The sequence below is a fragment of the Gymnogyps californianus genome, chromosome 25 (genome assembly GCF_018139145.2).
Source record: "Gymnogyps californianus isolate 813 chromosome 25, ASM1813914v2, whole genome shotgun sequence".
NCBI classification, from domain to species: domain Eukaryota; kingdom Metazoa; phylum Chordata; class Aves; order Accipitriformes; family Cathartidae; genus Gymnogyps; species Gymnogyps californianus.
This window is the reverse complement of record NC_059495.1, coordinates 6928968-7067953: the sequence shown is the minus strand read 5'-3', so window position 1 is coordinate 7067953 and position 138986 is coordinate 6928968. Positions and strand designations below refer to the sequence as shown.

Genomic DNA, 138986 nt, shown 5'->3' with positions numbered 1-138986 from the left:
GCTGTAGAATCGGTGGGAAATTGTTGCCAATTTTTTTCTTTTGAGAGAAAAAAAAAAAGCCAGTTTGTTGAGATCAACACCTTTCCTGTAAAAGTTTTGTCAAAAACAGTCTGTTTCACAAAGAACTTTGCTGTTTTCAAGAGACATCTTCTGTTTTCCCGCATTAACTTACGTTCCCCTTGCTAAAGCTCTCCCTTGCATTGCCGAGACTTATATTCCTGAGTAATTTGCAGGGCACTAAATAACCATCTCAGCCCACAGGAGCACGTCACAGTTTCACGTGTCATTCCTAGCATGGGATGTACTCCTCTGAGCAAGTCCTTCTACCAGTGCTGTTCATTAGATGTGATTTTTAATCATCGATGAGCCCATTTTGTGTAGCTGAGGTGAAGGAGCTGCAGTCTGGCTCCGTTTTCAAATATGTCGATGTTTCTCCCCCTCTCCTTTAAATGCACGGTGGAAAATGCAGGGCCAATGCACTTTCTGTGTTTTGCGGAATATGACTTAAAGGTGCTGGGAGGAAAGAGTAAAGGGGGAGTAGCCTGGGCTCAGAAGGGCTCACTCAGGCAGGATATGACTTGGAGCCAAGGGGAATGGCTATTTTCATCCTGCTGATACATGGCATAGCCTGCGAGATGGAAGAGCTGCCACTGCTTTAACCTCTCTGAGGACACAGCAGCTCCGGCTCCTCTGAAATACCTCCCTTTTGATTTCTGCAGCCCTCCTGTGCTCCTGACTGTAACCGCTGCAGATGCAAACGCTTCTCTGAGTCGTCTTCTAGACAGAGCCAGCCCAACCATGTTACCTTCAGCCTCTGCTTCTGCACTGCACCCACGAACAGCTCCGGGAGGCTGCTGGGACCCGCTCCCAGCCTCCCCTCCGCTCTTTCCCCGCTCACGGGGCCGGGGGCTTCGCTGCTGCCGGGGGCCAGCCAGCGGTTAGCAAACATCCAGGCAAAGGGCAGAGCCTGCTTCAGCTGTGCCTCACTCACCACTTCAGCAAACAGGGGCTCCCACCGCGCTCTGTGACTAATGGCCAAATGTGAAACACCGGCATGTGTATGCGTATTAAATTATTATCATCATTTCCTGCTTGTTATTACTAACTTTTGCTCTAACACCAGTATTTGATTTTTTTTTTTTAAACTTCTCTTTTTAATTCACAAAACTGAGAACTACCTACGTGGTGAAAGAACAACGAGCCTATTTTTCTTCGCGCTTAGAGCAACCCAAAAACACACAGATTGCAAGTTACTGTGGCTGAGAAGCCTTAACTAATCTCAGCATCTGTGCACACCCTACCAGCCTGCTCTAACTAGGCGTTAGAACATGTTTGCTTAAATCTCTTTGCAGCTGGGTCAGCCTGCAGCTGGGTAAAACAAAGAAGGTGCATGGAGCCCATTTCTGCAACTCAGCTAATGAAGGGTAAGGCGCTCAGGTCCAATCCATCGCACCCTTCTCCCCTGATCCTAACCTTAAATGAGTGTAAACCATCTCACGTAGACATGAATTGATCTCCTCCTTGCTCTAGAGTAAAAACTAATGCTGCCAAACTGTACCAAAGCAAGACAGACCCTGCAAAATGGAGGCAGAGAAATCTCCAGGCTGATTCACCTATTGCAGTGGCACACACGTGTCCGAGAATAAGGAGTTACAGCGTTAAAATAGCAGTTAAAACAGCAGTCCCCCTGAGCAGCTCTTTTTCCTGCTTTGCAGCTTGTGCAATAGGCAGTTGGGGTTTGGGGTTTTTTTTTTTCCCTTTGATCAAGACACCCAAGTCACACCGGTTTTCGAGAACTGCTTTCATGCCTCGCTGAATGTCGTTTGCATCTTTCTCAGGATGCCGTTGCCAGCTGAACCTTCCAGCAACGTACCACACGTTGACGCTCGAAGCGGCATGTGCTTCGGTCGCAGGAGAAACACTAAACCCATCCTGACACCCAGGACAAGGCTTCATGCAATAAAGAATATCAATAAGATTGCCAGAGCTGTAAAGCACCGCCAGCAACCCCCTCCCAAGCCCTGAACTGGAAAAGGGGAATTATCATCTCTAGACAGCAGCTCCAATAGATTTATAGCAAGGACAGTTTGGTTTTTGGTTTCTCTTCCCCTGCAAGATGTACTGGTAAAGTGCACAAGAGCGGGTCAGAAATACAGTGCAACCTCAGCAACCCTTTGCACCGCCATCCCTGGCTGTTCAAGGCAATTCCAGCTAAAATGCAAACTAAATTCAGTCCCCCAACCTGATGCAGATTTTGTGGGGGGTTTTGTGGGTTAAACGACAGAGACACGCAGGCTTTAGGCTGTGAAAGGGACCTGGAAGGCAAGCTTTGCTTGAAAAAGGCGGGTGAGCGGATTCTGTGCACAAAATAATTGTGCTCTGGAAAAACAGGTATGCAAGGCCAGCAACGGGAGGCAAGATGACAGCAGAAGGGGAGCTCTGGTGTGCTTTGTCCAGGCTAATTTTAACAGAACTTCCACCACTTCCCATAGGAAACTACTTCACAGCCCAATACATCTCTCACTGTCAGCAAGTTTCCCTGATGTTTGAGCGATATTTTTCTTCTCTTTAGCTTCCTCTAATAAGAGCCTAAATAGTTCCTCTCCTCCCCTTGGACGCCATTAGATAGCTTTAATGACCGCTCAGGAGCTTGCAGCTGAACTAAATTCAATGATAGTGCTCTTCGTGGCAGGTAACTTGGCCAATATTAAGGAAATCACTGCAGATTTACACCAAGATAATCAAGATCCACAGCTTGCTGAGAGCTGTTAATAAATAGAGGGGAATCAGAGCCATTTGGTAAAATCCTTAATGACTTAACAGCTTGACTTCAGTCTTATTGTTTGCTCTTATTATTCCTGTCTTATTGTGAAAACATGTGTGGGCGAAACAGCATTTATTTTGGGACTTGATCAAGTACCAGCCAAAGCTATTAGACTCTTGGGTCATTTCTAAACTAAATTAAAATTTTAATTTCATTTCAACATCCATCCCTCCTCTTTCACAAGAGATGTTTTTTTTTTTAAACGAATTACCAAGCTTAGTTTAAAAAGGGAAAAGCTGTTTGTCCTCATGATTAACACACACACCCATACAGAAGTTAGGAAGGAGTTAAAAATGTATGTTAAAACAAAGCAAACTTTGTCTGTTGGATATATGAAGACCCTGTACAATATTCTCATATAGTGTTTTAGTATTACATTGTTTTAAGGATGGGGAAAGGGAAGTGGAGTGAGACCACAGTGACTTTCCCGTGGCAGAGTCAAGACCAGCAGCTCCCATCTCTGTCTCCCAGTTTAGTGCTCTGTGCACGGGTCTCCCCTGTCTCTTGTAGAACCCTGCGGCCCAGATTGCTCCCCAATTTCTGAGTTGTGGGACCACACTCAGCTTCTGCCCATCCCATATCCCTCAGCCCCAGGCTGGCAACCCAGTAAAGGTGTCGCTGAAGGGTGGCACAACTGGGACAGCTGCAAAACAGTATTCGGGCGCTATTCTCCATCCCAATAAACCAACAAAATTCCCTCTCCGTGGGGTTAGATGAGGAGCCAGGAGGATGGGGCAGCATCAGCAACCCCATCAAAATATTTCTGACTTCGAGAACGTGAATGAAGACTTTAAAAATGAGAAGCAGCACCTTCAACACGACCATCCTCCATGGGCTGCTGCGCTGGCAGCTCGCTGACCCAAAGCTGCTTAGTGATAGCCATTTTATTTTTGCATCAAGTAATAATTTATCATCTTTGAGGGGGTGGGGAAAATAGCTCGTGGAAATGACATTCTTCCGCAAGGCTTTAACCCTTGAAATCCTGGCACTTTCCAGGCCGCCTGCCAATTCAATTCTCAGGGGAAAGAGTGTTTGTTGATCTGTTGGCATGTTAAAAACCTCATTCAATCCATCAAACCCTGGCACCAGCTTAAAATAAAAGAAGCATCCCTAATGCAGGGATATGAGCAGTAGAAATGAGCATGCTTCTCTTGCTCCTTATTTACAAACCATGCTTTTTAACAGATCAGCCACCTCCTGTCTCCTTTTCATATCAGGGGATCCCACATTTGTTATGATTTTAAAACTTTGCAGGGTTCTCAAAGACAATACCTGATTTACTGCAGGGAAACTGGGCAGGGCGGTAAATAATGATGCTACGGTAAATAGAGCAATATAGCAATTGCCCTTCTGCACCCTCCGTAAATACTCCAAGAGATTAAATGACTTGGCTAAGGTCATACGGAGAAAGTGAGGGTGAGAGGCCGAGTATCTGAGCCCCTGAGCCACTATCTTAACTACACGGCGGTGATTGCAGTCGGATTAGCGTTGCCGTAAGAAGGTTGTCCGCGCTGTTACTGGGAACGATGCAGCTCGCAGGGGCAGGGGCAGCTGCCTGTCAGCACATCACTTTCTGCTTTAACGCTGTGCTCTTTCTTTTCTCAGTAGCTGTCAGATCTGAAGGAGATATGATGGTACCTTAAGAGCCTTCCCATTTGGCTGGACAAACTCTAGCTGGGATGGATGACAGCAGTTGTGAGATAGTGCCGGGGCAGTTAAAGTTTGGACCAGCCTCATATACACATGCACCCACGAGCCCTTGATCTCTGTGCTTGGTAGTAAACTGCCTTCTGCTTTAGACTGCTCCTTTACCCTGCTCACTCGTCTGTTACTCAGCTGCTATTTTATAATTAAGCTAAAATAATGCCACCGTCAACAGCACCACCAGATCTATAGCGAGCTGACAGCGCAGGTCATGGGAAGGAGAGGGGTTTAGGTGGGATACTAAACCAGAGAGGCCGTTGCCATTAAATCATGCTGCTCTCTCTTGGATCATAGCAGCTACTTGCAATTGCAGGAAGATGTGAATGGGTGGAGGGGGTTAATTAGGTCATCTGTTATTTCACTCACGAATTTCCCTCCGTGAAATAATAGACTTAGAGCGCAACATCACGGGCCAGATCCTCAGCTGGGGCAAAGCAAAGGGGGAAAGAACCAGAGAAGTTTCCCGCCGTTCAGCGAGGGATCCCCGGCACCGGGGAAGGATCCGGCCCCGCAAGGAGCTCACGTTCTCCGTCTCAGAGAGCCCAATCCGCCCCGTGGCAAAGGGGTCTTGGTCAGGGATTGACGGCCGAGCTGTAAGTCTGTATTTTGCTCCAGATTCGCTGTATGACCCACAGCAGGACGCTCAGGACCAGCCTGCCCAGATCTGATGGTGCTTTGAAAATCCCGCTAAGCACCTCTCTGCATTAGGTATCGAAACCGCTTTAGAAAGTTAGGTTACCTTTCGTTTCTCTGTGCCTCAACTTGCCAGATGTATAAAGAGGAAAATAGCACTGGGGTGTTTTCTGATTTGGAGGGGCATGTGGTACCCCAAAACTCAGCGGTGAAGCTGAGGACAAGGGACACACGCGCACCTCCCAGTGCTGGGCGCACAAAATGCCCGGCGGGCTTCCACACAAATCCCAGCCACTGGGTGAGCGGTGCCATTCCTTGCTGCCCAAGGTGAAAACGTCTGGGTAGCCCAAAAAAATCTGGCTTGCCAGAAAACTGTTTACACACGACAGGCAGGCGAAAGCTTAAAAAACCAGCCGAATTAGAGGCAGCACGAATAGCCTGTAAGCAGGAAACCGCTCTGGACCCAGCCCACAGCCCCCAAAGGTGTCAGTTGACAGCACAGGATGGGAAGTTGATGGTAACTGTAATACCAAATGAGTGGCCACATGCAAAGCAATGATTTAGAGACTAACGGGAAGGGGGAAGGCCTTGGCTGTGCTCCTCAGGGACTCACAATTCCCACTGGCTCTTTTTGGCTGGGTGAGGGGTGCAGGATTGTGCCCTTCCCAAGGACTGGCAGCGGCACGGCAGCACATCCCTGCGGCCGTCACGCTCGGGGCTCCAATTCCTCCCAAAAGCAAACCCTGGCACCTGTGGCTCTTTCTGCCCTTTGGGGGATGGCATTGCTATTGAAAACATGCGGACGTGCGGCAGCAAACCCCTTACAAGCATCCCTCCAAAGACAGGAATCAGCCCCGGTCTGAGGGGGTCCGCTCCTTGTCTGTCTGTCTGTCTGTGCACAGGGCTGGAGGGAGCTGAGTGAACATCCGACCCCGGGCACTTCGCTTCTCCCCCTGCCTCGCAACGAAAACAAACCAACCCCCATCCAAACCCAAATATAACTCAAAACATAAAAGGAACTGCAAATTTAATCCACTGTAATGATGCCAAGGCGCAGCCTTCTACCTAGACGAGGAAAATAATAATGTTCTGCTAAACATACCTATTAAATTTATATACTCTGTATAAAAAAAACACAGGGATTTTTAAAGGGAAGCATCAGCTCGGACATTTATATAAGATCCTGCAGTACTCTTAGCAAACACATGAATCAGTTACTGGGTAAAACTGGAAATGGAGAGAGTAAAAGTAAACCACCGGCAAAACAAATCTTAGATGTCCTGAAAATGAACACAGGTACCTACAACCCACAAAAGAGTTTAAAGAGCCTCTCTCCCCGCCGCCACTTACTACTTAGCTGAAAGACCAGGGGAAAAGCTTATCTCCTCCACGGCTTCCCACACTTGTCTCCGATCTCTTTCCAACTACCTGGTGCTATCCTCTGCGCTGGAGCCGGAGAGGATGGAAATACCATAGTGTTTGCAGCAGGGCCGCCTATTCAAAGGGAGGGGGAGTGGTCAGCCCCGCATCCAGGGCGGTGGGAAAGGCGAGCTTCACGCCGCTCACGCTCCGGCGGCCACCGCCAGCCAGGAAAAAAAAAAAAAAACCAACCCAAAAACCCCCAATCTCTGGCAGATGTGAGGGGAAAAAAAAAAAAAAACCCAACCCCGATGTTGGTTGGAGGTGGTCATGGGTGGGCAGCCTCCTGCCAGCCCCCGTCCCCGGTACGGGGTGCTGGGCTGGGGTGGTGGCCTTTGGGTCCGCGCTGCTTCTGCGTCCTGTAAAGTGATCCGAGGGCTTCAGCGTGCTTTGCAAGTGTTACTCGGGCCCCCCCCAAAATCCCTGCGAAGCGGAGCTTATTCTTGCACGGCGACTGAAAAAAAAGGCACGCGGAGCATGACCAGGGTGAGGTTTATCCAGCCCTGATCCCCGAACCTCAGCTCAGCTGCTGCCTCTGCCTGGAGGTGCCTCATGGCAGAAACTGCTGTTTCCTCCTAAAAGGTCCCCTGGGCACCTCTGCCTTTCCTGCTCCCGTGCATATCCCAGGGCATTGCTGGCTCCAGAGCGCTGCGCTTTCTGGTGCCTGCCTTTTACCCGCAACCCTGGGAAGGATCCAGCCTCGTAACATTACCTAAAACCCCTTATCACGTGCCTCTGGTACCAGGCGTGCCAAAAAAAAGCCATGGTAGATGCTGCTTGCTTTTAAAAGCATAAAAGCTGACGCAGTCTCCCCTCATATAAGGCACCAGAGCGGGGAGATGCTCGGGCAGCACTGGGAGCCACTGGTTCAGCTCCCTCCTCTGACAGAGGTGGATGGTCCCAACCTGCATCACCCCAAAGACTGCTTTTAATGCAGATGCTAAAGGAGGCCAGGGGCTCTCCAGAGAGGAGAAGGCTGCTGGGACCAGAAGGGCAGGCGAGCGCTTTCCCGGCTGGGCAGGAAAAGGGAGGGGGGCAGAAACACAGGTTGCAGCGGGCTCACTCCAAAAACCTCGGTGTAAATCACCCGCTCCGCCCTGGGAGAGCAGGACCTGGGGCTGCCCTCTCCTAACGCCTCTGCCTCCCCCTGCCCAGCCTGCCCGACCCTCGCAGCCTGGCCAGGGACCTCCGAAACCCCAGCGCTACCCCCAGATCCTGGATGCAGGAGGACGTGCCCATCCTGCCTCTCCTGCTCTCACTCTCCAGGCAGCAAAGCTGCCTTTTCCTCCAGGAGAGGGCTCCAGGCTGAAAATCCTCTCCGGCTCCAGCACAGATCCCCATCACGCCGTCTTCGTGAGCAATCGCTTCAGCTGAGCCCCCCAGGAGCGGGGCAAAGCCCAAACACCAAGGCTTACATACGTGCTGTTCTGGGACATGTTGTTTATGGGCAAAATGGGAGGCTGGGAACAGCCGCTGTGATTTTCCCTAGGAATCCTGATAGCGAACTGTAATATAACAGGAAAAAAGAGGACACAGCCGTGGGACTCGGCCCTTATTGCCTCAAGGCACTGCTGCCGTAATATTCTGCTTGCCAGAATATTTGCAGAAGTGGCTGGTTTTCAGGGAAGTTTGCAGCATCCTCACAATGAAAAAATGCGGCATGTACGTCTAAGTACTGTCACTGGAAATCCAGGCTGAAGCACTGATCAGTCTGGGGAGAGAAATAACTCCTTGGGACGCCTTTTCCCAGTCCAAAAATGGGTATTTTGGATACTCTCAGCTAAGTGGATGTTTGCAAAGTGGTGGCCAAAACTGCATTTGCTATCACGTGGATAATTTCTGCCTGCACAGGGCTTCTGTGGCATCTGCTGCTGCCAAATGTTTCCCAGAGAAATCAAATGTGCAAAACTAGTGTTCACAGGCATAAAGGTCTCTCCTATTCTTCACCCCCCTCAGTCCAGGAGATTGCCCAAATGCACATAGTAACAAAGAGCAAGAAAACCCCAATATTTATGCACATAATACTATTAACAGGTCCCCCGAGGATTTTCTCGAGCTCCTAAATGAGGAACGAATCTCTCCTTTAGCCCTTGCCTTAACTTAGAAACACAGAGCTACAGGTGGCACGAACATACGTTACCTGTTGAACTTGCAGCCGTAAGGCACGGATCGCTCTTGTAGCTATTTTAACGCAGGAAATTATTTACAGGGTTCCCATCTTCTCGGGAAGGTTTCCAGCCTCCTGGGCTTTGGTACAAAGGCTCAGTCACGTCTGAGCGCCAAAGGAGTGGAATGCATCCAGCAATCAATTTTTATCCGGGCAACTCTTCCCGAGGCTGCAGGATAACCCCGCTGGCAGCTGCAAACAAGATGTCTTTCCCTGGGCTGGATGCTTTGCTCTGCAGCGGACGGTTCTTCCGATACAGTAATATATATATTAATAGCCTCTGTATTATGGCTGTCCAATCGACTGTGTGTCTGCAAAATGGAGAGGCTTCTGGTTTCGGCTGTTTCTTACAAGGCAGCACGATGTCTGCTGCGTGCAGATCACCTCGCTCGGCTTGCACGCGGTCGCCTGGTTTCGGGGTCACTGCTGGCACATCACTCACCTAAGCCAGTTGCTTCGGCTCGCGACAAAAAGTTGGGTTAAATTTCGGGTAGCTCATGGAATTTATCATAAAGCCATTGTGCATCGAGAAGTACTTTCCATTCCAGATGGTTTGGATTTTCTTTGTAATCGTAAAAAAAATAAAATGATGCCTTAATGTTTAACTTAAGTAGTTATTAATGTTTTTACCGAATCTGAGATGTCTCGTGGATGTTTCACGGGTCGTGCACTGGCAGGCTGCTTAAATTTAGGGGCACAGGGGCACACAGGCTCCTTCTGGAAGATGCTGGACATAGGTGTCAGCGGAAACAGCCCCTTTCCCAATAACCTAAGAAATCCTTATCACCATTTTGCAGCTAGAGGAATGGATGGAAGAGGAGAGCAGCACCATACTGAAGGCGGCTAGGACTGCAGAGGGTCACGGTTGGCATCCCGGAGCTGGGGAGCGAACACGGGATCACCTGGGCAAAATTCATCACAGCCAGAGTGCTCGGAGTTTCACTCTGTGGTGTCACCTACCACAATTCACCCCCTTGCAGCCCCCAGGTTGCTTTCCAGGGAGAGATCCTGCAGACTTGTGGTCCTGCTTGAGGATCATAAGCCACTAAGGGTGAGAAGCTGCATGTAATAAGCTTCCACATCCCTTTATGGATCTATAAGTATCATCATTTCCATATTACAGTGGAAAAACAGAGCAGGAACTGATAAAATGATCCTGAGCGCCTGAATCTGGCTGCTTTTAGTTGGTGTTACATGCTGACCCCAGTACAAGGGAGCAAAGAAAGGGGATCTTGATTTGGAGGGTTACCTGCCCAGCCTCTGTTTGCCCTGGGAGAAGGTGATACAGCCAGATCAAGGAGCTTGCCTGCGCTTGTAAATATTGTGGCAGGTTTGCCCAGGCTGCGGCAGCGTTCCCTCCTGCCCCTCCTCAAAATCAAGGCAATGACACACAGCCTGCGCCCCAGATGCTTCAGCAGTGGTCCACCAAGAGCTGTGCACATCTGGGCTCCAGGTGCTGAGGCTTTCCGTCGCTGCCTGGCCTTGAAAACGAACTAGAGGCACCACCAAAGCTCATCCTTTCTGGCCAGCGGGCCAGGGACGAACACCCGATGAATTGCCTCCTTGTATGGAGGCCAAGGATGCTGCATGCCCTGTCCAAGTTGAGGGGAAATACCTGTCTTCAAAAGCAGGAGAATGAGGGTTTTCCATCCTTGGGTCAGGCAGGAGCTCAGATCCATCCTCTTGGATACGATGTGATGGATACAGGATATACACTAAAAGAGAAGCAGTTCAGGGTGTATGGGAGCATCCTGAACACTTAAAACTGGTCCACACGTGACTTTCCTGAGGCTATATTAGGTTAGAAGCTGCCACAGTTAAATCTCCTTCATATGGATTGAGTTAATTGCTATAAACTTGCTCATACGTGGTTTATCTCACTTCCTAAAGGGGTACGAGAACCGTGCAGAAACGGGCTTTAAATAACGGGCGTCTGAAGATGTTAGACTGGCTTGGGTGTGATACAAGGTGCAGAAAAATTCCTTCCTTCAGCTCTGAGTTTTCATTTTCAGTCTATACACATGACTATAAATACACAGACGTATTTATATATGATAAAACCCAAAATAACACCAAGTCCCATCCATATTTTCATTCTGGAAGAGGAAGTGAGAAATTTCCACTCAGCTCTAACTCCGATGTTAAGCAATATCTCTAGGGAAGTTCTAGCCATCACATTGCCAGCCTGAGCCCTTAAGATGCAAATTTGTGAATTTTGCCTTGTAAGCACAAAAAATAATCTCTTTTCTAGAAGCCAGCGTAAATATTTATCATTGTAATCTCCTTTGTGCAGGTGCCTGCCCCACTCACGCCGTTAACAACGCAGGGGAAGGATGCACAGGAACTCCTGAAAGCTGTAAGAAAAAGGTAAATCAATTATCGTTTATGAAAATGTTAACTGGAAAGTCAGTCATCATTTACCAGTTCTCTCATTTCAAGAAAAGTTAGGCCTGTTGGTTGGGAGGGGGATCATTTATTAGACTATCTGATACACTCAGAAAAAACCCAGATAGGATTTCATCACATATACCCTCTTCAAATCTGTAAATTAAAATTCTCATCCAAAATCATTTAATCTAAGACTATAAAGTCAGATGTCAGAAGTGCTCTTTTCCCAGGCAAGCGTATAAATAAAGATCAGATTTACAAAAATGCTGTCAACTAACAATTCCTGCTCGAACACATCTGGCCAGATTTCAAAACAGATTCAGCAGCCAGTTAATCACTTGCTCTTTATTACTTAACTTACTATTAGCATGGGGGTAAAAAAAGAGAGATATTTTTATTTTCTTTTATCTGTTAAAATATTCCCTGCATCTTGCTGTAGTGAAATTCAAAACGCTGATAAAAATCTTGACATTTTAAAAAAGTCAACTGCTTCTCAAGCCAGTATAAAAATACAGAAAATGAATTGAGATCATTTAGCTGCTTCCCTTTGCAGCTTCTTTTAAAAAAAAATAAGATTAGCACCACAGTGAAAATGTCATATAAAACCCATTCTGAAAATAATAAGCAGCTTATTATGGTTAAACTATGATGATAACGAATGGGAAGCTGTAATTATCGTTTCTGCTGTTGCTGTTGTCTGAGGACACCAGCCGAAAGCTGAAAGCTGGGTCCCCTCGTGCCGCCCGCTCCCTTTAGATACTGGTTTCTATAGCATAGGTGGCCTTGCTTGGAGAGCAGGGTGCGGTGGCTTTGGTCTCCTGGGCTTGGAAGACCTCCCTCCTGGCAAGCAGTGCCTCCAAAAATGTCAGGGAAGGGTTGAGTAAGCTCCTGCTCGGCCCCTAAGGACTGTCAGCGGGGCTGAAGCAGCATCTGGAGAACGGGCTGCAAAGGGAGAGCCCCAGTTTTCCGTTTGGCTCCACTCACGGTGGTCCTGCAGACCTCGGGAGGTCTGTTTTCCCCCCGAGAGAGGGACACCTCGGCGGCAGTGCCGAGCACAGCATCTCAGCTCCATCCATAAATCAGCTCGTGGTCCCCGTGCGTGATCCCAGGCCTGGAGAAAGGAGCGGTTAGCTTTCCGTCACCATCGTTTCATGACTCATCACTTGACTCAGACCCAACACAGCACATCCTTTGAAGTCGCTGGGCTTCTCCTTTCATGGCTCACATCTTTTCAATGTCAGAAATGCCACTGTGCTGGGGGTGAGGAGGAGAAAGAACTCGAATGACGTAAGAATTAAGAGATTTTGCTGCATTTGGGTTATATGGCTGGCTGATAAACCTGGGAAACTCACTTTTTCTGGAGGCCTTTTTCCAATATCAAACGGACCTTTTTGTCCTCCATCAGCTGACAGACACGCAACAGAGGACAACAAGGGTTCAGTGGTTTTTACAATAACCTCAGGAGGTCCGAGCTGAAATCTATGCCCTCCTGGGCACCACTGTCCAGCCAGAAATGTGAGTTACACGCTCAGCAAAGAAAATATTACTACCCTGTGTTTCTGTACGAGGAACCATAGGGCAGGGTAGTTGTGTGATGTGCCCGGCGGCCGAACATAGACTGGAGATATTTCAGCACGGTGCTCTAATTGCACGTCTAAAGCAATGCAAAAATGTATGTATCTTACAAAATACTTCTTGTTATGAGAGCGAGCAGGAGGGGAAAAGAAATACGGTAGCAGAAATGTGAGGCTTGGCTTTGTGGAAATGAGTTATTAACATGTCCTTTACCTCTCTGTTTATTTTCCACATGGTTCCAGGTCAAGGAAAGTTTGTCTGTGACAAAGACTAGGCTTTCAGAACAGCTGTGTCTTTTCATATTTAATTCCTGAGCTCCGCCGAGCGCATTTGGACGGATTCTGGTTTGTATCCTCCGTCGATTATCGGGGGAGCTCAGGCGGGATAACAGGACACAGGTGACATCCCCCAAGAGGTGTGACGTTCCCCTCCGTGAAGGACACCAAGAGCTCCGGGAGGAAGAAAGAGGAAAAATAACGCTTGTACCGGCAGGCTTCATACACACTGTCACCGTGACTGCCTGGTGATGGAGGGGTTATTTATGGCCAGGCTGGGGATCGCAGCGCTGGGTCCCACATGCGAAGTGAAAGTGGAAGTGTGTGGGTGGGAGGGGAAGCAGCAGCATCTCATTTATCAGCGCTGCCGGGGCCGAGCAGGTTTCCACCCGGATCCAGGCTGCGTTAAGGAGCTCTTCGCATCTCCCAAGGCGTTTCCGCAGCGCATACAGCACTACGTGACCCCAAGAGCATGCCCACGTCCCACCATCCATCCTCCGAGGATGGCTGAGGCAGGCACACCTACCCAGGAGAGGGGGGAACCCTCACCGGTGTCCTACGAGCTGCTCTAGGTGCTTCGTTAACCCGCCCGTCCTTACTGCAGCTCCACAGCTCTCCAAAAAAGCCACCCCAGGTGGCTCGGGATGCCCCAGCCTGCCTTCGCCCTTCCCAGGACTCGCAGAAGTCTGCGGGAGCCAGCAAGGGCCCGCGGGTTTTAAGCAGAGCAAGGGGGGACGGAGGGGAGGGGAGGGGGGGGTCATGGCGAGGTTAGCTGGTGAACAGCAAACAATCCTAATTTATGCAAAAAGCAGTCTGGAAAAAATGACATTCCTGGTTGTCTGCATATATAATATACAGAAAGCCTAAATAAAGGAGCCAAAGATGTTTCTATGAATTAGACCTTTATCCTTCCAGCATCCCAGAGCTCAGCCCATGAATTTGGGTGAGTTTGCCTTTTTAATTGCTCTGTCTTTCTAATGCAGGCTATTTAGAAACTGCACGAACAATGCCCTATTGGAAATCAAACAGGTCATTTGGGCTACGGCTTTTATCTGGTTTTCCACCATCTTAGACAACAAACAAGCCATTAATGTCTGGAAACACAGCTTTGATTTCAACTTCGAAACCACAGCCCAGATCACTGCCAGTCATGCCCAGTGTCACATTTACGGCCAGTCCACGTCCTGGCGCTGATTAATTCTTCCCTGCCCTTATACCTGGGTGCCCACGTGTACCTCCCGTCTCAGTGGAGATGTTCTGGGTTTACAGCCCTGGAAATAAGACCACAGCGCGGCTTTTGCTGATTGAAATCTTCCAATAGTAAGCAAGTACAGGCTTTACTTTTGGTCCTAGACTTGGCTCTCCGTTAGGATAAGGAGATTTGCAAAGGATCTCTGGGCTAGTTGCTGGACCGGCTGTAGCAAACAAGCTGTATCTTCATTAACACACATCTTCTGTGTACTTGAATAACACTTGGTTTCTTCTGCTGGTGATTCTCCATCTTTTACTATCTACAGGGTCTCTGCCCAGTCGTGTCCCGCTGCAGACGCTCCTTAGGAGACCCAGCACGAAGTCCTGGTATCCCCACCCTTCATAAGCTGTGAACACGTGGGTTTTCAGCACAAAGTCCAGGAGAAACTGCATCCCAAAGGTACCTCTGAGCCTCTTGCTCCTGCTCCCGCGGCTGGGCACCCAAATGCAGCCGCCTCCGCACGTATCCGGAGTGCCAGCCTGTGGGAACCAGCATCCTGGCAGCTTTTCCCTAAGGTTTTCCCTCGACGTCCCCGGGGCACAGCTGGCAGCTCCAGCCGGCTGCCCTGCAGCAGGATACGGAAATTTTGGCTCAGGCTGAGAGCGGGCGAGAAGGGGAGCCCGGCTCTGAGGAAGGACCGATGGAGAGCTCCGTGGCGGAGCGTCACCGGGCTGTCACTCCCACACCAGACACTTTTCCCAGATGGGGAACGCCTCAAGCTTCACCAGGCAGTGATAACATGGCGTTGGCTTCCTCTCAGTCCCTTGGGCAAGCTGCAAGCCTCGATTTTCCACCGGCAAACCCCTCCTGGGTCTGCCTTGTCGAGTGGCACTGGAAGCGTTTGGGACCAGGGTACACGTGGTGACAGGGGATGGATTTCACAGGGGGGTGAGATGCCATCGTTGCCCAGCCTTTCCCAGACCTGCAGGTAGCAGATGGCCTTTTTATTTCCCACCTGCAGTATAATCTCACAGTGCAAAGATGAGGTTTCTCCTGTTGCTTCTGCTTGAGGGAAGAACACACACGGCTGGCGACATTAACCCTCGTCCTTATCCGGACGGTCTCGCTCAGCTGGTACTGAGTCCTTGGGTTTTTGAAGTCGGCAGGAGTCTGGCCTGGGGAAGGTTTACGGGATGAGTTTTGGCTGTCCTGATTGAAGCTGTTTCCAAAAATCAGCGAATGCCATTTCCAGCGCATCGCAAGGAAGCGAGGCTCACAGCGTCGGTTCATTCAGTGCCTATAAATCTCCCTCTGAGACTTTATAAATCTCAGCCGGGAGTTTCATTTTATTTTGGCCACCCTGGGCAGAAGTACAGGGCACTGCCGTGAGCACGGACGCAGCCTTGCTTATCCTAATGCAAATAGGATGAGAAATTATTTTTTTCAATCCCGCCCTGAGCATCTGTGGGCTGAAAGGGAACCTTGCTGAAACACAGAGCAAGCTGAATTTACCTCCTCCCTGAATGAGCTTCATTAGCTCGTGTAGTCAGCTCCAGATTTTAATGGATGCAGCAAATGGGGGAAATAAAATAAATACTACAATCAAAGTGCTTAAACCTACGCCTCGTCTATGCCAACACAAACCCTGAATCGGAGGAAGCATTAGGCTAAATATAGATCCTCAAGCAAAATCGGAGAGCTTTTATTTTTTATTTTTTATTTTTTTTCTAGGTTCATACTGTAAAACATCTGCTGAACAGTTTCCTATAACTGTTTTTGGCTTTTAAATCAAAGAAAGAAGAAACAATGTCCCATTTTTGTAGAGAGAAAAGGAGGGGGGGAATAATAGACCTTCCTCTCAAAGCAGGATGACAATAAGGATAGAAATAGAAAGGGGAGAGCTTTGAAACATCTTGAGCCCAGACAAGAAGTGGGTGGATGGCAGGTTCAGGTATCTCAGCTTGCTTTGGCCGCTTCCCATTTTGAGAGAGAGCTGGCGAAACTGCTGACAGCCGAAAGGGAAAACCCACGGGCAGAGCTGGATCGTACCCGGCGGCTGACGGGCTGCGGGTGAAGAGGGAGCTGAAAAGGGGGTGCAACGGTGCCGGGGGTGCAGAGGAAGGCACGTGGGGCTGGTAGTTTGCCGGGAGGGAAAAGATGTTATTTAGCAGGAGAAAGAAGAGTTGTGCTGCAGTTGTAATGGCTTTTCCCCCAGCCCAGGAGAAAATCCCCTGCTCCTTTCAGCATCTCATGGCCCCGTCCAAGCTCCTCGGGGCACCCCGCAGCTGCAGCCGCCTCCACCCACCTGCAGCGGCCGGAGGGGGTCCCCTGCACCCAGGGTGGGTGGCCCTGAGCTGCCACGTCTGTGTTCAGTCCCCTTGGCACGGCCGTCACGCGGCAGGCGATCTGCTGCCCGCAGCCACCCGCTTTTCCCCGCCACCTCCGCCGAGATCACCGAGCCCCCTTCCCCAACGCCCAAGGCGGGGGGACACGGAGCCGGGGGGGGGGGGGATGCGCAGGCCACGCTGTCACACCTCTTGGGCTCCTTGGCAGCGGTGCCTGCGCAAAAGCCTTTCCTGCCAAGTCACAGGATGCGATGACGGTGCGGCTGGGAAAAACTTCAAAACAGCCCAAAACAATCAGAGATTGTCTGCGGAGAGCGGGCTCTAAAATTGGCTCCTTGGATTAGCACCGGGCTCACCCCTGGGGCCTTTGTCAGGAGCGCTGGGCTCAGCAGTGATGACGGAGAAGGACCTAATCTCGCTTCCTATCTGTGATACGGGTCAAATTTAGCCCGGCTTTGCTGGCTGTTCTCGTCCCTCCGTGACCCACTGGCATCCAGGCACCCAGACAGCAGCGGCGGCGGGGCCAGGAGCGACTTCCCGCTGTCAGAAACCCTGCAGTGCCTATAGGACCCATATGACTCAGGAGTCAGCAATCCTTTTTTATTTATTTCCCCCCAAAAAGTTGCTTAGGAACCCACATCCCCTCCGTAGCCCGATTCCCGGGCAGCTTTGGAGGGTGGGGGTACAAGAATTGCTCTTTTTTACGGCTTTAGCACATGTTGGGCTGGATTTGCTCTTTTTAGGTAAATCCCAGTTAGGCAGCGGTAGGGACCCTCCTGTTCGTAGGGGTTTCTTAGCACCTTTGGTCCTTGGCATGAGGGTCTTCTGCCACAAAGCCCCTGCCATCAGCGCCAGGGACTGGGGCCAGGATGGTGACATGTCCCCATCCAGCCGTGAACCTTTTTCTCCATCTTTTATCCCATGGCTTGGCCCCGGCATCCTCCTGATCCCAGCACCCTTGCAACACCTGCATGCTCCAGAGCTGCTCCCGAGGATGTATTAAACACGGTCGGTGCATGTCTAATGGCTCTTACAGACCCACAGGCTCCCCACCGGGCTGTACAGACTCGCTTCTCCTTGCCCCACGGGGCAGCATCCCTCCGGCATCCCTCTCCCAGCCCAACCCCTCGGAGGAAACCTCAGACAAAAGAAATTCGGAACAAAATCCAGGAGCGGGGAAGTGGCAGGCGAGGGCCTGTGTCAGATCAGCCGGATCCCCAGGAGGAAATAATTGAAACAAGGCTCCGGCACGTGCCGGGAGATGGGATGTGTCGGGGAGACCGCTCCCTGCCAGCCCTCTCTGGGCGCTGCGGGCAGGGACCAGCCGCTCGCCTGCCCGAGCGCACGTGTTCGGCGCTGCCGGCCGAGATGGCGAGGGAGGGGAGACATCAGAAAATGGCATTTTGGTAGAAAAAAACCTCTCTGGAATTGAACTCCTGCAAGTCTGCAGGAAAGGGACTTTGCTTCCCGCAGGAGGTTCCCCTCAGTCCTGCCAAAGCCCGAGAGAAAACCATGTTGCAGGCGCTTCCCAAGCACCCAGACCCACTTCTTATAATCCTCCTCTGGAATATACCTTCTACGCAAGGCAAAGAGGGTCTCCTAACCTTAAAGACCTGCTCTAAGGTCCGTTTATCCACCCTGGCTTTGCGAGAGGGGAGCCGTAGAGGATGGGGGACAGGGAGCATCCTTTCCTCTGTGCTAGTACAGTGCCCGGTGCCAAGGGGGCTGCGGGGGAAACCTCAGCGCTGCGATAAATGTGTAAAACACATTTCAGCTCCAAGGGGCCGATTGCGATACAAGGGGGCTATGGCGGGGGGCAAAATCATTTGTCTTTTCAGGAGAATGAGCTCTTGTGTGCTTGCAGGTGCCTGGGGCTCGGAGAGGGGGAAGGCAGTAACTCACAGCAACGGCGCTCATTAAAAAAAATAACCCGGGAAATGCTGGAGAAACAGGGTCCGGGGGAGCGCTGGGGCTCCCCAAGCCCTCTCCACCCTGGTGAGGACCCACGCCGAGGGCAGAGGCACATCTCTCCTTCCACGGGAGCCTGCACACGACGTGGGCAACCACGGCACAACTTGCTCGTGCATTTGTGTCTGCACGCAGGCAGGCGTAGGCATGTCTTCGTATTTGCAAGTACACCCGAGTAGGCAGGACGCCCTCCTTTGAGGACGATGCTGCGGGATGGGTGGCATGGGGGGAAGCCCCCACGGTGTCCCCTGGGGGATGCAGCCCATCTGGAGCGGGGTCCCCTGCCCTCCTGCTCTCAGGGGGTGATGCCAGGAGGGTTGCTTGCAAAGACAAATTCACGGGACGGGTTTATATTCTCACAAGCGTGCCTTTGCCAGAACGTTGATTGCAAGCAAAGGTTTGCAGCTTGGAAACTTGGAAGGGTCCAGCTATTTTCACTCTCTCTCTCCCAGGCTCTTTCATTCATGCTTCCTCTCTCTTTTCCCCAGTGCATTTCTCACTCACGCTCTCATTCATGCTCGCTCGCTCATTCTCATTTTCCTGGCTGTATTTTTAGCTCCCTCGCCGTTCGGAGGATGTGAACATTATCCCTGAGTCATGACTTTGTGAGGAAACAGGCAGCCAGGGCTCCCATTACAACCCGTGAGGGCTCTTATCAGCTGCAGCACAGGCTTGCTGGGGAGGGGGCTTTATCTCCCCCGTCCTCTCCTCTTCCTTTTTCTCCAGCTGCTGCAGCCCCGGCTCCTCCACCGAGGCCACGAGGCTCATCCCCTTGGCTGTGTCGTGATGCAAGAGCTCAATGAGTTAAATGAAGATTGGCAGTCAGGAAATGGGAGTAAACCGTAAGGGCCAAAGAGCATCCTCGGTGCTGGGGTGGCTGCCGCAAGGATTACATCAAGCGAAAAGGTGTCTGGCAGGGCTTTGACACCAAATGCTGCTGGTGTTATTCCCAGCCCGTGCAAACAAACATGAGGTAATGGCACCTGGGGGCTTAGTCGTAAGCTTGTTCTGCATTTGGAAAACACAAAGCCCCCGAGTATTTCGATCTGGCTCACGATAAAGTTGAAGCAGCAGCAAAGTGTTACACCGGCTCTGTTCCCACACGTGGATGAGCCATTGAAATAAAAACCATCCCACGTTAGAAATGATCGGAGCCAATCATTCATTTGGGCTTCGTTCCCAAATGCCAGTGACATATTGCATGCTACAAAACAGCGCACCGTCTTCTGGAGAGAATAAAATAATAATCCCACGAGGGAGGAGGCAGCCCACCCGGCTGCTGCCAGCACAGGCAGTGCCGCTGCCTGCACCCTGCCCTCAGGAGCCCACACGTGACATTACGGATGATTTCCAAGTGACCCCCTGGGTCGATGCCGGCGGGAGGAGGATGCCGGCGGGGCAGCTTTCGGTGTGTCTCGACGCAGCCTTGTGCCTCACGACAAGGCTTTGCTAATCTCGGCGCTCTGTGCTGGGCCGTGAGGCTCAGCTTCACCTTTTCGTGACATTCAGGCTGTTTTCGGCTCACTTCCTCTGACTTTCCTCTCTAACCTTTACGTTATCTCCTTAATACTCTCTCCTCCCTTTTCCACCCATCTGCTTATTTTAGCTGCCTCTTCCTGCCTGCACGTGTGGCTGCTGCCCTGCCCTGGGCCGATCCCCTCCCGTGGCAGAAAAGGGGTCGCTCCCCTGCCCTCAGCTCAAGGGGAGAGTTTTGCCCCATTTTCGTGCTTTCCAAACGATCGAGGCAAATCCCCATCCTGCCGCCCTGCTGCACACCCATCGTACCCAAACGTGGCTTCACCTCCCCATCCCAGCTCGGGAGCGGGACCTCCTGCCCCCTTTCCATGCACGCCGCAGGGTGCGGGGAGTCCCTGCAGCCTTTTACTCCGGCAGAGACTGGCTTGAGGTTATCCCCCATCACTTCCCAAAAAAACCCTGTCTGCAATGAGCTGCTTCTGCATCCCGGACACCTATGCCCGCTCGTGCCAGCTACGCTGGCACTCGGCATCGGGGCAGTTAAAATTGATCCTTGTGGTCCTCTGTCCTCACAAGTCCCCCTGCAGAGATGGTCCCACTCCTTCATCTCCTGCCTCTGCGGAGATGCCGCGCCAGGAGCCAGGAGACGAATCCTGCTGCATCCCACCTTCGAGCCCGTTTGTCCACCGCAGGAGGACAACGAAACGGACGCTATCAGAAACTGCCAGAAGAGATGAAAGGCTGACACGGGGGTCAAGAACCAGCTCCAGAAATCCAAGGAAGAAAAATCCACTGAGGGCTACTAAAGAAACCACTTTTGGGTCAGGAAATCCCAGCGCTGCGGCTATCGGCGCTCAGACAGGATACTGGGGAAGGATCAGGCCCTTTTCTTCTACTTCCCCCTTTGGCTCCCAGTATGAGCCGATAGTGGGGCCACTGGTTTGGCTTAATGCGACCATTTCGTCACACACCTCTGAGCTGGTGGCTTTCTTCCTTGGGACAGACACAGCCCCCGAGGGGACACTGGGGAAAGAGGGACCTGGGGAGGGAAGGAGGGAAATTTTTCCATCTCGGGCCATGCTGAGACATGACGCAGCGGAGGGGATGCTGATGGTGCAGGGTATCTTTCCCTGTGACACCCGGTGCCCTTGGGCGTACGTGGTGGGTAGGAGAGGACCAGCAGGAGCTTGGGGACCTTCACGGTCGTGTTTGTCCAAGAAATGAGGCCATTTGCAGTCCCAGAGTCAAAACACTCCAGCAGTGGAAGCCAGGACTTCCTGGGCTGAGCCTCGTTGCTAAATAAAAGACAAAAGAAAGAGTAATTAGATGCCATTAATTGTTGTTAAGAGGATTTTTGCTGGCGGCCAGCACTCCTCTTGGGAGGACACAGCCCTGGCCTTACCCAGCACGGCTGCAATAACACTCATGTGCCGATCGGGTTTATTTTAAGCACCCCTGCTCCCCCCTTTTCTCCCAGCACCAACGGCTGCCAACCCTCCCATCCTCTCCTTCTCCTCCGGCCGTGCTCGCACAGAGGCCAGAAGTGCTTGGGGATGGGGCTGGCAGGAAAGGAGAGGACAACCGGGGACCACAGCGGGATCTAGCCCGCTCCGGGCTAACCGGGGACAGCAAATCCACGGGTGCTCCGAGCATCGCAGCCCTGGAAATCTCAGCTACCGTGTTTGCGAAGGGATGCAATGCACGTTATAAGCCAGGAATGTGTAAACGATTGGAAAATACTTGAAGTGCATTCAGCTTTGAGGGAAGCATGAAGGGTTAGTCCTGTAGACGTTAAAAGGATCCTCTGCCCCTGTCATTTACCTGCGCTCTGGCTTCTGTGTTTTCCCATTAGAGTTTATTAATTATGATGGCTATTATTTTGTTGTATGATGAACACAAGCCCTTTCGGCAGGCCTTGGGACATTGCCTAGAATTACAAGCAATTTAATAACAAGGAGCTGAACGCTGAGGCCCTGCTTTCACTCCTGCCTTATTGGTGAAAAACCCCACTGGCTTTCATCAAGAGGAGAGTCTCAACAAGCAGCCGTGTCCCCCCCCGGCTTCGTCTGGGTGCTTTTATGGTGATCCTGCTCAGAAACATCACAGGTTTGCAAGGCTCGAGCAGGGAGCAAGCGCTGCCGGAGCCGGTTCCCAAGCCAGAGAAGGGGATGCAAAGAGGGGATGCAGCCCCGGGGGAAGAAATAAGGGGATCTGGGGCTGAGACTTCATCTTTCTCCAAATTATTTTTATTTTTCCTCCAGTTCTGCTCAGGAACTCCCGATTCCCCCTCCTTCTGCTCAGACCACTGTATTTCTTCCCCTCCGCAGATCACGGTGCAGGTTAGGAGAGGGCAGCCGCTTCTGGGGCACACACAGCATGACTAAGAGCTTTGGCAAACCACCCCACATGGGAAGTGGAGATGACCGCAGCCTCCACCCGAACGAGAAAGGAGCACCCATTCAGGGACACCTTGCCACGTAAGACCCGCACTGGGGTTTGGAGTATCTCTACATCTTACAGGCAACAAGCTTTTCTCTTCCTCGATGCAATTATTTGTAACGCTGAAGCCCAATGTTTGCTCCCACCCCAGCATCCTAGAAGTTGTTTTTGCTTCTTCAAAACCCCAAACCTTTGTAGTTCACCATTAAAGGCTTTTTTTATTTTTTTCTTTTAATTCACGGCGGTGGCGGGCAGCACCTTCCCAGAAAGCCGCATCTCCTGCAGCGAAGGCGCTGTTTTCGAGAGACCGTCGTTTGCTATAAACAGGAGGGATTGCATCTCTGCTTCGCCTCTCCCTTCTAGGGCGGCGAGTGCCTAAGAAAGCACAAGCACGCCTCCTGAAGGCAATCCTCACCCGGGGGTGCCCCCCCCGGGCCCCATAAGCTCCCTGGGGGGGCAAAGCAAGGGGGTCCACGGTTCTCTGATAAAAGAGGGTTACTGTGAGCAAACAAATCCTTGCTTTGGCAAAAATCACTGTGCTGTCGTGAGGTTTGTGCTCATGGGGATCAGGTCCGGAGCACCCAGATGGGGTGTTATCCTGCTTTTCTGGGTTATTTCTGCCTCCGGTTGCCCCCATCGCAGCATCTGGAGAAGCTCACAGTCTTCAGGCTCTTTATCTTTGCTGCACATCTGTAGGGCAGGGAAGTGCTGTCACCCCCATCGTAGGAAAGGAGTGTATTTACTTTCGAAACAGCCGGGAGCTGAGCTATAGCGAGAGGTCAAGTGACTTGGCTCCGAAAACGGCAGTGCCAGCGCAGGCACCTCCGTGGAGCAATGTCGGAGCAGCACAGTACGTCAAGGGATCCTACCCCAAAGCGGGACTAACTAACTTGGTAAGGTCCACGCAGGGCATCCCCAGAGAGCAGAACGTACGTCCATGGGGGCAACACGGTACCTACAGGACAAAGCCCCATTTCTGCTGTGGCGCTCGTCCTCGGCACATTTCAGTGCTCCTTACACAGGAGGAAGATTTTGTTATCCTCATTATACAGCTGGAAACTGAAGCACAAGGAAAGGGAGGATTTGCCCACCATCACTGAGCAGAAACCCATTCCTTGGCACAGCCGCTGCCGAGTCTCCCAGGCTCAACGAACCTACCCGGGCTCAGTGCAATAGGCTTCCAGTGCTCCCACTTCAGCAAACACACGCGCACATTTCTGGTATTTATTTTAGTTGCATTAGAAGCACATTTTGCAACTAAAAGCAAGAGCAAATAAAATCCTCACTGGTGTTACAGTGAAGCCCTTCCATTCTTGCAACTGAAAAACCATAATGCATTAGTCTTCATTCTTGCTTGCTTGCTTGCTTGCTTTCTGCTTTCTGCTTTCTGCTTGGGTAATGAAAGAAAACATTTTAACCAGTTTCACTTCCTTTTACTATCAGCAGCAAGTCAATGCCACTTATAAATTCTTATCTATTAGCACAAGTGTTTGGGCTGCAACATTACAATATTTTCATTTAAATTAAGAGGAGGACATGTAGAGGCATTTCACCAGTAATGAAGAAGCTTGTTTTTAAGGTTAAGGTGAATCTGAACTCTTTAAGACAGTTTCTAAACTGTTGACTTCACTTAAAAGACTTAACGCTACATGAAAAAGCATCCGAGCTGCAGCAAAAGCTGGGTGTGCTGCAGGCGCATCTCACCGCTGAAGACTTGCACACATTTCCTGGTACCTCTCATTATTTTGGGTTGTTGGTTTTTTTTTTTTTTTTTCTCTGCAGGACTAAACGTACGCGCATACTTTACATTTTGCTTTTCTCTGAAGTGACACTCTCCGCTTCCCTGTGTTTCTGGAATTGTTTTAACCCTGCAACAAGCTGTGGCCTGAAAAGCATCATTGGGAGCCGCCTGGCGCCGTCCGTCCGGCACTGCAAGCCCTGGGCCGGAGCCAGCAAACACACTGAGAAGGGTTAGAGATGAGTGAGCCCCAGCGAAGTGTAGCGCAAACCCGCCTTCCTCTAGACCAAGGTCACAAGATCTGGCAGGTGCAGACAGGCTCGTAGCTGAAGAAAGACTCCTTTTCTGTCCCCTTTCCTCCTTCAGGGAGGCAAAAGTCGTAGGCAACACGCTCTTTTCTTATTAGATCAGCTGGAAAATGCGTGCGAGGGTTATAAACTCATAAACTCATCTTTGGTCTCTGTTCTTTTCGGTTCACCTTTGTAAGATCTGGAGCGCAACGTCGCTGTTAACAGATCTGGGTTGTGCTTTTCATCTTAATTTTGCACCCAGTGGATTCATTCACTACTGGCTTTTCTGGCTTGCTTTCCACATTCATCTCCCGAGCGCTGAAAAGAGGAGATGGAGCCAAAAATATATTCTCCGAGCTCTGCTCGTTTTGGCCAAACTCTGCTTACAGGGCCAGGGAGTTTGCACCAGCTTTCCCTGCTGCTGTAATTACTGTGAGATGAGTTTACTTGGGATGAGAGGGTGAAAGAGAGTCACCCCCAAATGCTGAAGAGTTGGGAAGGGGATGGATGGTGGAGAAGATGCATTTCCCATCGTGGCTTGAGTGCCCAACCATCCCTGGGAGCCAAAAGCCGCGATCGTTTGGAGGTTTTTCGGCGGGTAGCATGAAACGAGCTTGGCGGAGGCTCAGTCTGCTTCCAGCTCAAACCACCACAACCACCACCTGGGCTAAAGAAGCAGGTGTGGGGCAACGAAAGCCGCAGGGAGGGGGGTCCCAGCGGGTGAGATGAGGCCTCCCCGCGCGGTGACATACCCGACTGCACGCCGCAGGCGCCGGCCAGCGTGCACAGGGAAACCTAGCTCGCACTGACTCATTCCTGAACTCCGAACCTGCCTGTCTACCCTCCTTTTTCTGATCGACGAACTCTTGGTTTACTTATTATTTTACTGCGCTAGACTGAGCAGCCATGTCTTTCATTTTCCTCCCAGGGAAGAGATCCCCTCGAGGCGGGTGGTTGCTTCATGGCAAGCCAGTAAGGGCGAAGGACCTGAGCCCGACACAAATCGACGCTTGGGGTGATGCCCAAAATCTTCCCCAGCCCCTCTTTCACTCTTCACGGGGTTACCCCGTAGCAGCAGAGCTGAGTAGCCAAACTCAGCAGCCTGGACCGGCCATGCCAGAGCATCTCTTCATGCTGGCACCTCTGCGTGGTACATGGTCCCTCCAGCAGCAGTTATCTCCCCAAGTAGGGGTGCAACCCAAATCCTACAGCGTCCTACCTGCCTCCCAGGTCCCCATCCGGCCCTCTGAGCTTTTCTCCCCATCTAACGTCTGGAGAAGAGATAATTTACTGGGAAATGGCATTGCTTCAGGTACCAGTGAAAATAAATCTGTAGGTACTGGTAGCTTTCCAAGCAGTTCAGAGGTTTTCCCATACCCCAGGGCGCTTTTGTTTTAAAGACATGTGAAAAGTCCCATACTTTGGCTGCAGATCTGAACTTTCATAGATCTTAAAGCCAGAAAGGACCATAGATTATCCAAGCTGACTTCCTGTCTAACGCAGGCCATATGAGTCCATCCCCTTATTCCTACAGTGAGCCCAATAATTTCTGTTTGGCTATACATCTCTTCCAAAAAGGCATCCGGTCTTGATTTAAAGACTTCAAGAGATGGAGAATCCATCACTTCCCGTGGCAGCTTGTGCCAATGGTTATTTCTAATAAAGGAGGAAGCTATTTAGAGCTGGGCTTACATGTCAGAAGCCTCTCCGGGTAAAGAAACGCTCACAGGCTGTCTCACCGGTAAAATAAAAGCACAAAGCAGTCACTGAAGAAGGATCTTGCCCCCAAGAGTGTGTCTGTTCTTTCCCACTGTTGCAGTTGATCTATCTTAAGTTGGTCTTTTCTCTACAAGCATCATCTCCCGTAGCCCATCATGGCTGTAAAAACACCGCTTCAGCAAGTCTGCGCATTTGTTGTAAGCCGGTTATCTTTCTCAGAAGCAACCCGGCACGTTTTGCAAATGCACACATTTCACAAGAAGTCCTTCCTGGGAGCGTGTAGCCACCCTGGTCCTGCCAGCCTCTACGGGCTGTGAGACAAGCAGATGCTCTGCAGAAAACACCTCCATGGCTCCCCCAATCTCCATGACACCTTCCCATCCTCCCGCCTCTAAGCTAAGGCACGAAGGCGTGGGGAGCAGGGAAGAGACGGCTGCTCGCAGCACCGCCAGGTTTATCAGGACAGTTATACGGACACCTGGGTCTACGTCATCTTTGTCCGGGGTTTTTTGAGTTCACGTCTCCCAGCGCCTGAGCGAGGCAGCCCTTGGCCGCGGGCCAGCTGGCTGAGCCTTAACCCGGACAGGACGGTCAACACGGGTAAGCAGGAGGAAGTATTTGGGAAGGCTGATGACAAGTAGGACTGTGCCTTGGAGGTGGGACATATGCTATGCTACTGACTTGGACTCATCCTTAATCCTGGATTCCCATCACAGCTGACAGGGGACTTGTTCTTGCGCAGATTCGGATGACCAAGGCATGGCCCTGCTGACACCCAAAAGTCTCTTGCTATGGACAAAAATTGAGAGTTCTCTCTCTGTTTCTCTCCCAGTGCCATCAGACTGTATGGGAGTGTGCAAAACCAGATGTTCCTGTAACCCGCTTTTACTGAGTTATTTATATCCATGTAATATTTGACGTTTCCTGTTCTATTAAAGGGCTCCAGGTCCCCAAAACATTTTCAAAGCAGTAAAGCAGCGATGGTCGTAGGAGCTCCTGGAGCATCTCAGACAGTGTCTCCACGCCAGGAGCGGCGTGCGTGGAGAAGCAGCGCTGGGAGAGCCACGCGGGAGCGGGAGGGAGGGAGGGATGGGAGTTGCTCTGCAGTATCTTGACAATTTAACGCACTGAGATAAAAATTTGTGCTTCTATAGGAGGGCTGTCCAGACTCTTAGTGAAGAGATTTGGCACCCACTGAGCACCTATATGAATCAACCTTAACCTGCGTCTGTGGGAACTCACTTGTTCATATGGTTTAAATAACCCTTCCTTTGCCAGATAAGGATTCCCAGCATCGCAACGGAGCTCAGCTGATAGTCCATCTGGCAAAAAGAGCTGGACCAGATCTGAGCCAGACCCACAGATATTTTTCACCCCTACAATATATCTAGCACTGCTGGCCGGTGGGGACAGAGCTGCCATCAAACCTCAGGTCTCTTAGATCTTCCAAAATCAGATGAGAGAGGTCTCCAGGATGAGGGAAAATGTCTCATGTGGTCTCAGTTCCTCAGCTGATTGACACAGACTCCCAGCCCAGATACCACAGGGAGGGCAAAATATGGCATGAAGGAAGAATCAGGATCAAAATCCATCTGGGAAGTTTGTTGTTTGAAAGACCACATCCTATGAAAGGCTCGTGCAGCTGGGACAGGGCTGCCGCAGAAATAGCGCGGTGGGAGGAGCGGGACTTCCACATCCCTTCTTGGCAGCCTCCTACCTTCTCCCCAAACAAATGTGCCCAGTGTCTCTCTCTGCTTGTCAGAATTTCCTCCCCGTCCAACCGGATCTGAAACAGCAAAGGATTTCAAAGAGCAGGTCTGACCTCGGTATTAAATGCTATTTTTCCAAGCTGCCACAAGGTGCCAGCATTTCAGAGCGTTCCCGTGCTGGGAGCCAGGCGGTGGGGGAGCTCAGCTGGGAGAGGACCCGCAGCGTGGGTTGAACCCCACTCTGCTCCGCCAGCTCCCCTCCAGCCCTGCTCAGGCTGTCATGGAGCCCCTCTCCCTCCCCATGGGTTGTTTTTGTTAGAGGGCAAAGATGGGGAAGGTGGAAGAAAGCATCTTCACGGGGAGGTGGAAATCGTTGCTGTCTAGGCTGCAGGCAACGGTGGGTTCACCAGCTTTGGGGCTGCATCGTGGTGACCGACCCATCACTACCCTGTTATGAGGCACGTCCTGGTGTTCACTGATGCAAGAAAGGGCACCCTATGCCCGTGAGGACCACGGTTTCTCCGGCTGGGCTGAGGGCTGCCTCTTTCCACGCTCGAAGGAAACATCATCCTTCTCCGGGACTGTGCAAACGCTGCTGCCTGATCATCAGCATCTGCAAGCACTTTGCAGTAGGAGATTTCCCTCTCACTTCCCCAAACTGAGAGAGAGAAAGATGAGGCAGTTCTCCATTTTCTCGTATCAGTTATTGCTGCTGCCAGGGGACGTTCCCCAGGCCAGCCCTGGGGAGCTCGCAGCTCTCTTTCAGTTCTGTTCGTGCCCCATCTGACCGACCGCCCTCCACCCTGTGCCCTCCATCAGGTCCCAGCACGAGAAGAACGACTTTGTGGACCCAGACCTCCTTCAGGAGTTCCTGCCCTGGGGCACACGGAGCCTCCTTGGTGTCCCCTAAATCTTAGATGATAGTGCCACGGAGAAGGAGCAGTTGATGGAGCTTTTCCAACTCAGTTGAGGTTTTTTCCTCTCGTGGAAAGACATACAAGAAATACAACTTCTCCATCACACTGATAACCTTCTGACCCCCTGCTAGCTTGCTGGCAGTCCCCTGCAAGCCTTTGGTAATTCCTCTAATCCTTGATACATCCCGATCCCCAGATAGGCACTAACATAGTCCATCCCTTCCGCCCAGTAGCTGAGACACCTGGGAGACGGGACGCAGCAACCTGCCGCAGCAGCTGAGACCCTCGGTGCCTCTGTGTTTCTTCTGCAACTCCTTAAAAGCATCATCCACAGTGGCCAACGAGCCGCAAGGCATCCCTTCGGCATCCCTCAAAAGCTCTCTCTAAAATAAGATCCAGCAGTCCTCATTCACAGCCCCCCCTTCTCTAACCACTCCCCTGGAGATGGGGAGATGGGAGAATTAACACCTTTGTTTCTATAGAAATGTATTTCTTTCTCTTCTGGCTCATTTCGTGGATCTTCTTTCCCACACAGAGGGAAAAAGAAGATAATTGAAGTTGATGGGTAATATGGTAAAAACACAAATCCCCTTTTGGTTTGAGGTAAGACAGATCAGCCAGCTGGTTCGGAGCTTTATTATTAAGACCACAACACGGGAGGACAGTTTTGCTTGGGAATATGCCTTTGCAATCATGAAATTTCTCACCTTGCTGCAGCAAATCTGTATTGATGTCAGCAGAGCAACCTCAATTTTCACAACCCAAAGCCCAGGCCAAGGACTTCTGTACCTTGAAATAATTTTTACGCTTTCCAGCCTTCCAGCGTTCTGCTTTCTGTGGCTCCGCAGAGGTGTTGGATAAATTTCCTGTTTCACTTCTGGAGCAGCGAGCCACAGCTTTATCAGTGAATATTTAGCGAGACAGACCCTGCTTCCAGACAATACTGTCTCCATAAAAGAGAGCTGTGAAAACGGCGCTATAGAGTAATTACTTTCCTGCTCACCGCAGGCCGGCAGTTCAAAACCACAGCTGGAGAGCTGACAGTGTGTGCTCTCTTGCGACAGAAGGGGGATGCTTGCCCAGAATGTGTGCCCAGCTTTTTTTTCCCCACACACATATAAAATGGACTTCTCAGCTCAGAAGTGGAAAAACAAATGTTTTACCTTATGCCCCCAATTTATTTTTGTTAAGGAACGGATTATCTCTTTTCTTTAAATAGCTAAAAAATATTGATTTGTAGCTTCCTAATAATATTTCCGTTCTACAGTTGAGGCAAGTCTGTGAAATCTTTTCACTTGGAAAATAAAATAGTATTTTATCATTACCTTTCTTCAGGGAAAAATTCCAGCCAGAACTTTACGTGTGACTTATTACGTGGCACTTAAAGCGTGTTAGAGAGGCACTTTCCCTAGGTCACAAAGCAGAGCCCTCCCAAAGCCAAACCTCAGACCTAGCCCTGTTGATTATTCATCTCCTTCTGTACCACGCCTGAAAACTAAGCTTCCTGGCACTGGGAAATACTGGAGGTCACCCAGTTTAACTGGGGCCACGGCAGGAGAGCCAGGGGACGGCGTGCTGCCAGCCACCCTCCAGCCACAGGGTGCCACTGGGCACCAGCGGACCGGCAGCGAAGATGCCGAAAAATCTGCGTTGCGCGGCATAAGATGCGACAGAGACATTCCTGCTCCTTTCTCTGCTGCTGTGTCACTAACATAATGCAGGAGAGCCTAAAAAATAAACATGCCATCACCAGATGTTTAGAACATCTGGTCAGACCAATAAAGCAAAAACAACAACAAAAAATAACTGTGGAAAAAAAAAGGGAAAGAAGGCGTATTCATGAGGCCTGCAGCTTTCTTTTTGACGTGACGTGATGGGACTTTCCACGAAAGCTTCACAGCGCGTCGACAACACAGGTGTGAGCAAAATCCCTGCTCCCAGGGAAAAGCACTCACATCCCCGGTCACCAAGCCATGAAAGCCGGAGGGATTTGGACACCCGCCTCCCAAAGGCAAACCCATGCAGATCTGTAGCCCTCCTGCTGTATGGGTGTCTCTGACGGACATTTATGGCCTGTTTCATCTGCACATGACATAATCTTTACTGTATTTATAGCATCCCTGGGTGGTAAGGAAGTGTTCTCATTCCCCTTCTGCAAACTCATCCCAAAGTGCAAACAGGCACCACGACGGCCTGTGGTCAGGACTCCACAGCTCCACGGAGATGAAATTTGGGAAGTCAACAGGAGCAAGGCGCCGCAGCGCGTTCGTGGCTCCCGGCACAGCACCTTGCCCAAAATCACCCCCAAAGAGCACGCGGGAACGGAAACCCAAGTCTCTCAAGCCAAGACTTGAGTCCTTGCTCGGATGATCTTTGCTTGAGTCCTTGCTCGGATGATCTTCGCTTGGTGGTCTGAGCATAAGCTGATGTCATGGGGTGTCCTTGCATCTGCAGACAGCCGGGCCCGGAAATGCTGCTGCATTAACATACCTAAAAAGGACAAATGCCCATTTCAGAGGGCAGGAGGACACGTCCCCGCAGAAAGGGAAGCTCGTTGGGTTACACCAGTGCCCCTAGGCTGGTGCAATCCCGCGTGGGGACATCCTCATCTGGTTTTCTGCTCTGGTTAACCTCAGCCGTTCCGAAGCGGGGCCAGTTCTCAGCTTACACCCGGTGCCCCAGCCCACCTTCTGCATTGCTTGAATGTCATTGATTTAAGCTCAGACACTGAGCCCCCCAGGTGTAAAGCCATGCAAAAATACCCGTCTTTCCCCTAGCCTGACTTTGCAAGTCAATGACAGGTCCAAGGACATTAGACCCCAACCTGGCCCATGCCTCTAAGTGCTCACAGCAGCCCTGGCCACCTGATGGGCCTGATTCTGCTTACAATTTTCATGTCAGGGCATGTGGCTGCTTAAAGAAAGCCCAGTAATCACAGCTGAAAGGTTGTGACTGGGCCTGGATCATCTTGCATGACGTTCGTACCTTCGAGCTTTCAGATCTGCTCATCTGTGCACCGTGCCGTGATGCTGGAGGCAGACAGCGGGATATTTTATCTTGCTTGGTCTGAGCCTTGCTGCAGCTGGGACTTGAACCCAATCCTGCAACCCTGCTCAAAGCGGCTGCCGCTGCTGCGTCCCACCAAGAGCGTGACCCCCATCCCACTCCTCCCGGCTGGGGACAGGGATCCCTGGGAGCAAAGCCAGGGGACAGCATGCCACAAGAGGGCACTTTCACCTCCCAGACACCGCTGCGGTAGGTTTTACATATGTAAATATATACGTGTACATAGAGAGAGAGAGATATATAAAGTCTGAAGTCGGGAGAAATGAATCATTTGGCAGAGGTGGAGCTCTGGTTTGGTGACAGGCACTGGCTTGCAAGCAGGTCTCCCGGCGAGACCGGGAACCAGCGGTGCAAAGAAAAACACCTCTGATGGTGGCCGGCTGTTGGATAGAGAAGCCGGCGGGTCTTGGACGGCGCGTCCCAGCAGCCGGGAGCCAGCAAGCGCGACAGGCTGCAGCGGTGACCTCAGTAGGCAATAGAAAGGCAATAGCAGTGTTGCTTCCAAGTTAAATAAAGACAGATATTCCACTCAGTGCCTTTCAACCACCCTTTCTGGAGCCTGCCTACGCTCCAGATTCCTCCGCAGTCATTTAAAAAAGGCCCAGGCAGAAATGCAGAGAGAATTTCTCTACACCAGCAAACCTGATTTACTTGCCACTCTGCCCAGGTTTGAGCTCTACCCTCTGCATCATTTAATTCCCCTGGAGCAAGAGGTTAAGTAAAATAAATAAGGAAAATAAGAGCTCTAAAGCTCAGGGAGCAGAAACTGGCTTCTTTGCACAAATAGCATTTCTTTCTCTGGGTGGTGCTGTCCTGTCTCTGGCCAGCATGGGAAGCTTCAGCATCCTTCTCCTTGCCTGCCAAGGTTGCTTGCCTCCAACCAGGTCCATCTCATGTTGCCCAGCCAAGTGGAAAATACCATGATGTATATCTTCCCTTGGCAATTTTGAGATGCATCAGGGCAGTGAATAATCTCAAGCCTTGGAAACTGGAAATCTTTCTGTGCTTTGTGAAACTACCATGAGTGAAAGAAGGAGTCTGACTAAAGCAGAGAACAGTGAGGTCCTGGCCTCGGTGAAAATACTTGCCAGTATTTCCACATGCCACCAAGTGCAGCATCTTTCTCTGGGTGGCATTGTATTTTCTTCAATACGAAGAAAAATCTGACTAATTATAGGGGAACTGGCTGTGCCCTTGTGCAGGGACAGGGCTGTCTCTGGAGCTGGGGTGATCGTCGTGACCTTGGCAGGTGATCTGAATTTCGCGGATAGAAAGTGCACACATGGGGTGGGGAAACTTAAAAGAGCTGTGATCCCAGTTGCACTTGTACAGTGGGAAATCTGGGATTTTGAAATATTTCAGGTAGCTCCAGATTTGGGGGAGAGGGGGGGATACTTTTTTTCCTAAGTGTTGCTGTTTCAACTGTTGCAATCATTCGAGCCAGCTCAGCTGGAAGCTCTGGCCATTTTTCTGATGCAGACAGGGAACGGGGACGTCCAGGCTCCGCAAGTTTGTGGGGTAGCTGAAATTATCACTTTCCGAATCGACCAGCAATCACAACACCCAGCACAAGGGACTTTTCAGTGTCAGGAGCCACTTCACGGGCACACATACCACTCGTGGTATGCAAGTCACTTCACAGTGGTCTACCCATGGCGGGTGGTGGCACCCGCTCCTGACTCAACTTGTGCCCAGACTCTCATGGGAGCTCCGGAGTAAGTGGTCTGGCTGTTACTTTCATAGTATATTAAGTAATAGGAATAATTCACCTTCCTCCAGCTACTCAGCTTGTGACGTGGCTGCCTGCCCAGAGACAACGTTTCTGCTGGGTGAGGAGGTGTTTTGGATTGGCGAGCTTTCTAGGGTAAGGCTTGTCTTTCTCAGGTGTTTAGGGAGACACACAGCACGCTGGAAACTTTAATAAGCACCGCAGTAAATCCTCAGAGGATTTTATTTTATTCCAGGACAAAATCTGGGGCACGGCTTTGGAGAGGAATGGAAAGAATTCCCCCCCTCGGAGGCAAAGCTGCGGTGTTTCACGGTGTCACCCTCTCCTGAGGCGACACAGCAGCTTTCCACTTGCCAGAGAGGTACGGGGCAGAAGGCAGGAGGGTGATGGTTTCCTTCTCAGACCCATTAATCTGCATGCATGCCGCAGAGGGACTATCTCCGCGTTGCTTTACAGGCTGCTCATGTGAAATTTCGTGCTGGTGAATGTAAATCTCCACCCTGGGTGACATCACGGCTGTCTCTATAATTACCAGGCAGATATAGCCTGGGCAGGAAGCCTATACACTCCGCTCTGCCCTGCCTGCAGCTCAGCCGCAGCCTGCGCGGCTCAGCCTCAGGGTTGCGGCGATCCTCATCCTTCATCCCAACACTTGCCAAGCGCACTGATGCTAAAGATGCATAAGGAACGAGCCTACCTTTGGCGAATCATTTTATTTATGGTAGCAGTGTAAGCACCTTTTAGCTTTCAGACATAAAACCAGGCTCAGTTGCCCATTGCCTGACAGCTGGTTGTATCTTGGTCCCGTTAAAGTCAACAGCAACATCACAGCGAGAGCAGGACGAGGAACAGCCAGCGATGAGCCAGGTCCCCCAGGACAGGCAACTCCACCAAGCAGTGCAAAAAATGCACTTTCTGATTCATCAGTGATTCTGAAGCTTTGACTATTCCAGCTAAAATATGTTAAAAAAGAAGAAAGGGGGGAAGGAATCATGAAAATAGGAATATTTATGTTTGAAAGAATCGAAACACCTAAATATTGAGCTTTCGTGCTGTTTGAAATAGACTCAAAGGGCTCTTTCTAAGCAAATGTTTCTCAGGATGGAAAAAAAATGCAAGCATTTGACAACTACCAAAACAGGGCACTGCAAATTTGAAAACACTCGGAAGAAAGTCGCAATTCAAGAGACATTCGCGAAGCATTTCAGCGCTGCTGAACCCGTGCAGCAGGGAAGGTTAGCTGGGCTCCTAACGAAAGGAAGCTTGAGCAATCTCCCCACTCGCCCATCTGCTTTAACTCCCCTCTCCTCTCTACCTCCTTGACCAACTCCAACCTCTAAAAGGCTAGATGTCCCAATCATAATTAAATTTCTACAGATTTTGCAAAAATCAGCAGCTGGGTGGAGGGGAGAGACCCAGATTAGCCCCCCACTAAGGAAGAGGCGGGCAGGGCTCTGATGTTATGCCTTCTGCTCGGTGGCCAGCACTAATCAGCACCAGCCCAGTCCTGGCCTAATCGTCGCCTGTCGGAGAGGACACGGTGCGAGGAATGTGATGAGTTAGGGGACAAGGAACACGAGCCCACAGGAAACCAGGCTTTATTAATTTTGCTGTCCGCAGAACATCTTGTAACGGAGAAAGAAAAAAAAAAAAATAGCAATCGCCATGCAATGCTGTTGCATCCTTCGCCGGGACGCTCCTTGCACCCTCTACTGAAGCATTTGCCGCAGAGTGACGGGGCAGACGAGGACCAGGGCAAGGCTGCAGCCACGAGCCGGACTCCCTCGCTGGGGCAAGTGCCTCTTTGATCCTCTCTCTGGGGCTGGCCCCCTCCTGCTCCCACGTCCTGGTGCTCTGCGCTCGCTTACGTTCTGCTCTTCTGTTTCTGTTTATTTGTCCTCGATTGTGTCATTGTCTTAACCAGAAACTTGGAAAGCTTGCTGGCTTGTGTTGCCTTGCCATCTGGCAGCTAGCTAATGATTACAGTAGCAAACAAAACCCAAACATTTTAAAATAGGCCTGATGAAAGTTCATTTTTATGAAGAGGATAATGGGATGGGAAATGGGAGAGAGCCTGTCTCCTCCCAAACTGATGAGGAACTGTCACCAGGGCTCTTCAGACAGGGAGCTGTCACCAGGGTTCTTCAGACAAGTCAAAATGCCCGACGGTTTTGTATGTCAAAAGTCCTGATGAACAGGGATGGGGAAACTGAGGCACGGGGTCATTTGGTGTGCCTGTGGCAGAGCTAAATGTCCTGATTCCCAGGAAATGTCTGCATTGTGCAGGGGGGAACCAGCCAAGGAAAGGTGGCTCTGAGGACAAAGAATCTTCTTCCAGAGAGTTTAGGTCTTGACTCTACTGAAGACAGTGGCAGCCATGCTGTTCCTCCTGGAGGGATCACACTTGGCGAGAATTGGCCAGTGAAAAATGGATTCTGGCTTAAATGAAGCGATCTTATCTTTGGCCTCTTTTCCTCCCCCTGAGGGGAAAATGAATGACCGTAGCTGCCTGGCTTAGCGCCTATTTCCCTGGGTGGTTACGGGTGGTCGGGCCCTATGAATCAAAGTGTCGCAGCAGGAGCCAGGAAATGGGCAAGGATGGAGAACAGGACCTGAAACCACTCTACCACAAAGGGTCCAGGCGAGGGAAAGCCCAAAAAAGACCTTACCTGACTTCAACTAGGGACTGGGGGGTGGTATTTTAGCAGCTCCCCAGGCCCTCAGATTTCCACCCCGTGTTTTTTGAGGCTGTTTTTTGACGGCTCGGCCATAAAAGCTGGGGGTTTGCAGCTGCCATCTGCTTTCATTGCCCTTCTACTTCAGTGGCAATGCGTGAACACGAGCAAGATGAAGGACTTTGCTGAGGGAGGTCAGAGACAGTGGCGTGGGGAGGTGAGAAGATGTGATGGAGCAGAGAATCCGCACGGGTTGAGACTGCTCTTCCTTCCTAAAATAAACTCATCTTATACTTCAGCCGCTCCCCGCGTGTGAGACCTGCACACAGTTTCTCTGGGAAAGGACCGATGAAGGGAGGCTCTGCTGGTTTGCTCCATCCTTTCCCAGCAAAAGGCCATGCTTGACACAAGCCAGCTCTCTGCCCTTAGCATCCCTTGCTATCTTCAATATTACGCAGCCCTTGTTGCCATAGCATCTGAGCATAGTTATCTCCGCAGCGCCTTTGTGTAATGGAGCCATGCTATTATCTCTATTTTGCAGATGGGGAACCAAAACACAGAAAAAATGAAGGACAGGTCTGCAAAGTAGACTCTTAAAACTGCATGTGACAAAGCACATTAGTACTTAATTCCCACTGCCATTTCCTGGGGCCAGAGAGTTTTGTAAGTCCCAGTAGGACCCATTTACATCTATAGGTACAGCCTTTATTTTTGCAGTTGACTTGCTGCAAGTCGAGGAGCTGCCTCCATGGAGCACTTGGTCACCAGCTGAATCAGTGGCTCATATTCCTCTTTCAGCTCCTGGAGCTTCATCAGAGCCTCTCTGATCCCAGGGAATGAGTCGAGTTTTCCAGATGAGGTATGCCTGGTCCATTGATAATGAAGGCACCAATGGCCCATCCAATTTCTTCTTCACTTTCTTATGCTTCATAATTCCTCCCTGTTTCTGGTTGTTTCCAATACGTTTGTTCCCAAAGACAATTCCTGAGAGCCAGCTGGTCTGAAAGCTGTTGTAAGAACGTGGGTGCTTCCTGCACATGCACCCTAAAGCCGCCTGGACCTTGAGTGTGCACAGAGAGGAGGATTAGCCCCTCAAATTTCCCTGCGTTAGTTGTATACCTGCTGCATCCCAGCTTCTCAAGGAACATGTACCAAGGACTCCAAATTTATCACAAAAGAAGGTCTGAATCTTGCTGGGGTTTTATTGACTTCAGCACCATCAGGAGGTCAATTCATAAATTTACATAGCACTTTCCATGCAGGGATCACAAACTCTCTTTATCATTCCCTTCAGACCTGGGCTGCCTCGGGCCCTGAGTCATTATCTGATCCGTGGAAGTTGGGATATCTTGGTACCTCAAAGATCAAAAGGAAATTTTGCACGGTTCAGAGAGAAGCGTTTTGGGGCTGCTGGATGTGCTTACTTTGAGCAGATTTCTCTTCCTGTAGGAGTCAGCGGGAGCTTTGTTACTGTGATCAAAATCTGTGCTAGAAAGCTTTGCTGCGTTAACTGTAGTGATACAGCTAAAGGGACCATCCCTGCCTTGTACAGAAACAGTTGTATAAAAGTGTTTATAGCCATGTAGCTCCAGAGTTTTCCTTCACCCTGAGCCTTTTACCAGCACAGGAGTATTCACGTACCCCACAACACCCCTAGCACAGACGGAGCTGCTCCGGCTATGCATTGTAGCTGTGCAATAAAACCACCACATGAGCAAAGTCAGCTGCACCTGTAAAAGTACATTTTTTTGTCACTATAACCACACCAGCACCATCATGCTGCCAGCAGAGCGCTGTCAGGCAGGAATCACGCTGCTTCACAGGCATCAACAGAGCTGTGCTTACCAAAGCCTGCAGTTAGACCTGACCTCCTCTTGATCTGGGAAGTGAAATAAGTTAGTTCTGCTGATGTGAGCAGTAGCTGACATGGACAAGTGACAATATGTCATCCGGCACTGCTGGGACATGAAATATATAGCACTTTTCATGCATGCAGGAGAGGGGAGATAGAGATTTCCTACTGTTCTGCCGTTCCAGTTTGAGCACTGGGTATAAGCGTGTTCACACTGGGATTTTTTTACCAGTTTAGTGATTAAGTCACACCAGTAGCACGGTAGCTCGGCAGAACTTCTCTCATGTGGACGCAGCCTGGAGCCCTTCCCCATGGCTTGAGCAACTTCCCGCTGGGTGTCACTCCAGCAAAACTTGGCCTTGGAGTGCCTGGAGGGAGATGGTCATCCAAGGGCTCCACTGCGGAAACGCCACCTCCCCTTTGGGAATGGTCTGATGTTTAGGAACAGGGCAGGATAACAGGAGCACGGAGTTTACAAGGGCCTGTTGCACCGGGACCTTCACTGAACTTCCTTCATCAATCTCCATCAATCCTCCCTTTCGTACGACCCAATTTGGTCTCTAAAACAGCTCCCTTCCTCTTTTTCCTCCCCTCTCTCGCTGCCCCCCAATGCACACATGCACATTTCCTTTTCCTTAAGCAAACAATTTTCAGATTTAAAAGTGAATTCTCAGTGCAGGCTGGAAAAAGACAATGTGGCCTCGCTCCTTATCTCCTGCTATCTGCTGCTGCTTGTACTCACAACAAGCTGTGAGCCTAGATTGGGTTTACAGTAGATTTCAAGTGTTTATGAGCCACAGGAGGGAGAGAGAGGAGGGGAAATCTGGTCGGTGAGATAAGTCCAGGAAATAGGGCTAGTGACTGGAGCAGAGTCAACAAGTTGAGCGAGCAACCGGACACCTCTAAAGACCCAAGGATGTGTGACTCAGTGTCACGACTTCAGTTCCCGCAGCAAACAGGAGTGCTTAGAGGGGATTCGCTTGTAATTGTTCAGGGGGGGTTTGTGCCTGGGATAGAAAAGGGAAACATCTTGATCTCTTTATAGACTTGGAATATTTTCCAATTAGGAGCCCAAATTTAAGCTCCTCAATCCATAGGCAGGCTCCTAAAATAAACTGCTTGATTTTCAAGGATTGCAGAGCACATGCTGGCTTCAACAGCAGCTCACAGGTCAGTCTATCACACTACAGGGTTTTATAATGTGTTGTGTAAATCTAGAAGCTCTCTGGGGCCTGGAGCATCATCTGGTCTTTGTTCATATGCCACCTAGAGCAATGTGGCTTAGTACCAACAGGACGAGGTAGTAGCTGTTCACATGGTCACTAGGATATTTTTATAATCACCTTTCATCCCCATGTGGACAAGGTTTTTGACAGTAACTGGAAAAGTGTGTAGGCTTCCTCTGTAATGTATTTCAAAGACAAAAATATCTGGGCTAGTTATATCAGAGAACAGTAATTCACATTGTTCTAGACAGCTCAAAAAACTGTCTCTAAGCATGGCTGTGGAATGAAAAATTGAGGTTGTATACTCTTCCTCTGAAAGCCCAATTGGATGAAGTCTTCACACTCTAAGGGTTTTTTTTAAACAGGAAAAATTTTGCAAACCATGTCCTTCAGGAGAGATGGTCTGGTTTTACCTTAAAATCTGTGATTTATAACATACTTTCATATCTTAGCTACTGAGCGGAAAGAGAGCCTTATGGAGACCATAGTGACATTGATTTCCAACAGCCATCAGCTGCAGAAGCCTAGACCACCACAGATTTTGCACTGATTTAGCTAACTGAGTTAACAGTATTCTCATTTATTTGTTTGTTTGGGTTCTCCCCCACATACTGGCACAGCCTTTCATTTGGATGCAGCTATTCTGTTGTTAACTTGCTCCAGCATCTTCAGTTTTCCTCCCCTTCTTGTCGCAGTCCTAGCACACATCCAACTTCAGTAGTGAGCTCCAATGTCCCAGGGTTTGTGTGCTCAGGCCGCCAGAGGCTAACCAATGCTCCAGGCAGTGCCCCTGGTCCAGGCACCTCTGAGCATATTCCTCAAGTGCTCTCCATCATTGGCACAAAAGGAAACCAAGCCTTCCCTTCTCCTTCACACAGATTCCTCTTTCACCCACACACCTTTCCCTGTGAACCTCTTTCAAATCCCTGTTTCATCCCCTCCGCACTTTTGTTGTCTGAGGCATTCTCAATCTGCCTTCCTCCCATCCCTTTTCCTTGCATAGGGAACATTACTTTCTTCTTGTCCCAGACAATTTCTTTGGCCCATAAACCATTGGTCAAAATAAAGTCTATTAAACTCAGTACTTTTGGTTGTCTATTCTGGTAGGGATGTCCCGGAGGCCCTGTCAGCGAACAGGGGTATGCCCTGACATCGAGCCATTTCATGATACAGCAAACACTCACAGCAAGCACTTCATAATGTTAACCAGAGAGATTTCCCAAATCATCGCTCCTTTCCATATGGGAATAGTTATTCTCACATAAAGCACCTTTATACCGAAAAGGCTGCGGCCTCGCTCAGGAGAAGTGGGCACTGAAATGCTTTAATTTGACTGGTATACTCCAAGCTGTCTGATGATAGTGCGTAGACAAGGCCCAAGGTATAAGAGCTCTTCAAGGAAAAGCCTTTTGTGGAAAGGGCTGTAAAACACCATTTTACAGTGTTGTTCTAAATTTCCTTTTTATTTTATGGTTCATCTAATTCGAAGAGAAACCTTCTCTGCAGAGAAGTGGAATGGGAAACATGCTTCCATGTCAAAATACTTGGAATCGCATCAAGCTCCTGTTTTAGCCATTTATTTTTCTTTAATTCACCTCGGGGTTTTTTGTTTTTTTTTTTTTCCTTTTCATGCATTCAGCTGTTTATGTTGCCTTTTGGTGGAGCCGACTTCCTTCTCGCTCTCTTCCCTCCTGCTCACCTCCTTTACCATCCACACTGGCTCAAATACAAGGTGAGACACTTTCAAGAAATTAACCTCTGGAAAGAAATAATTGATGTGTTTTCTTGATTGTTTTTCTGTGGACACCAGAGCAGATGGAGCCCCTTTAGAGCTCCAGATGTGTCTTCACAGGCTGCCCAGTCTCTCCCGAGCAGCAGCTACTCCAGGAGCTCAAGCCAAAAATGGCCGGGAAAGCTCTAAGGGAGCTGCAGATTCCCATCAGCACAGTGCAAGACTTCAGGGTTTTGCTTAAAGAAAGCAAAGAAGAAATCCCAGAGCGAGCAGACGCAAAGGGATCAGGCTGTGGAGCTGGACTACACAAGGAGGGGGAGCTGCGCAGGAGGCAAGGGCACCCCCAAGTTTTATATTTCAAAAAAAGATTTTGATCTTTTCTTCTCCTAGAAGAGGTGCCTTATGTAAAATCGATGACGAAAAAGCAAAGTAACAGCGAATCTTGCAGTGAACTTGGGGTCACCGCTACTTCTCTTTTCTTAAGAGGCAAAACTCTGCCGGAGGAAGAGGCTTGCTTTTAATTTCTTTTACTTTTTTCTTCTATTTTTCTAGTTAACGTCACCTAGGCAGGTGTTTATGCTGGTGAAAGCGAAAGAGAGTGGTAGGGGCTCATTTGGGGTGACAAATGTTGGTACTATTTACTTAAAGGGGCACAGTAGACATATAGAGCAAAAAAGGGTGCAGAAGAGGTACCCTCTTCCGAAAAAAGGGAGGCAAAAGAGGGAGCAAGACAGAGGTGGGAGCACAGGGATTTTGGGGAGGAACATGCCGAGTGCCACGGCCGCCATGGCAGCTGAGGGGAGCGGCATGACGGCCATTTCACTGCCCCTGTGGAGAGGTGTGAGGTGCCCCACGCTTCCCGTCGGCTGCCCGTGGCCCTTGACCCGCCCTCTGGGGGAGAACAGCCAATCGCAGCGGGCTGCTCTCCCCTGACAGGCTGAGACTGACAGGGCGGGGTGCTCCTCACGACACATCCCGCCATTTTGTCTGGCATGGAGAGGGCCGCAGGGCCGCCCCTCACGGCCCCGTTCCCTCTCCCCTCGCCTCCCCATGGGCTGCAGGGTCCCCCACAGCGCAGACCCCTCTCCCCTCAAGGCTCAGGTAAGCCTCTGCAGGTGCAGCTGCAAGGTGTGGCACGGCCGACAGGCGTTTTGTCGCCAAACGAACATTGAAAGGGCTGAACACAAAAATCCCGGTAAAAAAGGCGTCACCAGGGACACATCTACAGTCGTGAGGTCCCAGGAGAGTGGAGGGTCCGTGCAAAGGCTGCTGGGGAGCACTCGGGAGGATCAGAGGTTGCATGGTGTAAAGGGTTTGCAATGATTTCTGTCCTGCTTCTGCCACCAAGATGCTCTCGTGGGGCCTAAGGTCTTACCACCCTGTCCTTAAACTTTCCTTCCTGCCCTGTTGTCTGTTAAACTGTATTTGGGTCAGGAAATGTCTTTCATTATAACATTTATATTCTGTCTCACCTAACCTGCAGGAGGATATCTCTAAGGTCTAGTAAGAAAACTAAAGAAAAACAGAACACATGAGCTGAGAAACACATAAGTCTAGTCACAAACCAAAACTGGTTTAACAGGAGAGTTACATGACATCCTGTGGACAGTAAATAATTTCCTCAAATGTTTATAAACAACCGGGAGTGGAAACTACAATGTTTTGTAAATGGTCATGTCTCTAAAAACAAAAACAAAATCCACACTTTTTCTAACTTCACAATAAACACTAGTCAAAATAAATAGTCCAAACAGTAACATGTCCTCAAACCAAGACAGTTCAGCAAAAGTGAAAGATTCTTGTTGCCATTGAGCAGAATTTATAATTCCTGGGACATACATGAACCACCACCTAACATTCCTTTTTCAAAAATAATACAGAATCTAACAATTATGGCAATTCCTTTTTTCCTATCCCCTCATTTTATCTCTGTAACTAAAGCTTTTCTTTTGTTGTGATAATGATTTTATCAATAATTTATGATTATGTATTTTAATATACTAATCACATTCATCATTCATATTAGACCAGGGTGAAACATATTCTATTTCAAAGGTGTTTTTCATGGTAGAGAATGATTTAGCAAAGCTGAAATGTTTTTCCCAAAAACATTTATAGCGGTTTTGCTGATTTTCGGTGGAATTTATCAAAGTGCTTTTGGTGACATTGACTAGTGAAAATGAAACAGCCTGTCTTCACTGACATGGGTCTTTCTGATTTCTCTGAATGAAACCTTTTTGAGATGATCACTTCAGTTTTCCTTGAAGTAAACATTGCAGAAATTTCTTTTCATGCTAAAATTCTAAATTTGCCCTTCTTGTTGATTCTAAATGAAAATAAATTTTAACAGGTAGGAATTTCCTATAGAATTAATGTTTTAATTTCAGCAATATGGTACTATTATGACTAATGATAATTAAATTCAACTGCTCCTTAGAGTTCCAGCCGTGCACAAGTACCTATTGTATTAGACGTTGCTTAAAGATAGCACAGGGAAAAAAAAATTTGCGGCCACAGAGGGGTTCTTATCTCATGCAAAAACTCCCCAGCAGTACACCAGATGAAAAATCAGATGAACATCTCTCCATCGTGGTTCTCTGTTTCACCCTCTCTTTCTTGAAGGGGAAATTTATGAGGCTATTTTTATTCAATCTCTTGGACCTATCTGCAAGATATGTTTGTACCAACTAAAGCAAGTTCGAAGACACAGTCCCTGCTTTGGGAACAGAAAGTGGGAAAGTGTGTTGAAGTCCTTCATGCCTGTGAGATTTTGCCCCTCGGTCACAGATGGGTCTTCAAGCTTTCTCCCTCACAAACACACAGATTTGGCTGTTGTGGTGGCTGATTTCAGTGGGCTGCTCGAACAGAGTCATCACCCCAGGCTTTGGCTGGTCTTCTTGACCATGGGCCCAGGCTACAAAATGCCTTCAAATTTTGGACCCAGACCGTGAGAGGAGCAGGGGGGGAAAAAGTTGTTGTCATTATTTTCCCATAGCATGTGGAAATGATGATGGCCAGTTAAAAATTACCACATTTTCCTCCTAGGAAAGAGAAACTGAAGCACAGAAGTGTGTGTGTGGTTACATGTCAAGCACTGGAACTCCTTTTGACTTCACATACTTTCCCCTTATTTCTAATTAACATGTTGAGGAATTTTAAAATGTAATAAACATTATTTCTAAACAACCAGAAAGTAAAGCTTGCTTATTTCTGGTTTGATGTAAACATTTATAGCACAGCTCCATCCTTAAACAGTTAATCTTATAGTGACCTATTAAAATAAAATGAATTGTGTTATAATTCATCCTAAAGCAACCTCAGGGTTAGTGTATCAGGTAACTCCTGCTTTTGCAGTCCTCATGACGTTTTTAATCAAATTCAGCTGTAATTGCTGGAGCATACACATGCCTTTTTTAATACTCTGCCTACATTTGGGACTCATATGAGTCTGTTTTCTCTTAACGTATCTAATAAATAGAAAACATGAAAAGAGCACATTTTGCAGGACTCCGAGCTTTTCCACCGTTTCATTTGTTCTAGCAATTGTCTGACAGGCTTATGAGAATCAAGCACTTGTCAGGTTCCCCCCCCCCCCAGGATAAAATTCTTTGTGGGTTTTAAGTCACTGTTTGTGTTGCTAGCACCCTGTTAAAGGGGGCATAGGCACAGGCACAGGCAAGAGCAGCTGCCACAGGAGCGAACTGGAAGCGCCTATGTGCGAGAGGGAGAGATTTCATAGGCATCTTTAAAAAATCACTGCCAGTGATGAATGTTGAAATGTTGCTTACATACAAGTCACCTACGGTTTGTTGATGAAAACTTGAAATGTCATGTCTGCGTTGGAGCTATTTGTGTAAACAAAATTTCTGTAACTTTCTCTGCTCAGGAGTGTGGGGGGGGTGGTTGATTTTTTTTTTTTCTCCAGTGCTACAGCTGTTTCCAATTTGCCAGCAATTTTCTTTTGGGCTAGTAAAGCTCCCAAGATGACTGCAACTAGCCACATGGGTTTCTCGACTCGACTGTGGGGTTTGATTACAAGGGGTAGCAAACCCAGCTCAGGATTCAGGGCAAGCGTTTCCCCTGAACTTGTAAGTGCTTTACGTCCTAAGTTTTTGTTAACGCCAACCTTTAAAGTTTATTTCATTGCAGCTTATTAGGTGCGTGTGCTCAGTGGTCCCTGTCAGAGCTAGGCGGAGATTTTGGGCACGTTTGCTTCAAAACTAAAGGAAACTCGCGGGGAAAACGCACGGGGGAGAGATGCAAACCCGTGTTAGCTGCCCCTCAACGAAAACAAGAGGAAGAGGGTTTTGTTAACACAATAGTAAGCCCTCGGGGTTCCTCTTCAGCTACGTGTTTTGTGTAATTCACACGTGGAAACGTGAGAAAAGAATGAAAAATGACTTTGAAATGTGATCTGATTCGGTCACTAGCTAGCTCGGTTGTGAGTGTGCAGAAAGAGTTGTTCACGTCCCCACAGAATAATGAGATTAAGGCTTGCAAACGGCATTTTTAACCCCGATGCACGCGATTTTTTTAAAAGCCATTTAAAAATACGCTGATTATTTTTTTTTTCCGATTCCCTCTCTCTTCTACACACCTCGCAAGTCTCCCCTGCCGCTTTGATTTTTCCTTCCATCGGAAGTTATCTTCTCCCTAAAATCCCTGTCCCTTTACCTTGCCTAGGAAACTGTTTCTCTTAGCGCAAACAACAACAACAATTATAATAATAACAAAGAATCCGAAGAATTTCTATATTAAAAAGTGGCTCTGGCGAGGTCCCTGGTCACTGGGTACAGGTCTGAGTCTGTTTTCCTTGGAAATTGGGAGGAATGCTAAACGCCTCGTCTACCAGAGAGTAAATTGTGTGCGGAGCTCTAGGCACGGCTCCCAAGTTGCCCTTTCACCCCTTCACTTTATATGTTCCTCTTATTAAGGAGAAAAATGTTTCAATATGTTGGAATTTGGGGCAAAGCCGGGAAGGAGAGAAAGAGAATAGAGAGTGGAAGGACATTTTCCAAATAGTTTTGGTAACCCTTCTGAGGGTTACATTTAAAATTGATGTCGTACTAAAATCCCTGAAAGTTTCTTCCCCAGGTTAGCGCAAAATATTATCTGCGAACCCTTCTGAGATGACAACATGCACCAGAAACGTGATCCTGTGGGGGGGAAAAAATATCCCTGAATTGAAGATGTGTTTCCCTTCCCTCCCTAAATGCGTTACTATTTGATAGGGTATTATTAACTAGCTAAAAGGATCTGGAGGTTTCGGCTTGCAGAGAGAGAGGCTGAATTCTTGATCCAATAGAGAGAATAATTTCGAGACGATTTCATCTCCCCTTTCCAGCCGTGTGCATCTGCAGCGTCGTCTGTCATATTTTCAGTTCTGCTTCAGGGGGAAATGGGTTGACTATTTTCAAGGTAAGAGTCAGGGAAAAAAGCTCAAAGTAAGGAACGATGATTTAAAAACGGATATTTGAAACTTCCTTATTTAAAAAGGGGATTTAAAGTAGCACTTGAGCTCCACTCAGCGTCTCTTTTCGGCTTGACTCCTCAGCAATATTTTTTAAAGAAAGAAAGTTGTGAAATTTTTTTTCTTTTTTTTTTTCTTTTTTTTTTTTTTTGTTCTTTAAAGTTGTGAGTAGCAGCCAGGCGGGCTCATTGGGCGAAGATGCCACATAGCCATGATTAATCTGAGGGAGCAGCTGAAATATTGATAAGGGGGAAAACGGAAATCAAATGAAAAGTAGAGGGCATAGAAGAGAGGGAAAGGAAAGCACGTCCTGGAGCTGCGAGCATTACAGAAGCCCCCTGAGGAAATGCCTGGTTGATGCAGCCTGTCTGGATGGGCTGGGAATTTTAACTTCAGCGCTGCTTTGGATCTAACAAGTTTAATCTCTCCTCTTTGCAAAACTGCAGCGGCAGGGTAGTAATCCAGAACTGGTGGGGAGTTTTGTTTTTGGTCTCAACCTGGATCTTTACAAACTGGTCTGCCACTGGTTGAGGGGAAAGGGTATAAAAGGTGAGTCATTTAAATAATAGTAATAAGAATAAGCAAGAGGCGAATCTAAAAGTAGTTTAAGAGGCCCTTTTATATTGCGGCTGATGCTGGCAGGGCAATACGATTGATAAATAATCCACAGCAGACTTCTTAAGACTGGCTCCAAATATGCAGATGTATTTACTTATATGAACATGCGTAATTATAAGAGGGAAGTAATCGGGGGTGGGGGGAGCGCTAATCAGGGGTAAAGAGGGGAGCAGGGGAAACTGATATGTGAATCCTTGACCCTAGAAAATTTACTGGCTAAGCAAAATTACCTTGTCCCTCAACTCTGTCTACCCCCACCCCCCGTTGCAAGTTCAGAAGCAAAAGAAACTGGAATGTGTTAGGAGGGAGGACGACAGAAAAAAGAATTGTACTTATCAGAAACACATTGTCGATTTTATAATCAGTTGCCCTTCTGTGCCAGCTGGCTGGGTAATAAATGCTTTAAAAATCAATAAGGGGGGGGGGGGGGGGGTGTGTCCGTGCAGATAGCGAACTTTTATTTTGCAGAGTTGTGGGCTGTGGGGTTTTTGCTTTCTCCCCCCCCCCCCCTTTTATTTTTTTTTTAATATATCAGCAGATGTTTCAAAGCAAGCCAGTGGCGCTGGCTTTGGGGGCACGGAGGTGTTTCCCTGGCTGTTTGGCATTGCTGGGGGCGAGGAAGGGCGCTCACCGGGGCTTTCACCGGCGGGGTGGCAGCCCCCGAGATTAGGGAGCAGACAGCTCCAGCGCGGCGCGGGCTTCTTCATTAATCAAACGAAGGATATTTCGTGATTAACCAGCGGTGTCTGGGTTGCATTAGATCTGGACAAACTGAACTAGCTGCAGAGTTAGGACCCCACAGCTTTTCCTGAAGAGCTTGCAAAAAACCAAAACAACAACAAAAAAACTAAACCAAAACAAACAACCCAGGTGTATTGACCACTTGTGCGCAACTCTTTATGCGTATTTCTAATTCCGTAGTATGATTTTTCTACAGCAAATTCTGGGTAAATATCTAACTTTTCCCTTCCCACCCCGGGGAAATGGGACCGTCAGAACAGCAGCACTCGCAAGCTGCGTGGTTAGGGCGGGGGGGGGGGGGGGGGGGGGGGGGGGGGGGGGGGGGGGGGGGGCCGTGCTTCTTAACGATGCACTAATTACAGTAAGCTAATCGCTTTCTGGCGCTTTCCAAGGGGACTAAAGATCCTGAGAGGAGCGGGTAGAAAAAATAGTTGTCGGATATTTTAGTGACTGCAGATTTATTTTCCCACACACCATTACATTTTTCACGACCGTTGTTAATCTCTGCATCACTGTAGTGATGACTTGGGGGGGTTGGAGGGGAGAGGCAAAAAGTCCTGTTCATCAGGAGATCATCAGGTCTTAGAAGTACAGAAAAACAGATGTACTGCATTGATGCAAGCCTGAGATAAAGCTCCGCTATGTTTGACTGACTAACGGCACTATCCGAAATAGAAGGGCTGAGATTGACAACCCTGGGGGTTTTTTTATTGCTATTTGGAATGATACTTCCGTTCGCTATTTTTTTTTTTAATTTATTGTTTAATTATTATTGGTGAGAAAGGTTCTTTAAATCAATAGAGGCCGGCAGGTTAATGGCTCGGAATGGTTTCAATGAGTCAGGAAAGGCAACTGCCCTTCATTTAGCCAAGTGAAACCCTTGGATACAAGTCAATAGGGTTAACTAGTCTCGACATGAAAACATGAGTATTTCAGCTGGCTTTTAATTGTTGGCTAAGAAATTCAGTTAATCAAATGTCAAACATTTCCCTCTGCTGTGGTCAAAAGTGAAGAAGGCTCTTTTCCTGAGGAGGGGGGGGTGAATCCAAAAGCAAAACCAAACTGTTGTTGAAGCATAGAAATAAAACCCTGCTTTATGAAGTTCTGTCTGTTACTTGACTTTTGTTTACTGTGGTGGACGTTTTTCTGTGTCCTTTAAAAGGTATACTTAAATGCTTGATCACTTCTCTTTAAATTTTATTTCTAATTTTACTTTTTATACAATGCTTTGTTTCTTTACTTTTCTATATACTTTTTTTTTTAATTTCAGGTCAATTTCAGGACCTTTAAATATATCTATTAAACAAGTAAGGATGTTTCAGACTGTACCAGACACTTCGTCTTACGTCAAGGTAAGACATGACAGCATCTTTAAACAGGTAATGTCAAAAATTACAATCCTCCAAAATTCACAATCCTTTGTATTAGTTGAAAATCTTGTTCCCATTCTCACTGAATTTAGCAGGAAAAAAAATCCCTCTACCTTCAGTGAGAGAGGGGTTAGAGTCTCAAGTATCACAGTTATCATTCTGGAAATATGCAGGGTTGAGTCAAAAGTTGTATCATCAGGGACCAACAATACGTTAAAGTGCTCTTGGCTTTTGTAATGCATTGATGCCTGGTTTGATGGGTTATACTATAACTAGTATTATAGTAAGGGTGCCCTGAATTATATTATAGTAGTGGTTTGTTGCTCCGAAACCAATATGATGGTGGTGGTGTGCTACTGACGTTATATCATAGTGGTTTCCTAAATTGGCTTCCAATTTTCTGATTTCCTAGATACCATTTAGACTTGAACCAGAGCTAAATTTCATTTAATATCGCTCTGCTTCTCTGCTGCGCCAACTACTGAATTCAATATGCAAGATGATATGTGAAGTTATGTTTTTTGAAAGGTACATTTCAAAATGGATTTAGAGGGGGAAAAATATTTAATGAGCTAAACCAAAACATCTCTTTCAGTTACTGAAGAAATGGATTGTCACACCAGGCAACGCTATATAATACTGGGATTTCTTTCACAGTGTTACTTATGGTTTTCCTTGAGCAATGCTGCCATACAATTTAGTAGGCAAACTGACTTCAGTTGTTTTACTGATAATGGCTAATGCCAGATGCTACTAGATCTTGCACTCTAAATAGTTGTTTGTGTATCTTTTAAGTAAAAAAAAAAAGGATCTTAGAATGTATTTTGATGGGCCACTTCTGCCTCTTTCTTTTTCATAAGATTAAAAAAAATGCCAAAGAAGGGTTGGCACAGCCTTGTCCCTTTATAACTCAATTGAGTACTATATTATATTTGACATCATATAGGTTTTTTTCCACAACAGTTCCCAAGAATGTAAATAAACCAAGCCTGGGACATCTGGGTTACACGTTTAAGGCAAACCCTGCATGCAACAGCACTTAGGGAAAATCTAAAACACAAGCCTCTTCTCTCCCAGGCTGAAGAAACACAGAAGGGTGTTAACTAGAGCTGGGTGGATAATTTGTAATGAATAATTTATTACAGGAATTTAGTCTCTTCCCCCCCTCCCCCCCCAGTCAATGATCTATGTGCCAATTGTGTTTTTCATGTACATACACATTATTGGAAATGATTCACTGAATGATTTCTGTATATAATCCCTAGGCTACGGCTCATTTTGCATGCAGTTTGTTAAGAGTATTAGTATTTGAAATGTAAGGTTGGTGGGATGACTCCTGGGTCATGTGGCATTACTTGTATTCCTTGATTGGGTGAACTTGTGCAGCTCTCTGGACCAGGTTTCTAGAGCAAATCTGACCAGGAATGGTCAAGATTCCACATTCAGTTGATATCCGCCAAAATCACACTCCTAACTCGACGTTTTAGGGAATGTTGGTGATTTAATTTTGCTTATTAAATTCGTATAGCTTTGGACCAGATTCTGGAAGAACAGAAACTCTGTGGAAAACAAATGAAATTCAAGTCTCACAAAAGCAAATTCACTCAAAGTTCAAGTAAAGAAACATGTTACACAGTCTGTGCCCAGCTTTAGCACTAATTTCTCTTTGGAGTTCCTGTATGTGGGAAATGATCTGAGATGTGTTCTGTTTACAATGAAGAGATGAAGGCCCTTTGACATCCTATATTACGGTATCATTGCCTTTTGTTGTGAGGCTAGATCCAGCTGCCGCTCCAGTTAGTAGCAAAATTCCTTTTGAATTAAGTGGAACCAAGATCCAGGCCTAAATAATTTAACATTCCAGCAGGATTGAGTGAGTCTGTCCGTAACTGTGGCGGGATAGCCTTCTCATTAAGTACAATCCTGCAGGCAAAGTGCTTGGACAAAGTTCTCTTCACATAAGTATGTGTTTTATCCACCAGGAAGAACTCCGCAGGCTGGACTTATATGCAGTGTTTCAGCAGTGGAGGGATAAGTGAGCTGTGTGATGCTGAACTCTCTGCCTTTTATTACAACCCTTCATCATCAGCTGCCATTATTTTGGGCAAGGACCTTGTCTTTGGTATTTTGTCTGTAAAGCTTCATTCACACCAGTGTCATTGGGGAAATGACTTGTTCCTGTGCTTAAAAAACTCAACAGGATTTTGACAGAAGTCTCTTAAGACTGATCCAAAGTCTTCTGAAGACAAAGGAAATATCTCCCATTGACTCTTAAAGGTTTTAAGTTGGGCAGCTCAGTACCAGCGGTGCAAAACGGTACCTGGGTAGCTCATTCAGACCGGTGAGGCTGCTCATAAATGTAGGAATGTGGTTAAATTCAGGAGAATTAGAACCTTAAACACACGGGTTAGGTCAATCTCTGGCCCCTCTGAGTTTGGTGACAGTTTCCTCTGACTCGAAGGCATCCAGAGCCAACAGAGAGATTCTGACGGTGACTGGCTTATTTGTGGAAGAGGTGGGATTGACTAATGATCTAGGTAGATAGTTGGGAAAGGTGAGTACAGATCCAAGCCCTGACGGAGTAGGCTTGGTGTTCCTGAGCAAGACACTTCAACTCTCTGTTCCTCCATTTCTCCATCTTTAAAGTGTGGATGGAATTGCTGTGTAAGAACAAGGCACTGTTCAGATTTAGACAGCACCTGCCTTCTCTTTCCTGCTTCCCCACACTGATCTTTGAGGACTTCCCAAGTTGTGGTGAGCAAGAAGTTTGAAAAGCAGGAGGTTGAGTTCCAAGTCTTCTCTCTTCCCAGGTCTTTTTTAAATTATTTTCTTTCATGTCATTCCTTCTCCAGAAAAAGTTATTTGCTTGTCTTGTGGGAGGGAGAAGTATTTTATTTATTACTTTCATGGGATCTCAGCTGATGATGTGTACACTACCCCCATTACACAGCAGAAAAAGCAAGACTGAGATCAATGTCTTCTATAAATCCTCTTCAACAAATGCACCGTGTATATAAACTTTATGTTTATTCTGTGCCTTGTACAGAAAAATGACTCGTCTCTATATGTTGTAACCGAGAGGGGGTTGCTAGCAGGGTGTTCCACAGGAGCTCCCAGGAGGAACAAATTTGCTGCCAGGGCTACCTGGGGTACAAAATAGCCCATGACCACCTTCAGGCCACACTGTTTTTCTTGTCATGGCTTTCAAAATGCAGAAGGGGAGGGGTAGGGCTGGAGGAGGAAGAGGAGGATTTCATTTTTAAAATGGTTTGTTTTAACAAGGATGGTTTATGTTGAGTCATACTGGCAAAGTTCAGCTTCTCGGTGTTGTAACCTTGATTTACATCACAACCACATAGGATGTATGGATCTGTATCTAAAGCACTGTTAAAAGATCCTATATAACCTCATGACAGGACTACCCAATCTTCTCTCTCATACACACTTCTTGTACGCGCCTTAACGTGATAGAGGGGTAGGAAATATAAAAATAAATATTAAAAAATCATTTTGATCCTTACTGGTTTATTCTACATAACTGATAAAGTATTTCTATTCCTCATACCATTATGGGACTTACTGATCTACAAGTACTTAATAATTTACAGTATATCGGAGGGTGCTAATCTCATCTAAACATGAGTACTTGACTTTAGAGAATGAAACATGTAATATAATTGGGAAATTAAATTTTAAAAGACAGCACTGGAATCCTGACTGTAAGGATATGGAAAGAATTAGGGCTATAAGCAAAGCAACATGACCTCTGAATACTGAATTTTTAATTATTACCATTGCCACAAGCTACTCCGGGCCACAGCAGTCTTCGCTCCCCTTCTGCACTGCCAGTTTGTGGTTTAATATGTGTGTAAAGGCGGTACAAGAATGATTTTTGGGGGGTGTTATTCACCCGCGCTTTTCTTATGCCTTTCGGCAACATCGAAACGCTTATCTCTTCCATCGCTCCCCTCCTCGCACAGAGAAAAGTCATTGCTTCTGCTTTCGGTTCCCCAGCTTCTAAACACAGCTCCTGCTCTGCCCTCTCCAAGGCAGCGCCTGAAGCTCTCGGGGCTCTGCGGAGCATCCCTGGGCCGGGGTGAACCTCCCGGGGCCGGGCTGAACCTCCCTTCTCCTGGAGCCCCTTTTCCAGGTTACCAGCCCTGCCAGCTTGAGGCAGGACCCGCTGGGTTAAGTCCCTTGGCCTGTGCAGGAGAAGAAGTCAAAGGAGAGGGCAGTAATGCTCCCCATCACACGGGAGCGGGTATCCCGGCATCACCCCTGCTTTTCCCTTCCTTTCCTCTGCCCCGCCTGGGGCTGATATTTAAAACAGTCTCCCTAGGGGGGATATTTAAGGCAGTTCCCCAGAAACAGCTCAGGTACCGCGCTGGGACGCCTTGGACCCGCGCAAACCCGGCGCCCTTGGGGGAGGCAGCCCGTTCGCTCCCCACTCCGACCCCCGGGGGAGTTTTGGGGAACAGCCACAAAGCAACTGCATGCTCCCTGTGCAGAAAATGGTCTCCAGCCCACACCTCTGAACGGGCGCGAAGATGGACTTTCCTCCGGGAAGAAACCACCGTGCAAGCGCGGAACTTCCCGCTTTAAAAATGGATTTCATGTAGCCATAACGTTTGTGGTACCGTACAAAGAAGCATATTCATGGAGGCAAAATAGTCCGGGTGGCTGGAAACAATATTTGGTTTGTTCTTGCTTTCACTCTGCCTGGAAAGTTTACAGAAGCCCTAAAGAGAGAGAGTTTTTAATTTTTTTTTTTTTTTAAGGACAAAACAGTGAGATTTTCCTTGGAGCGGGCAATACGAAGGCTACTGACAAACCCTGACACGGACACGTTACCTTTCCCGCTGAACAGTAGCAGCCAGAGGCTGCTCGGGGACATGTTGCGAGGAAAGAATATCCCGTTATTTCATTTTTTTTTGCAACAGAAATCTCTCAGCGGAGATGATGCCTGACGAATCAACCGAGGGGAAGGCGCTGCAGAGGGACCTGTGCCCGGGTCATCCCACAGGTGCTCAGGGATGCACGGATGCTCGCAATGCGGCTGGGTGGAGCAGACAGAAACCTGCACCACGCTCTTAAGAACAGCTAGAGAGCCTTAGCCTGGCAGAAAAGGGAAAATCAAAGCCTTCATGGACTGTTTTTTCCCCAGTTCAGGTAGCGTTGCTCCTACTGAGAGCATCCTCTTGCGCATTATCCGTTTCTGCCTCTTTTTTTTTTTTTTTTTTTCCTTTTTCTTTTTTCTTCCCACCCCCAATTCCTGGCGTCCTGCGGAATTTCAGTTCCTCCCACCTGGGCTCGGGAGGACGGGACCAGGCACCTCCAGAGAAGATGGGAATCGCAGTAGCTTTGTCGGCAGGGGTAGAGTGGGCAGAAGTTGCTGTGAACTCTTACGTCATTCTCACACTTCGTGATGATTAATTTACGTATATACCGAATCGTTTTCCTTTTTTTTTTTTTTTTTTTGACGCTCATTTCTCGAGGCAGAAACGCTGCTAAATTGTTAGACTTCAGCAAGTCGTTGATTAATGCCTTGTGACAACTCGGTGCTTAAGGATTTAGTTCTTATTTGCACCTACCTCTCTATTTTAAAGAGAAAAATCCCTTTCCATTTCCCGGTGCCCAGCGAATCCCGCCTGCCTTTTTTTCCCGTGCTCAACCCCAACGCTGCGTGGGGAAGGGCTGGCATTGTTTCTTCCCCGCTTTGCCTTCAAGACACGGTTTGAATTTAGGTCGAGAAGGTGGGAGAAACGTTGTTTCTCTCCTGGAAATGTAGCACGTTGGAGCTTTCTAAAATAAACCAGGCTCTCGGGCACAAGGGACAAGCTTTTACAGTGACTCCCGCCTTTAGACGGCAGCATTCAAGCAACCAACCCCCCTCCCCAACTCTGCGACCTTCTAATGGCTCCATTCTTTCACAATTTACAGAAAAACGCCCCCCTCCACCAATATGCTGGATCCAGGGAATTTTGTATTCCAGCGTTTCCTATGCTCTTCCAGCCCTGTGTTTAGGAAGAGAGGAGGTGTGGGGGGGGAAAGGGGAGCAAAAAGGGAAGAAAAAGAAAGTGAATGCTAAGGGGGAAAAATGCTTTAAATCTTTCCTGCAAATCTCCAAATATATGAAGTCTGAGGGAACAAATTCAAAGCAGGCACGGACGCCTGAAGAGAAGTTAGAGAGAAATATTCTGTTCCATTCAAGCGCATCAAGGGTCTAGCTGAAGTCTTGTTTGGCTAAGGTCAGACGAGACTGGGTTCTCCAATAAAAATAAATCTCAAATTAATTATGGCCTCAAGCGAGGGGCCAGACGTTTGGAGCTAGTGCACTGCAGTCTGTTTTTTTGGCCTTCAGTATTTTTGTTTTTTTGTGCCTTAGCTTTTCAATAATTGCGGGATGGGGGAGGAAGGGAGGGCGGGAGCTGTTTTATTGGGACATGGAGCTCAAATAAAACTAGCCAGGACACTGCTTACCCCACTCTTCGCCTAATTGCGATGCAGCTTCAAAGCTACTGCATCTTCTCCACACCACTTTTAAGACGTTATGTTTTACTTAGTACCGATTAGCAGTGAATAACTTTCCGGCTTCAAGTTCCCAAATCCCATGGGCTGTTCCTGTAGACCAAGAGGTAGGAGGGACCCGATCCTTCAGTTGTGGGGCTGGAAAACTCTACTGATTCCTTTTCCTTGCTGTAGCTGAAAAGCAGAGGTTCGCCCAATTAGTTTAGTTTAGAATTGGGATTCGTTTCTGGGGATCAAATCCCAGGGCTGTAGTTTGGGCTTTTTGCTTGTAAGAATGTGGGTTTAGAAAATAAACAAAACACGTTGCGTTTTTCATTCTGCAACGGGGTCGGTGCCAGAGGAAACTCAGACCCGGAAATTTTAAACGTTCGCTGAAGTTGGTGGAGATTTTCCCTCTAGCAAAGACTGGAGCAGAATAGACCCTGGCCTTCTGCAAATACAGCTCCGGGCAAAGCATGATGGTAAATATTGTAAATATGTTTATAGAGGATAGAATATGTAAGAAGTTATATGTATATATATAATATACACACACAATATACCTAACGCAAGGTGTGTGTGTATATATATATAACGATAGTTGAAAAAAAAGAGGACACTTTGTCACAGTTAGTGGGAAATGAGCCACTTTCTAGCGACAAAGTCAGGGCGTGGCTGCTGGTTTCTGGGGCTCCCCTCCCCTATTTACCGCGCTAGTTCAAAGCGACAGTCCCAGGCTGGAGCTTAACGAGAGCTCAGCTGATGCTGCTCGGGTAAGAGAGGGTGAAATAAGCCAATCCCCTTTCCCATCCTCCGAAAATAATATTTCTAACCTGCAACTGAGGCCCGGGAAAGTTTTCATTGTGTTTATTCCTGTAGAATAACTAGACGGTTTTAATTATGAAGTGATGATCACTAATCCCGCGTGAATTACAGACAGAAAATCCATATCTTTGAGGTTATGTTGTCCCGCGAAGGACTGTCATTGAACTACACCGAGGGGTTAACTCCTTTGATACTGGACGTGAAATAGTCCTGGGCCAAATTCCTCCCAGCGTGTCCTTATTAATTTCAATCGGATCACGCCAAACCCGGCGTTTTCACCTTCTCTGTGTGAGGCTGCAGTCGGTGTAACCCAATTATAAGGACGAGGAGAGGAGGTGGGGACATGCCAAGCGCTTGAGATCAATATTGAACTAATTAAAAACTTGGGTCGAGAATTTCGTTTCATTCATAAGCGGAGTGAAGAAAAAAAATAATAATTGAGGAGTAACTGATTTCTACCAGCCTGTCCCAATGTAAGCATTTGAAATCTTCCGTGGTTGCCAAGATCAAATGATTTTCCAGATGTCTGGTGGTAACCACATTAAACAGATCATAATTCCTTTACTGTATATACATATGCATCCAAAAGCTGAGCATCAGATTAAAAGTTGCGCACATTGATCAGCACCGTGCCCGGCGATGGCTTTGCTTTTCCCTGCCTGTCTTTGCTCCCTTCCTCTCAAACAGTTAAATACCCAAAGTCACTGAACAATCACCTAGGATGATTCAGAGCTTGGCGCACGCAGTTTATGAATATTCCAGCCTCTTCCAAAAAGTTTAAGATAACTTCAAGGGTGGGTTTTTCTTTTTTTTTTTTTTTCTTTTTTAGGGAGGGAGAAAAAAAAGAAAAGATGAAGCAAAGGTTCTATTGTTACATTATTTGGGAGGAAAATAGTAGATTGTTCGGCTTGTCTGTTATAATGTTTAACAACTCCGCTCGTTACCTTATCTCTTGGACTTTTCGCAAATCTTATTTTAGACCAAACACAAGAGGTAAAGCAGGGATCAACCCTGATGGACCCGATCTAACAAGTGACCCGAAGAGGCTTCATTTCGAGTGCAAAAATGCTCAGACATGCAAAATAAGCCCCTGGGGATCACGGTGCCCGTCTGGCAATAAAATGCAGAGTTGGGCTCCTAAAATATCTCTATGTGGGACGGAGGGGGGGGGCTCTGTTTGACATCTTCCAGCCTTTGGGAGGACCGGGGATCCGCTGCGGGTGCCGGACTTGTTTGTCTCTTCAGCCCGGAGCTGAGGAAAGGGTGTTTTGCAAATGTTGGGCTCCTCTCCCATAAGCTGGGCACGTTTTCAGGTGGTTTCTCCCTGCCGCTCTCAGCTCCCCGGCTCTCCCCCACCGCCAGCCCGTCCAAGACCTGTCGGTCACGCAGCCTAAAACCAAAATGCTCTGTGAGGTCCGTGGATGACAGAGGCTCCTTCCAGGGTATTTTTTTTTTTTTCCCCTTCCTTTCGCGGTTAAGATCCTCAGCCTGTCCTCTCCCTCACCCCCCACCCCCGTTGTTTTTCGGGGCTGGTAGAGAGTGTTGTCTAGAGAGGAAACCATTTGGGTTTTGAAAGGATGCGTTTCACTCTTCCCTTTAACCTCTTGCTTTTCTGGTTGCTGCAGCCTGCCATGTGGTAACGCTGAAGGGGGAGTGGAGAAGAGAGTATTTGCGGGGCGGGGGGGGGGGGGGGGGGGAACAGAGGGCAGGGAAAAAGAAAGAGTGATGAGGAAAGCAAAGGGTTAACCGTGATTTCTTTTAATTGAACTCCAGTTCTTGTGGCCCTAGGCAAGGGGGGACCTGACCCCGCTAGCAGCATCCAGATGTGCTGCTCTCCGGGGACCCCAGCGCAGACCCCTGGATTGTAAAGCAGACAGGGGGAGGACGGGGGTGGGGGGAGAGGGAAGGCGGTCGGGCTGTCCCCTCTGCTCCCCCGCCCCCGCCTCCCCTTCACCTCCTGGCTGCAGACGGCCTCAGTCGCTGGCAAGCAGCAAGCCAAAACCTCCAGGTCTGGTCACGTTCAGTCCCGTGTCTGCATCTGAACTAAAAAATTGTAGCTGAATTGATGAGGCTAATTTCAGGGGAGGGGGGAGAGAGGGGAGGGAGGGGCAAGGGGGATCTACAGCTCTCTCCTGCCAGCTTCGGTCTTGGAGAAATAAAGTATTAATAAGGCATCTCTGCCGCAGCCGAATAGAAAACACTAGTGGCATTATTGCATTTCCCTTTTGGAAGGGGCGGGTGCAGAATAACTTTGGATATAATTTTGATCCCCCCCCTTCCCCCCCCCCTCCCGTGGTTGGACTAAAGACAGGGGGAAACAAAAAGACTGGACACAACTGGCACTGGACAAGGTAATCCTCTCCACCGAGAGATCTGACGTGCAGGAGTGTCCTCCTGCCTTGACACTTTTCTTTCTTGGCTTCACCCTCCTTTAATTCCACCCTCTGCTCTTTTCCTCGGGCTGCAGCAGTTTGCAGAAGTGGGGAATAAAGGACGCCCAAAGTGTTGCATGATGTGTTCCGCTGTTAGCTGCTTGTTATTTTTGCAAGGGAGGGGGGGAAGCGGGTGAGCTGGACAGGCGGGTATTGTCTCCTTTCCTCGGGTCCTTTGAAGGGTTTCAGCTTTTCCCGGAAAAAGGAAAGCGCGTTTCTTTTCTGGTGATCGCTCCCGTTTGAATGAAAGAGAGAATTGCACGTCAGGGGCTCGCCAGGTCTAAAATGAGATTTAAAGGCTGGTGGTTGGGTTTTTGCAGTGCCCATTCTGACACGGCATCCGGGAACGGAAAATTCAGCTGATCTGACAATTATTGTAATTTTTTGTCATTTTTAGGTTATAAAGTAGGTTCGGGTTTTTTTTCCCCTGTCTGAGTGGGGTTTTAACAGCTTAGCGAGAAACTTGCACTGTGAGAGGAGGCTGGGGCAAGCACTTCCAGCCCCTGAAGTGAAATGGATGGACTTCCATCCATCCCGGTGTCCTTGCTTCAGAGCCCGATATCCCAACCCTCGAGACGACTGGGAGTGAAGGGAAGGGGTGAAAGTGGAAAAGAGCCTCCACTTCCCTGCAGCCCCATTTCCAGCCTGTGTTTAATTGCTGGAGTCGTTTGTCTGTCTTGCATTATTGCACTTACCGCTCATTTCTGGCAGGGACTGGACCCTCGTCTCACGCTCCTTGCTGGGAGGCGTGAAGGAGAGGGGCTGAATTATGTTTTAAATACGTTTTAATCTCCAGACTTTTTATTTTCTCTTTCTGCCTGCCGCGACCGAATTGTATTTACGGTTTTCTCCCCTTAATTTTTGCTTGACTGGAAAACGCATTAATAAAAAAATCTGTGGGAAGAGACGGAAATTCAGTGAGTCAGGCTAAAGCTGCTCCAGCCAAAAGAAAAAAAAAATGCAAAAAACATGTTAAACTAAACTGTGGGATGACACACGGCGCTCGCTAATACGGTCTGGGGTGCAAGGCAAGGTCTGCGTTGGACTGGCTACCCTAGCGACAAACAAGAGCTGACAGAGGTAGCTATTGTTCTGCCCCTTCTTATCTAAATGGAGCAAATATCCTGTATGTAAAATATATATATTTTCATCAAGAAGGCAGGACCAGTGGAGAGACGAAAGTTTCCTCCTCGAGTGACTTCACTTCCCAAAATTAGCAGAAAAAAACGTTTCATCCGGTTAACTGTCTCTTTTTCGCTCTGCTGCAACAACCAAAGTTAAAAAAAGAGAGACAGAGAGAGAGGGAGGGAGGGAGAGGGAGAGAGGAGGAGAGGGGATACAGAGAGAAAAGCAAAACCGCTGGAAGGGCAGGGAGAAAAGCGAGAAGAGAGAGAAGGATAAAAAACTTCAGGAGGCTTCGGTTGCAGGCTAAACCGGGTCAATGTGTGGAATATTGCTGGTACCGGCTGGAAGTTATTCTAGATGGACGGCACTATTAAGGTAAGGGGGGCAGGAGGGGCTGGGGGACCCCTCCAGTCGGGGGGGAGCTGGGAAGGGGTAGCGGGGGCTGGGGTTCGGCCCCGTCCCTTCGCCCCGGAGCGGCCGGTCTCTCCGCCGCTGCCGCCGCCGCAGCGTGTCGGGGCTCTCCCCTTCGCCTCCCCGGTGCCCGGGGGGCTTCGCAGCCGGCAGAGAACCGGCCGACCCGCTCGTACCCCGCTTGGCGGGGCGGTGCAGGGCCAGCCGGCTGCCTGCCCCCGCGGAGGGGGGCCGAGGAGGGGCCCCGGGGACCTGCCTGGCTCGGCGGGCTGCGGCGGAAAGGCAGTGACAGCTCCTGCCCCCGGGGTTCTGCGCCGCCCGGGGCTGCGAGGCGCCGCGGAGAGCGGGCGGTGGGGCGGGGAGGGAGGTGGGGGGCGGCTCGGGCCGGCGGCGAGCGCAGCTCGGAGGCGGCAGAGGCGAGAGTGGCTCCGAGTTGGCCCCAGATGTGTGCCCCTGGCTCTGATTTCCTCGCCCGGCCCTGCTTCAAATGCACGGCTGGTTCTGGTGGTCGCCCGTGCGTTTCCTTCAGCAGTTTTTTGGGGGGGAGAGAGCGAGGGACGGGGCGGTTTGGAGGAGAAACATCACCCTAGCTTGGGGCGAGGCAGGGGGAAGGGGAAGCAAAGAGTGTGGCAAAAAACCACGAACATAACCATCTCTGGTGGCCTTGAGCAACCGAGGACGCTGCTGGGACTTGGAGAGTGGTTCCCCCTCCTTTCCCCCCATCCAACTGGCCAGTCCTTCCGCCTCTGCAAAGACAAACCAAGCCTTTTCCAAGCACCTTGAGGTGGCTCACGCTGTTTCTCACAGCCTAGGCAGCAGAGGGTCGGCTTTCTTGCTTTGGGGGACCCTTGTGCAATTCTTACGGGCTCTTCTTGAGGGAGCGCTATAGCACAGAAGCAGCTCGAACAGAAGAGCCTTGAAGCGAGAGACACTGTGGGTGTGTTTGGGTTGGAGGATTTCGAAAGATGCTATCGCCTGGGTGGGGTGTTGATCTCTTCTTCTTAAAATTCGTCCTTTTTTTTTTTTTTTTTTTTTTGCTGACCTGGGGAGAAAGAAGCTGCAAACTGGCAGGAACTGAAACTTTCTCCCTTAGATTGCAGCTTGTGACAAGTGCACTGTTTGGAAGGGTCTCAAAAGAAGGGGGAGGGAAGGAGATGGGCAGGAAGAGAAAATGGAAAGAGGAAAGAAAGAGGGAACAAAAGGGTGAATGTTGGAAAGGAGGAGAGAAAGCAGGAGCGTTGAAAGTGCAAAATTTGGGAGGTATGGCAGGAATAAGACACGTTTCCCCCATCACCTCCTCAGATCTGTAGCAAAAGTAACCCAGGCCTCATTCAGGATACGTTTAGTGCACCACAACCTTCTTTGATTTGTGGAGCCCTAAATATTGTGCAGTGAAAGTGCAGAAATTTCCCATCTGTATGTTTGCTGTGGTGCACACATGGGCTCGCTTTTCTGCACAGGCCACGAGCCCCCCGCACCATCCTCTGAAAGGTGCTGAAGTATTCCCATGACCCACGTAGCTCATGGTGCCTACTGGGAGCTCCTCCTCTCCCCAGTCACCCCGTGTTGCAAAGTATTATTGCTAACCCCCCCTTCAGCCCCCCCGCTTTGGAGATGAGGAACTGTGACACTTGGCAGCTAGGCCTACAGTCACGTTGAAAAGGCTGTGGCGAAAGGGGGAACTCAGCCGCATCCCAGGTCACTGCCCCGGCTCCTGGATCTGCCCGCTGACTGCTCTGCAGCCTTTTCTTATATTATCCTGCTTCACTTGTAGTCCAGAAATAATTTGGCTATTCGAGCTAAGAGAGATGAGATTCAGATACACCAGAGTCTCCTCTTGGGTTCATTAACGGAGCAATTCCACGATCATCAGCAAGCTGCTGCAGGTCCCCATGTCCTATTTGCCACCTCCTATAATTTACCCCTTGTCTGTAGCATGCATCTAGATCAGTGCTCCTGTAGTGCCCTCAGGATTATCTGAGATTTCTTGCAAATTTTCTTACGGGAGAGAAAAAGACTGGGTTTCCAAGGAGTATCAGACACATGCATTGACAGGTTTGCTGCAGTTCACCACTAAAAGGAAGGGGTTAGGCCACCTTGCCTAGCTTGTCTCAGGTGAAGGGCAATGGGAGAGGATGTGGCTTGAGATGCTTAAATGTTTTTAATGTGCTGAGCTCTATATATAACCTGTGCTTCAGGGTAGGTTCTCTAAATTCTAGAACATAGTAAAGCAAACCTGTACTGTATCCAGAGGAAAGCAATTTAAAAGCAATCGTATCCTGAGGCCTGCTCTCCTGTAGGTTGTATACATCGCTTTCTCTCAAAGCTGTGCATTTGTGTTGGGAAGTAATATGGCGGAAAGATGTACAGAAGTGACTAGAGAGCAAGAAAAAAACAGAAAAAGGCTCTTTCGTTATCCAGAGCAAGAACACGGTGAGGGACCAGATGAAATCTGTGTATCGGCATGGTTAGGAAGCGCTTCCCTCTGTAAACTCAGAAATATACCTGTCTGTGTAGAAGAGAAGTGCTATGCAGCGCAGGATAGATACGGGAGAGGGCTATGCATTCCAGGTGATTTTCTTCAATTTAAACACAAGTGTTGTCTTCAATTTAAACAATACAAGTGACTGTTTTTTCAAGCCTATGCAAAACTATTCCATGGACTAATTGTTTTAATTGAGCCAAAGACTTTTAACTGCACACTTGGCACATGCAGAAGGAGTCTGAGTCCAGTCTACTTTAAAAATCTCTCCCTTCACCCTGTGATCCCCAGTACTGTGCCTGTACTTTCCTCTTGATCTTTTTATGCCATTCAGAAAGAGTTTCGATGACAGACTCTCTGACAGCTGGTTTTGCCTACGTGGAATAATTTAACTGCACACCTGCCCAACTGCAGGGTAACTTTGCAGTAAAGGGGTAAATCCACTGTAGCCTTGAGCTGTCCTAAGGGCTCACAATCACATGCTCCTGGGGAAACAGAGCATGGTCAGAGAATAAATGTGTTCAGGATGATCCTGGGCTACATTTGCATCCTCTGTGGACATTGTGAATTGAAGTTGTTTTCAGAGTTTTTTAACCCAAAGCTCAGGGAATTCCATGGATATAAACATATATTACGGGATCAGCTCAGGACTGTAAGTCATCTTTCCCCACGAAGCACTGACTTACATCACATGTGATATTGCTGAGCCAATGCACCGGGTCTAGAATGCGTCTTTATTTTTTCATAAATAATTATTTATCTTGAAGGGAATCAGATCACTTACTGAGGTGGTGGGAGGCAATTTTTGCTGCATTCTTCAAATAATCTGTTTATTTGATTATTACCTGATTTATTTGATTAATACCTGACACAGGAGGTGGACTGGCTGGCTTGAAAAGTGACCTCCAGAGCAATGCTCTAAGGTCTTCTATGGAGAAAGAAGTGCAGCAAATCTTTATTAGTTCATTTCCATACTCGGTTCAGGTTTTGTGAACAACACTCGCAGAAGATGATTGGGAGCCAGTGAAACTCATGACGGCTTGTGTTTGCACTGATTTTAAATGATCGATAACATTTTTATTGTATGCCTCCAGATACTTCAAATCACATCTTCTTTGGGTTAACATCCCGCTTTGACTTAATTTACATTGTGTTGGGGGGGGTTGGCTTTTATTGCCTCAAATTAAATAAAAAAGGGTACATCTAATCTCAGCAAGATGCCCATGCATGGACTTCCTCACAATAACAAATGGTGTGGTTTCAAACTGGTTTAATTGTTTCAGTTCCACTTTACATGTGGACAATAATTAAAGTAAATATACTTTGCCAAACCCTGACTGTTAATAAAAAAAGCACATTTTGTGTAACTGCTGCCTTCATTCTGTGAAAACACATTTATCCTTATGTTCTGGACATAAGAGACAGACCATCTGAAGGACATACAATGAAAATTTTGCATTACTCAAGTAGATGACAACCATACTTGTCTCTTTCCACAAGAAGACAACGTGTATGTTGGTGTTGCTATAGCAAAGGGTGGGGTAGGGTTTCTATTGCAATCACTGTTTCTTGTCATTTGTGAACTGTAGGCGTTCATCTCTCGCCCTGAAACTTGGCCATCAAGAGCTCGAACTAAGAACATGTTTCCTATTCAAGCAAGTTTAAATGCCTGTTTTGACATTTTTAAATTGCCCTGGCTTTGGCCCTTTAGAGATGGCCTTTCCTGGCAAAAAGGCATTGACTCCTAGGGCAAGACTCTTAATCTCCAGATTCGGGGGGGGGGGGGGGGGAATCACAAAGATGTTTGCTCACTGGAGACTTTCCGCGTTGCTGTCCCTCAAAAGCAATTTTGAACAAAACCATCTGAAATTTCCAAGGCATAAATGATGATATGCCCTGATACCCTAGGTGTCAGGTGACGTTTATATTGCATAACGGCTTTCTAATATACAACAGCAAAAACCTGTTAGAAATATTTTTATAATGCTACTTCATTCTCCCTCCAAGATCTGTATGCAAATGCGCGCCTTTTGCCTTAGTATGAACTTACAATCACGCCGTAGTGCTGGGTGCTGTCGGCTCGAGGTGTTCAGTACTAACTCCCATTTGCAAGTAAAACACTGGGAAAGTCTTTTCAGAGTCGGTAAATTGAGTAGCTCTGCTGCTCTGTAGTAGAATTGTTCCTGCTATAGGAAGGAAGATTACTCTGAGGCAAACCTAATACACAACAAAACAGCACCAACTGCTTAGATTTTAGGCACTTGGGGTTTCACTCAGGTGCTTTAAAGAGGTGCTGAGAGCCTTGTCTAGTTTCTCTCTACCACTGTGGATTTTACCCTAACAGGATGTGGTCACTTTAAGTAGTGGCATGCATGTCTTAAGGGCTTCATGCTTTTATTTTAGTTATTTATTTTAATTTTGTGATACTCCTGCTGTAAGATGGGGGTGGGGCGAGGCCCAGCTTCTATCACTTCTTGCAGCATTTATTCTAAAGAGACTTCTGCTGGAGTCTTGGTATGTAAAAGTGGAACTATTCATTGGAGCATTACGAGAAAGGGACAGAAATCAAGAGAAGCAAAGGGTAAGGTTGCACCTCGAACGGAGGTCTTAGATGACATGCTGATAAGGTGAGACATGCTAGGGGAAGGGCATTTATAGCAATTTTGCAGGAAGCAGAGTTTATTTTCTTCAGGTCTCTCCTTCCTGGGCTTACAGAAGGCTTTCCTCTTGATTTCAGTTCACATCTTCTCAGAAGGATCAGGCCTAGAACTTATGAACGTACAACCTCATGACACAGAGCATGACACGGAGCATCTTCCATTCTTTTTCTCCCTGTAAAACATCAGCGTGTGAAGTTCTTTTACAGCAGCTCATAAGCTGTGTTTGAAAAATGAGAATTTCTCGTTCTGCTTGAGTTTACTTGACCACTTAAATAAAGACCCTATGTCCCATCTCGGTGCAAACATGCACAAGCAGGAAAATTAAAGGAGCCAAGGGACCCTTAACTTCAGATTTTCAGATATTTGTGGGTTTGCTAAACACCTAATGCTGCAGAAGCATGGTGTTAGTACTAGAGCGTGCATGAATATGTGCATGGCTTGCCTAGAAAAAACGGGTCTAATACATTAAGCTTAGCTCTACAACTTGGTTTAAAGCCAATTTTCCCCCCAAAAGTAAAATTCTCTTTAGATCTTTTGTTCTGAATTGAACAACAGATCTATTTCCAGTGTCTGTGCCTTTCGTGCTCTCGTGCACATGTGAACATGAGCGCACAATGCATATGTAGCACTGGCATGTAAAAAGAGCTGCCTGCAATGCACTTCTCAGTTATACAAAGCCCTGTCACAGTTCCATGGGTGATGCCTAAGAACACTTTCTGAGAGAACAAATGTTTTCTTACAAGGCTGTGAGTGCATATTTATAGCTGTTTTTGAAAATACAGACTAAAATATCACCACGCAAATGTGGTTTTCTGCCTCCTTCTGGAAATAATTCGCCTGATGGCGGACCCAAGTCTTTGCTAACTTGTGTGCTGCGTCATCACAAACACCCGGGCAGTCAGGGTGCCGATCAAATAACTTATCACCAACCTTAATTGTATAAGCAGCAATGTATGGTACAGGACAATGTATATTCTACTCTACTGAGTTCCAAATATCAAAGCCTTCAAAATGTTAATGCAGCTACTGCTTATTTTCTTTCTTCCTCTCATTACCCAGGCCACATAATTACTGATGCGTATCTATACAGCTAGTAACACTGATCTAGAAACCTGTCTCTTGTAGTAAAGCCACAAACGTTACCTCCCTCCTCCCCCACCTCCGCTACCAAAAGCTTTTCCTTTAGCTGTAAGACAGAGACCTAAACAAAAGGGATGTATGTTACTGTATGTTACTGTTGAAGACATTTAAGTATGTTCTGATAAACCTTCTGTTTCTCCAGTGACAAACAGCACCAAAGGCAAAACTTTGAAGTAATGACCTGACAAGGACCATCGGTGTTTGATACCAGAGACACTTTAATGTATCTAATTCTGTTTTGCTGAAAATGACCCTGGCTCTTCATGTGTATCAAGCATTCTTTCTTTTCCTGATTTTTTTCTAAAATACAGTCAGAAACACAGCTCAGTAGAGGCTCCTGTAGTAAATGTCATGGATACAGCTAAGCTTACTATTTTATTTGTAGGTATCTTGTTCCTGTTCTTCTAGCACAGAGTAACCCAGAGCTCAACTGACCTGTTGAGGGCTGTAAAGGAGTAAGAAACAATAAAAAAAAAATTATAAACCCCCCACACCCCAGCCTGACAAAGCTGCACACCCAGGAATTGAACGTTAGCATACTGGCCCATGCTTGTCAATCATGCAGAGGGAGTGAAAATAACGTAACGGGCAGGAGAGCCTTTAATTAGTCATTTGCCGATTTCTCACTCAGCAAAAAACCTGCCCTTCTTAACTAATGCGGGTTTTGATCTGAGGGGAGGAGATAAATCAGCAAGAATACAGTTTTTTAAGTTGGTTGATGAGTGAAAAAAAGAAACTGGAGTTAAGGTATGGTGGGGTCAGTGGTAGGTGTGGTGAGTTTGGGAAACCGATTTTTGTACGATGAGAAAATTCTTATTTGAATGTTTTTTATAGCACCTTTCTTTTAAAAAAGAAGATAAGGAAAAGATTAGGAGAGGTTAAAATACTCTTTTTACAGCTAAAAGCAGAATTTGGCGCTCTGGTTTCTTCTGAATAGCTCTTCTTGTTGTTCCAAGCTTGATTGACTTATAACTGCATCTGAACCAACCTCACATCAGTTCCTTTTTATCAGCCAAAGTGAGACTTCCTGTGCTCCACAGTCTGGTTTCCTGATGTGTTTCCTTTTTCCTTTTAACAGAACAAAGGAAACTGTAACTCCTCCGCTGCTCCTGTTCCAAATCTCCTTGGGACTTCATATAATGTTAGCATCGAACATTTGCCTTTTATTTTTTTTTCTGCCCAGTCTCTGAGCCAGGCTGCCTAGAGTGATAGTGCCCTCTTCATATCTACTTGAGTTTTGCATTGCCAACTATGGAGGGGCACGAACTGCGTTGCTGTTGAAATGAAGCCTCTTCCAGAGCAGTGGGCAGCCACAATGCTCTAGTCTACCAAAGTAAAGCAGAAAAGGAAAATCTTGGCCAAAGACTGTGTGTGTTACTAGAGATACCGGATTTTTAATGTTCTGCTAAAGGAAATAATCAGGTGTTGAGATCTCATTGATTTGCACAGGCTTGTATATGTGAACTTATTTTGTATTTGAACTTGGGGCTGGAACTTTGTGTCCTGAAATATGTAGGCCACTGGCAGAAATGCTCCCCAAAATGGTTACACATATACAGTACAAATGGCATTGCCCCAGTACATGCTAGAACAGGAATGACTCTCTTAAACCTCCACACTGAATGGCAGTTACTCTCGTCTTACAACTATTTTTCATTTAGCTGTTATGGGGCTGCAGTTCTATTTCAGTCCCGCCAGTCACATTAGGAAGACGCTATGGATATGAAAGATTCAATGCAAAATCCAAATTCTGCCATGCAGTAAGGAGCCTGTCCCTTGGGAAAGCACCATTTTCCCCCAGCTACTGCCCCCCACCCAGCTGCCAAGCGTACTCTTTTGCTGAGATGCACCATCCCTTCATAACCGCTGCATGTCAGAGCTGATGCTTTTTCTTTATAAGAATCACAAGTTCTTGTTCAACTTGAATGACAAGAATCACTTGATCTCGGATCAGGACTGAGTAGATGCCTGTAAAAGTGCTTCTGAACACAACGACAAGCAACTACAGAAGTATGGAGTTCTGTGTTAGCACAGAGTTAAGTGCAAACATAGGCCTGATTCTGAGAAATATACACTGGATATCTGCAAATTCCCACTGAAATCAGTGCAATTTGTTCATGCTTAGGGTTTACCCATTTGTCCAGAGCTCAGCAGGCTTAGAAAGCAGAGGGGAAACTGCAAGCTGCACTGCCTATCGGCCATCTGCATATGGAGGCAAAGTGAATTTGCAAGTTCAGCCTCTCCAGAATAGGTAGCTTATATCCAAGGTTCATTTATCCAAACCATCAACATTCAGGAACGGCGGAATATGGAATAGGATAAAAGATTCTGGACTTGGCCTGTTTTCCATATATGCCTTAATGTATGTACGTGGTGTGTAAACTTGAAAGGGTGGCCAGGGATAGGCAGTGGTTAAAACAGAGTGAAGCAGCAGAGGATTACTGCACCACATCAGCTAACAAGAAGGCAGAGTTTCCAGAGAGCCCTGCTCACCCAAGCCTAAGGGAGGAGCAGGAGCTATGTTACTTTAAGCAAGGAAAAAAATTAACATCATTGCCCTCCTAGAGAATTGCCTTTCTGCAGGCTTCAGTGTACTGATTTGAGGTTTTCTCATGTAATAACAAAATCCTATGCCTTTACATTGAAAAATGTCATTTTTAATCAAATAACTTTGGATTACCTAGGGAAAGGTATCAGAAAATTATATCCCTTCTGTAAAATCCAGGGGAAAATCAAGGAAGTTTCGCCTTTTCTGCTGTGTTCTGTTTATGGAACAATTTCAATACAGTATAATTCAATTTCCACAAAAACTCCATTGATTTAATCCCTATTAAATTCTGAGGATTTGTCCGTGAGGGTCGTGTTGCAGATCAGCCTTTAGGACTGACTCCTGATTAGAACCAGAAGTCACGACTCGTATGATTAATTCCTTGTATTATGGTAGTTGTCCCCAGAGGCTCCTACCAAGATGAAGCATGGCACGTAGATGGAATAAGAGCCCATAATCTAAGCAGGCAAAGAAAAAAAAAACAAAACAACCAGGAGATGAAATGCAGGAAGCAACTGGTCACTCAGCAAGTCACCATCAGAGATGCAAAGAGTCTTGGTGGCCGTTCACAAGTCCCTGGCATTAGAATTGCCCAGGGATTTGTAGCAGAGGGTGGACCTTAAACACCCTTACATGGGTTTTACCACTGATACACAGAAAAATCGCTAAAGCCAGAAATTATTGATTCATGTACAAGCTCAAAAGCTGGATAGATCGCCACTTATAAACTGATCCCAAAAGACTGAAAGTTGTTTTGAGTAGGTATCACAGTTGCTGTGGGTGTCTTTGAGGCATACTGAGGATCTAGACTACAGTCTATGTAACTTGTGGTCCTTCAGAGACGGTTTGCTGCAGCAAGAGTAATTTTTCTGATGATGACACTCCTAACCCGAACTTGCTCGCAAAATTCATGTGACATGCGTGGTAACATCCTTCCTTAATTAGATCTAATATACACATGTATATCTTTCCACAGCACAAATATTTATATTTTGCTGATATTTCTAAGAGCCATAAACTAATACATCTGACTTCATTAGAACCAACCAGGCTTTAAAATAAGCACGCACTGAAGTGATTTGTTAGGCAAGAACTGTCAGTATCATCCTGCAAATATTACCAAAATTGTCTCTAATAGCTCCACTGTGACAAGAGAAAGAATGATCTTATGTTAAGTGAGGAGCTGAGGCACAGAGAAAACCCGTGTGTCTTATCAGGATCTGGGGTGTTTTTAATTGCACACATTTCTTCTGAATCCCATTTTCTACCAGACAAGCGTGCGTGCAAATTTTGCGTGTGCTACGTTTTATCCGAGTGATCGTGCATTCCCTTGTGACACTAAGATTGTACTTGAAATCTGAGACGTCTCTAGCAAGCCGAAGGGAAACTGCTACCATTGCAATGGCATGTGGCCCAAACTCCAGCTCCTCGCCGTCCTGCCGCAGATCGAGCGTCTGTGCAGAATCTCACAGTACGTTGTTTTTGTGCTGCAGTCTGCCTTCTGCGTTGCATAAAGTGGAAGAAGGAGCACGGACAGGTCCAGACTGAAAAGTATTACTTCTTACCCACGCAGAAATTTTACAGAGGAAGGTCTGGAACAGGGCTTTGCCACAGTACCTTCTAGGCCTTTTCTTCTGAAAAGCAGCTCTGTCCTCCCCTTGACAATGATACTGGGTCCTCTGGATTTTCAGTAGTGTTATATGGAAGGCTGTGTAAAAAACTTACCCAATATGCATCACCACATGACACTTTTTTGATAGGAAAAGGGTATATCTGCTTTTAACTCTGAGCCCCAACAAACTCATGCCCGGGACACACGGTTTCTGCGTGTCAGTATTAAAGATGGCACTGGTCTCTGTCCGCTTGCTGGTTTCTGCAGGGCATCCGAAAACCAGCTTTACAGTTATAGGAATCCTTTGCCTTCACAGCACTGCCAGAGCAGTGGGCAAAGGTTTTAACAAATGGATAGAGTTCATCCCCTTTAGAAAGAGAAAGCAATTCACTGAAGTTCAAGCTTGCTTGCAATGAATCCTCTGGATTTGCACCGCTGTATCTGAGAGCAGACGTTTTCTCATTCTCACAGAATATGGGGTGGTCATTAATGGATGGAATAAGCCTGCAGTTAGTTCCCTGCTCTTCATTTTTGGTATTCTCATATGTCATCTCTACTTCAGGAAGGATGTAATTATGGTTGATCATTAGTGTTATGAATTATTTGTGCTACAGTAGTGCCTAGAGACCAGAGTGGTCTCTGTTGTGCTAAGCACCATATGTAACAAGAGATTCTTCTTCTAAATACCTTAGGAGTGAAGAAAAGTTAAGGCACTTAATTTGAACTCCAGAGTGGAAGCAATTCTTGTGCTCCACTCTCTGCTGTCAGACATGACCATGCTCTATCATTCCTTTCCCAAACTCTTCAAGGTTTCTGTAAAGGATGGATGGATTTTCTTTCCACCACTGCTGCTCCCCATTGAAAAGGACTTCTGTAACTTCTTCATTCTGATGTTTGAATACTTTCTTCTGATTTTGGACTAACATTTGCTTATGACTGATTCATACCTTTCTCATGCCAGCACTACTAGCTTAAACAGCACTTTCTCTTCCGTGACGTTATGCCCCCAGTGTATTTACAGACCACTGCCATACCTCTCTCTGTCTTTGTTTTGCTGGGCTAAACAAAAATCTTCTAATCTCTTTTATAACCCCCCCTTCCCCTGTTATTCCTTAGCCCTCAGCTGCACCTGCTCCCGTTTGAATTTGTCTTTTCTCAGCATGAGTCACTGGAGTGGCACACGCTGTTCCCAGTGCTTGGCATTAACACACACTGGAAGAAGCTTCCCTGATGCAATTCTGGGATTGCGATGCTTTCTTTTTTTACTTCTGGTAAGTCAGAAAAATCTGTGAGCCGTTAATTCACTCCAGTCTTTGTCCTCAGCAGTGCCCAGCCTGGTTCAGTCACTTGTTCTGCCACAGGTTTCCTGTCTGAGTTCAGGCATTTCACTTCATCTCTCTGTATCTCAGTTTCTCATCTGTAGAAGTAAGCAAATGCTTCCTTTCCTCTCTGCCTTGTCTGGTCAATTTGGAGTAGACGCTCTTACAAGGTGGGACTGACTTCAGTTTTATTCACGAGCAGCAGCTACAGTGATATCAGCGCAGGCACGTCCTGCAATGCAATGTAATGAACGGAAAGAAACCCAGTGGTTCTTGCCATTATGTTCTTTATTAACATTCAAGAACCTTCTACCATGTTCCTGAGATACGGGTACAGATAGCAATCTTTTGGGTCAAGCACTTATTTGTAATGTGGGTTTGTATGCAGCTGTGACAGGCAGGCATGTTTTCCCTTAGATCAAAGACCATTACGAGCTGTCCAGAAGGAGTAAGAAGGGTGTGAAGTCCAATAGATTTTCCAGATTTTTGCAGCAAGTGCCCTGGACTGCCTGGTGAAGGAGTCCAGCAGAGTACGTGCATGGGCCTGTGAAGCGGCTCCATTGATTCATACACAGAGCACACGCACACAGCTAAAATTTCAACTAGGCCTAAATACCAGATGGTTTCTTACATAAGCCAAACTTTTATGTGTTTTTAAAAATAGCAGCCAGTACACGGTCAGGACCCCACTTGGATTGTCTATTTCTTCCATTGATTTCTTACCCTTTCTTTCATACTTTTGCAGCTCTAGGATTGGTCGTTTCAAAACTAGCAGCTGCAGACTTACAAAAATAAAAAAGAATTAATTAATTAACATAACCCTAAACCACAGAAACCCTGTCTTGTGAGCAGCAGTTTTCTCACCATGCACTGTTCTGTGCCAGCCTGAAGGAGGTTAGCCGACATGCCATGCAAACATGTTTGAAAATGTGTGATGTGGAAGGTGTGTGTACACCCGCAGAGAGGTGAAACGTGTATGTAACAGGTCTGTGTAGCGACGGAGCAGAAACAGAGCGGGCTGTGAAAAGAAATCCCTCCGAGTCCTGACAGACCATTCTCCCAAATGCTGCCCAGGTCTTCCTTTACCCAGCTCTTGCCCAGGTCATGATACGAGTGACACCAGCTATTTTCACGTCCTGAAGGCTCAGCTCTGTAGGGAAACCCCTCCCTTCTTGAGATGAACCTCCACGGTAGGAAGGTGCATGCTCTTTTCACAGCCTCTTCTACCACACAAGAACCACCCTCTGGTTCCCTCACACTTACATCACTGCTTCAAGATGCGTCTTTCCAAGCCCTCCTCTACATCGCATATGCATGCATTCACAAATAGACGAGTGCTCGTATACATTCTTCTCTACCTCTGTGAACTTAAGTCTTTAATAGCAAGTACAAATGTGTGTATGTGATTTTTTTAACAGAGATTAGCAGGCCTGCCATAGTTTTAATTCAGGTTGCAAGTCAAAAAGCTGTAAGGAATTTAACTGCGTGGAATGGGCTGTACCTGAGTGTTAGGTGTATCTGCAAATGAGCTTTGTCCATGAAGCAGTATTTGATACAGATGGTGTCAGCACATGCAGTGTTTATTGATACAAGGCTCAATGAATGTGCAATATACTAAGTAAACAAAGTGCTTTTGAGTATCATCAGCTACAGTGGATAAAAGGAGCATGGTTCTTCTCTTACTCAGTATAAATTGCAGGTTAAACTGGTGGAGTTAAGCAAACAGTTGAAAAATGGATCTGTCTCAGGCAATGCTAATTTTATATATATACGTAAATATGCATCTTTTACACCTTTGCTGTGCCATTGACTCCATCAAAACTGACCTGGATTCAAACTAGGGTCAGGGGAGTAAGCAGGTCTAAATGATTATCACTGTTGATTTCTGTAGCATTGCACACATAAAATGCTTCAAAAGTCATTTTGCAGGACAAGTCCTTGGCTCTAGTCTTTCATCTGAATCTGTTACTGAACCCAGCACTGCAGTGATACAGATTCATGCAGCTACACACCTGCTTATGTGCAGAATATTTCATCTGGAGCTGATAAGGTGTTGAAGTGGGGCAGGACGGCCAGCTCCCACACCCTGGGGGAATCCTACAAAGGAGCTCTGAAAGATAGTTTTGCTGTGAGAGTAACAAACATGTTAGGAAAAAAACCACGACATTTTGTGCTTAAAACATCAGATTACGATCCAGGACACTTGACTTCCATTCTTGGCTCTGCCAGTGACTTTCTGTACAACCACAGGAAGCCACTGAACTCTCAGGCAGGACTGGTCATTCCCTGTTTATCTATCTTGCCTACCCAGACCTTGAGCTCTTTGGAATAGGAGCCATCCTCCAGAGTGTATTCACCCAGCATTAGCACAGGGGCAACTTGAGCTTTATTCATTCTGAGTCAGGCGATCGAGTATTTCACCAGGAATTGTGTCCAAGACGTGCACTTGGTTATTCACTCTTTGTTATGACTGACTTAATGGGTTATATAGATAAGGATACTTACAGAAGAGAAACATGTTCAGAAACCTGAAATTATCTGTAACAAAGTTTTCTTAGCATCTGAAATCATAATCAGTCATCTATTATTTCACAAAAAGATAAAGAGGAAAGATCACTCATCTGATATCTACTCTGCTCAGCAGATAACAATCATGCTCACATGTCCCTTCTTTTGAAAAAGCTAGACTTTTTGAAGAATGCTGTTCAGTCATTAGAGCAAAAGCCTGCAAGTGGAGTCTCCTTGGCTTTATTCCTTTTTCTTACCCAGAAACCCTGAGCAAATCATTAGAGGTTTCTGTGCCTTGATTTTCCTAATTGTAAAATAATAATGGGTAATGTTCTTCTGAGGTAAGGCTGAAAACTGACAAATCTTCGCAAAGAGCTTTGTAAGCCCTGGATAAAGAATGCTGTAGGTGCCTAAAACGTCAATAGAAAATCCTCTCTGAAATAAAGTTCAAAGCAGCTGGATGCAAGAGATGGGTTTTTTGCAACTAGGAAAGGAAAGACACTATTTATAGGACATAAAATGTTCTAGTCACTTATGAAATACAAAAAAAACAGTCTCTGCTCTGAAGCCCGTATAACCTAAAACAATTGCATTAACAGAAATCTCATGCAACACATGTTGTATTGAGCTTGTATAGTTGCAGCCTCTCAGCACAAGCAGGAAGGGTGGTAGCTGCACCCCACCACTGCGTCTCTAGAAGCCTATGGGAGAGCAGTGGCTATCATCTGCTCTGTACTACACACTCTCTTGGACACTTTTTTCTTTCCAGCCCTGATAATCAATGATGCAAAGGTCACGTTAGCTGTGGGTTGCTTTTCCTGAGCAGAAGGTACATAACGTGCACGTAAAGCACAAAAAATCCTTGCTCTGTTGATCTGATTAGAAGAGTCTGATGAGCAGCAGTAGAGCAGAGGCATACCAGGGGGGCTCTCACCCACTCACTTTGCCCTTGCTGCTTGCTAACCAACTTGCTCTCTCAGCGCTGTTATTGTTTGATTTCGGCCTGCTGAGACAGGTGCAAATCTGCTTCCAGATCCCACTTGGATACGTGACAGGCAAATTTTCATTAGAGGCTGCAATAACAAGAAACAGCTCTTGTCTCTCAATGCTCTATAGAACTGGGAACCTCTTCTGCATGCACCTGACAGTGGCTGCGAGCAGGGACGCAGCGCCTGGCTTGCTAAGGACAAGTGCTTTCCAGCTAGGGGGGGGCACGCTGGGAGGTTTGCACCATTTTGTCTTGTTAGACAGTCATTTAGCAAGTGCCATTTGTTGCAAGTTGATTCTTAAAAAACAAAGAGGAGAGAAGATGCAGTTAAAATGAGTTTTGCCTTTTGAGCAAGCTCAGAGCCTTCCCCCACTTCATGGAACTCTAGAGTGTGGTTGGGTGCGGGGGCGTTGCAGGAGTGGAAACCCTGATCGCAGATGCGAACGTTTCACTTAGAGAGGCTGGTTCTTTACTCACCCTAATAAAAAAGATGCACAAGGTAAATAAAAAGATGCACAAGGTAAGCCAGACAGGCAACCTGAGGCATAGAAGGCCTGGTCTCCTCGTATGGTCATTCACCTGCTCTTCTGGGCATAAGCGTTAGCCTGTTTTAGACAAGCGCTCCTTATCTTGCTCGGTCAAGGCACACAGGACCTTACTAGTGCAGGAGCTGAGAAATGTACCATGAAGTCCAGGCTTTCTCTCTCTAGTTGTACCTTAGTGGAGTGAGGCAGGGTGGAGTGAATTTCCAGAAATATTAGGAAATTCAGATACATTCCTTGCACACAAACAGCTGGAGCTTCAGTTGTTGTAAACCCATTCTAGTGAAGGCAATGAAGAAAGCCTGGGTTTTGCCTCCTGTATTTTTAGATGAACAATTATATTGCAGATTAGATGAGCAATGGAGATCTGAGGTAAATTAAAAGTGGGGAAAGAGGCATGTGAGTTGAGTAACACAAAGGAACAAGTGAGATGCCCCTGCAGAAAGCGAGAGGGAAGCTTCTGCACCCACCCAAAGGCTAAGAGGGCAGCCCTGGTATTAGGCTTAAATGCATTTCCTCTTTGCCAGAAAAGACCTAGGAAATCTGAGGAGCAATTCAGCTGATGAGAGTTATCAGGCAGGTGAAAACAGCAAATGAGGCCAGTGCAGTTGTGAGCTGCCCCTGCATTAAAATTCTCATGTCACCAAGCTGGGCTCATAATAAACACTCTGTATGATATGAGTGCACGTGTCAGAAGGCATTTGGTTCTGGACACCACATGGCCAGAGAGGCTTTGAGAAATAAGAGTGTACGAAAGAGAAGCAAGAAACAGGACAGTGCGAGGCCAATTGACTTCTCTAGGGCTGAAAGAGAAATGCTGGATGACATGGCAATGCTGTTGCCAGCTCTTCTGGTATTTGGTTTTCATCTGGAAAGCCTGAATTGCATTCTAATTACATAAGAATCTCAGCATTTATTTAATAAAAGTGAGTTTCTTAGGATCGCAGGGAAGAGCTAGAAATTATGTCCTAAAAGGATTAAAAACCCAGTTATAAATACAATTAGACTTTTAATGAAGATTATGTTCAGTTAAAAGGCCCTTGGTGCATGTCTACACGGGCACTCCCAGCTGGCTCTGAACCAGAAAAGTGTGAAGCATGATGCAGAGACACTTGTGCTGGGTTTATTACAAAGCCAGGAAAACTGCACGAACAGGGACTGTGCTGCTTACAGACCTAAGGTTGTAAGTTGGGATGGCATGACTGCGAAGCATGTGGCTGCAAACCAAAGCCCTTCATTGCTTGCTGTATACATCCTCCTAATGATCATCATCATCTTTAAAAGAATAAAAAGTAAAAAACAAACAAACAAACAAAGATGGCTTTAGGGGTCTAATTTTAGGCTGTGAGTGATGAATTGGCAAAGAAGAGGATAGGTAGAATCTGTAGATGCCAACAGGTCTAAATGCCAAGGATGCGCAACGATGACTTTAAAGGCTACAAGGAGATCCAAGTAGGTTTATACCTTAGAGCAAGGCTGTGCAAATCAGAAACAGTTGGAGGCTGGCTTGTGCTCTATTAGTTTACTCGATGGAAAAAGAAATCTTAATATGGTGCACTGTGCCAACTTGTGCTGTGGGCAGCCCTGCCTAAAGGGCAAGAGACAAGCCAGTGAGGGGAGGGTATGGAAGTAATTTGACAGGTAGGTGGTGCAGGGGAAGCAGTATGTGAGCTCGTCATTTTAAAATTAAACCTGGCAAAACCCCAGGAAAGGCCTTTTTGGGAGATGAAGTCAGATAAGTTGTTTTGTGCCCCCCAGCCCATTCTGTTTCTATTATTCCCTCTATCACGCAAATGATAAAAGGAGGAGGGGGTTGAATCATGTTTATTAATTCAGAACGACAATAGGACACCTGGACTAGCACCTGTCAGAATATGATGCAAATTAGCCCAGGAAATCTGGTCTTGATCAGTGCGACCATAATGAAGCGCTAATAGAACTGATAATGATTTGAACAGTATTCATAGGAACAAGCCTTGCTCGGATATTGGCTCAATTGCATTAATTAATGCGGTACATACAGAAATGCAGCGTTGCTCCCATTCATAGGGACTTCCTGATGCTTTTCTGTTGGTGTTTGTTTTTTAAACAGACAAAACCAGGACTTATTATATTTGCAAACAATGGCATCATGGAGATGCTCTGATTTGCTGCAGAGATAGAGAGGGATGATGTTTGAAAGCTTAAATTAAAGCAGGATTTCCTTCTGTTTTCTCAAAGGAAAGGTTAACATTTGCTAATAACTGTCACAGGCTGTAAATGGCCTAAGTGTCATATGATGGATTTTTCTGATTGCTTTTAATCGAGGTTTTTAGAGATCATGGGGTGTAAATAAAGAAATGAGCTGAACGTTCATGAGCCGTTCATGAGTTGAGCAAACCTCAGGAGATGTGACTAAGATAAGAAAAAACTGTTCTGACAATGAAATAACAGGTTCTTCGCTTCCTGAGTTACTCTTTTTTCTCACTATTATTTTAATGTTCCTTATTCTGTATCTCTCACTGAGATAAACTGGTCTGTATAGATGGATATATGCTTGCATAGGTTTTGTGAGTGGGTGGAGGGTTTTTTACCCTACAGAGATATTAAGTTGTTATACTATCTATTTTATCTCCCATATGTTTTGGTTTTTTCTCTATCAAACTTCAGGCCAAATTTAGACGATGGGAATGAATTAGAAAAAGTCTCTTTACAATGTTCAGATCAGCAGCAAGATGGCAAGGCTGAGGCTGGGAATACGTAGATGATCTTTCCATGAAAATTATTACTTTTGCTGAATGCCTTCCCAGGAGAAAGAGATAAATGGGAAGGTATTTCATTACCCCACCTGAACATAAAGGACATGGAAATGATTCTCCAAACAAAGAGAATCCCAGGAGTGGACTAATCCGTCCTGAAGAGCGAGCCCTGGGTTCTGATAAAAGGTTTTTGGTGTCATCAATTGCTTTGTTAATAGGACCCAAAATGCACAGAAGAACTTTCGTCTCGGTGTAGCATGGACTGCATTTTTCAGAAATTCAGGACCACTGACGTGGGTGGGTTTGGTTTTTTTCTCATGACATCTCACTGTGGATTTGTAAATCTGGTGAAGCAAATAGGTTTAGGCCAAGCATACTGGTTACCAGGGTTCCTGTTTGCACTGCGGGAGGTGGCCCATCTTGTCAGCTGCAGAGAAGTCCTAGTATACAGCAAACCTTTAAAAAGCAAAGAAAGGTAGAGGGGGGACTATGCAAGTTTAGCAGAGAGCATATTGGGTGAAGTGCATGCAAATCTCCAGCTGACACAAGCTGTATCCTCTCCCACGAAAAACTTCATAATAATCTGTGCAGAACATCACTTCAGGATAAACACAATAATGCTATAAATACCCCAGGCCATTTCCTGTTGTTCTTACTGCAGCTTGCACAGGGTTTGTGTCTGGGTGAGGGTGTGACTATAATCCACATAGCAACACATACATTAACCTTCTTCTCTGCTTCTCTCGCTGATTGTGCTAGGGGCTTGAGTAAAAACATGGTTTTCTTTCTGAACAAATGCATTATTTGTCAGTTAACCTGTGGTTTGTTCCACTATGCATAATATTCATCATTAATGAATTGAGCAATATTCTCTTCTTCATGTAAAGAATTTAGGGCAGCACAATGGTAAACTCTTGTGCTGGTGAACAGATGAGTTGACCTCAGTATAATGAGTCATGGTCATATACATTTCTCATCCCAGGTTATTTCAATTTATGCACATTCTTAATTTTGATGGTCAAAGGAAATTAAACACACCTTAAAATATGAATTGAGATGAGCAAAAAGGCAAACTCTTTCCTGAATGTTTTATGCTTGATATTTACTGAATGGTGTATTTTGTTTAAGTGGATTTGTTATTTTAGTGAAAACAGAAGCAAAAGTTACACTTACATCTGCTTGTTAATTACATAAATACAATGAGAAGAAAGCAAGCAAATTGCAGAGGGAGGCCTCTGCCTTCTAATGTATGAATTAAGTCTTTAGAGGACTAGACTGAAAGTTCCTGTAACTATATAATTTTTAACTCAGCAATTTCATTCAAACTGATAATTTCTTTAAATAGTGTTGGCAATGTGCTTTTTACTACACAAAACAAACTAAAAGCCTGGGTTATGAATACTTGCCGAATGGCTTAGACTTTCCACCTAAATTAAGCCAAAACTGAGGGCCGTATATAAAAAAGAACGTGGGCACCTCCAAAGGAGATACTGTACTGCTTAAGTCTTAAAAATTTCGCTCCTAAAGTGAAAAACAAACCCAAATTTACATCACCCAGACTTACTAAGCTTGGATCTGTCTTTTAAGTATGTGGTCAGTTTTAATCAGATAGTCAATCCCATCTTCATTCAACAAAAGCAATTATAAACTGTTCCTTCAGTATCTATGAGAAAATGGTTAAAGAAGATAATTTTGCCAAGATAGCATGAGATGGACAAACTGAAGAGAAACTGCCCCATTTGTGAAAGGACCCAGGACCCAATAGCTAATCCATTTGCTGCTGTCCATGAGAAAAGAAAAAAATGCTCAGAAGAAGCGTATTTTTTAAAAAGACCATTGTAAAACAATTTGCCTATGAATGTGAACAAATAAGGCAGAGTGGGTGTGTGCAATGGATACGTTTCATGTGAAAGGCAAGGAAGGAAATGGGAATAGCAGGCAAGTATGAGGGAAAAAAGGCCTGATGAATGAAACAGAGACAGAATGCTCTGTTCCTGCTCCTGCTTATTGAGATTTTACCTCTATGCAATTTTTATATTAACTGAGTTAAGGTAGAGAGTGGGATTTTCAAAAGCTTTAAATGAAGGATAAAATGTATTTTGCTTGCCTGATTCATATTTATGCCTTTGAAGATGTCCCGAAAGAAAACACCTTACTTACATGTCACACTATGGCTCAGCACCTAAGGCAGTGTCGTGAGAATCCGAATAATTGGGCTCTCAGCCTGATTTTACTGCAGTTGTGCTGTTTGACCTTCAGTGAGTGATGTCTTTGTGTCTTGTTTGATTGCATATTAAAGAAACGTTTTTCACAGATGAGAAAAGTGGCGTGAAATCTACCCCTAAACACGACCTTTAGTATGTGAGATAAAGCAAGGCAATATTTTGACATGTTTAACAACACCCACCTAACATTTTTCTTTGATGATACTGAAAAAATTGCTTCCCTGGTGATTAACGCTGAGGTCCTCTGTCATTCCTAAACATGTTACGTCTACTGTGACATGAAGAAGTAGCAGGGGAGAGCAGAGCATCTATAATTACATCAGTGTAAGATATGTAAAACATATCTTGCTGTGATGACCAGAGGTCCTTTCCAGACTAGATACCTGTGGCAGCGGAGCTATGGGCCACGCTCCAGGCATGCCACTCTAGGAGGGTGAGACAGACCATTTGCGCACCAAGTGCTTGGAAAGGACAAGCCAAGAGGGAGATTAAACCATTGCCATTTCTTTTTTTCAGCTGCTTCCCCTACAGTTCATTGTTTTTCTAAAGCCAGAGACATAGTCTGATGGTCTGATCTGATCTGTAGCCCTTGGAAGCTGATCGAGACTACTCAGCTCTCCCGTGAAAACAGAAGAGAGAGTGCTCCACGGTCTCTGCTTCCCCACACCTACATTTATCTGTATCATTAGCACGTTACCACATATAAGCTTTTGCCCTACCAGCTCTTGTTGGGAGATGATTTGTATTTCCAGGTAGGCCAGTCTATTCTCACACCTGCAGGTAGGGGTTTGGCAACATTAATATTTATTTTTGATCCCTCATTAGCTGTATTAACTGGTGCATGCCAGACTTCCAATCACGTAGTCTTTTGTGGTTTATTAACAGGTACCTCTGAAGCAAAAATTTTTCTGTCAGCTTTATGGTGTAGCCAAATAGTGGGTGCCCATGTTTTCAGTCAGTGAATATTGCAAGCCAGCCTTTGGGGCTCCAAGGCACAATAATATCTCTCAAAATCTCTTGAAGTGCTGCTGTAATACCACCATCTCCACTTGATAGCTTTCTTCTGAGAACTGCAATTGCTGTGTGAGTAAGTGTGTGGCATGCTAATACGAGCTCTTTCTTCCTGTGTACTCTGAATTGTTCATACCTGGCTCTCACGCAGTGTTTTACATCCATTAATTTTGAAGTGCTTTAACCAAAAGGTCACTTTCACTATTACCCCTATTTTGTAGCAGCTCTATAAGGTGTTTTGTCACCAAGTCACCCAACAGACCTCAGGTCCTCTCAAAGCTATATTGCATGCAAGGAGCTGATTTTCTTTCTTACTGTTCATCCTATGAACATCATCTGAAGCAATGTTTCAAATCTCTTTGTTGTCCTCACTGAACAGAAATTGTCTTAATCATCATCACAAACTAACAGGAATAGACAGGGCAGCCAACAAAGAGGCACTGCTGAATTACTGAGTACTGGCTGGCAAAAATGTTGCTCTTAAGAGGGTGCTGATGAGGAAAGTGACTGTTAGACCTGCCACGAGGAAGACATGCTTCTTCCCTTGGATCTTCATGTGGTACCTGTCCAAACCAGTAAGAACCTGTGCCTTAATAGGGAGTACCATTGTGCCTGCACTCCCTGAGTGCTGAGGACTGGGAGGAAAATCAGACCCCCAGAGGATGCAGCTCAGGCTTGCAAGAGCTGGTCAGCCCAGTCTGTGTCAGGTATCCCAGAAGGGATGCAGTTGTTATTTGGTCCTGATGTGTGTCTCTTGGAGACCTCCACTTCCCTCCAGGATAGGAATCTGGCATAATTTTAGTCACCATGATATCAAAATGCTAAATGTTAAAGATACTGAGGTACCTGTGCAGGCAAATGAAATCAGCCAGAATTAAGAACTACATAGATTTTCTTAAAATATTTCTAAGCATCTAATTGCTTCTTTAGATGTCTGTATAAAGTCTTAAAAATATCATTAAAAGTCTACAGGCTATAACTGCTTAGATAGTGAAATTTTGCTAGGACAGTTAGTGCATACTGTGTGCATTTGAGTCGGAGTCATTCATGTGTTCACATTTAAGTGCATGAATATGCCAACAGCTACATAGAAGATTTGATCATACATCACCCCAAAGACAAAGGCAAAACTTCCACTGGCTTTGCTGGCATGGTAGCAAGTCTAAAAAGACTTAATTTGGCCCGGTCTCCAAAAGCTGTAACAGAATTCACTCTGTGTTTGTATCAGGGACATATACAAGAAAATTCATGTTAGATACGGTCTGACCTTTTTCAGCCTAGTGTCTTTTTGTCAGAAAGATGCAAATTTATCAAAGCCCTACCTGTTCACTGGAAAGGTTGATTTTTGACAGTCTGCTGAAAGCCCTACTTGGTGCTTTCTCAAGTTTTCCAGATTTTGATTTGAAACTAGTCCTTATTTAGAAACATAAGCCAATTGCAATATTTTAAGAAAACTGAAAAGGTTAAAACTGCAACGAAACATTCAGAATATCTGAAACAAAATATTTCAGTTAACTTAAGGTGGACTTCTCTGGATAATCATTTTGACTTTCTGTCCAACATCAGGATTGGAAAATTTCTCACAGCCTCCATAATTTTCTCAGGATATGAAAATGGTATGTCACCACATTCTAGGTTTGTCCGTCTCTTACCCTGTGGCCTTGACACCCACTTTTGCCCCTCATTTTACACAGAGAACTTTCACTTGAGTTGAACAAACAATTTTGCTGCCTAGATGGTAAATGAGCCCACACCTCCCAAATATCACTCTAGTATTGAAACCACAGGACCATCTTTTCTGTGCTTCCTGTACACTTCCTGCTCACTTGAAAGCTGAGGAAATGAGGTATGTTGAGGTGTGAACATTATTAGTGTACTTGTTTGTATTGTGAAAGCACTAAGACAGCAGAGATACAGACCATGACCAAATATGGACCAGCGTGCCAAGGTGCTGGGCTCAGAAAAGAGAAAAAAAACCCTAAGAGCCCATTCCCCCAAGGCATTTACAAGAAAAATGTTAAACCAGCAGTAATATATTCCTTGCACTGCCCTATCCGTCTGGATATATGTGCAGGTATTGCCTGAAACTCTTAGTCAGGGCAAAACATAATGTTGGTATTGGTTTGGGACTACGCCAACGTGTGCCTCAATTTGTGTTCTTTTTTTAAGCCCTCAATTTCACTAACAAATCAGAAATGGGTCTTTGAAGGGTGGTTGGTTGTTGGGTTTTTTTTTCTTCTGCAATGCTCCCATTTTCTTCAGAAAGGACTGAGCAAAGGTAAGAGCAGAACTGTACCTGGCTCTGAGCCAGCTAAAGACAGTAGTAAAATGCGTACCCACTGACTGGCACAGCCGAGGCCACAGAGATGACACCCAAGTTCCTTGGGCCAGGGATAACTCCTTCTCTTAAGCGGCTTGAAAAATTCCAGCCAAGCTGATACCTATTTTTTTTAATCCCCCTAAGAGTTTTAATAGCAAGCTAACGTAGGTTCTCACTTTTGCACAGAAACCGTAGTTGCCTCTCTGTAGGGTGGCTGTCTGGTTAGCACAGTCAGAATTAGGAGGGGGGCTATTTTATTAGCCGGTAAAGCTGATTGATTTATTAGAGCAGAAATCTCTTGCTAGCTCCAACACAGGTTATTCTCCAAATGCAAACTCTATTTCATTTCACACACACAAAATAGCCAAAGTGCCTGTGTTATGAATAGGCCCCTTTGTTACCCTGCGAATCGACAAGACAGACTGTTTAGTTCATGTCTGTACATTAGCAAAGGAGGACGGGGTCTGTGAGACAGATGTGGCCTTTAATTGCATGGAAATATTAGAAGATCGTTAAGCCATTTTTGACAGGGTTTTCCTCTGACTGAGGGAGTAGAGCGTTGTTTCAGGGAAGGCGCAAGGAGCAGCCCTGTCTTGCCGGCCCCACAAATAGGACCTTGTCTTACTCCCTCACCCCAATGCTAAACAAAACCAGAGGAGATTTAGTCAGAAGCCCCACTTTCCTGCCAGAGCTGCAGAACTACATCTCAGAAAGAACTCTCTTTAAATTGCATCTGATAAAAGGCTTTTCAACACAGCTCAGGGGACTTGCCCTGTTAGAGATAAGACCAGCCGTATCAGCTCTGCTAAGAACATGGAGATGTGCCGAGAGGCCTGCTTCTTATTTATGTTAGCATGATTTGAGTGTAAAAAACTCTTCAGCAAAAGGAAAACATACTGCAGTCATCTCAGAAAACATCACAAAGTGTTGCATGTAAAGGCAGTCCTCTCTTCTATAGGAAAGCCAGCTTTTTTAGGGGGCCTAGGTTTTAATCTTAGTTTAGCTACACTCTACCAAATGACATTGAGCAGAGTGTTTGGTTGCTTTGCATTGGTTCCCATGCTGTAAAATTAATGTAACAACCTCACGTCTGTCTGCGTGGCACCCCTGAGATGCTGGCGTTGTCTATTAGGCACATCGCTATGAAAGTAGGAGCCTGACAGCTCCTTACTTCACAGTTATCAAGCCAGAGCTAATGATTTTCATTAAAAAAAAAACCAAAGCAAAACAAAACCAAACAAAAACATGACATTAATTGCTACAGGTGGGGATTTGCTAGGGGATAGCGTGGATCATGTGGAGGTCTGAGCAAAGGTCCTAGAGATGACAGAAACCTGACAGAATCAGCCCCAAACTGGCCCTTGGGTATACATGTTTTTAGCATCACCTCCAGCAGAGGAGAACACTGGGATGCAGAGCTAAGCAACCTAACTAAAGCCATAGCAATGAATCAGTCTCAGTGCTGGGATTTGACTGTTGGCAGCCTTGGCTCCCAGCTCCCTCCCTCCCAAACACACTGTGAGCCTGTGCTCTGCGTCTTGCCTGCTTTCCCTGCAGCAAAACATTCGAAACTCCCTGCCATGAACTCATTCACGGCCTCTGCCTCCCTGGTCTGCTTCAGCAGGGCCGAGGGGAGCTGGGAAGAAGAAGCCATTAGTTCTCACAGGTGTGGAAAACTGTCCCTGAGCACAGACTTCTTGAGGTGGCAGTAGCAAGAGACCTCATTTATCTAAGCAAGGCTCAGAGGCCTTCTCAGTACCACACTGATAAAACCAACAGACTTTCTGTTAATAGTTACTGATAAGAGATTTTGGTAAGTTTTTTGCTCAGCCTCAGAGGAGAGTAAGTTTTGCTTTTGTCTAGCACTTCTAGCCCTAGGATAATACTTGTCACTTCTATGACCTCCTTCTTCCAAGAACGTTGGAGCACTCAACAAAATCTGAGCTCTTTAGGGGGCACACATCATACAGATAGGGAAACTGAGACACAAGGACATCAACACAACTGTAAAAGAGCCATGTTTTTTATTTTTACTCTCACATCTGCTGTTGAGCTAGCCAGGAGGCAGCATTCACTGGCTGATTCTAGTAGATGGGACACAAGATGGAGTTAGCTGTATATATTTGGCCTGTACATTTGTCTTCAGCACCAGCTTTGCTATACCTTTAGGCATCAGAAGCTATTTTACTATTGCAGTTTCCTGAAACGTGAGTGGTGGTAGGGTAGTCTTTTCTCTGTGATGTTTGATATCACTAGGAAGAATAGCACCTTGTCAACTCCTTTTTGTATTGTAATGTTAACTTTGGGTTCCAGCCCAGGTGCCAGTATGGGATTTGGACCCATAACTTTTTGTCCAAGAGGTAAGAGTGATGGCTATCCCTGAATCCTTCCAGGACCTTTCTCTTGCACTGAAATTAAAACATCAGTGTTTCTTTGTAAAGAAATGAAAAGCCCCTGGGAAATTCCAGTGGTGTAAACTGGGTTTTCCTGTTCAAATATCTCGATTGAGATTGACAAAGAAAATATCTCAGTGTAATCCTGCTGAGCTGTTTTCCTTGGAATGCCACGAGCAGGCTTGTTCACAAAATCTCTGCTTTTCCTATAGGCGTATGCAGAAACAATCTCGTCACTGGAGCCACAGGGGCTGGGCTCGGTGCACAAGAAAAACACAGATCCGTGCCATCCCAGCAGGGTGGCAGCCGTCAGTTCCGCTGCCAAGTGGAGGAGACCAGTTGGGAACGGGATAAGGAGCCAGCAGAGGCTGGGTATTCTGCAGAAGGCATCAATGCACGGCTTTATTAAGCACTCAGCTGGGCAGTGATGGCACCTGTGTTTGCAGCCAGGATCAGTGGGCAAAGGAAATGGAAAACCTGGTCCGAGTATTGTTGCTAACTGCTCCTCTTTTGGCTGCTCTCTCTCACGAGGTTTAAACCTAATATTTTAGAGGGATTCAAGGGACTGTGGCTCCCAACTTCTGCTAAATGTGAGTGCAATTTGTGTAACTTCAGGCTCTTTTGAAAATCTCAACCTCGGGACTTGTCCACGCCAGTAAATGCCATTTTTTCTGGTTAAGAGGCAGATAACAGTTTCACAGTGCTCTATCAACCATATGCATATGCTTCTTGGGGAAGAAGTAGGTTCCTATGAGTCCTGAACCACCTCCCCCATTTCCTCTTATCGCCGTACTTTGTGTGATGCACACTTGACAACAAACCTAAGTAACCAGCTCTGGGCTGAAACACTGAATTTATGCTCTGAATATCATGAGCGCTGAGACCCTGAACACAGATCTAATCCAAACGTAGCTCAGGGACTGGGGCCAAACCCAGAACGCAAATAGACTTGGGCCCTAACGCTTGAAATCTCAAGCCACATCTGGTTTAGGATTCAGCTGCAGGACTGCGTTGGACTTGTATTTGCCCCCTCTGATATAGTGTCCAGACCTTGCAATATGCACTGTAGATGTCAGTGATGGATTATGCCTTTTATTTCCTTTTGGCTGAACCTTTCCATTGCTAAGCATTCCCTAGGTAAGAGGCGTTGAGCATTGCTCAGGACTCCTACCCCTGTTTCAGGGGAGAAGCACATACTGCGCTCTCTCCTGGAGACTCTGCTTTGATTCTTTCATGCTGTTGTTTTTCCTTAGTCTGGAATAAGTCATCTTGGGCTGAAAGTGCATGTTTTGTTCTCTGCGGATGGAAACATAACAGCACCCGATGAATGTTTCCTGATGGGCTTCCTGCGATTGTGAAGGGAATGGTGTCAGAGAACAAAACAGGATACGATTGCGGTGTTTGTGAATGTAACTGGGACAATGGTATCAAAGTGAAATAAAAAATAATGAATGGGCATTGGTGTAGCGGTGAGTCAGAGCTCAGAGGAACCTGAAATATTTGTGTCTCTCTAAACTGCCACCTCCCAGATCTTGAATTCCTGGGAGAACACTCTTCACAGTTTCCAGTGCTTTGGCAGTAGGAACCCAAACTGAAAAGATAAGATTTTGTGGTTTGCACCTATTCCTTCATGCTTTTAAGACTCCGCTTTATGTCCTTTTCTAAGGCAGCCTGTTAAAGAGGAGGCACATAGATGTGACATACCCTCTCTCATGACAAACCCCCCGTACTTTTGGGTTTCTCATTTTATTGTTTTCCTTTCTAGGGTGAATCATTTATATTGAAAAGATTCGATTGCTCTTTGCATGTGGAAAACAAAAACAGCAGGATTGTTACATAGCCTCAGTTTCTGGTAGGAGTAAAAATACCACCAAAAAGCTCTCCTTTCAGAGAAATGGTGGCACTACTGCAATAGGCAAATGCAGTTTAAAGTGAGCTCAAGTTTTCTGAAACAAAGTGCTTGGTCAGTCTGCAAACCCCTGATGAAATATTTGCCACTGAAAAGCAGCCTCTGGCACTACATCAAGGAGAGGAGTCGGGCGGTGGGTGCTTCAGGACAAAGCTGAGGTCAGCACAGAATTTCTGCGTAGCAGTAGACTGCATTTATTCTTCAGGATAGTTTGGGTTTGTCAGGAAGCCAGACTCTGAAACCATCTTGCAGTTTCCCTCCATGTGTCTTCAGCAGAAAAGACCATAAAAATGCTACAATAATATTTACTGAAGTGTGTATGTTCACAGTTATATCCATGTGTCTCTGTTTACAAATGCATCTGCTCAGTGCAAGTCAATTATTTTACAAGGATGAGGAAAAAAAAATTAAAAGGAAGGTGAACTAGAGCTAGGTGGATTTGACTGCCCAGCTCTGGAAAGCAATCACCCACACAGTGTCAAGTTATTCTTAGTGAGCGTGGGCAACTTTGGAGCAGAAAAGCTGTGGGCAGAGATCAGTGGTGATATAAGCGCAGTAAACTGGCCGAGGAGAGTGTTAATACATGGCAAAGGCTGATTGATTTTCTGGAAACATGACATGGCTTGGAAAAGATCTTGAGAGATCATATAGTCCTCCCGCCTCAGCAGAGTTATGCTGATTAATTCATGGAGGCGAATCCTTCTGTAGTGAAATTAGCTGCCAAAAAATGAAACCTGGCTCAAACCATGCCAATGGCAAAGCTTCCAGCACTTTTAACAGGCTTAACGTTTTACCCCCAAGGTTCCGTACTCATCCTACATCATCTCACATGTCTTGGTTGGCAGAACTGGGCAGGAATTCTCCCAAACCTTCTGGGAACAGAAGCCAGAAGCTGTGATTTGTCACTCATCTGCTAATGGGCAGACACCTCATCAGCTACTCCCAGCGTGTATCGGTACAGCAGGGTGTGAAGCACCCGAGACGGGTAGGAGTGCTTAGGGAAATCCCTGTCTGTAGGCCCAGGGATGCGGGTAAGCCAGCTGGAGACTGGCAGGGATGTTGCATGCTGCAAAGCACAGCTGCTGTTCTCTTTAAAGGAAGAGCTGCAGCACACCTCCAGGATTTAGGAACTTGTATGATGGAGATGTGATCGTCTATCAGACATGTCCAGTCTCTCTAGCCTCAGATTTCACCATATTACTTTTAAGAGGTCAAGAGGCCACAGCAGTAATTTGGGCAGGTTCTTTTTTTTTTTTTTTTTTTCACTTCCTCTCTTGGTCCTGCACTGAGGCCACCCAGAGGCATCTCCTGGAGGCTTCCCATGGGGCTGGGGCTGGTGCCTAAGCCTCCTTATCATCAGCCCTAATGCAGCAACTTGTTGGGGAGGAGTACTGTGTCCTGGTTATTCCCACTTGGTATTTAGCCTGATGAAAACAAACCAAAATAGGCTCTGAACCGATTTATGTGAAGTCTAGACTGAGAAAAAAAGTCGTTGGTCCAGATCCTATAAAGGTGTGCATGAAGTCAAGTGCTCTTCTGAAAACTGAAGTACAGAAGCATGATTTTTGTTTCCTTTTTGAGTCAGGTTTTGGGGATCTTGATATCAAAACAATAAAGCATTCATTTTAGCAGCCTTCTTTTATCCACTTGACATGAAATTTCATGGAAATAGTGAACATAAAAATAATAAAAAAAAGACATATTTCCTTATGAGAAATTCTGCAAAATCATTTTGCCCCATTTTTTAGCTAGCTAATTTCAGTGTGTTTCTGCTATTTATGCCTATCTTATTCCTGCTTTGTTTCCTCCTAGCACGAGTTACTAAGTTGTGGTTTCCCATTTATTTGAATTGTGAAGAAATCATGCTGTATTCTAAGACTGCCAAGTTAGGCTCTGATGTAGTACTCTGGGTGGAAAGTGAAAGAAAGGCAGTCTGAGCTGCAGAGGAAAGCTTGCGTCGTAATTTGTCCGGGTAGTTGACCTGCTTTGTAGTTTTGAGCAAGTCTCCAGTGCAGAGTAAAAGCAAACTTATTGCACTGTGGGATATCATCAAAATAACTAAATGAAAGCCCTCCTTTATACACAAAGAAAGCCTCAAATCTGCAGAAACTTCAACACAGTTTTAAAGATATGCTGCCGCCTTCTTAATCCTTACTCCTGCTGCAGCAGGGAAAGCAAGACTGCATCTCCTCCCGTCCCTCCTCCTCAGGGCAGGGACAGCTCTGCGGCACGGATTACCAGCATTTGGGTTGCCACAGCCCGAACGCCATCAGCTCAGCTGGAAAACAGCATGAACAGAACAGCTTGTCGGTCACTGTGCAGTGCTGCAAGTAGATAGAAGAGGTAAAGCGCAATGCACTTTGGCAGTGACGGCTCTCAGCCTGCTGTTTTCACTACAGCGTTATGATGGATCTCTGGTGCTGGCTGCAGCCTGCAAATCCTCCGCTGTAGAAGCAGGCCTTAAATTGATTGTGAAGGGCACGAGATTGGATTGTGGTTGTTAGCAATAAAATTCCTATGATTATAATTTTCCAGGGGGAGTTGTGTGGAGTCCCTGCACCAATCACATAATATCCTGGAAGGAAAGTGGGGTAGCGTGAGCAAACCTCAAGAAACGTGTGCTGAAAAAGCTGCAGAGGTCTTTCTTTTTGTTTTGCTTAGGTGTATTGTGAAGACTGGATATATTAGAGCATGGGATTGCAGTCCAGGCCTGGCTTTGAATTATCCAAAAGATTCCTGTTTGTGTTCCAGTAACAGCACTGGATGAGGCTCTGTGCCCCACAGAGCTTACAGTGTGCACGGATCAGGGCAACAGAAGACTGAAGGGAGAAAAAAGGCACGGACAGGGGAATGCTTCGCTAAAGGTTATGCCAAAGATCAAGGGCAGAGATGAGAATAATACTCTGCCTTCCTGCCTCCTAGTTCAGTGCCCAATCCATCCGAATTTGCTGCCCCAAGATCAACACAGACTCTGCTCCTTTTTAAATTTTATATTTGACTCATTTTCTTGTAAGTCTGATGTTATCTCTTTTCTGCTTGTATGAGATGTTGGCAGCAGAAGTGCTGACTTGTAAAACTGCAGTGCCAAAGTTATTTCTATGCAAGGAATAGATCCTGTGTGCTAACCTCAAGCCATGTGTAAGGCTAGTTGCTGCTGGTACCTCATATTTTGGTGCTTTGCATCGTACGTCTGGGCTCTTCAGACAGTGGGTCTGTGTTGGTAACATTCTCTTTACAAAAATATTTCAGGAGTGATTTTCTCACAGGACTAAGTGTGGCGAAAATATATAATTGGAAAAAAAAAAAAAAAAGAAAAAAGTCACCCCTCTAGAGGTGGAAGTAATCTTTCCATCCATGGCATGATGGTTCAAGTACTCAGCATTTTCTTCTTCTGTAAGTCAGACTTTGTGGAGGAGGATGAACCTTTGATCTTTAGCAATGCCTTTTAAATGTGGTTATGGCCAGAAAAGTGAATGTAAAGAGCTCAAAGTCAATATTCAGTGAAAATGCATTGCATGCACCTGAAAAAAGCCGTTATTGTAGACACTGGGTTATACCTGGGATGAAAGCACTGACTACTGTCACCTCACCAGCTCTTGTTTTCATGGCATTTCTCCCAGAGCTGAACCCAGGGAACTGGGAACTTCTAACGAGCTTTCCTTGCCAGTGAACTTTGGATAAGATTAAAAACCTGAACTTTTAGGGGCCTTGTCCGAGGCAAGCCTCTAGAGGTTAGCGAGGACATTAGGATATCCTGGGGCTAGCTCTATTATTAGTGCAGTCATCAACGCAACAAAGACTGTGTCAGGGACTGTGAACAGAAGAACTTTGAGGTAAATGATGATGTTTCACATCATATGTCTGCATTGCACAGTCACCCCTGATTTTTACCTGGGGTTGTTTCTCAGACCCATTCCGTTCACATATTGGCTCAAATGTCCTGCTCAATTCATTAACTAAGTGAAAACTTTTTCTAAAGCTTGCATGTCATCTCTGTTTCACAGTAAGGAATCAGGATACCTTGCTTGAAGCATTGGTGGGCTGTCAGCCCTCCCCACTGTGCTACCTGTGTGACCAGAAGAACAGACTGGCTTTCCTGCAGCACGCAGGGACAAAATCAAAGTGTACCTCACCTTACTGTGGCACTTAGACCTGGGACCTGGGTCTAGATGGCTCATCTAAAAAAAGGAAAAACTGCAAATTTGACCTATTACAACTATAAACTGTTATTAATAATAGCCATATCACATATATTCATGTCTAAGGGCTCCAGGAGTGTGTGCCAGCTCTATGCAAAGCTGTTTCAGCAGTCATAGCAATGGGAGCCCTTCATTTGTGGCAGTTCAGTGGTGGACTGCCCTGCAAAGGCTGGGGCTGTGCTTCACAGGGAGTTGAACTTGCCTATCGCTGCGCTGCAAGCTGCCGTAGACGGGACTTGCCACATTTATGCCAGGAATGTGATTAAAAACTGGAAAAACTGAAGCTAGCCTATTCCCAGAGGCAATATAATGTAACATATATGCCAGAATAATACACACAAGACCCCTGTCTCAGACTCAGTCTGGCCAGCTCAAGGACACAGTCCGGGAGGCAACAGCATGGGGGGAACCCTGGCGAGCTGTGGCCTGTCTGGTTAGGTTATGTTAGCACCTTTAATGCCTCGATGTGTTTTCCCAGTTGCCCGTCACCAAACGCTAAGTAGCTCTCAATTCCAGGGGACAGAAGTTTGCTCTCTGGTATTCAGTTTAACTGTTGATCTCTTCCTCAGCCAGAACTGAAGCCAAACATTTCCTGAACAGACTAGTCCTTCAAAACTGAATCTAGCCAAGCAGAGCCTCTGATAGTGAGCACAAAGAAGGTTGTACACGTTCCCCATCTGGGTCTGTAGCATGAAACTCTGGCAGGGCCAGCCAAGCCCTGTCCTCTTCCAAGAGAGTTAAACTGAGTCCCAGGTAGTCCTCACTGCTAGGACATTATCTGAGTGGTCCCCCATACTCTGACCCTGCCGACTAAAGGCTACCTGTTGCTTGCCACCCTTTTGTTTTTCTTCTAAGCTGTAGATGTACACACCACGGAGAAGCTGATTGCAGCAGGGGTTGGCGGCATGCCACCCAACTTCCCTTGCATGCAATCAGCAATACTTGTTTGCTATTTGCAGGCACGACCTGGATCGGATTGTAAGCAGGTGTTACAAGCCGCTATCTCTGCCTGATCTGCTCTGTATGTCTTCAGTTCCCCCGGAGCCTTGAGTCTGTAGCTTTTGTGGCTGTAACTAACTCAGGGTTTTAACTCAAACGATTCCTGGTTCAGTAACTGCTTGGGCCTGCCATGATGGCAGCCATCGCATTTGAATTTCTTTTCCTGTGTGCGACAGAGTTTTAAAGACGGTAGAGTTTGCATTCTGTATGCATTCAAGCAGCAAAATGCGGAGTTTCTCAGTGCAAATGCAGCCTGCCTGTGAGATTATCATTATCCCCGTTAACACCAGTTGCTGCTGTATGCAGGGCCTGGCAGCCGCTTTGTCTTTCAAAGAAGATCCTTATCTGAGGAGGCAGGCTTCTCCATCAGATATTCTGTATATCAGAGAAAAGTGTGTACTTGCCTGTGTATGTAAAGATAGTTGTACTTGGATGCAGCCCTAATCATTGATCCTAGTCCAGGGCTGTTCTTTGGGGTGGGGTTTTTTGGCTTTTTTTTTTGGGGGGGGGGGACGGGACGGGTAGCCAGAAAGATCCCTGCTTTCCAATTTTTTTCCATCAGAACCTTTCTTCAGAAGAAAAATGGATTTAGGCAGAAAAAGCATTTTCCCAGATATTGTTTCCCTAAAAAAACCCAACTTTGTGTATGTTTTTAGACTGGAAATCTCCAAAACCAAACATTTTTAAATTTCATTTCATGAATTTGCATTGGTACTCATGGTTTCCTTGCCTCTGGCCAGTAAGATGCATAGCTGAGACTGGGTCTAGAGAGTCGTAAGTCAGTCCAGCGCCCCAGGTATTTGGGGTTCACCTACCACCTCATGCCATAATGTAGGGAACCCCACATTTTTTTATACTGAGAGGAAGTAGAGACTTACAGAAGATGTGTCATTTAGGAACCCCTGCCTGACATCCTGACTTCAGTAAATCAGAGAAGCAGCAAGTCACTATATCCTTACCTCTGATGGAAAGGCTTGCTCTCTTTTAAGAGCCGTCACCAGAAGATCTCGTGTTCTTGTACCTTTCTAACACAGGTAAAGTTTATAGCCTGGAGATAGTCTCAATCCCTTTAAGGAGTTTCTGACACAAAGCTGTGATCATATAGGATTGCACCACAAGGAAATTCTTCTGAGGGGCACCTTCCACTCCCTACCTTCCTCTAATTAAAGCAGAAAAAGGGAGGGGGTACTTTTGAAAGGTTGTGCATCCACCACAAAAAAGCTGCTGGAAAGGATGAACACAGTCGGAGCTCCTTGCAACACGCAGCATTAGGCAGTGTGAGGTAAAAGCTCTCATTTTTGTTGTTTAAAGGCTGTAGCCATCTCTGCTGATCAGTGTGAGAGGTTGCTCACAAAATTTTTGCAGCAAATACTGTAACTTCAGCAGGACTTATGCAGATGTTTGAGGGTTCCTCCAAATTCAAGCTTAGTCAGGCCCACTTAAATTCTAGGCTACTCAGGCTTATTTGGTTTTGTTACGTGATCTGAGACCAGCGATAGAAAAGTGCTGATATTTGTAAATGCAGAGCACTGACCTGACTCTTTCTAAGTGGGTTAATTTCAAGCTGAGAGAGATTCTCATGTTTACCCAGTAGACTCCAACTATTGACATTTTTTGTGATGATATCATGAGCCTGGTAATATCTGATTTGCACTTAGATTCTCGTGTAATCGGAGGATTCCAGCAGCTGCACTTTTCTAAGTTTTCAGAATTTCTGTTTCCCTCCCTGGTTATGGAAGAATTTGCAAAACTAACCTCAGAAACAACTACTGGGGGGAGGCGGGGAGAGAGCAATAATTTATTATTTTTAAAAGCTCATGATTTGGACTGTGTCCTGTGAATTTTGAGCACTGAGGGTTTAGCAACACACCAGCTTTCAAAGCAAAGACAGTGTCTGTATGTTCACGGGTAACCCACTGCTGCATACACATCAATGTTACAGGTCTTTTGAATGCTCGGTCCACAGAGTAGGTGAGTCTGTTGCTGCCTTTGTTTCGGAGGTCTGCTCCATTAACTCACATTAAAGTAGTGTGTGCTTTTAGTTTGGGAGGTTCCTCGTTCAGTTTCTGGCTTGCCAGCCATAATGGCAGCTGTGTTATGTGCGGTTAACTTAGCTCCATAAAGAACATGCAGACCTTGTCAGATGCACTTTGAATAAGGCAGGCCTGTGCCAAAGCCTTTATGAGCCTGGCATGCTTCATTTAGAAAACCCAAGCGCATCAACGCAAGGAAATTGATAGTCAAAACTTTTTGTCAACATTTGGAGTTTCAGCAGGAAAAAAAAAAAAGGATAACAATTTCCTGTTTTTAAGCATTTCTAGAAATGCACAGTTTGGTAACTCACCAGTCCTACACTTCCCACAAAATAAACAAAAAGTGTAAAGTAATGCATTTTTTATCCCACCACTAACACCCATAACTCTGACCTGTACTGACTGCTTCTCCTTCACTAGTAACCTCAAAATATAAACACCGCACAAAACCCTTTGAAAGAAGATGTATAGACCTTCCAATGACACTCCAGAAATGTTACATACTACGTATCTCTTTGGTTGTTTTTGGACCAGCAAGTGCAGGCAGGTGGGCAGGTAACTATATGAAATTGCAGATGAAGCTGCTTACAGCAAGCAATAAGAATGATACAGCACCCAGCAGCCACCTTTACTGTTTGCAGAAGTCAAGTTAACCTTAACTCTTGCCCCACCCAGAGCAACACAGCAGCTAGCAAAGCAACCCACCCGTTTTGCATACGGGTTAATGGACCCCAAAGAGTCTGATTCAATCTGCAATCCTGGCAGATGGCAATTTCAGACAGTGCTGGGCAGCTGTGGGGCCCTTGCAGGTGCTCACCAGCTCAAAGAGAGAATAAGAGTGGAGTTACTAGTTTAGTCATGACTCTGAGCACTTGTTTCTTTTCTCCTCAGGAGGCTCTGTCGGTGGTGAGCGACGACCAGTCCCTCTTTGACTCCACGTACGGCGCTGCCACTCACCTCCCCAAGGCAGATATGACGGCCTCAGGGAACCCTGACTATGGCCAGCCGCACAAAATCAACCCTTTGCCTCCTCAGCAGGAGTGGATTAATCAGCCCGTCCGGGTCAATGTAAAAAGGGAATATGACCACATGAATGGATCAAGGTAAGGAAAGACCCTTTCCACATCTACTGAATCTTAAATAAAAGCAGAGCACGTATCGTCCATTTGTGCTTGTCCTGCATATCAACAAACTCCACTCTTTGTGCAGGACCATATCCCGCTCCCCCCGGAGTTCCTTTGTCACTCATTTTTTAATGGCCTGAGGATCTTGCTCTTGCAGTTCTGTGGCATGCATCTGTACCAGTCTCCATGATCGCTGTACAGACTGGGACATGAGACTGCCAGGACAGAGTTCATGCTGCAAACAACTGTTGTAAATTACACATTTCATCACTTAGTTCAGCATCCCACAAATGTGCCATGGTTCAAGGGGCTCCTGAAGATGGAGTCGGTCATGCAGTAATAGTTGGTGTTTATACCAGTGCTCCAGAGTGAAGCTAGTGAAAGCTGCACTAATGGACTGTATGGGCTTCACAGGAGGGCACTTCTTATTGCATCTGTAACTAGATTTGTGTCCCACCAGGGCAGAAGCAACCATATGAAACCGGAGAGCTATTTGATGGAGAAGGGAAAAAGAGGAGACTGAGGTCCTTTATGGCAGTCTATGAGGTGTAACAAAACAAAAGGCATATACCCACATCTTCTGTGTGAATATATGTGACCACTGGTGAAAAAGAGGGTTCAGGAGTAGATTTGAGCAGTGATGTTAACCATCAAAGGGACACTGGTTATGATGTATCCTCTACAGCTTTTAGCCAAAGAGGCTGGCCCCCCTTCATTTGTAGTTAGAGCTGGGGGAGAAGGATCATTTCCCTGTTCAATGAGAAATTCAAAGACTTGAAAACATTTTATTATCGCAGCTCAGATTGTCTCTTTTAAAAACTTTTCTACAAGTCCAAAGCCTAGGAAAAATTTTCACCTTCTTGGACAAAATCTTTAGGTGTAGAAATTTCAAATTTTTTCAGTTTTAAATATATACAGTAAAGAAAAACTATTTTATTTTTTAGCATTAGGTTTTAGAGTTCATACTAATTTTAAGTTTGATTTTAATTTCAAAGTCACAAACTTCTCTAAAATTTGTACCTTGTTAATACAGGACAGTTAATCAAGGATTTTTCTCCTTTAGGGTTAGTTTAGGGCTTCTGTAACAGCCTATTTTCCTGGTTTCTGAGAATGTAGCAAAGTGTAGAGTTTGAAACAGAAAGCAGCCTCGCACTTTCAGACTTCTATAGTGAGGTGATGGTGTTAAAGACTTCAAACAGCAGCATGTTTTTTTTCCTCGTAAGTATACAGTAGATGCTGATTTTACTATAAGATAAAGGTCTTTGCGTCAGTTGGTCTTTGATGGTGATCATTTGTAGACTGAAGCTGATCTTGCCCCGGCTGTACCTTAGTATCATTTCTGGACTTCATAAGAACTACATGGATTTTTGCACTAGTGTTTCCAGTCTCAGAATTGAGGCTGAAACACGGGAAAATTAGTTATTTCCTGAAAAACACCATCCCTGGAAAACACAGGCAAAACGATGGATCTTGAAAGTGCTAGCAGGTTGGGGTTTTCTGATAGTCACGAGGACTGCCTTTGGCTACCAAGGCTAGTCTTCTTAAACTATCCCTGAAGTCTTCAAGAGGGCAATGCAGAATGGGATCCTGACCGAATGAGCGAGGCTTGTGCATGGTGCTGTGCAGGTCTGACCTCTCCATCCTGCGGAGAGGTGAACCAGTCATGAGAACTGAGGTGGCAGAATCAGCCTCACGTATGGCACAGGCAACACGCTCCCACGATCATGTGGGGAAGCCCTTTGTAGCATTGCATCAGTTGCTCACACCCATAGTGTCAGACCAACACACAGAGAGTGTTTCCTCCCATTATGCTACTTGCCTGTCTCACTCTAGCAAATTCTGGAGGGCCAAGGGAACAAGTAGTTCCGTCACATCCACTGAGCTACCACAGGCAGCATATATTCGTGCTTTTCAGATCCTGTAAGCACGTTCTGTGTAGATTCTGCATGTGTCTGCACTTTTATGTCCAAATGTCTATGTAACATTCTCGTCGTATGTGTATTGCATGTACTTGGGAATGAAATGTATTGGGCTGTCCTTCCATTGTGATCTTTGTGTTACAACTTCCTCATCTGCTCAGAAAAAAAGGGAAATAATATTGCTTTGACAAACTTATTCATTAACAACTGTAAGTGCTCTGATACCCATGGAGAAAGGCCCTCCAGAAGTGTGTTTATTCTGGGCAAAAAGGAAATCCTTGTTTATGGGCTTGCTCAAGATGACAAGATTCTTAGGCAGAAACTAAGTGTCCTCAGTCTCTCTAAAAGAGGGGTAACAACTTCCCAACCTGTTAGAAAAAAAGAAAAGACTCTTTTGAATGTCAGAACTAAGCACTGAAATAGCTTCCAGCCTTGCCTTTTGATAACTTGTTAGCACAAGAGCTCCAATCCACCCAAGAAATGAGAACATTCATCTGGCTTATCCATCCTCTCCTCCATGGCTAAAAATTTGCCCTTTCCTCACATGTCCATCACAGTTCATTGTTACGGGTTGGGCCACTCCAGTTGCTTGTTCCTCTGCCCATCAGCTGCCTGGCAAAACTGACACACCATCTGAGCGGCAAATGCCAATCTCAATACAAATTAACTCGAACTGCAGACTGAATAACAAAACCTATTCCCCTCCATCTCTCTCTGCCTCTCCTTCTCTCTCTTGTTTTTCAAGCACGCTCTCTTACCGGGTTCCAGCTGCCTCATTAGAGGGAGCAGCCTTTATTCTGTGCTTCACCTGTATTTGAAGTGCTAGTGTTTTCTGCTTGTCGAGAGAATGGTTTATGTACTCTAGGGAGTGATAAAGCTATAGGAAACCTGACAGTGGAGGGAGCTGGATGATGGTAAGGGACAGTGTCCAGCTTTTCTTCTTTTTCTTAGCGACCAGAAGCAGGTCTGACTGCTGTGAGGTATAGCATGATGAGTTGGTTTGGTCCTCAGGAGGGTGGGAGAAGGAGTCTTTGAAGAACCTCTCCAAGCCTGTTTTGCAGAGCCGTCCCTCCAAGTGCTAAACAACATGGAAACCCTGACCAGCTTTCTACCCCATGTCAGGTTTTCCTAGTTTACTCCCAAATTGGAAAGAATTTCTCAGATAACTGCATACTAACTGTGTACAGGGGATACTCAGGCAATGGCAGGGATCTATGTTTTAGGTGAGAAGTTGGGACTTCTGTATTATTGCAAGATTCAGAAGTAGAAATTTTGTGAAAGTTTCTAGTATGATCAGACCTGGATGCAGTATATGGCCTCAAAACCTGTCCTTGCCTTCACAGACAGCTGCTTGCTCAGAACAAAACCCCATGCTACACTTGTGTTTCACAGTGATTAGCGTCTAAACACAAGACAGTTAAAATCCAACATAGAAAAATTAAAATCCTCGTGCTTCTTACACCCCCTTAGGTATTGGGAAAGGGAAATGGTCGTGTATTTGTAGCACTGACCTGTTGCACACAAAAAATAGAAGTCCGGCTTTTCCATGGGTTTACTGCAAGATGTTCTGTATACCATTCATCTCTCTTTGCGTCCATTCAGGGACTGGAAGCGTGGCTTGCAGTCTTTGTTCTTTGCTGGGTTTGTGTCTTTTGTTTATTTCATTTATAGCCCATTCAGGGAAAGATCTGTCTCCTACAATGTGCTTGTACAGTTTCCAACATACAAGGCCTGGATTTCTGTTAAGACCTTCAGATGCTTTTGTGATATAAATACAATCATTTTTATTTTTAAAAAATAAAAAATCTTTCACATTTTAAATTCCAGTGAATAAAGGAGGATGATTATTTAGAAAAAATACTGGGTTTTAACCCAATTTACAGTCCATTTTAATAAGATATTTTTCCTTATATTTTACATAAATTCCAAATGCAAAGAGTGAACCAAACAACAGACATTCCAAATTTTGACTGTATTTACTGAGCTACTACAGATCTGCATTTGTAGCTAAACTCAGAGAGTGATTTTTAAAAAGAAGTTACAAAATTTGTATGATCTTCAAATGTGAAAGAATATTCTAATGTGCTGGATGTGTGCCTAGATGCAGGCAAACTTCTCTGTGCAATTCCAACTGATGTTACAAATTTTGTCTAGCTAAAATAATGAAGTCAGTGCTTTGAGAATGCTTTGGAGACATTCTTTTGCTTCAGAATATTAAAATAATGCTGAGGCTCAGGGATCGCAAAACATTTTTTTGCCACAATAATTTTCTCAGAACAAAACAAAGGGACCATCTATGATGTCTATAAGAATAAAAATCCCCTTTAAGTAGCGTGTGAGCCCTCTAGTGGGATTCACTGTGGTGTTCTAGTCCCCAGCCAGAAAAGCAGACTGTGCAATTACCTACTGTTTGCATTTACCTGTATGCGATAAACACGATTCTTTTAGACCCTACCGAGCCTCTGTGCTTTCCTCATGCAGTCTGACTTTTGTTACCTGTATGTCTTTTTCCATCTTTTTTACAGCTGTCCCTTCTTCCTGCAGACTTACAGTCTTTTTCAGTGTGAACCTCCTCCTGAGCCGTTCCTGAGAGCGATGAGGCAGGGTTAAAGTGCAGTTAGGAGCTGTGATTCTGCCCTGATAGCTCTGTTCCCTGCCTGTAAGAGGGAACCACAAGCAGAATCACAGTATGTCTGTTCTTACTTCCTTCACTGAAAAATAAATAAATAAATAAATATATATATATATATATATATAAAATTTCAAGTGTAAAGATTAAAGCTGAGATGACCAAATGGGGACTTACATCAAAAAGTGGCAAATCTAAAAAGAAAAAAAGATGGGAAGAGAGGAGGAATGAAAGGATAGGAAGAAAAGAATAGAAAGAAGGAGGAAATATCCCACTGACCACAGCTGAGTCAGGTTCAGAAATCACTGAAATCCCTTGTTTTGCTCTTTCGAATGAAAGCCAGAGGTGATTCCTAGACAGAGGCCCTGGGACAGTAATTGCTTTATTTTCAGGTATCTGGAACACAGGCTGAAGCTGTACAGAGGATTTATTAGTCAATGCCAGGCTAGCTGCTTGTCCATTTTGGCCAGTCTAGCATAAACTTTCCCAAAACACCAAGCTCTTGGCATCCCTAGAGACTGCTACTGGAGCTGCTGGAACGAAGAGTCTTTGGACGGACAGTGGGAATGAGTACTGCTTCATATTCCTTGGACTCTGTCACTGCCACAGTGAATATACTTAAGAGATCTTGTGAAAGCAGCCTATATCCATTTACCTTAGTAGGTCTACAATGTTTTCTGCCCAGAACCTGAGCAAGTCCAGCATGTATAGCCGCTTGCAAGTCTGAAGTCTCTGTGAAAAGTCAAGGATTAATCTGGCATCTGAAATCCCCTTGCACAAATCATTTCAAATAATGAGGAAATCTTTATATAAATCTAAGTCTGCTTGTGGGTAATGCATGAACCAAGAAAGGAGCTATATTCAATGAATACACTATTCATGGCTCGCAGCTCCCTGTTCTCATTTGATACTGTAGTTGTTCCCCACACTGAACTCCTCTTTGTGTTGCCCACAGCTACACCTACCTTCTGCTGGGATACTGTTAAATCCCTCATCTTAGGCTGGGGCAGTACAGTAACGGGCATCCAGGAGTTGCAAAGATGATTCAGTCTGGTAATGCTGTCTCATTTCCCAATAAAAGGCTCTGTTTGGATCTGGTAGGAAATGCTGGGTTACAGAGGACACAAAAGTAAGGATCTTCCTGCTTGCTGTCACTAAAGATTTCATGGTATTTTTCTTAAGGACAGTTCAGTCTCCTGCCCAGTTAAGTTTTGGTAATGCTATTCCCAGTTATGTCTGTCCTTCTGCTATCAGATTTCCACTGGGGTTAGCTCTGGATCTGACCATCCTGAAAACTTCCTCAGAGGGATGGGAGGCATCTATACAGCCGCACGGACACAACCCTGTCAGGCACATGGAGCACATTTAACGTCCTGCAGGATTAACAGAGTGGCTTCTTTTCCCACAGCGGTAAATCAGTGGTTGGTAAGGGCACCTCAGTCCCTTAAACTTCTTTTCAGATCTGTCTCTGATACTTGGTTGTCTGGTTTTGGCTGCTGAGACATACACAGCAAGGCAGGGTCCTAACTGCCAAGCCAAGAGTCTGCAAAGTGAAAAATCATCACAAAACCACCAAGGAGATATCTTATAGCGTTGGTGTTATTTTTTTTACTTTGCTGTATTGGTCATGTGAACGTGCATGATACTTAGCAGAGAGAGTAGAGACAGCCAAGGACCCTGTGGTCTTTTCATGTGTGTCATTTCATGCCTGTAGAAAGCGTGTGTACTCCTAGGCAGATAAGCTTTTTAGAAGATGTTATTATCTGAGAATCTGGATATATCCTATAGTTCTATATGAGTATTACATGTAACTATTTTATCATAAATAGTGCATATCTGAACTGCGGGGGTTATTTTCCAGGGAAATTTAACTACAGAGCAGGGGGGTGAGAGTGAAGCCCTTAGAAGGACCTTAGGCAGCAGGTAGTTGTGCCAGCGCTGCTAGCACCTGGGACGTGCTGACTGCAGGGAACGCAAAGAAAATTTTACCGTTGTGTCTGAAGGAGGGAGAACGTCAACCCAAAGGCAGGTGGGAATCCATACGTGGGGATGTGTGTGTTCGGGTCTGCCCCACCAGCTGGGCTGCCCCACACCATTTAAAGTCAGCACCTGGCCTCCAGGCAGCGCAGGCGAGGAGGTCGGTCACCTCCTGAGGACGGTGAGCGCTAAGCCGAACAGAGTCTGACACCTTGAAGCATGGATGCTCTCACCGTTTCACCGAGTCTTCTCAGGACAGCCTGTACCTCAGGAAAGAATAAGATCCTTTGTGCTGCTTCAGGGCTTTTTCTCTGCCAGTACAGGCAGCATTTAACACCTGACACAGAGTATTTCAACAGAAAGTTAGAAATGATCACATTCCCTGTGAAAACCCTGGTGTCCCTGAAGTTGCTCAGACTCTCCTCTGACTGCCACGGGGACATTAAACCTTCAGCAGTTTGCCTCTCTGAAGGCGGATTTTGGTTCCCTGCCTGGAAAAACAGTAGGCGAAATAGTAAAACCTTAAATTCGAACATGTGTAAGTTATACATCTTATTTCCATTTTCAAGCAACATACCCGCAGTAAGACATGAGGAAAAAATTACCATCTGCCTTAGAATATCTCGGTGGAGCATTTATCTCCCAGCCATGATAACTGAATTTTAGTAATTTCTCCGTCCCGTCTCCCCCCCTTCAGATTAAGAAACAAATTTGTTTAGTGTCCAAACTTGGAAGTCTTGCCAGCTGAACTCAGAGGGTGGGATTTGGTGCACTGTCATAGTTCTTACCCTTCAGCGAATGGTTTCCTCCCAAGCCACTTTGCTTCTGGCAGAGAAGAAGGACGGCTGTACGATTAAAGCAGTGGACTAAACTGCACTGGATATGGGCTCTGTGCTCACTTTGCATAGATGCTGCACACTAATGCATCCTCGTAAATGTGAGGGCAGTAACGCTGCCCTTCCCTGGTATGTTCTTCAGAGCTGGGATGTGCTGTGTGCCTGTGGCAGGCTGTGGACTGGTATTTTAAGTGACCTCTAGAGCTAACAGCATGAGTTACTACTGCAGCTGGAGAAAAACAAAATCTGTGCTCCCTATCTGTGGTTTGGAGGCTCATAATTCTCCCAGAGCAGGACAGAGAAAGCCTATTGCTTGCCAAGGGTCTGCATGTAGTCCAGGTCTTAGCACAGTGCCACCTGAGTTGCTAAATGTTCCCTCCTCATCACTCCGTCACCTCAGAAGTAAAACTGGAGCCAGAGACTTTTTCACACACAGTTTCTGTGGTCTGAAGTTCTTGACTCACGCCTAAGGCACCTAAGATTTCTAGATTTCCTATCCAAGTAGTAGACAAGCCTGGGACTGTTTAACTGTTAAGAACAGACAAGATCAGTTACATTCAGCCCTGTATAAATAAGACTCTTCAGATACCATGCTAATATTGTAGTATTCTCTTGTAACTATCCTGTCATTTTGGCATGGGTATTTTGTGTTCTTAGTTAATGAAATGAAGGGAGGTGTATCTGTATTTCTGAGTAGCTCTGCAGAAATGCCTTAGGTCATGAGGTGAGAAGTACAGCCTTTCTGTCAATTGATAGACTCCACTACAACAGAAAGACGGTGTGCAGGGTTGTTTTTGACACAATGCAAGAGTGAAACAGTCCAACAAGGGCTCCTAGGACCATCAAGCTGCATCTGAAGGACTGCTAAAATGCAGCTGAGCAATAAAGAATGAAGGGGGAGTGGGGGGTGTAACCGATAGACCTATGTGATAGGCACTTGCTTTTTATCTGGTTCGTGAATTTTGGTATTTCAGAGGTATTGAGTACAACCTTATGGCTACCATTGCCTTTGTCTGAAAGTCACTCTTTGCACCTCCAACTCTCTTTCCTCTAACTGGTTGCATTATCAGATATCCCCTCCATGAGACTTGTGATTCATAGATCACCTTATGACATTCATGTGACAGGCCAGGAATGGCCTCTCCCACATGTAAAGAAACTCGCCTTAACTTTTCACCTTCGGGATACTTGCCATTTCTGTAACCCAAACCTCCTTCTGCTACAGCAGGGATGAAAGATGCATAATAACGACAAGTCATCTGTTTCCTTTCACATTTCAGGGAGTCCCCCGTAGACTGTAGTGTGAACAAATGCAGCAAACTCGTCGGAGCAGGGACAGAGTCCAACCCAATGAGTTACAGCACCTACATGGATGAGAAGAACGGGCCTCCTCCCAACATGACCACCAATGAGAGGAGAGTCATTGTCCCAGCAGGTACCACCACCATCAAACTCTTTGTGTCATATTTCCTTGCACTGTCTTAAATATCCAGCTGAACAGATAAGGCTTGTTTATCCACTCTCTGAGGAATTCTCTTTCTTACAAACCATGTAAAAAGTAAGGAAAATATCAGAGTTTCTGGCCAGTGGGAATTTCCCGTGTCCCAGTATATGTTCTGCCTTGAACCAGAATAAGAAGTGGATAATTAGTGCTGCTGCTTTTTTTTTTTCTTTTTTTTCCTGGAATGAAGTGTTGTTTTGGTGTGTTGAACCAAATCCATCTCCCATCATGTGTTAGAGGAGAATCCGCAATGCTTCCTGGGACATGCATGGTATGATCGAAGAGCACAGTTCATAGGCAAGAATAAGCATGAAGTGGACCCAAATTATAACTCCCATGATGCTCTGCAGGATCCAGATGCACTTTCATGTCATATTGATTCAAAATGAGCTATTTTGTTTTCTTTTTTTTTGTTAGAAGTAGAAAACCAGAAAAATTATATTTTGCAGGAACTACATTATCCTTCCAAAAATCATTACACAGAAACATTCCTGTCCAGTTCTCTGTGTTTGATATCCACATCTGCTGTCTGAAATTGGCAGGATGCATTAGATGCATTTGGATAGTCAAGGGTGAGAGCTGCTGTGGCAGGCAACCGGTGAAGTCTGAACCTGGAATGAGAGGGAGTCTTTTCCCTGCAAAGTATATAAACACCATAGATATAAACAGGATAGCTCAGGAACTTTCCAGCAAGGGAGATATTATGAGCCAAGTCCTGGCCCAACTGACGTACCGAAACTTCCACTGATTTCAAGGGGTGCAGCTTTTCACCCAGTGTTGTTGAGGGTTTCACCGAGGGTTGTAGCTGATTCAAGCAGATGAACTGTTGGCAGAAAGAAATGTACTCGTGGAATTTAGCTCTGTTTTCTGATCGTGGCTTGACCACGAACAGATGACAATTCCCAAGCATTTGTTTGCCATTTAGAATGAAAAGGAAAAGCTTGAACTGAATGTAGTGAAGGGAAGCCAATACAAGATTGACAGCAAACCTCAAAGTACTGTTTAAGCCATTGTTCGGATCTGCTTAGAGAGACTGGCTAACCTAATTGGTGACAACATCAGGTATGTTTTCAGCGTCAACATTGCCTAGAAACGTGTTAGCTGATACCAACTAGTCATTATATTATTAAAGATATTTAAGAGGGAACATTTATCCTGCTCTTCACCATGCTATTTATGCATATTTAAAAAGACCAAGGGTAGGCTAAAGTTTAGCATTGTTGTAGAAACAGGGGAAATTACTTTTAGTGCCCTCAGTGGAAAAGAAGTTTTAAAATCTCCTCTTTGAAGGAAAGTGAAAAAAAGGACTTTTTTCCCCTCATGAGTATCCACAAATGAAAACCTTGAGATACTTGTGAAATAGCAGTGATTTACCAGACTTTGGAAGACAATAATGAACATCATCCCAGATCTCTGGCTGCAGGATATGAGGCCTGATTCATCCAAGACAGGCATTTGGAAATTTTAATATAATCCAGAGTAAAGATTTATAGCGCATTAGGGTGAAGATAGGCAAGAATAATGTCACATTAGGCTTGCAATAGTAATAATAACGAACTCTAAGCCATGTTTCAAGACGGCAGTTTTTCAGAGACCATTCAATGTCTTTGGCAGTGATAAACAGGCTGAACGAATATCTGAAATTCAAAAGTGTTTGTTTAAAGGGAGACCACAAATTCACTATGCCCTCTAAATGTTGGGGTTTTTCTCAAAACTCAAGACAAATAACTCTTTCAATTAAAAAAAAAAGAATCCTCCCTTGAATACTTGCATTGTAAAATTTGCAGTCTTTTGCCAGTGCTTAGAAAGCAGAATTTAAATTGGCTATTGCCAAAATTTAAAGGAAATCCATCTTTGTTTCCCAAAGCAGACTTGCAAAGATATGGTGTTGTAAGTTCCATGTCTATAATTCAACTTTAAGCAACCTGGTTTTACTAGACTAATGTCACAGTTATAATTTCAATATTCCTTGGTCTTACTTCTCCATTTCATGCTGTTATTCTGGAACTCAGCTGCCCAGGAATGTACCAGGTACGGCCACTACCTGACCTTTTGTGTCAAGGGATCCCTGCAGCCCAAGCACACACAGTTTACAGACCTGGGCCAAGGCATTATTTTATACACTATAAAATGTGTGGCAGAGGCATTTCTTGTCCCTACCCAAAGCATAAGCTACCACCTGTGCGATGGCTACATGTTTCTGATCCATTTTCTCAACTGCCTCAGGACCTGAAGTGTTTGAGGTTTATCTTAGAGGAATGTACCAGCTGTGATGGACAGATCAAACGTCTCCGAAGTTAAGGCTTGCCTTCGCAATCCTCTCCAGCTGCAATGGAACATGAATTTGCAGCTTAAATTTTCAAATGGGATACATGGGGAGAAGCAGCACAGGAAACATCTGAAAATGCAGATATGCTCTGAAAATGACTCTGTAAAAATGGTATCGTGGCACAAATTCTTGCTGGGACTTTCTGATCTAATGCTCTTCTCAAAACTCAAAGGATGATTTCTTTTTTTAACTACTGATGCAGCAAACCATCACCATGGGGTCTGAAACTCCAGCCGGGTTCAATCTCTCTCTTACGTCATCACCAGTAATAAAGATTCCACAGCTGGAGCTTTGCTGACAGTTGATAATGATGCATGAGACAGTATAAAATCCACATTGCCCTCCAATAGCTGTGTTGGTTTTACAGGGCTGGTGGAGGTAGAATTGTGTTCTTGTCAGCGGGGTGAACAAATCTGACTCAGAGATGCATGGCAAGCTGTTCTGTTTAAGCAATAATATTTTTTTTCAGAGTCCCTTTGCTGACTGTAAATACCGCCATCCTCAGACTTTAAAATGCCATCTGTTGGGACTTTGTAATGCACTTGCGAAGGATGGTGTGACTTATACGGTACTGATGTAATTATATAGCATTGCAGAACCGAAGCTGTGACAAGCACACCCTTTCAAAGGGATGAGTTTGCTTTTGGAAGCTTTTTTCCAGAGGGAGAAAAGTCACAGTCAAATGTCACTAATATTGTTTCCAAGCATACGTATAAGATTCAGGCAGGTGGGAGACAGTCAAGAGAACTTACCCTGCCAGAGGGTCAGTGTGATCAGTTTATGCGCCTTGAGTCTTGTTATAGCACAGTACTTGTTCATCTTGGCAAAATGCATTGGAATCAGTAAATTAAATACATTTGGTTGTGGAAACAATGGTTAATGCTTTGACTGGGCTACAGTGAGTGCTAGAGGCTTGAGGCTTGCGTATAGCGTTACCATCCTTTGTGCTTTCCTGCCAGATCCCACCCTATGGACCCAGGAACATGTGCGCCAGTGGCTGGAATGGGCTATAAAGGAGTATGGATTAATGGAGATTGACACCACCATCTTCCAGAATATGGACGGCAAGGAGCTCTGCAAAATGAACAAGGATGACTTCCTCCGAACCACCTCCCTCTACAACACAGAAGTTCTGTTGTCTCACCTCAGTTACCTCAGGGAAAGTAAGTATTGCCCTGACTCATCCCAGCCCTAGCGTGACATGCTGATAGGATAAGCTGCCATAAGCATTGAACTTCTAGGGCTCTTCTTGCAGGATAAATAGCAGCAAGGATGAAGGAAAAAGAACGGAGAAAGGCAAGCAGAGAGAGCAAACAAGGAAGGGAGGAATAAAAAGTGGGTTGGAAAGTTAATTTTAACTTAGATGGAGTTAGTGGTGCTATCAGGGAGGTGAAGAACTGAGCAGGACTCTTAAGAAGATTAGATAGTCTTACAGATAATAAAAACATCTGTGGCTATATGATAAAATTACATAAATTTGCTGTGGAGATTAAACCAAACATTAACTGATGGGACACGGGCAAATTACTCCATAACTTTGCAGTTAGAGGGCTGTGCACTTTCCCCTAAGGCTTCTGGTAAAGACTGCTTCAAAATAGGACCCACAACTGGCCCGAGCTGGAGATTTTCTATGTTTCTGGAGGCCCAGATTTGTTGGAAAGAGGAAAAAATACAAGAGTGATTCCCCAAATGTAAGTGTGCTGAAGCAGATGTCATGCAAATGACCTAGTACTCAAAGAACAAGTTTTGCTGAACCTCTTTCTTGCTACTCTCTGTCCCACACTAGAGTATGGGATGGATCCAATAGTCCTTTTTGCTGTATTAAGCCCCTAAGACAGAAGCTGTGAGCAGTCTTCTGAGCTACTTCTGGAAAAGCATACCGCAGCAGCCCAAACAGGAATGATCACCTTATGGTTAGCACATGCTCTTGAGCCTGGGAGTCTTAGATTCAGAGCTTTCTAAGACTTCCTGTGCAACCACGAGCATGTCCACAGCTTCCAAATGTCTCCTCTTCATCTGTAAAATGGAAGTTAAAGCATCTCCTTTCTTCACAAAGGTGTGCTAAGGATAATTGTGTTATGATGAGGCCAGAGAACTGGAGCTAAATCCCACATGCTCCAATATTTTTTCAAGTGAAACAGCTTTCATAGGAGTATAATTATTTGAGGACTGAAAAATCAGAAGAAGTTGCGGTAAAGCAAGGTGGGAGGGCAGGGAGAGAAAGAAAAAAGTATATTTTCTCCACTGGGAAATCAAGTCATGATGTAAAGGCAGCTGAAGATGTCTCCATCTGGCCAGTGCAATAAAGCAGCGAGACAGCATTTATTTAGGGTGTTTCTTCAAAGCTTTTCAGTGCTGGTCTCTCCCTGCCTCTGCTAAAATCAGTGGGAGTTTTACAGATTACAGTGGGAGAAGAGTTAGATCACAGATGGGTGCCTCTGTAAGCCCCACCTTTTTTTTTTTTTTTTTGAGAAGTCGAGCCAAGGAAATGATTCACAACAAATAACCGAATTGTTGGATTTGAACAGTTTTTGTCCCTTGCGACTTCACAATAAAATAATTTCCCATCCAAAATAATTTGCACATTTCATCCTGTTTCATCAGCAAAGAGCTGCTGGTTCGCAGAACACTTCAAGATTATTGCAGACACAAACTAACTTTCAAACTAAGGTTTGCATACAGAATTACACACTTTTACGGGAAATAGTAAGGCAGTTTTGTGAAGCCAGTGCTGCTTTGGCCAAACCTGCTGACTTTGGCTGGGCAAATCAGACGCTTTGTAACCGGAAATGTTTTTAAATTCCCACAAGATAAATACTCAAGTGAGACACTTGAATTGTCTTATTGATAAGACTTGAGAATTGACAGAAAGAGATGAAGGAGGAGTTGTATGGTTTTTGAATCAACGAACCAGGCTGAATTTGAAAAGGTTGGCAGAAGAGTTGAATTCTTCTGTTGCTTTAGCTCCAGACAGCATCTCCAGTGATAGTCTCAAGTGTTAGCTATCCTGTTAGTTGCGGTATTCAAAGAGAGTATCAGAGGAATTGCATTCTTGCTCTCATGGCATAAGCCTGAAGACCTGGATTCAACTGCCACCTTTACCATTTGCTGCTGTCCATTTGTTCAGGAGCAAATTCCTGATTGATCCTACCTACCTTTAGATACCTGAAGTCCCTAAATTAGAGGTCTGGTCATACTGGTCTCTGTTTATAGACAAGAAGCAACAGGGCACGTTGAAATTCAGGATAGTAGTCCCCTAGTTCACACATTGCCTTTAAATGCGTGAAATTAGGAGGGATAAAGCTTTGCCTCAGTTCCCCTGTGCTTCACTTTTACTTTTGGTACAATGGAGCTAGTAATCCTGCCTTCTTGTTGGTCTTGTCTGTTGAGATGGCAAATCTGTGGAACAGGGATTGTGTCTCGTGTCTCTCAAGACCCAGCACAATGGAGTCTTAATGCAGTTGCAACATTTAAGTGCTGCTGCAATGCATGCTGAATAATAATCATAAAAATATAATGTTCTGCCAGGGGAATGCCTACAATGATTTCTATGCTATTAAGCTAGTGCAAAACCCGAGCAACTTCGCTGGATTCAGACAAATTAGTTATTCCAATTTTACGTGAATGCATACGAAAGGAGAATTCAATCCTGGTCCATCCCCAGCTTTTATGATTATAAATTTCTCTCTGTTCAGCCCCTTGGGCTGTTCTAAGACGTCATGCGAGTGCTGTCCTTATTAAAGCAAGCTCCTGTCTGAGTGGAGGTCGGGCAGCCTCTGAAGAGCATTCCTTTCCGTGCAGCTGTTCCTAGCGCTGCCTAATGACAGTCTGGTTTCTGGATTGCTGGTTAACTCCCTCATGGAGTAACGCCTTCGAAAGGAGCTTATTGTTTTTCCAGACTGATTTCCAGCGGATGTTTAGTGCCGAGCCTCTGAGCTCAGTGCCATGGGGAGATGGTCTTTTTTTCATGAATTTTCCCTTTTTGTAAGGTTGGTTGTTTCAGAGACATCCAGCTCTGCTCCTGCTTAGGGTGGAGAATACGTGATGGCAACAAAACACAGGAGAACTTTGGGGAATTGCAGATCTATAGGCTACGTTACATCTGCCCAGTCTCTCTCTTGAAAGGTGTTTGTCCTCTCAGGATGTTAAGCTGGATATGCGATGACTAGTGAATCCTCAAATTTGGTGTTTGTTTTCCAAGAAATGAAGCCAATCTGAACTTTCTGAGTCTGTTTACTAGCCAGGCAAGGAGACCCCCTGAAAATTAGCTTCCTCAGAAAGTTTTCAACTGTTTACGCTCCTGACCAGGGTGAAAGTGTTCTTAAAACTGCCTGTGAAGTATGTTATTTTGACACATATGAGTCCAGATTGAAAAAATAAACTGGTAACATCTGCAAGACCTCAACAAAAGCTCAATCTTAGTTTTGGAGACAGAAGGTTCAGTTGAGCTATTTAATATAGTCGAGACTAAACCAAACTCATATCACAGCACCTTTAGTCTTCAGGCAAAACTTAGGTCTGGATCAGAATCGTGCAGTTGTTTCCTGTTTCCGTAACCTATTGAAGCAGTCAGGAATTCAGACATCTCTGATCTTTAGGAGATTTCAGACTTGCAGAACCCAGTTCTGCAGCACACTCTATCCTTTGGAGTCTCTTAAAACACCCCCCAGTAGTTTTTTCAGGGAACTTACTGTCCATCCCCCGCAAACAATCATCTTTCTTTAAGTGTTTCTTCCAGTTCCCTCTCCAAAATTGTGAAGCAATGGCTTGGCTTTTTCTTCTTCTCGTTCATTCTCCTGTACCTTCGGACTCCAGACTGACTGACTGCTGTGCTGGTATCTTTTTCAAACACAGTCTGCCTGGTGAATCTTCTCAAGTCAGCCAGTGGGCAGTGGGAAGGGAGATTTGAATGTTTTCATGCTATGTTTGGGACGAACATCAAAAGAAGCCTGAACTGTCACCTCCCGTCCTTTGCCTCTCTAGTTATGGGGGGGTCAGTTGTGTGTGATGTGTACAAACGAAAAGAGCCTGAAGGGGAAAGAATGAGACTGTGGTGAGAAGCAGAAGCAGAAAACTGCTTTGTGGTTTCGAGCCATATATTAATGCCAAACAAAACTATACTGCTAAATGCAGCAGAACCCTGATTCTACCAGGAGATGTGGAGGGAAGGCCACATGGCCTTCAGAAGGTGAGGATAAAAAAAGATTTCCAGATTAAATACACTTCAAGATTGTGAAACCAAGATGTTCCTGCAACTCAGAAGGATGAGCTGCCTTGTGAAAAGGAAGGCTTTATGGGGAAAAAACTCTCCTGCTCTGTTTTTCGGTCATTTTCCATCTTCCTCTTAACGCAAGGGAAATAAAAGAAGAAAGGAAAAGGTGGGGGGAACCATAAGATAACATGTTTAATATTAATTGTAGGAGAATAGCCCTGCACTTTATTAATAATACCAGTGTTTCCAGAAAAAGCTGATTTAATCTAAGGTGTCACTGACCCAGTGAGGGGTAGGGGGAATAAGAACAAAACGAAAATTCATCGCAGCCAAAGTTTTGCCCAAGAACGAGTAAGGGAGGGAGCAGCCTGGCCTCTGTCTGTCTGCTTCTCTCTGTCCTGATCTGTGTCTCTGGCTTTCTCTCTTTTCCTCCTTCATTGAAAACCCTTAATAGGAAACACATTTCCTTTTCTGTGGTGTTCCCACCAGAAACCTCAGACTGTCGGGCAAAGGTGAGAACTTTTAGCAATTAAACTGGGGGGAGGCGCCGTCCCTTTCCAGTGGCTTGGGCTGCATTTTTTAGTGTAAAGTAGCTATAGGTTGATCATACAGGCTTGTTCAGTGCTATTCATCACCCCACCCCCACCTCCTCAGCCAGTCAGTGCACCCAGGCATTTGCAGCCTATTTAGTCATAGAAAACTGTGTTTCTGAATTCCCAAGCACTTCCCTGTCTGGCGGGGGCGAGCTAGGCTGGGCGTTGCATTCAGGATCTACTTCAAATAACTTGAAAAAGAGAGAGTGGTGGACAGGAGTTTCCCCACAGATATTCAAGAAAGAAATGCCAAAGCCAGAAACCATCTGATGAAAACATGAGTTAGGTGGACAAAGCTGTTACAATTCCTCCAGCAGCAGCAAAAGACCAGCCAATCTCTCTAAATATTGAAGCCAATCACTTTGGCTATCTGCAGCTTTCACAGTCAAAGTACCCTTGGGATCCCTTTGAACTCTTTACCTCCTACTTTACCACATTATCCATCCTGGTCTTTTGAAACATCCCCTGCCTTGCAGCATCTGGTAGCATCCATCCTCCACTCCCTATGAGCAGACTTTGTTTTCCAACACCTTCTACCTCTGTGTACATGCTGGCTTGTGCATGTCTTTGGCTTTGTTTGCATTTGGGGAAGAAAAGAAATCCGTAGGAACACAGGGCCAATAAGATCCAGCACCTGCAATGGCTGTTACTTCTGGCAGTGAACTGCCTAATCCTCAGCTCTCACAGGAAAGTGAGACATACTGTGAGTACTACTGAGGGGCAAGTGAGGTCAGTGTTATTTGGGATCATGTGGATTAGAGGAATGTGGAGACTGCATGGCTTAGTCACAAGATCTTAATCAGTTAGTATTATAGTACCTGCAAAAGAGGTATTCTTAGCCCTGCCAAAGAATCTGGGGATGCTCAGGGGCAGCGTAGCATATACAGAAATCTATACTGTTTGCTGTGTGTTGCTTAGGACCAAGTACCTTCAGTGGGACAGAATCTCACTGAATAGAGGGCTGTGTAGATGTGAATAGCAGAAAGTGTCTGTGAAAGCACTTCTCACCCGTACCCACCCGTGGCAAGATTGGTGCCCTGCTCCAGTTCACATCATCAGTCCCTACAAAGAAGGGCCCTCTGCCTTGTTAGGAACGTCACCGCCTGATGCAGTAGAAACTTTTTCAAGAGCTGTAGGAAAGGTGAGCCTAGAAGGTCACGTAGGGTAAACACATATAACTAGACAACCATGAAATGTCTATTACACGCTGGCTTCCAAGAGCTCACAGGGCCTCTTCCTCCATTTCCAGAAGAGTTTGCACGAGAACCAAAGTAAAATGCTTAGAAAGGAACATTCCCACCATAGACTGTGCAAAACGAAGGCCCTTCCTATGGATTCTTTCTTGTGCTCCTCTTGAATAGTTTTGTTTCAAGTGGGGCTGGATGGAAAGGCCACTCTGAACTGAGAAAGCTACTTTCAAATTCCACAAAGCACGGGAGATGCTGGAATACCAGTGAGATTTTTGCAGTTATTGGCCCAAAACCAAGCATGTGACACTCTAAAAATGTTCAGATCCTGACAGTGCAATCCATGTCACTTCTACTGTATGTTCCTCAAAACGGAAATTTCTCTATCACAGCTAGAGAGAGAAAAGTTTCTTCCTTATGCTGTAATACAATCTGTGCCATAGTAATTTCTAGAGGCTCTGCTGTGAGAGATATTGTACCTGTATAAATGTACTATACAACCTCACCCTTTTATATCATTTTTCAATGGAGGACGTTGAGGCACTCAGTGAAGGAGGCAAATGTCTTTATTTTGGTTTGCAAGTGGAGAAACAGTAGCACGTGTGACATACAGCTACCAAGCTTTTAAAAGAATTTCATATCCATCTTAGAAAATGTGTGCTTAATTGTCTGAAAAATTTGGTCTTTAGATCCTAGTGATAGCATTTGCTACCTGCCTGCATGGTTCCCCACTGGCAGAGCGCATTCAGACTGCAATAACTCCTTTTCTTTTCATTATAGGTAGCTCACTGCTGGTCTACAATACTCCATCCCACACAGAAGCTTCCTCACGTCTTGCCACCAAAGAAGGTCAGTCTTTTGCATATAAATGTCCTGGCTTCCTGTGTTCTTATGATGTTTTTGATTGGGTTAATACTAGACCTTCTATATAATATCCTTGGCATGAAAATGTTCTGGTCTGCTATGCATGCACAACATGGTTAAAATAGAATAACTCACAATTTGCGGGCCCATCCATGCTGAAAATCACATCTCCGCTTGTCCAGCCAACACTGTGGCATAAAATGCATATCTGTCATTTTCACACTTGTGTATTACTGAGTTGATGAACTGATGGCATATTTTCTGTTCTTTATGTGAAACAGTTTGAAATCTCAGATATATAGCAAGGACCGAGACACTGTTTCTCTCTGCGTGAGTTCATAGTTGAAAGGATAAAATTTTTTCACAATAAATTCCATTACTGAATAAAGACCACTCAGGTCTTCCAAAACCATTCATGAATCTGACAGCTAGTTTCAACCAGCAAGGAAGACCAAGTGTATCTTTTTGACACTTTCATTTTGGAACATTTTGGTTTTCTTTTTCAAATAACACCAAATTTTTAATCTATCAGAAATTCTGATCATGTAGATAGAGCTTAGAAACCTTGAAGTTTAAAAGTTAATAACACACTTGAGGCTCCTTCAGGCTTTTGAGTTGTTTGTATATCCTTCAGTTGGGTTTTTCAGGTTTTCTTCTGCAGCTACAGTCCTATTCCTTTTTCTTATTTTTAATGAAAAACTGGATTCTCAGTCATGACAAAATTATGGGAGTTGGTGTGATGGGTATGATGCACATCCCTTACCTACATAAGACAGTAAGTCACAGTCAGACAGTTGAATTGCTAGAGGCCACATAGGGTGTTAAAGACGAAAACTCTGGTCCTGTGCTCTATAACTTACTGTGTAGGACTAGGAACCTTGAGTTTGGTCTTCCTTTCCTTTTGTGTAACTGCAGGAACACTGGTTTTGTTCACTGAACTGTGTTCAGCTCCTCCATTTGAAAAGCTTCGGGAAAAAGTGTGAAATCTCATGTCTGCCATATGAGATAACCCACCTAGAAGCTGTCTGCTCTCGTGCTGAGACAGTTTCCTCAACTCATATATAAACATTTCTATGCTTTTCAGGAGAACATGGCTCCACTGATGAGCCACAAGTTTGCATTTCAAAGAATAGTGGGGAAAGGCAGAAAGTCTTTTATTTAAGCAGCTGGAGAGAGCGAGCCAAAACCCCCCATTTCACTGAAAGGCTACAGCAAACCGAGATTGCACATTTAACAAGCTTCTGCATGGTGTTTCTGGCTGCTTCATTGACTAGCACTGCTCTTAGAGCCAGCACTTCTTTCTCATTGCACCACGCTGCATTTCATCTCCAACATCTGTCTTGGACCCCGGACACAATATTAGTGCTGGGTTTTACAGCAGCTTCTTTTGTCCAGCATATAACTATCCACTTGAGCTGTCTGTTCCCTGGCATGCTGTTCTCTCTTTATGAGAGAGGCATTAGTTGATAAAACACGGTACATTACAGAGACAAAGCCATTCAGGCTTTTCTGTGACTGACTACTTTGACACTAACAGTCATCTATTTAAAATTAATGAAAGCTAGACTTGCTCCTATTTGAATAAAGCAGACACACACGCACGTGTTCCTCCACAATTTCCCCCATAAACGTACATGCACATCCAAGACTGTGCTCTTTCTGCCTCAGGCCAGGTGGTTGCTAAAAATAAAGGGAAGAAAGCTGCGATTTTTTTATTAAAGAGAAATGCTCTGTGTAAAATTGCACTCCTCTGAATTTTTTATACCCTTTATCTTTGCAAGTTGGGCCTAGAGTCACTTAAGCAGAAAGAAATTTGAGGGAAAAAATGTTCCTCCCCCTCCATTTTTACTGCCCTCGAGTGTGTTTCTTTAGTGCAGCTGACAGAAGTTTGCATTTGATTTCTGTCAGCTAGGTGTTTTTAACTTTACATGGTACTTTCATCATGTGTCAGTAAAGGACTAAACACACCCATGGGACAGTCAAATAAAAATTAAGAACTAGCATAGAAATGTTGAAATCCCATTTATTCCTCTTCCATTTCTTCCTACAATGCATACATTTCCTCTGCATTCATTTGATGTCTGAATACTGTTCTGGGATAAACCGACCCACTTCAACCTACTGTAACTGATTCATGTTGCAAATGTTATTCGTGAGATAAGATGACAGGATAAGAGACATGTGAACATGACAGGCTGACAGATAAGGAATTGGGGGAGCAGAGTGAAGTGTCTTGTCCAATATCACAGAAGAAACTTGTGATGGACATAAAACTAGACTTGGAATTCCTCAGCCTCGGTCTAGTCTGTTAGGCAACAAGATTTTCCTTGCTTCCTTTTAAGGCTTTTTAATGGGCTTGCTTCCAGATGATGATATTATTTTGGAAAGGGAATTTCAGGTTAAGAATCATGATTTTTATGAGTATTTTCTTGTCTCCTTAACTTCTCAAAAGAGGAAACATTTTTCTTTATGTTACTGCATCTTGAATCTACTAATCCTGTAAATATTTCTTCTCTCTATGCCTGTGAATAAAAACAGACAAACAAATCTTTCTAACCACCTTCCCTTGAGGATTCAAAAGCAGGAGGAGGTGATGAAATAGTACAATACATGTCAGAGAGAGGAAAAAAATGCTATTTTCTTCAATCCTGTAATTTTTCTTGCACGTTCTTGAAGATCACATAGCTAATGCAAATAACCTGCTTGTGCAAATTCCAGGGAGAAATGCATGCTCTTTGCATACACACATACACTATGCTTTATACAACGTATTCCATGCACATACTGTAAAAAAGAACCTACATGGCAAAAAAAGCTGCAGCTGCAACACAGAGAGATGCAGATGTTTCAGATACAGCATACGGCTCCACTCTCTCCCGAACTTGTTACAGACATAGCAGGGCCATGCTCTGTAGCTGCAGCAAGGACGGTGTCACCCAGGAGCACAGGGCACCACCTGACCTGCGGCCCACGCTGGCAAGGGCAGCGCCGCTGTCCCAGGACTGGGTTTCGCGCCGTGGCTCTAGAGACGGAACTGCCTTGGCTGGTTGCAGCTGCAGACTTTACTCCCTTTTCCCTTCTATTTTCTGCCCTCTCACTTCTCTTCTGCAATGCCAGCTCTGCATACAGAAGAACCTGTAGCACTGCTTTAGGAGAGTTCAACTGCTTTCGTAGCAGAAACAGATACTGTAAATTTATACAGCTGGTGCACAAAGCATATGCGTTTTGTTCTCAGATCAGATAGGTAGAAACCTCGTCGTGTTCAAAGGACTCTTGTTGCCTGAGCTTCTTTGCTTCTCAGCCTCATAAACACTCAAAAGTATGGTATTTAGCGTCATTGGTACAAATTGTCTTCAGCTGCCTTTGAGAAATAAATTGCTCTAATGAAAATCACCAGTATTTTTTGGCTAGAGAACAATTTTCTGGAAAATGAAACGAGGTTGCTCTCATTGCTGAATGGAAAGATTTGTGTCCCACTCCCAACGCTCCACTGGAGAGATGGTCTGTTTCATTTTCCGTGACTGTTTGGAGCAATGACTGACCTACTGTAGGTACCGGAGACATGGGAGAAGAATCTGAGACCACATTATCTGCCCAGGTCCATGGAGATTTTAAATTGCTCGCCTTCAGAATGGTGTCATTTAAGCAGGTCTCCATAGGGAAATGGAAAGTATGTTCACATACAACAACATTTAGGAGGCCAAAGGGCTGTGTCTCGTATGGTTGTGAGCATTCTGGCTTCAATCCAACATATTTCTAAAGTCCATGCTTACTTTTAAGTACGTTGGGGTCTGCATAACTCACGTGTTTAATATACAAGCCTAAATACTGTGCAGGATTTGAACCCAAGCAGGATAGTGCTGGCAGTTTCCAAAGAGGCAGAATCATGACGTGTTGATGTGTAAAATTACATGTGTCTAAGCAGGCGTGTAAGAGTGTCTGGTGTGGTATATGTGGTGCTTTGTAGTACGTGCTGATACGCAGTCAAGTGGGTATTTGTGCAGTGAGGTGGCAGAGTGGGATGAAGGAAGGCTCAGCCGATCAGCGCTACACCCGCGCATCACGCGTGAGAATTTAGTGGAGCGATTTTGTGTGGCTGTTTGCCTCCAGATTGCAGGTTATGTATGACCTTGATTAAAAGGCTGGATTCAGCATGGGTCTTCATCCTCCAGCACTGTCCTCTGCATACATCAGGCTCAGCCTAAGGCAATATAGTTAGCTTAGAATAGTGGTAAACCAGCACTAGCCCAAAGTCTCATAAATCCAACCTAAATTCAAGCAGAACACAGGACAAACTGATGTGCTACCTGCATTTTCAAAGAGGGAAGAAATTAGTATGTGAATACATGAATATGGATGTAGGAGACAAATTTTAAGGATTTAGTCTGTGGCTATCCCATGTTTATGTTTGCATTATAGAAGTGTTTGTGTGAACAATAAGGATGTTTGGGTATAAGGTGTGTTTGCTTGTATGTTTTGTTTGGTAGTTGGCAAATTTAAGGAGATAAACAAATCAGTGAGCTCTGAAACTCACACAGCGTGGTTTCCCATGGGTTTGTACCCACGTTCATTGTGAGCCCGTAAGGAAGAGTTTCCTGATGTTGGAGCATTAATAAGATCTCTCTCACGCAGGTTCCCTGGTACCTAACAAAATACGAGTCTGTGCAGCTGCTTTTCTCGCTGTCAGGACCGCAATCTCTCTCCTCTTTCCCCAGCAGTTTCCTTTAAATTGGTAGGAACTCTTTAAAACTCGTCTCTCCCGCTTGTCAAATTCGGTGACAATTTTGGGTGACAGGTTCAAAAGTTTTTGGGAACTGGAGAGAGAGGGGCAAAGAGACCACAGGCAGCATGGTTGCATAACCACGGTTCCCACAGGAAAACAGTCTCAAATTCCTGCATAAAATTCTCCTCTTGAAAAGGCCATTTTTCAGGCCTAAAAGGTGGTCATGTGAAAAATATTGACCAGTTTCAGTAAACTCTTCTTTCGAGTGTGTCAGTAAAGCCCCTTGTTCACAGCAAAGGTTATAAACCCTCCAGTCGTAGTTGTGTCAGAGGAAAAGCAGTTGCAGCTTCATGCTCCCTTAATTGTCTGTACATGCTAAAACATTTGTCGATGATATTTGTGTGCCTGGTGATGAAATATCCCATTTTTAGCTCTGTAGCAGAAAAAGGGGAGGCTTTTTTGGTGCTTCTCTTATTGCGACTGTGTGGCCAAACCAGGGATTTATGATTTCAGGAGAGACAGTAGCTAGCTCTCTTGGATTTTTCTTTTTTTCTTTCTTTTTTTTTAATTGTTTTCCTTTGAAATTCCAGAGTTAGTGTTTTGTCTGCTTTCTCCCTGACCCTCTTCGGAGGCAGGCGTGTGTTTTTTCACCAGAAAAACTGGAAACAAAGAATCGTTGTCTTTAAGCTGTAGCAGGCAGGAAACCCAACTCACAAGGGATCACCCTGAGCCAGCGCTGTCCCAGAGTAGACTCCAGTTCTCTGAATTCAACCTGACAGCTTGTCTGGAGCACTTTCTAAGTAACCATTATCCTTCCTTTTCTCCCAGCAAAAGAGCTATTATTTTTTTGCCTAGGGTGCACTGCAAGCAATGTTATTGCACATGTGTGTGTGGGTTACACGTTTGCTGGGGTGCAGTCCCTCCCATGAAAAGCTCTTGGAAGCGCTTTGGCTGTAAGAGAGTGAAAACGAGAGTAAATTTGTTTCCTGATAATGAGTTAAATGGGCAAATGCTGTAAAAATGCTAGCTGCAATGTCTGCGCATGTGTGTCTTCCCTTCCCTTTTCTCTTATGTGTGTATTGCTGCGTCTAGCTTTTTTCTCCGCGAATATGCGTTTCTTTTTCTTTACTTCTGCATTTGTGTATATTTCAATAAGTGCGCACTGCAAGCACGTTAACTGTTTGGTTTTGCCCCCCTGTGTGCTGGGTGGTAAAATATGCCCAGTGCTGTTTGCATATTTCTGCTCACTCGCATATGTGTTTTGGATGAATGTGCAAATACACCCTGAGCGAAGGGTGCTCAGAAACGCGCCTTTCAGAGTATGCAATTGTGTGTCTGCGTTTTTGCTCAGTAGCCTGCCTGTCTGCATGTGGCGGTTCGTGTCTGCAGCTCTGAGTAGCTCAGTAACATGTATGTTGACTGGAAAGTGACTGCTTTTCAAAGCTGGCTCTGGGAGGGATTCTTAGGACACATACTTCAGTCTTCATGCACTGTGCATTGGGACTTCTGCTGCTGATATTAAAAAAAGCAACAATAACAACAAAAAAAATTCTCATTACTTCCTCCTTTTCTTCATAATGTGTCTTTGTAAGTGTTGCACAGGGTAACTCAGACATGAATCAGGAAGTTCCACCGCTGCACGGCTCTGGGATGTTTTTCCAGCCACACTCGCACAACTGGGGGCTGTCGCCTATGGCTCAAAGCAAACAGGGAGTGACTCCAAATTTTGGAGGCCAGAGCCCTCGCCTGAGCGGGGGAGCCGAGCTCCAGGCTCTAGAGCTGCGGTGCCTAGGAGCTCCTTCATGGCACCCTGCCAGGCTGAGTCTAATGAGGGAGAGGGATCACAGATCTCAAGCCGGAGTGACCTGCTTCAGAAGGGACTATCCTAAGCATGCCCCTGTCTGTGCAAGCTGAATGAATCCCCTTTGAAAATCCTGAATCCTAGTTCTGTGCACGCACTATGTTAAGCTCCAGATCCAGTCTGATGCTGGAAATACGTGAGCTTCAGCCACGGTACTTTAATCCAACACTGGATCTAGAATAGGAGTTAAATCGGAAATGTTTGATTGCTCTGATCTGTATTTCCATAAGGATAGCAACGCAAAACCGGGCTCTCAGCTACTTTCAGAGATTTCCCAAGATAAGCTTGTTCTTCATGTCCATGCTCTGCAACAGATTTTTCATGTAAATGCAGCAGTCGGTCCCTTCTCACTTGATTTGAGTTGACTTCAAGACAAAAACCAATGTTGTTCCAAGCCTGGACTTTGCTCTTTGTGTCAGTCCCTCACCTGTAAAACAGGTTAATAGCAATGTAGAGATGTTTGACTTTTTTTTTTTTTTTTTTTAGATCGTGAAATAATCCAATAGTCTGATAATGTAGAGTAGAAGTTATTTTGAAATTATTCTGCACTCAGCTAGTTGCTTCCTCTTAGTGGAGAGACTTAGAATTACTTAATTCCACATATGATCCCTGTACTGGTGATTCCTTAGCGCAAGGAGCAGGACATTGTGGTCTTGAAGCAGAGACGAATGAGTTCGGTGCTTGAAGGCACTGGAAAGTCTTACATAATCATGGGAACAGTCATAGTAATACTGGCTGTGAATGACATACAGCATGACACATGGCATACGTGCTAAGTAATTGTTTCAATTAGCAGAAATAGTAAATTGAAACATAATTCATTGCAAAACAAATGATACTGTGGGTGAGATTTCGTGGCCTCAGTGTACACAGTTATGACGCCCATGTAACTCATACCTGGGTGTGTGCTATACGGCTAAATGTTAAGGGAAGCTAATTGCTCACTTGCATGGACCACCTCTTGTAGTGGTTTGAAAAGGCCAGAGGACTCCTCAATACTCTGCTCTGCTTCCTAGTCCCGCTCCACCATCTCTGCCACACACAGTAAATCCTCCTGCAGACAAGTGATAGCATCCAGAGCCTTCACAGCTTTGTGCTAAGAAAAACTGTCTAAGCAAATCTCTTGCTGCTGACATCGTAAGGTTTTGCACCACATGTATTGAGCATTTAGTACGTATACTTGGAGCCAGAGTGGGCCTGGGAAGAACCTTACAGACTCTACAACCTTTATGTTTGCTGCCATCATTTAAAACAATGCATCTAATGTTTCCAGGAGGAGTTGGAGGTGTTTTTGGCTTCCTTGCCCCTCCAGAAACCCACAGTCTAGGTTTCTTCTCTCCAACTGGCTTTAAACACAACCCCACCTCTTCAATGCAATCTCCAGGAGGTTAAATGACGGGAGTGTGAGGGCTGGACGCTCAGGAGCTTGGCAGACCTTGCTTACATGTTTGGTTTGCAGCAGTAGTGTTTTTTGTTCCCGTGCGCCTACGTTGGGACTTTTCCAAGATACCAGAATAGTGCCATCACACACAACCTCACTTTGGGAGGAAAAGCGGTGAGGTCCTATGCCCTCCTTTCTCACTCTCCCTATAAAGTATTTGCCGCAAAATAGACCCCAAGTGACCACTTAGATTAATCACAAGTCTGGATCCCCTAGGACACCTGGTTCTGCTTTCCCCATTTAGAGAAGCTAATTTAAATTCCAGCCACCAAGCCAGGATCCTTTCTTCCTACTGAAGCAGAAGGACTCATTGCTGAAACCAGACTGTGCTCTGCATGGAGAATCCCGTGGATCCCATAGCCCATAGCCTTAGGACAAGCCACTTCCCATCCTCTGGCTGCCTAATCTCCTTGGAAGTATCAGCTCCAGTAGGCATAGATTGGCAGGCTCTTTCTATTGCTTAGCACCTACCATGCTGGGGAATCTAGATGCCTCCACAAGTTTGCTGCATGTGTGTTTCTCCAGCCACCTTCTCCAAAAGCTGACTCCAAGAAGAAATCCCATCACAGGGGATGAAAGCTTCTTGGGAGGTTTCAAGCCACGCACAGCTCTGTGACAGGGCTCCTCACAAGGGAAATGTGCTGGGGATAGCATTTGCTCAGGCAGAGCTCAGCGTTTGGACGCTTCTGTGTTACGTATAGTATTACATTTCAGGATGCTGTTCAATTCGGACGCGGTCCCACATGGCTATTGTGTTAACCCAGGCATGACACTGCCCACGGGTCTGACAGAGGGAGCTAATGTTCAGACCAGTCACGCTGCACCTTGACAGTGAGCCCCAGCAGTTCATAAAGCAGACAGTGCCTGGCTGGAAAAGAGCTGCTGCCGCTGCCAGTGATGCCATGAATACGATAAATACACCGTGCTATTCCTTCCCAGCCTTGCTTGCAATTAAGGGCACTATGCCAGCATAGATGGCATTTCAGGTAAGATTCCCCTATAGTGCCTATAAAGCATTTAGTCCATAAACGATCCAGCCCCACTGTATCCATCCTAGAACAAAAAAGCCTGAAAAATGAGGATGCTACAGGCCCAGTGCCCATCGTTCTCCTGGAAAGCCTTATCAAGGCTGGTAGCACAAAATTGTGCCTGAATCCGGTCTGACTGAAAAAGCTGCTACAAAGAGAGCAGGATGAGGGGGCTGTCAGCACTCACCGAGCAGCTCAGGAAGCACAGGGACTGTGAGCCTATTGTTCAGTTGCAATCCCCCCCTTGCTTCTCCCCTCCGTCCCAAGCTCTCAGATTTATAAAACACCATTTAAAAAAAAAATATTTAAGAACTTTTTAAAGCTTATCAGAGAGGGTTTTGCTCTCTAATACATCATATCTTAAACACAAATTCCCTAATGGCTTGTTCATTGGACTGCATTTAAGCTGAAAGGACTGCTAGGCATCCGGGATGGTCTTTGCTGTGATGTGGAAATCTGCTTGGGGATTTTGAACCCGGTTTCCTAGGGAAATGGGTCTGTGCGTGTCTGTCCATCTGTCCCTAGCCCACAGCAATACTTGAGCCTATTAGTCTGTTTAGACTAAATATGATCCAGAGGTATGGGGAACAGGAGCGAAGTAGCACTCAAGCTGTGAGATGGGGGCGGGGGGTGTCTGTAAAGGTGGGCTGGTGGTTCAGTGGAGCCTGCCTTATCTTCCCGACTGTAATGCCATACCTCCTACACTTACACAGTACAACGTGCAGCCGTTCTCCTCCTCCATGTCCTACAGTCTCATCCAGGGGATCCCCGGGACACGCTCTTCTGTTTCTTCCCCACACCAAGTCCTTCCTTTGTTGCGCCAGACATTCTGACAAGAAGAAACTGCAGAGGTTGGGATAATTTAGCTCGTCTCTTGAACTTTACAGGACAGCCTGCCTAATGCCCAGTCTTGATCTTCTAATTTTGCCATGTTCTAAGCCTTTTCTCAGCCTTCTGCATAGCCTAGCACGCTGTTTCACTACCGTGTTAATTCTGATTTACATCTAATTCCAGAGGAATCAATAGACTTTGAAAGGGAGTTGCACAGCAGAGGATGAGAACTTCCAAATGGTACAGAGGGTGGAGAGGTAGGAGCCAAGGGAGATTTGAGGTGAGAAAGTATAGACCAAGGCTAGAAAGGGTGCAGAGACCAATGCTATGCAGTCCATTCCACACAGCCTGATTTCTGGGAAAGCCACTTCCTCTGGAAAAGGAAGCTAAAGCCTGAGGAAAGTGCATTTATGCATGTAAATAAATAAAATTATATTTAACCTTCTTCCCAGGCGCGCTGTGAGTGTGAATGTTTGCAAAGCTGTTAGATCCTTAGTTGAAAGGTGCTGTGAAAGTGCAAAGCGTTATTAATATCCTTTACCTTACTCATAATAGAGTATGCATTCATGCCGGGGAATTTCTGGACATAAACCAGACAGCTGCAGAATGACATTTCTTGAAAGCATCTATGATTTATTTTCTGCTCTTTAATTCCATTTTGTATTGAACACACATTTGTCATAGAACTGTTGTTCCACTGGGCCTTTTAAGTCTAAAACAGACTCGGGGACCTGATCCTTAGCTGGTATAAATTTGCCCCTAACTTCACTGTAGCTATTTGCTGATTTACACCAGAAAAGGACCTCAGTCCAAGTCTTTTAATTGAATTTCCATAGCGCGGCAAGTTTTGGTGTAAAATCCAAGTGGTTTTAATGACAGATAAGACTCTCCCTGTAACTAACCGTCTGGCTGGAGTTCTGTAGGATCTCTTCGAGCCACTGGGTGTCAGGTCCTGGGAACAATATTGTTTTTGCAGAAACTCGAGTCTCTGGATAGGTTCCCTGGCTCTGCCTTTTCCATTTTGTTTTAAACACGTTCAGCTTTAGAGTCTGAGCCTGGAAGCTGGGAGGGCTGGTGTGGTTCTTTCACGTTGCATGGATTTTTGTGAAAACAAAACAAAAATAGCTTAGTGGATTTGGACTTTTTTTTTTCAGAGGGAGAGGAGTTGGAAATTTGCACTAGCTGAGTGAACACGTTGTTTCAATAGCAACGCCTGTATTGCTAACTATCGTATTTAACCCTTCTTACCATTGCAAAGTCACGCTCAGAGCTAAGTCTCATCCTAACAACACAAGTGTGGCTGCCCCTATATACACCCACACTTTACTCCATAATCCATACTGTATAGGGAAAACTGAGGCAAAGCGACTCATCTGAGGTACGCTAAACCTAGATTAAACCGGAGCTGAGTCACATGCACACTGTCCTTCCAAGCTGACATTTTACATCCTAAAACATACGCTACAAGGAAACCCATTCAGAGAGGTTTTGAACAATAATTTTGACCAGGCTTAGCCAAACTTATCTGGAGAACCAAGCCTTGATCCTGTAAAGCCCAAGCAGCCATAGCAATACACGCCTGGTCAGAACATCTGATTGTAATAGTGTCACTTATTGGTTAAAAAAACCCTCAGGAGATGCATTTTACACTCTTTCTGTGATACTGTGAGCAAAGCAAGCTCCTCCTCTGTGACAGAGTTTCTCCATCTGGAGGAGGAGGAGGAGGATCATCTATCCAGATGATGGCCTATTTGTTTACTCAAAACATGCTGATGCATCTGAATCAACCAACCCCTTTGTAGCAGTTGATTCACATCGGTCAATTATCTGACCCAAAAGAATCAGAGAAAATTGAAAATTTTCAATGAGTTCTGCTACTTTTTGGAAAGGAATTTTTTCCCCAATTTGAAAAGAATTTTTCTGTTGGAAAATTAATTGCTACCTTTGTTTTTAACAGGATCACCATGTAAGTGACATTTCCATTAAAATTACATAATGGCAAAACTGTTTCTGATTGAGCTAACCAAAATGTATATTAGCATCTCGATCGGTGGAAATTTCTGAGGTTTTTCCTTGCTCTCTCAATGCAGAACTCTTATGGTTTTTTCACAATATTTCCCAAAACATTGCTCTGATAGCTCTAGTTGTGATACTTCTGAAGGATATCCCAGGGGAGAAATGAAAGTCAGAGACTGGCTGCGAAGAGGACATGGGAAAAGCCAGTGGTTACTTCAGACCTCATCTCTGCTCTCCTGATTTCAGTCACGGATAGAGCAGCAGCCCAAGCTCCGGGTGCGCTCAGATGAAGTTAGGATTTGCACGACGGGTTTCCAGCAAGGAAAATGCCACCCGTGCAAATAGCATCTTATTTATAATGACAACTGCTGAGGACTGAGCTTGGAGATAAAGTTCCCCGGCAGCACCAGGCTGCAAGCCAGTTTCCAGCCCTGCTGCTCCTTGCCCGGCCATGGGAGCAGGGACAGGGCTCCCTTCTGGGGACAGCGTGGCTGCCGCCTCCCTCTCTCAGAGATGTCCCGTCGCACTCTTTGTACCAGGCTGAAACCGTAGCGGTTTGTTTTTCAGTCTGATCTATTTGCAGTGGGGTTTGTGGTTTCTAGTAAAAAGGGAAAAAACAAATAAGTAAAATAAAAATAAAAACAGGCAGATTACATGAGTTCTATTTTCCCCCATTCCCCTCTCTTCCCTCCTCCTCTTTCTCTCCCTCTCTTCCCCTCCCCTTCCCTCTCCCGTCCCTTCTCTGTTTTCCTTTTCATGCCAATAAGTAGAAGGCTGTAATTTCAAAGCTGCAGCGGCTTTCCCAGCACCGGGAGGAATGTGCAAGTGCCTGGGATGTTTCCGCAGGGAGCTGCGCAGCCCCGCTGTGCTGTGCAGCCCAATGGGGCACAAGGCAGGGCTCACTCCTTTCCAGCGGCATGGTCAGAGGGGCATTTTGAATTTCACTTGAGAGGATGCTTCTTCCCCTTTTCCCCCTCCTTAAAATAGCTTCCTTATTGTGCGTGTCAAGTCCTTGGCTTCCCTGGGTTTTAAAGTCGCCATTTATTTTCTGTGAAATAACAAAAGGGTTCATCTCATCCTCCTTTTCTGCCCCTGGTCTTCTGTCATCTTGGGATAAGAGAAAGGAGGTCTCCTTTTGGATGGGATGAGTAGCACTCTGAACTCCATTGAACGCAATGACTATACTGCATGACCAGAATGTATCAGGCTTGAGCATTGCCCAAACAGCTAGTCCCAACCGCTGTATTTATACCCTGTTGCCTTTGTGAGAGGGCCAAGGGAGCATAGGAGATGTGTGAGAGGAAAAAGAATAGATCTGCTTAATACCAAGCCAGTTGGGACCAAGGTACAAAGCTAGATTCTTGCAAGTTTTTTCTGGGAAGAGTTTATTTCAACCCCTCTGTGCCTGTTGTCTTTTGTCATTAGATCCTTCCTATGATGCAGTCAGGAGAACAGGATGGGGCAGTAATATGAATTCTGGCCTCACCAAAAGTAAGTTGTCCCAATGGGAGTCACAAATTCTGCAAGGGAAGATCAAAATGAGACTGTGGGAGAAGACGGGCATGGCTGGCTTGTGTTATGAGCATCAGAACGGCGGAAGGTTTGGGGATAGTCAGTAAGATAAGAGCTGGAATTATGTTATGAAAAGAAATAGAAATTGACACAAATATTTTTATTATTGAATCGTGTATTGAAGATGACAGCATGAACCTCTAATACTTTCAGGATTTGATTAAGGGGCCAGGAGCAGATCCTCCATACAAACATAGACTCCATGTTAACCACCTGCCTGTAGTCCGGTGTAATTTTTTTAGGGACAGATATAGACAGCTTGGGCAGATTCTGAGGGTTTCTTACTACTTTTCAGAAAGTAAGATCCTGTCCAAAGCCTAGCAGGCAGATAGGGCCCCTGCTGCATGAGCCCTGCTCACGCAACTGTTCTTGTTTCTTACTGGTTTTATAGTGTCCTTGAATTCACAGTACGCTCTGGGTGACATCTCGTTAGAAAGATCAGTTCCCTGTCCCTAAAGACTGTATTCTAGCTAACACAACCAGCTGACACCGAGCCACACTCTCCCCTGCTTCCACTGCTGGGACATATCCCTGTGCAGCAGTGCAAGGTGGGCACATTTCACTCTCAACAAGATACTACTGGGTGCAAATAAATGCGGCAGAACCTGGCTGTCAGATTATACTCCTCTTGCTTTGCAGCTTTCTGAGCTATGCGCACTCTAAACGTGAAGACTATTCTTTGAGTTGTAGTTTTCTGTAATGAGAAATGATATGAAGAGGACGAACAGATGTTAATGTTGAAGTGATTTATAGAAATGGCCGTGATATTTTCAACAAAATGTTTGATTTGATAAACCCAAAATTTTTTGCTTTAAAAAAGAATTTGCATTTCCAAAAAATATTGAAAAAAGCTCCAACATGGAAGAAGGTCAGAATTCATACATTTAAAAAAATCCAATTTTCTGTTCAAAACATGGATGCAAACTAGAATGGAAGTTAAGCTGCAATAAAAGACAAAAAATTAATAAAGTATCTACATAATATTTTTTCTTGCCTCATCTGCATATTTTCATTTTACAGTGAAATTTTTAATTTCTAGTGAAATCTCTTAATTTTATAGTGCAATTTCAAAAATATCAGCTCTTAGGATTAGAAAACTTTTCCCATCCCAGTCGCTATTATTCCTGTTCAATGTGTCTTGTACTTGCCTTGTTCTCTGTTCATTCCTCCTCTTCTGTTCTAGTACATATAAGATCTTTCTCTGTCTTTACAGGCCCTCCTGTTGCAGGGACGCAAAATGTGAGTAAGACAACAGAACAGCAACGGCCCCAGCCAGGTAACTGTTGATTTTGTCCCCGCTGCATTTACGAAGTAATTAGATTTGTACTAGATTGGGTGAATAAACGTGTCAAGCAGCACCAACTGTGGGCACAGGACAAACAGGCAGAGCCTTACAGGGAAGTCTCAGAATAATGAGTCAACTGTGACCAAGCAGTGACAGCAATTGTTCCAAACTGTTTCTATTTTACTGCATTGTCCTTCCCCATTCAAAAGAAACATCCTTGTTTCAGCTGAGTCACGTGCAGTGCCTAGCATCAGTTGCATCTCCTTTGAAGCATCACGACATGCCGTGTAACAGGTCGTGAAGCAGTTAGGGGCACGGAGCTGTTTATGCTGCAGTGGTGGAGTGTCTCCTCATTACCTCTTCACCTCTGCTGCAGTGATGTTCAATGGAAGTATCTCCAAACAGAACCAACGGGGCTTCCCCTGCGTCAGAGAAAACCAAATAAGAAAAGCAAACCCTGTTGGGCAGCAAGCAGTAGTGTTTCCTGCTAGTTTCCCAAGGGGCCTTTGAAAAGCTAAATACCACCTTCTCTGCTTTGCACAGCTGCTTTCTATCCCTTCTTTTTTTTAGGGGGTTGGTTCTTTTGGCATCGATTCAATCCACGAGCAAACGCTGTAGATCCAAATCCCCAAAACCAGAGAGAATCAAAGGAGAAGTGTAGAGATTAGGGCTAAGGAGGCCCCACAAAAAGGGAAGGAATTTATTCCTAGTAAATGCATTGTGGGGGTTTCAAGAAACACTCAAGCCTCATTGGAGCCAGTGACAAAACTCCTGTTACTCTCATTTGTCTAATGCTCTGTTTGCTTCAGTAAGGGAGAGTTGGGTGAACATTTCCTTGACCTCAGAGGGAAGCAAGCTCAACTGCTAACAAGTGAATTTGAAAATCTCATCTGCTGTCCAGCCCTTTTTACTAGGACAAATATATTTGCTCCTGATTTGTTACTGTTCTACTATCCCACACTTCTTTTTTTCACATTTCATGTTTTCTAGTTGACACATAAGTGTAGGGTATGTCCAAAGAGATTACAGACTTTGAAAGCAGGCAAGTCTGAAACCAATGCCAGAAACACTGTGCCATTTTGGATTCCATAAATAATTGGTGGCTTTTTGCTAAAAAAGAAATAAGGAACACATCAGGTCTGCTCCAGACCCTAGGAGAAGAGGCAGTAGGAGTAAAGAAAGAAAATGAAAATTTGAACTGGTTTCTAGAATAAACAATAGTGAACTGTTGTTTCTTTTTGATGAAACATTTTTTAAAATAGCTTTTGTTGGGTGTTTTTTTTTAGATCCCTATCAAATCCTGGGGCCCACTAGTAGCCGTCTTGCCAATCCAGGTGAGTTCATCTTTAGATTTCAGACCACCATTGTCAAAGGGGTTAGCTTTTCTTCTGATCTACTGCTCCAGTCTGTACTGGATGAGTAGCTGTTGTCCTCTACCATTGGGATAGGCTGTGAGAGCCATTGACCTTAGTAGTTGTGCTCTCACAAGTGCTTTTGCAAAAATCCTTACAGAAAAGTCAGGAAAGTGGTGCAACATCATCTTTGTCAGGACAAAATCATCATCCTGAATGTTCTTACCCAAAACCAGCATTCCCTCAGAAGAATTTTATAGGGCACTTAAATGCTGGTCTCTCAGATTTGCAGTACAGGTTAGTTTTTCACTGTCTGCTATGGATTAGCTGAATGGAAGACACAAAATACCTCTGCAAGTCACCATATAATAACTGTCCCTAGCATGTCATCTGCAGAAAACAATCCCGGGCTTTGGGGAATAAGACCTGGAGTAAATCTTGCTTGAACTAAACAAACTTGTATACATTGACTGCTTGCAAGGAAACATCCTCATAAGGCTCTTTATTATTAGCATAACCACACCGAATAAAACTAGGAGTCATCTAGTCTGGGGAAGAAATAGTCTTATGTAACTCAGATCGCCAACTGGCAAGAAAACTGTAGGTATCCAAAACAATATCCATGGTAAACAGTAAGCAATTGAGAGTTGAAATATACTGTTAACTATTCAGTGAAAAATTTTGCAGAACAGTATGCTCGGGAAAAAGCCTGTTTATGAATAGCCCGAAGATTTTAAGGCCAAAGGCGACCATTATGAAATCTAATCTGACCTCAAACTCATGAACAGAACAAAGAGTTGACTAACTTGTTTGCTGGGAACAGTTTATCCATTCCTATGTAAGACTTTCTAAGGCTTGAAGGAGCAGTTTCCAGTAAAGATCGAGATAGTCCTTCTGTTTCCTGCCTTTGTCTTTGCTTTTAAGCAGGAAACACAATGTCATTTCCTTTCCTCTTTGGCTTGCGTCTCGCAGGGAGCGGGCAGATCCAACTGTGGCAGTTCCTCCTCGAGTTGCTGTCGGACAGTTCCAACGCCAGCTGTATCACGTGGGAAGGGACCAATGGGGAATTCAAGATGACGGACCCTGATGAAGTGGCACGGCGCTGGGGAGAACGCAAAAGCAAGCCCAACATGAATTATGACAAGCTGAGCCGAGCCCTCCGATACTACTATGATAAGAACATTATGACCAAAGTGCATGGCAAAAGGTATGCCTACAAATTTGACTTTCATGGCATTGCCCAGGCTCTTCAGCCTCATCCCACTGAATCGTCAATGTACAAGTATCCATCAGATCTCTCCTACATGCCGTCTTACCATGCCCATCAGCAGAAGGTGAACTTTGTACCCCCGCACCCTTCTTCTATGCCTGTCACATCATCCAGTTTCTTTGGAGCAGCCTCACCTTATTGGACCTCCCCTGCCGGAAGCATCTATCCAAACCCCAATGTCCCTCGCCATCCCAACGCCCATGTATCACCACACTTGGGCAGCTATTACTAGATGCTTTTATCTTCAAGTGGCCTTTATCGGTCTGGTTGGACTTTTTCTTTACTTCTGGGATTTTTATGGTTTTTTGGGGGACCCTTAATGGATAGTTGTGGCCTTTCTGGGGAAGAATTAAAACTGGATATTGGTTATTCCTGGATCAAACCTTTTACTTTTGTAACTTTGCCTCTTGTGTCTTGAACTGAGAGATGGATGCTTCTTTGGGCCAGTACTCTGCATTTTCTTTGGTTTTTAACGCTTATGTCCTCTGTAGGAATTGACTATGAAGATTGTTCACCATTACCTGGAATGATTATTAGCTTTTTGATGAGAGAAATTTTTAAGGATTCAAAGGCTTTTGACAAGACATAGATCCAACTGTGGGTCGTAGGAAAAGATGACTACATGGGTTTTTTTCTCGCTGTGGAGAGGGTAGGCAATTTGACCATTAAGTGGAGGATGTTGGGCTGCAGGGAACCGCAACTGGAATCTTAGCTTTAAGGCAGATGAGGATTTTCACCCAACTGGAAATTAAATATATATATATTCATATATATATATATGTACATGTATATTTTAAGAAGTAAAGGGCATTGAAGGAACTTTTCTAGAGTGTACAACTTCATTAGACTGTGTATTAACTCCAGAAACATCAGAAACTAGAACAAAAAGTAACCTAATGTCAAGCACAGACACTCTGAAAGCAAAAGTGAAGTAAAATAAATGACAGCAGGCCCCTGAGCTCTGCCAGAGTCTTAGGGATCGCTAAATGCTACCGATTCGCGAACGCTGTGCGTTTGTCAGACCGTCATCCAAAGGGTCAACAAATCAGAAGGCAAATTACTGTATAAATTATGCAGAGTTATTTTTCCCTATATCTCACAGTTTTAAAAGAAAGATTAAATAAAACGAGTTGACCTCGGTCACAAATGCAGGTTTGTTTTTTACTATCAGCTCAGTTGTTTGTGGGTTGTTTTTGTTTTTTTAATGTAATTTGTACATCTTTTCAATCTGTACATTTGGGCTGTAGCTTTGTACTTTTTGCTAAAAAAAATAAAAAATAAGACATGAGTAATGTATCTGTTGGAGATATCCTTGGTCCTGCAATTGGATCCATAATTGACTCCCAAAGTAGCCAGAAACCTTCCAGATTTCCCTGGGTTTGTCTAGAGTAGAGTTTTTTCTTGTATTAGCCTGCCATAGTTGTCTGCAAATTAACTCCACTTAGCTAACATGTTTGCATTGAAGCTGATTGAAAACATGCACCAGCATTTTAAAGGAACTCTTTGAATATTTTGTGATTATTTTTCACCAAAATCTTGAACTTTGGAAAGATCTTAACCACTTCATAGATAAAATTATCAAGTACTTGTCAGAACATCTTTTCAAAAACTTTCACTAGGGGTTTTCATTTACATTTTAAACATTCAAAAATTCTCAGCCATCTCTAATTTTGCACATGTTAATTTGATGATCCACAAGTGGCGGTTTGGTGCCATAAACAGAAGGGTAAACCACAAGCATTTGTGTTCTAGAACAGATGTCTATGGGGGGGGGGTGAGACTTACATGTACAACCTATTAGCTAACTTGTATTAACTGGCAACCAATTAACAGGATCACAAATATCTAGTCTAGACATAACCTCTGGGACTCTGTGTGGGTGCAAGATTTGGTCCATGTGCATCCGATTGCAGGATGAGAGCCTGAAACCAGAACATTATAGTCTGCTCATAACTTTAAACAGAAGCACTGATGCCATTATTTAACAAAACGGAAAAATAAGATCAAGCTAATCAGTTTAGGTCTTAGTGCTTTTGGGATGTTTATAAGTAACATTACTGCAATAATCGCAAAATTTAACTATGAAGAAATTACCCATGGAAATGGGGCTTTTGCTACTATATATATGCAATGTACTTTTTTGATATTAAAATATATATAATTTTGCAAGCTATTTTGGTGTTTTTTAAAAAATGTATTAAGTGTTACAATGAAACTGTTGTATGAAGAGGTTGATGTAAAAAAATGTGACAAAATAAATGGTGGTTTTCTTCTCTAAGGCATCATATTGTCCCACTCTCTCCCTCCCCTCTCATACCTGCAGATAAAGCATGAACTTTGCCTCCAAATTAAATTTAGCTAAAAAGGAAAACAAAGCAGCTCCATAGTAGTGGCAATCAATCCTTATCACTATAAAACAATATCGACCTCTTGTTCCAGAAAATTTGTGTCTCTGGAGCCAGTGTTGATCAGACCTAATTTAGTTACTGAAGTATCTGAATCAGAAACCTAGGCTCCATCTGTTGTCCATGGAGAGAGAGAGAGAGAGAGAGAAAGTGGTAGAGTAGCCAAAGCTTGAGGAGGTGAAGTGTCTCGCACGAGGACGGTGGCAGAGCTGGGAGCAGACCCTGGCCCGGTGCCCCAGCGATGGGGTCACAGCACCGTGCCGAGTGCCAGGACACGCAGCCTCCCTGCGAGGGCCGTCACTGACCTAATAGACATCTCCGTCTGTTTGCTCTTTAGGGTACTCGAGAAGTCATTGACAGAATGTATATGTGCAATGCTGCATGTATTACCAGCCTGCCTGCCTGCTCATGTTTCTCACCTATCCCCAAACCCCAGGGAAAGCCAGTGCTCCAAAGCATTCCTGAGATGGAGTAAGAGGCTGCAAAAACAAGCACTGCCAAGGAATCTTCTGATTGTGTATAAAGGTCAGGCAAAGGCACTTCCTGTATTTTTGCAGACACACGGTGGTCCTGAGAGATAGCTTGATCTTTCTGCTGATTTGATAAACCCTTAGAAATACATAACTGCACAAGTACACCATTTCCTTCCTCCACACACAACCTTTTGTTGCTAAGTTTCTAGTACAATAGCTTTCACCGGCTTGATTAGCAAGCCTGGGCTCTGAAAAAGAGCCATGTTAGTGTGTTCAACCACCACAAAGCTGTTCCCTTTGTGTATTCAACCATAGTTGCTCAATTTAGTCATAAGAGTGAGTGTTTTGTTGCTTACCTCTATTGTTTTTCACTTTAGCGCTATCCAGATTCAGTCTGGCTATGCATCATCAATAGAAATATCAAGTATTTTAATACCGTGTGCCTGCCCAGTTGCCAGTAATAGGAAAATCTGAAGACTGAGATTGCACAAAAACGTCTAAAGGCAGAATCTGAAGGTTATCGGAGTGCAAAGATGTCTTTGATAGCAAAATTTGGCCAGCAGGATCCTTGCTGAAAAAAAGGCTTTTGAAAACAACCAACGATTTAAGAAGCATCCGTTTCTGGCTGTCCAACTTACAACTTCTTAAAGGAGCCCAGACTGAGATGGAAGATGATCAGCAGCATCCACAGCTCAGGTCCTTTCTGTCTCCTTTCATCCTTCTCTTCAGGGTACTCGCTGATATTAATCTTTGCTAGTATTTGCTAATATTTAGCTTTAGATAGAGTTTGCCGCCCACTGCAGGCTGCATTGCCACGGAATAAAGAGATCTTGGAGTAAAGAGATCTCACACCAGTGTGCCAGACAGCCTCAGACTGGTGAGGCACTTCCCAGGCACCTTTCAGCATTTTCATAAGATCTTGATAGTTTACATTCCTCAGGTAAAGAACAAGTAATAACATACAGATCGGAGTAGCCCATTTGTACCCCCTGATACCAGCCACACTTTGCCATGTTGGAAGCTCTAGGGGTGATACCAGGGGGATCTCCCCTCCCAACCCAAGTTTCTGGGACAGACTGCGAGAAAATAACCAAGGAATTTGACAGTACTAATGCTACTTTTTGCTTTTCCCAGGAGGACAAGGCAGATGGAATTCAAGTATTTCAGGCTTAAACCAGAAAGTTTACCAAACAGATGGTTGGGATCACATGGTTGTGAGCTGTGAGTCAACAGGGACAGCAGAAAATCTTCTCTTCATCAAAGTTCAGAATTCAAACCTCACCAGGAATCCCAGCTCCCATTGAAATCAGTGGTAATTTAGCTATTAATTTCTAGCAATCCAGTATTTACCCAGTATTTCTGTTCTACTCCCCAAGTTCAAACCCTGAATGGGATCTAGCTTAAATATACCAAACTAGAATTAGCTTTACATTTCACCTTCTATAAATCAATATTGCAGCTTGTATATTAAGTAGAATCAGTGATGGCTTTACAGTCTCAGAGCTCCAGCTCCTTTAGCTGCGATCTTTGTCATGTTTTTCTCTATTTGAGATGGACCTGCCTCGGTGTCTGCATATCAGAGAAAGGGAGAACAAGAAGGTATTCTTACTGCTTAATTACAGACATCAGGTTTAGAACCTGCTTTTAACTATATTTTGAAGAAGGCTTTTTATCCCCACTGGATCTCTGCTTAGAGTCTAGAGGATGGAGCTCCCAGTTTAAGCACTTGTTAGATGCTCTAAATCAGTAGATGCCAAATCCTTCTAGTGTCAAGCATCCGAGATTACTCCTATCTATTATCCTCGTATCAGAGGATTATCAGAACCCATCCTCTGTACACACGAGTGGCTTACTGCTTTTATATACCTAAGAATTGTATTTCAACCCCGAGGACGAATTTCCAAACAAATGCAGATTTCTAACATGCACCTAATGCTATTGCAAGGGAGAGGGATTTCCCCATGCTACGACCTTCCCGTTAGTAAAGAGAAGGAAGTATTTCTCATACTACCGCCCAACAAGAGTACTCCAGTCCTAATGAGACGTTAACCATGTGGGAAATTTGCCTTAACTCCTGTTGGTGCGAATATTCGATGTGAAGCTGGACTTACCCGGTAATATTTCATGTGCATTCTTACTGTTCACAATGACAGTAAGTGACTATGCCTGAAGCTTGGTATTAAAAGCACTGATGAACCCAGCTGCTGTTTCCCACCCCTACTGTCAGAAGAAAAGAGCCATCGGTCTGTAAATTCGGGGTTAAAGGAGCCAGCTTCACTTTATTATACTATTACAATAATAGATTTTTTACAGGCTGCTTTCCTGTGCTGATACAGTATTTTTAATGACCTCTGTGAAATTAGTTTGTTAGACTT

General features: G+C 45.4%; 1 protein-coding gene across 4 annotated transcripts; it reads left to right on the top strand.

The window, feature by feature from the left end:
- The first annotated feature begins 46740 nt into the window (after positions 1–46740).
- Positions 46741–135497, top strand: FLI1 (Fli-1 proto-oncogene, ETS transcription factor). 4 transcript variants are annotated; one of them, XM_050910969.1, is made up of 10 exons: positions 46741–47077; positions 49158–49239; positions 97075–97286; positions 105949–106103; positions 109458–109661; positions 116271–116339; positions 129680–129745; positions 131040–131102; positions 132398–132445; positions 133436–135497. In XM_050910969.1, the coding sequence occupies exons 2-10, from the start codon at positions 49201–49203 to the stop codon at positions 133963–133965; spliced, it is 1386 nt and encodes a 461-aa protein (XP_050766926.1). In that variant the 5' UTR covers positions 46741–47077; positions 49158–49200; the 3' UTR covers positions 133966–135497. The 4 variants fall into 4 exon arrangements, with proteins under 4 accessions (XP_050766926.1, XP_050766929.1, XP_050766928.1 ...); XM_050910972.1 differs by lacking the exon at positions 132398–132445; XM_050910971.1 differs by lacking the exon at positions 129680–129745 and having other exon boundaries at positions 49158–49266.
- Positions 135498–138986: the final 3489 nt, after the last annotated feature.

What these genes read in the sequence shown, in the direction of transcription:
- FLI1 (XM_050910969.1), top strand. Translation starts at nt 49,201, where the DNA reads ATGTTTCAGACTGTACCAGACACTTCGTCTTACGTCAAG. An exon ending in ACGTCTTGCCACCAAAGAAG is followed by an intron (nt 116,340 to 129,679) that starts GTCAGTCTTTTG and finishes TTTTGTCATTAG; the next exon opens with ATCCTTCCTATGATGCAGTC. An exon ending in ACAGCAACGGCCCCAGCCAG is followed by an intron (nt 131,103 to 132,397) that starts GTAACTGTTGAT and finishes GTTTTTTTTTAG; the next exon opens with ATCCCTATCAAATCCTGGGG.